The 131,337-nt window shown below is 40.3% G+C and overlaps 3 protein-coding genes across 7 annotated transcripts; 2 read left to right on the forward strand and 1 right to left on the reverse strand.

Moving 5' to 3' along the window:
- The first annotated feature begins 26,990 nt into the window (after positions 1-26,990).
- LOC110220021 (uncharacterized) lies at positions 26,991-35,858 on the forward strand. The gene is made up of 5 exons (XM_078146257.1): positions 26,991-27,023; positions 28,683-28,809; positions 29,357-29,452; positions 34,516-35,609; positions 35,775-35,858. The coding sequence occupies exons 1-5, from the start codon at positions 26,991-26,993 to the stop codon at positions 35,856-35,858; spliced, it is 1,434 nt and encodes a 477-aa protein (XP_078002383.1).
- Positions 35,859-48,505: 12,647 nt separating this feature from the next.
- On the forward strand, positions 48,506-69,727 carry LOC110220011 (uncharacterized). Its single transcript, XM_021003859.2, has 5 exons — positions 48,506-48,721; positions 49,069-49,203; positions 51,975-52,101; positions 53,425-53,520; positions 64,533-69,727. The coding sequence occupies exons 2-5, from the start codon at positions 49,171-49,173 to the stop codon at positions 65,846-65,848; spliced, it is 1,572 nt and encodes a 523-aa protein (XP_020859518.1). The 5' UTR covers positions 48,506-48,721; positions 49,069-49,170; the 3' UTR covers positions 65,849-69,727.
- A 15,855-nt stretch (positions 69,728-85,582) lies between these two features.
- On the reverse strand, positions 85,583-120,759 carry LOC110220010 (uncharacterized). 5 transcript variants are annotated; one of them, XM_021003854.2, is made up of 7 exons: positions 120,668-120,759; positions 111,064-111,150; positions 103,798-104,809; positions 98,037-98,177; positions 96,145-96,271; positions 92,765-92,860; positions 85,583-88,795 (listed from the first exon to the last, which is right to left on the reverse strand). In XM_021003854.2, exons 4-7 carry the CDS (start codon positions 98,067-98,069, stop codon positions 85,938-85,940), a joined length of 3,114 nt encoding a protein of 1,037 aa, XP_020859513.1. In that variant the 5' UTR covers positions 98,070-98,177; positions 103,798-104,809; positions 111,064-111,150; positions 120,668-120,759; the 3' UTR covers positions 85,583-85,937. The 5 variants fall into 5 exon arrangements, with proteins under 5 accessions (XP_020859513.1, XP_020859510.1, XP_020859509.1 ...); XM_021003851.2 differs by lacking the exon at positions 103,798-104,809 and adding an exon at positions 117,472-117,665; XM_021003850.2 differs by lacking the exon at positions 103,798-104,809.
- Positions 120,760-131,337: the final 10,578 nt, after the last annotated feature.

The following is a 131,337-nucleotide window of genomic DNA, read 5'->3' on the forward strand; positions in this document are numbered from 1 at the left end:
GAGGCTGTGTTAGGTGTGTTGAGGAAGACTAGTACCTCTAATGTGTACACACACTAGTACCTGGTGTGAGACCTGCCAAGCCCTTTTCAAGGTTGCTTTCCACCTTGGTTGTCTTCCTCATCCACCCACCTCTCACCTGTGACTCCAAGAAGCTGTGCAGTGGTCACACCTCAGTAAACCATTGTAGCAGATGAGCTAAACCAGATGAAGAGTAACCAAGGAGTCTCAAACCCTTGAGTCAGTTATCGGGGTGTCTAACCCAAGTAAGTCAAGACTTCCCCTGGTGGAATAGGCAGATGAGAACAATTTGTTCCACCAGCCATGAATGCAGCTGAAGCAGGCTCTGCGGAGCCCTTAGGGCTTGGTTAGACATCAGAGATGCCAAGGACATCCAGTGCATCTTGAGCCATCACCAGCCGTCCTGCCACTGCTCTGTGATGACTCTGGAGGAGAGGGAGAGAGACCAATGGTTTCGTGCAACTCTGCCTCACTTAAATCAAATTTATGCACAAATCAAAAGACATTACCATTTTACAATTTTTTTCTGTTTTTTTTAATTTTTTTTTGTTTTTTAAGAATTTTTTAAATATAAATTTATTTATTTTTATTTTTCAATATTTTTATTTTTATTTTTTGTTTTTTAAGAATTTTTTAAATATAAATTTATTTATTTTTATTTTTCAATACATTTTACAGTTTTTACCTATGTCAAAGTCCTTTGGTGATAAGGAAATGACAAAGCAGTAGGTATGGTGGCCCCGGGAGCTGTAGTCACAACACTGAACACAGGCAGCCCAGGCCATAGTGTTGTCTTCTCACCGGGAAGTAGCGGTGGGATTTGGCAGCCCCCTGGGTATCTAAGCAGCCTTTTAAGGACCACACTGCTCACTTCCTGGTGTGAGGAAAGAGTTAGAAAAGGTGCCCTAAAAATTGTCTACTTTCTCAACACTTGGGGCAGGTGGGGACCCCACCCTGTGGTTGAAACACAAAAAAGTATACAAAAACTTCTGCAAAGATGATTCCACTCACCATAGGTACGTGGAATGTGTGCATGCTTATGGACAAAAAGAAATTCAGTAGACCTGAAAGGTAAACAGCTCTTGTTGCAAGAGAACTCAGCAGATATCATATCCAAATAGCAGCCCTTAGTGAAACATGGCTGGCAAATGAAGGCCAGCTTACCAACGTTGGGGGTATATACGCGTTTTTCTGTTTTGTTTTCCTTCTTGGAATTTTTGGTTTTTAAAACTTTTTACATTATTTTTGTATTCCTTTTCATTTTATTCAGGGTGGGTGTCTCCCAATTGCTGGTGGTTACAATCTGATCATGAGGGCAGACCACACAGATACAACATAGTCACTTTTAGAAATCTTCATTTACCAGTGCCCCTACTCAGAGTATTCTCTGAAAGAACAGGACTGAAGGAATAGGAGTTTCATATCAATTTCATGTCCAATAACATTGGCTGTGTGCCCTATGACTTCCACTGGTTCTCCTTTTCTGCCCATTATTGAACAGAATCAGAATCTGCTATATTTTCAGGGTTGGTCAGGGCAAGATGGACATTCTGGAAAACACTTCTTCAGGCTTGGGGTCCCCTATCCTACTGTCATTCTATATTCAAAGAGCCTGATAGCTTCTCCTGACTCCTTAACTATGTGTAGCTGGACAGGTTTGGGGTGAATAGGCAGAAAGCAGAGTTTCTGCAGTAAGAATAGGGGGAGGGATATGTAGGTGAGTTTCAGGGACAATTGTGAAAGTCAGTTTGTGTCCATAATAACATTTTCTAGTGTTGGCTCCTAAGGATTTTAAATTTTCATGGTTCTTTCCTTTTCCTGTGGATTCAGTTCCAATTCCCCACTCTGTGATCCACAATTCCTTTTTAGTGAAGGGTTAGCCCATTGGGAGTTGGGAGTGTCTGATTCTTTATTATTATATTCTCAGTATCTATTACAGTAAGGCAGCTAAGTAGCACAGTGAATAAAGTTCTGGACCTGAAGTGAGGAAAACTCACCTTCCTGAGTTCAAATCTGGCTTCAGACTTACTAGCTGTGTGATTCTGGGCAAGTAATTAAACTTTGTTTGCCTCAGTTTCCTCATTTGTAAAATGAGCTGAAGTAGGAAATGGCAAACCATTCCATTATCTTTGCCAAGAAAATCCAAAATTGGGTCATGAAGAGTTGGACTTGACTAAAATGACTGAACAACAAATCTAGTGCAGCGCCTGGCATGTGGTTGGAATTTTAAAATACTTTTTAATTACTTGATTGAGAGCACTCTGAAAACTTCTTGGTTCAGTGACACCTATTCTTTGTTTATAGTACTCCTGAGAAACAGTTCTGAACACATCATAACTTCTTAGATTTAACAATTAGGATTTTCAGTGAATAGGATTTCAACGAGGCAAATGTGGGCTTAATTTCTGGGGGAGAAAAGATGCTAATCATTTAAAAGGTATACAGAAGTGTTACAGCTTGTTTTGAGATGAGGCAGATTTCCCGTCACTGCTAGTTTTCAATAAGAAGGTGGTTCACCACTTGTCAGGAATGTTATTGTAAAGATACTTTTGGGTAGGAGTTAGACCAAGTGGTTACATAGGCCAACTCCATTCTATATGTAGTTTTGTGATTCCTTGATCCCGTGACTGATTAAAACATTTTTTTTGGATTAATGAAATAATTTGAATCAATAAACTTAAAAATTGACATTAAAAAGCATAGACCTAACAAAATCACGTAATTGAGTTCTAAAGGCTTCCACCCAGATATTCTCAGCCAGTTGAATTTTGAAATATCCCTGAATTTGCAGTCCAAATGATCCTTCTTTTGTTTAGTCTTTTCTGATCGACATCTAGAAACTACCACCGGACTTTTTAAATTAATGCAACATTTCCATCACTCACGTCTTTCTAACATTTTGTATTCTTTGTTGGAGTACAGGAGATTTCTTGTTTGGCTCAGTTAGACTCTTTTAAGGCTTTCCTACTTAGAGGCAACTGGTAGCCCAGTGACTACAGCATTGGAGTTTGTGTTAGGAAGATCTGAGTTCAAATCAAGCCTGAGACAATTACTTTAGACAAGTCTCTTAGCCTCTGCCTGCCTAAACTGGATCACTGGTTTGACAAAAAAAAAAAAACCGATTTACTGGAGAACGAAATGGCAAACCACACCAGTATCTTTGCCAAGAAAACCTGCAAATGGGTTTACAAGGTGTCAAACACAACTGAAAAAATAATAAGGACTAAAAATTCCATGATTAGTCCTCAGGACCTTGCCATATCTTATACTAAGTACATGGTCATTGAAAGACACAAATTAAATTTCTGAATGCAGTCTAATCTACTGTGAAAATAATAGAATACAAGAAAATGGGAGGTGGTCCCCTTCAAGTTGCACTGCTGGAGACAAAGTCTTAAACTTGTGAGTACTGACTCCTTTCATCTTCATCCAGTAGGTTATCTTCATCCTCTCAGGTTGAGCCTGAAAATAAAGTGACAAAAGCAGTGATTCCACTGTGGGTTGAGAATTTTATCGTGGAAGAGTCATCAGGGAGAAGTCTTGACTTCTTTCAGTGGCCTTCTTTCTGATAGTTTCTCTCTGATAAACTACCACAAATACCCCACCTCTTTTCCCACAAAGGAGACTAGTCTCATCAATCCTGTCTATTTGGGAGCCATTTTGTCTCTTCCCTCAGAAAATATATTGTCATTTTGACAAAATTTAATTGACCTTTAGTACATTGTTTTAACATATTTCTTGGCTTTTTCAAACTCCTTCAGTAAATGACGGCAGGAGGTTCTGTAGTTAAAAAAAAAAAAAGAGGAGTGTGACATCCCAAGAGACAATTGAATGTTATATCTTAGTGCTCTAAAGAAAGAGATATTATCCAGCCATTTTGGAGAACAATTTGGAACTATGCCCAAAGGGTTATAAGACTGTGCACGCTTTTTTATACAACAATACCACTACTGAGTCTGTATTCTAAAAAGATTTAAAAAAAAAAAAGGAAAAGGACCTACATTACAAAAACATTTATAGCAGCTCTTTTTGTAGTGGCAAAGAAATGGAAATTGAGGGGATGCCCATCAATTGAGGAATGGCTGAGCAAGTTATGATAGATGATTATAATGAAATGCTATTTTGCTATAAGAAATAATGAGTAAGATGGTTTCAGAAAAACCTGTAAAAGACTTCCATGAACTGATGCAAAGAGCAGAACCAGAAGAACATTGTACACAGTGACAGCAATATTGTACAGTGATCAACTGTGATTGACTTAGCTATTCTTAGCAATACAATGATTCAAGACAATTTCCTAAGGAATTAAATGAAAAATGCTTCCCACCTTCAGAGAAAGAACTGATGGACTCAGAAAGCAGATTGAAGCATACTTTTTTTTAAACTTTATTTTCCTTGGGGTTTTGTCAATTGGTCTGTGTTTTCTTTCACAACATGGCTAATATGGAAATATATTTTGCATAACAGTACATGTATAATCTATATCAAATTGCTTGCCTTCTAAAGGAGGTGAGAGGGAAGAGAGAATTTGAACTCAAAATTTACAAAAATAATGTTTAAAATGTTTTTTTACATATGTAATTAGAAAAATAAAATGTAAAAATTTTCATATAAAAAGAAGAACATTTTAAAAAGTGATATTTAGGGAATCAAAATCTTCCTCACAAGCTCTTTGAATGTTACAGGTATGACTATTAGAGAGGGTATTTCCAAAGGCATGGAGAATTAAGATACCAATCAAAGCTAGGAAATGTATCTTTCAGAGAAAACATGTTTTAAAAAAAAGAGAGATAAATAGAAGGCTTTTTTGAGTTTATCTCCTTTGGTAATTTCCTAATAAAATATTAGGATTGCCTTAAGTCTTCCTAGAGAGCTTGAATCTAAAACTTGGCTTGTCTTTACCCTACCTTCCTATTACCATCTCTGTGGAGAAGGTAACAAAGGGCTTGAGGTAGGAAGCATAGCATTGCATGCCAAGTACCTTTGGGATTCGTGACTCAATTGAGTCCTTTCATTTACATTGTTGACCTGAAAGTTGGTTAAAGAGACAAGCTAGGTGATAAGTAAATCCATATTGTTTTATTCCCTTAAGTTAGGGACATGTTGCATGGAGTCAGATCTTTAACTCTGACTGCATCAAGAAATTTTAGGAGGACCTGACTCAGTAAGTCTGTGTTACTAAAAAAAATACATAGCCTGTATATGTTTTTAACATACAGCATGAGAAAGGAAGTTTCTCAGTTGGATAACTTGTAAATACAATAAAATAGGATTATGTCAAAGTGTCAACTGAAATTCTAGATCCAGGATATCTGTGTTTCCCCTACATGACCATAGGATACAAAGATAAGAAAAGTCCCACTATTCAAAAGAGCATCTGGTTCCAGGTATCCTGGGCTTAGTGATCACAAACAGAAAGAATGCTGGTCAGTTCCATCTGGTCCTGTAGTTGCTGACACAGGAAGAGGCATTTTTAGTTCACTCAGAAAAGATTAATTCAGGTATTTGGCCCTTATTGGGGCTCAATTGATATTAAATGATTATCAATATCTATTTATATCTACCTAGCTTTCTACCATACTAGTAAATAGGTCAGATTAGGTCCCAAAGACCCAAGTTTTCTGACCCTCAGGCCGCTGCTATTTCCTCTAGGTCAGTCTACCTCCCTCCTGGCTGGGTGTGCAAGGAGATAAGCCAAAATCTCAGGGACAGGAGGATTTTAGAGATAAATGTGTGTAGGAAAGCGGTCTGTTGTAGTGACTGGGTCATATTGTATGGGCCCTTCCCTCATCCAGTTTACTCACCATGTTACTCTAGGTAGCCTTTTCTATAGGATGGAGTTTGTGATCCTGGTGTTGCTTGTCTTGGGAGCAGACCACACAAAGTTCAGTCTTGTCCTCCTCACAGGAAATCTTGAGAGGCTTCTGGTGGGTGGAACACTGGCCTTGTTCTTCAGCAGTCTGCAGATAGTGGCGTCGGAGCGCCTTGCCTATGCCCGTAGCATTATCAAGGCGCATATTGATCACAGGGAAGTGTCTGAGCTTGGAGACAAACTTGCATTCAGGGCAAGAAAAATGCATGACTTCACCTTCCCAGTCCTGAGTGAAACATTCTTGGCAAAAAGTGTGCCCACAGTCGACGGTGACCGGGTTGGTGAAGTAGTGCTTACAGATGCTACAAACAATTTCATTCTGCAGTTCCTGGACCAATTTAGCTGCCATGTTGCTGTGGGGAGAGAATGGATAGGATGAGAGCCTTGGCTAGAGAAAGCCAGGATGTGAAATTTTCCTTGTTGGGCTCAGTGACCTAAACTCTCTTCATGAAGAAGATGGGCTATAGAGAAAGAGATTCCATGTGTATGTATATATACACACATGTATACATGTATATATGTATACACATATATTATGTGTACATGAGCCAGTTACTAAACATTTAATATACATCCCTGGATATAATCCTCCATGGTATAATGCGTCACAAATTTATTTATTTTTAATATATAATGCTAAATAAACTTTGCTAATTCAATGTTAAACATACTATGCTACCATGGGAAAAAAAAAAAAGAGAATCTGAGATTTTCCTAAAGACTGCTAAGATCCCATACTTATGACTTCATTGGTAATCTTTTAATTCTCCACTGACTGGCTCATTGCCAAAGTACCCAGCATACTTCTGTGAGAATGAGGGGTTTTTCCTGCCATTCCCATCACTTCTACAACGGCCACACTGAGCCTGCCTCAGAAATGTCCAAAGTTTTGAATACACTCCAGGGCAGGAATGGGTGACCTCCCTACACTTTCCAATTATTTAATCAGTGGGGGCATTGGTGTAAAAATCTCCTTAGATGGAGAAAGTACCACTCCTTAGCTGTATTCTGCTCGCCTTCTGAAAAATCTAGCCACTCCTCCCATTCTGAGGCACCCATTTACCTCTCTTAAAAGGTGAGCAATGCTTACTTCCCTCTCTTGACACCCTCTGACTTTCCCTTCCCTCTATGGCTCTGGCATGCAGTTCTTAGTTCCTTAAAAATTAAAATAATCTGCTCTTAAAAGATACCTACTTTTTCTCTAGCCTCTTTCTTTCTGTTGCAGTGGTCTGTCCACTTTCAGTCTCCCAGAGGAAATCTGTCTGATTTGAATTATCTGGCCCCTTTATAGGAAGTAGCCCCACCCCTTTATTTACTACTTGAAAAGGTGCGAATTTACCTTGATTTGATTCAAGGCACTGAGGCTGATTAACACTTCCAATTTGCAGCAACGCTGAAGCCCTCCAAGCTCACACTTTTGTCTGACTCCTAAAGAGTCACAGTTTTCAAAATGCTGCATCTACGTGACTGTTCAGCCTAGGAGGACAGGAATACTAGACCTACTTGGAATAAGAGTCTTATCCTTTTCTTCTTTCCTTAGGAAAGGTTTACACCATCTTAGGTAGAAGATGAGATTTGTGTTCAGGAAGCAGTGATTTCTGCCTCTTACCACCTTTGAGATCCTAGGAGAATCTTTTACCTCCTCTAAGTCTCAAACTCCTTATGTATAAAATAGGATAAATTATAATATTGCCTTATTCCAGGGGTATTAAAGTACTAATTTTATGCAAAGCACTTGACAGACAGTAAATGGTAATATAGCTATCTCTGTTTCAGTCAATGGCTCCCACTAGTAAGCAATACAAGAGGACTGTGTGGTTTCCTTATTTTCAGCTCAGACATCTCCAAAAGCCTCATGATTGAAAATGCATCCAAAGAAAGAACTGTGGAATTTGAATGCAGATCGAAGCATACTGTTTGCTATTTTTTTTCTTCTATTGTGTTTTGTTTCCTCTTTCTGGTGGTTCCTCCTATTAGTTCTAATTCTTACAACATCACTAATGTGAAAATATGTTTAATAGGAATGTATATGTATAGCCTATATCAGATTGCGCACCGTCTTGGGGAGGGAAATAGGGAGGGAGGGGGAGAAAAATTTAAAACTCAAAAGCTTGTGGAAATGATTGTTGATAAATCAAAATAAATTTAAAAAAAGAAAATAAATAACCCAGGCAGGCATTAATCACATCAGTTTTGGATTTAGGGAACTTTAGATTGAATTCTATTTAAGGGTGAATAAAAGGATATCTTTCAAAAGGGAATGAGGAATGGCAGATGATCTGGGTAGGGAAAAGTGGCAGAGAAATCACTTTATAGGAAGAAAACCTCAGGTCCCAATGGTGGCTGCAGAGGGAAGATCCAGTTTAAATCCACTTCACTCTTGCCCCTTACAGGACGGGTGGAGAATCAGAACTTGGAAAACCTGTGGAGCTAATGAGAAAGCTCGTCTTTCATCCCCAAGGAAGATGAGGTGCAGGTGGGGTGGGAACAGAGCACTGTCCTGACATAGGGCTGGCATTGTCTCACCGTCTGTTCCTGCAAGTTATTGCACCATAAAGCAGAAGGCTCCATTCTTCCTGAATTTCAGGAGGGATCCAGTAAGCAGGCATCTGCAAGTGGAATTTACCACTTGTCCCTAACTGCAGGTGTGACACAAAATGGAGAACAAATATCTCTCTTGACTTGGATCTCAGAGAATTCTCCACGTCTCCTTCAAAAAGCATCTCGCTGTCACGGAAATGAGGTACAAAAATGATGAACAGCCAGCGACCTTTGGAAAAGAATTTGCTTGAGTCTCTCATTTCCATACCTTTACTAACAGGAGAATAGGAGAAAACATGCAAAAGGTTGCTAAAAATGGGGGAGGTGAAGATAAAGGTATCCTTTTTAGGGCTGGGGAATAGAACTTCTAATGGAGAGTCAGTAGTAAAATCCGGAGAGGATATGATCGATCTGGTCATAGCATGACACAGATGCTTCTAAATCCCATCCTCTGAAGAGCACCATTCACCATGAGCCTGTTATCCTGGCCAGGGCCCAGTTTTTTGTTTTGTTTGTTTGGGTTTTTTTTTTTCAGCCTAATGAGATCTACTGGAATTCATATGTCAAGAGTTGATTGGCATTGGGGTTTTATTTAGAGGACCTGTGGTTAGAGGACCCTGTGAAATGGATTGAAGTGAACGAAAATTCCTTAATGTACCAATTGGACTTTCCCTTTTTTCTCTCCCTGGGATGCCAGGGAGCTTTGGGGAAGTTAGGTTGGGATTTGGCGCACAGCTAAGATGAGTGAGGAATAGGATGGATAGGAGGGGAAGGGTTCATTAATGTCCACTAAAGAGTGGATATAATTATAATAATATAACAATAATTGGCTTGCTTAGAAGCATGCCAATGTCTGGCTTGGGAATTTTATTGAGCCCTTGTGTCCCATGCTGGCTGTAGAGAAGGCATGGAGCAGGCAGAATACTGATTTTGCGTGCTTTATAGGAGTAAATCAATGCCACATCAAAGGACAGAGGTTGTCCTTTCTGTGCTGAGATAAAGGAAATGTTCGGCAAATTTAGAGGTAAGAAACAAACCTTTAAAATTTATCCTAAATTTGGAAATTCACAGGTGGCTCTCTACATATCTCTCCAGAGGAAGTGTAGGTAGTGAAGGGTTCTGGAGACATTGTCAAAGGACATCAAACTGGCATTGGAGGAAAGAGATGGGATTCAACAGTCTCATTGGTAGGGGTAAAAGAATGGAAAAAGTTCATCTTCAACATATTGATAATCAGGATGATGATAATTAATAACTACAGTAATAATAGCAATATAGCTAGCATATATTGGCACTTAAAGTTTGCAAATCCCTAAACAAATATTATGCAATTTTATTTTCACAACAGTTTTTAAGGATAGATACTCTTATAATCCACTTTGCAGATAAAGAAACTGAGGCAGCCAGAAGTTAAGTGTCTTTCCAGAGGTCACACAGCCAGCAAGTGCCTGAGGCTTGATTTATATTCAGGTCTTCCTGACTCAGCTTCTGGCTCTCTACATACTGTGCCACATAGCTGATTCTTGGGTCTTCTTTTCTTGTTCTCTTCTTTCTTTTTTTTTGTAGGCAATTGGGGTTAAGTGACTTGCCCAAGGTCACACAGCTAGTAAGTGTCAAGTGTCTGAGGTCTGATTTGAACTCAGGTCCTCCTGATTCCAGTGTCAGTGCTCAATCCACTGCACCACCTAGTTGCCCCCTTCGGTCTTCAATCAGTCTATGAAAACACACAGGACAAATGCCTCAGGCTGCAATTACCAGAGCCCCTTGCCATAGCCACTTAGTTCCTGGGACATTCTCTGAAGAATGACTTACTCTTTTCTTTAGGGAACCATATAGACTATTCCCTATTTAATCCAGCCCTAAACCTCTTCTTCTTCTTTCAAAACAGTAAATAAATTTATCCCACTAATATGAATCCCCTGGTCCTTGGTTTTCCATGCTTTACTTTTATTACTGATGATCTCTTCTGATCACTACCTATGCACTGAGAATATTTGGAGATATTTGTGACGGCACAGGAACATTTGACAGGGCTCTTGGCTCGGAAGATAGAGAATGAGAATCTCTGTGATTCTATCAGTTTGTGTAATACTGAATAATGCAGATAAAACACAGAATTTGAGGTTGGTGGTGCAGTAAATCCACCCTATGAGTCAGAGAAAGAGACTGCAAAAACCACCTAATCAGAGTTCGATTTGAGTCCTCAGAGCTGGTTAGGATATACTGCATCAGGACAGGAAGATGTTCCAGGGGGACACTTTAGCCTGACATCAGAGTGACACTTGAAAGCCTTAGATTAACTGGTGGCATTCAGCTGTGGTAGCCCTTGAAGAGAAGGAGGTTCAGCAGAGAAGATCACTCTTGCTCCCTGCATCCAATCTGTCCTGGAAATAGAGGTGCTTCCCAAATGTAGCAGAGGGTGGGTACACCAGGCCCTCAGGACTGTGAATAACCCATGTCCTCTCTCGAATATAAGAGCAGATTCTGAAGCAGCCAATTCCTATCTTACTGTGCCTGAGTATCTGAAGAGTGTGAGACGTGGGGAAGCCTGGCAGCTTATATGCAACAGTACTAAAGACTCTACTTGTTATTACATCCTGGGTGACCAATCCTCACTGGGAGATGGATGTGAGAAATATACCTTAGTGGTCCCTGGGGATCCATAGCCCATAACTGAGGAGAAGTAAGAGAACAAGCACTCATCTGCCTCTATGTTCCTGCTCTGCTGTGTGAGAAGGGAAGATAATGACTATTTTGTGACAGATCTTGGATTATTTTATTATCAAGTGAAAGTACTTGTGTTCAGAGTACTTGGGTATACATCTAGACTATGAGTCTTCCGTCGTCCTGTTTTACAATATTCTCAAAATCTCCCTCATCTATAAATTTTGTTGCATCCCGTTCACAGAGCCTGCAGCGCCCTTAGTTTCTCCTGCCCCCCCCAATTGCCAAGAACAAACAATTTGCTAGGTGAACGCTAATGTCCAGAGTTGCTGCTCTTTGTCTATCTAAACCTTTCTATATAGGATTCTCAAACAAAAACCAGATTCACTGGCTGGGGTCACTGCAAATAAAGGTTTTGTGGGAGAGGCTAAAGATTATCCACATGATGAGGAAGGAGGGAGTCAATGCCCACAGGTTCTTAATTCTGTTTCAAACATTGAAACCTGAAGGGGATTATTCCCAAGTATCTTGCATTATCTGATCTGCAATGGGTACTATTTTCATGTATTTTCACAATAAACTAAACTAGTTTCAACGATTTAATTTGCCTCTCATTGAAATACTCCACCATCTCGGCTCCGCCCCCCAGATAATTCTACTTTAATAGGATTAACATGAAAGGGGTTGGCTGTGAAGCCATCAGGCTTGGCCTTGGAGACCACCATGACTGACACACTGAAAAACTACCAGGGTCTTGGTAAGTGGGCTTTACAGAGATAGCAGTGTGTGGGGAAGGTAAACATTCAATCTTCTTCCTCCTAATCCATTTCCAACATCCTTTTCATCAGCCCATCATATCTTAGGTCTTAGATGTCTCATGTAGTCCTCTGGTTTCTGAAAACATCTCCTCTCAGCATTTTACAATTGACTTATCTCCAGAACAGCTCTGAAGGGAGGGACTTCTAGAATTTCTGCTTCTCTGGTTCAGGTTACTCGCAGAGATTCTTAGATATTTCTGCTGTATTCTTTTGCAAAATAGGTCTTAATAAAATTTAGCAAGCCCTCCTAAATTTAGTTTTAAAAATTAGTTCGTGTGGTAAAGTATAAAACATCAAGTTAGAAACCCATAATTCATGAGGCCTGACATCAAAAATGACATCTTTCTATCTCTTAAAATTATCAGATCTTTAAAAAATTTCCTTACAGTTATCAATGTAATTTTATACGTGCAATCCTTAACCCAATTTTGAGATCTCCTAGCACTGTTTCAATTTCTAATTCCTCCCTTAGCAGGATGAAATACAACATGAAGTATCACTAGAGCATTCTATAGAAGTAGATGCTTTCTATCACTACGATTACACAAATGACTTGACTAAAAGATGCTTACTTAACTTCAATTATAACAGACAACAAAAGACTAGATCATGTTCAGTTACTTTCCTTTGAGATAACTGATTTCAGTGAAATGTTTTTCTTTAAAACAAAACACAAAAATGTTTCTGACTTTTAACTTTATTAATTAATGGAATTATGTGTTTGTCTCATAAGATTCTTTTCATCATTATCTAATTACAAAGTTTTTTAAAAAGGAAAGGAGGACCCAATTTTTGGGAAATAGACCTGGTAGTGGTACTGTAGCTGGATCAAAAATGCATAGTTTTATAGCCCTTTGGGCATAGTTCCAAATTGCTCTCCAGAAAGTTGTATCAGTTCACAAGTCCACCAACAGTGCATTAGCATCCCAGTTTTCCCACTTCTTCTCCAACATTTATCATTTCCCTTTTTTGTCATATTAGCCAATCTGATAGGTGTGGGGTGGTACTGCAGAATTGTTTTAATTTGCATTTCTCTAATCAAAAGTGATTTAGAGCATTTTTCATATGACTGTGGATAGCTTTGATTTCATTGTCTGAAGACTGCCTGTTCATATCCTTTGACCATTTATCAATTGGGGAATGACTTGTATTCTTATAAATTTGACTCAGTTCTCTATATACCTGAGAAATGAGGCCTTTATTAGAGACACTTGTCACAAAAAACTTTTCCTAGTTTTCTGCTTTCCTTTTAATTTTGGTTGCATTGGTTTTGTTTATACAAAAACTTTTTAATTTTATTATATTTTGCAATGCTTTCTACATTTTCTTTGGTCCTAAATTCTTCCTTTATTCATAGATCTGACAAATAAACTATTCCATACTCTCCTAATTTGCTTATCACTCTTTATGTGTGGTTCATGAACCCATTTTGACTGTATGTGGGTATATGGTGTGAGATGTTGTTCTGTACCTAATTTCTGTCACACTGTTTTCCATTTTTCCTAGCAGTTTTTGTGAAATAATGAGTTTTTGTTCCCAAAGCTTGGATCTTTGGGTTTATCATGTACTATGCTACCATGGTCATTTACCAGGGGTGGGGAATGTGCAGCCTCAAGGCCACATGTGGCCTTCTAGGTCCTCAAGTGTGGCCCTTTGGCTGAATCCAAACTTCACAGAACAAATCCACTTCATAAAAGTTGGACTCAGTCAAAAGGCCACACCCAAGGACCTAAGGCCAGATGTGGCCTCACAGCCTCAGGTTCCCCACCCCTGGTTATTTATTATAATGTAATGTGCACCCAATCTATTCCACTGACCCAGCTCTCTATTTCTTAGCCAGTACCAGATGGTTTTGATAATTACTGCTTTATAATACAATTTGAGATATGATCAGCTCCTTCACATTTTTTTCATTGATTCCCTTGATATCCTTGATGTTTTGTTCCTCCAGTTGAATTTTGTTATTATTTTTTCTAGCTGCATAAAATAATTTTTGGTAATTTGATTGGTATGGCACTGAATAAATAGATTAATTTAGGTAAAATTGTTGCTTTTATTATATTGACTTGGCCTACTCATGAGCAGTTAGTATTCTCCCAGTTGTTTAGATCTGACTTTATGTGAAAAGTATTTCATAGTTGTGTCCATATAGTTCCCGGGTTTGTCTTGGCAGGTAGATTCCCAAGTATTTTATGTTGTCTACAGTTATTTCAGATGGAATTTCTCTTTCTGTCTCTTGCTGTTGGGCTTTGTGGGTAATATATAGAAATGCTGATGATTTATGTGGGTTTATTTTGTATCCTGCAACTTTGCTAAAGTTGTTAATTATTTCCACTAGTTTTTTAGTTGATTCTCAAAGATTAAGTATAATATCATATCACCTGCAAAGTGTGATAATTTTGTTTCTTCATTGCATATTCTAATTCCTTCAGTTTCTTTTTCTTCTCTTATTTCTTTAGGTAACATTTCTAGTACAATATTGAGTAATAGAAGTAATTATGGGTATCCTTGTTTCACCCCTGATTGTATTGGGAAGGATTCTAGCTTATCCCCATTATAGACAATGCTTGCTGATGGTTTTAGATCAATATTACTTATCATTTTAAGGTAAGCTCCATTTATTCCTAAATGGAATAGGAATAGAAATTTTTAATAGGAATGGGTGTTGCACTTTGTCAAAAGTCTTTTTCTGTATCTATTGAGATAATCATATGATTTTGTTGATTTTGTTATTCATAATGGCCAGTTATGCTGGTAGTTTTCCTAATATTCAACCAGCCCTGCATTCCTGGTATAAATCCTGCCAGGTCATATTGTATGATCCTTGTGATATATTGCTATAATCTCCTTCCTAGTATTTTATTTAAAAATTTTGTATCATTCATTAGGAAAATTGGGCTATAATTTTCTTTCTCTGTTTTGGTTCTTCCTGGTTTAGCTATCAAAACCGTATTTGTGTTGTAAAAGGAATTTAGTGGGACTCCTTCTTGGCCTATTTTTCCATATAGTTTTATACAGCATTGGGATTAATTGTTCTTTGAATGTTTGGTAGAGTTTGCTTGTGAATCCATCTAGCTCTGTGGATTTTTTCTTAGGAAGGTCTTTGATAGCTTGTTCAATTTCTTTTCCTAAGATTGGGTTATTTAAGTATTCTATTCCTTCTTCAGTTAATCTGGGTAATTTTTATTTTTGTAGCTATTCATCCATTTCATTTAGATTGTCAAATTTATTAGCATATAATTGGGCAAAATATCTCCTGATAATTGTTTTAATTTCCTCTTCATTGAATTCACCCCTTTCATTTTTGATACTAGTAATTTGGTTTTCTTCTTTTCTTTTTTTAAAAATCAAATTATCTATTTTATTGGTTTGTTTGTTTTTTTCATAGAACCAGCTTCTAGTTTTATTTATTAGTTCAATGGTTTTCTTACTTTCAATTTTATTAATCTGTCCTTTGATTTTCAGGATTTCTAATTTAGTGTTTAATTGGGGATTTTTAATTTGTTCTTTTTCTGTTGGTTTTTTTTTAGTTGCATGCCAGTTTATTGATCTGTTCTTTCTCTATTTTATTGATGTAAGCAATCAGAGATATAAAATTTCTGCCAAGTACCACTTTGGCCGAATCCCATAAATTTGGTATGTTGTCTCATTATTGTCATTTTCTTTAAGAAATTATTGATTGTTTCTATGTTTTGTTCTTTGACTCACATATTTTTTAGGATTAGATTATTTAGTTTGCAATTAAATTTTAATCTGTATTTCTTTTTCCCCTTATTGAATGTGATTTTTATTGCATTATGATCAGAAAAGGATGAGTTTCTACATTCAGATTCTTAAAGTAAACGTATATAGGAGTTATAGGAGGAAATAGACAATAAAACTAAACTAATGAAGGACCTCAACTTTCTTCTGTCAAAGCTAGATAAAACAAATCTTTAAATAGACAAGAAAGAAGTAAGGGGGATGAATAGATACGAAAGACCTCTGGAGAAAATTGAATGAGTGTAGAAGGGAGCATAATATTTTCTCAGTTATAACTGGCACCTATACAAAAACTGACCATGTATTAGGGCATACAAACCTCATGTACAAATGCAAAAAAAAAAACCCCAAACAAATATTAAATGCACCCTTTTGGGACCATGATGAAATAAAAATCAAATTAAATAATGTGCCTTGGAAGCATGATTAAAAATTAAATGGAAACTAATGTAATCCTAAAGAATGGAGTGGGTCATAAAACAAATCATAAAAACGAATTTAATTAAAGATGATGACAACAATGTAAGAACATACAAAACTTTGTGGGAGGCAGCCAAACTAACATTTAAGGGAAAACATATCTCTAAATGCTTATATCAGTAAAGGAGAAAAAGAACAGATCGATTAATTGGACATGCAACTGAAAAAAAAAAGCTAGGAAAAGAACAAATTCAAAATTTTAACTTAGAAAAATTGAATTAATAAATAAAACTAGGAGCTGGTTTTATGAATGAACCAATAAAATGGATAAGTCATGAGTTAATTTGATTTAAAAAGAGAAAGAAGAAAACCAAATTACCAGTATCAAAATGCATCATCAGTGAAGATAAAATTAAAGCAATTCTTATGAGACATTTTGCCCAGTTATGTGCCAGTAAAACTGACAAAGTAAAATATTTGACTATTTAAAAAATATAAATTGCCCAGATTAGTAGAAGAAGCAATAGAATAACTAAATAACTCTGTTTTTAGAAAAAGAAATTGAACAATACGTAAATGTGTTCCATAAGAAAAAACCTCTAGGATATACAAGTGAATTCTACCAAGCATTTAAAAAGGAACAGTTAATCCCAGTGCTATATAAACTATTTGAAAAAATAGTTTTAAAAAATAGGTAAAGGAGTCCTACCAAACCAGAGAGAGTAAAAACAGAGAAAGAAAACTATAGACTAATTTACCTAATGAATATTGATGCAAACATTTTAAATAAAATATTAGCAAGGAGATTACAGTAACATATCACAAAAATCATGCACTGTGCCATGTGGGAATTATTCCACTGATGTAGATTGGCTTATTATTAGGGAAACTCTAATATATCATATATATTGATATATGCCGTATCAATAACAAAAACAACAAAAATCTTACAATTATATCGATAGGTACAGAAAAGGCTTTTCACAAAATAGAATGCACTTTCTTATTAAAAACACTGTAAAGTATAGAAATAAAGGGAGCCTTTCTTGAAATGATAAGTAGTATCTACCTAAAACCACAAGCAAGCATTATCTATTATGGCAATAAACTGGAAGCCTTTCTGGTAAGATGAGGAGTGAATCAGGGAGTTTCATTATCAACATTATTCATTACGGTACTAGAAATGCTAGCGATAACAATAAGATAAGACAAAGAAATTGAAGGAATAAAAATAGGTAATGAGGAAATAAAATGCTTACTCTTTGCAGGTTATATAATGGTATACTTCTTTAGAGAATCAAGAGGAAAAAACCAGTTGAAACAATGAACAACTTTAGCAAAGTAGCAAGATATAAAATGAACCCACATAAATTATCAGCATTTCTATATAATACCAACCAAACCCAGCAGGAAGAGATAGGAACAGAAATTCTATTCTAAAAATTCCGCTGAAAGCAATATAAAATACTTGGGAGTCTTTCTGCCAAGATAAATCCAGAAGCTATGTGAACACAGTTACAAAGCACTTTTCACACAAATAAAGTAATATCTAAACAATTGTAAGAAATATTAATTGCTCATGTGTTAGGCCAGGTCAATATAATAAAAATGACAATCCTTGTTAAATTAATTTACTTATTCAGTGCCCTAGCAATCAAACCACCAAAGAATTATTTTATAGAGTTAGAAAAAAAAAATTCTAACAGTATTCAACTGGAAGAACGAAAAGTCAAGAATATCAAGGAAATCAATGGAAAAAAATGTGAAGGAAGGCTGCTTAGCAGTTCCAGATTTCAAACTATTACAAAGTGGTAATCACCAAAACAGTCTGCAACTCACTAAGAATTAGTGTTGAGTCAGTGGAATAGATTAGGCACACAGTATATATTGGTAAATGACCCCTGCCTTAGGCCTTCACAGCTGATGTTCTTTGTCAGCACTGGAAGGGGCTAGAGTAGACCTGAGATGGCCCTGTATGTCTGTCCCATCATGTTCCCCTTTCTTTCTGCATGAGCAGGATTTCCAGTTTCCAAACCAGACATGAATTCCCAACTGGAACAAGGGGAAGTACCACGGCCTCTGAAGAGAGAAGTTGCCAAAGGTCCCTGTCCAGGTGAGTGACTGAGAACCGGGAAGGTGAGGGCTGTGGAAGCAACAGCTCTGCAGATCTGTCATGGATGAAGCCCCTTTGAAATGGTGAAGAAGGAGCCTTCCTCACAGAAGCCTGGGAATTTAGCCAAAGCCCAAGAGAGTCGTCTCTTTCATCATTCTTGGGGGTTATATTTTCCCTAGAAAACATTTCCTTGTGTCACTCTTTGAGCATTCAGTGAGTACTTAAGGTTTGGCAAATCTGTCTGTAGCCACTGCTTCAGTCCCAGAGAATTATTTCAAAGCATGAAATCTGTTTAACATCCTTTGTTGTGTTTAAATGTGGTTGGAAAGAAAAGGCATGTATGAAAGCTAAATACCTTTAAATAGCAAGCCATTGCATGGGGGAGAAGAGCAGAGTGAAGAAGTGTGGCCTGACTACATCAAAGGATGATTGCTTCCAAGGGGTGAGTTTGGAATTTGAGTACTTTCAAATGGCTGGCCAAGGAATTTTTTTTGCTTTGTCTTGTAGGTGTGATGAGAGAAAGGAATTAAGAATATTCATTTTAGCAGTTGCATTGGACAGACTTGAAGTACCTATTTAGTAAGGCACTGCTAAGTTCTGGGTACATAGAGACAAAAATCAAGTAGTCCCTGCTCTTCAGTGGGGGAGGGTGGCATAGATATATACGCAGACATATACATATATGTACATAGACATCTATGTCATAGTCAGACACTTTGAGGAGGAAGAAAACAACCTCTGAAGGAATCAGAAAAAGGCTTCCCACCAGTGGGAGCATTTGAACTGAGCCTTAAAGCAAGGTGGGATTTTAGCAGGTGAGTTGAGGAGGGAGAAGGTGTATTTCAGGCAAGGGGCACAACACAAGGACAGGAGATGGAATGCTAAGGTCAAGAAATAGCTTCTAGGCCACAGCACGATTGAAATTTGGAATTCAAAAGGATCTGAGCAATGATTTAGGCAAGGTCATATACCCAGAGGCATCCCTATTACAGCACGCCCGCCGGCTGCACATCCAACTTTTCATTCAGCTTTTCAAAGAGAGGGATCCCACCACTTCTTGAGGCAGCCTATGCTGCTTTGAGATGACTGATGGTTACGAAGTTTGTCCTAATATCCTCTCATCAGCTCTTAATTTACCCCTTTGCAATGTCTACCTGTTACTTCCAGTTCTGCCTTCTGAGGCTAGACAGCAAACTGAATCCATCTTCCACCCAGCCACCTTTCATATATGTAGACACAATTTTCATGTGTCCGTCTTCTTCTGCAGTCTAAACAGCCCCAGTTCCTTCAACCCACCTTCATATTACCTGTATTCACAGCCCTTCACCAGCCCGGTTTCTTTCCTCTGCCTACTCCATAGCTCATCAATGCTCTTCTGAAAGTGTGATGCCCAGAAGTGAACGCTGGCTGGTCTACATGTGTTTGGCTGACATCACCTCCCTGTTCTTGGGACTTGCGCTTCTCTAAATTGAGCCCAAAATCGCCTCAGCTGTTTGGACTGCCACATTACACCTCGACTCATATTGAGCTTATAATTTGTGTCAATAACGATGAGATCACGTGCCTGCAGTGAGAGGATTAGCTTCCATCTTGGGAGTATCAGTCACGGCTCGAGGTTGGTCAGTTGTGTCTAGAAGAAGGCTCTACAGAATGCCAGAGATTAAGGAGAACAAGGTGGGGCTTTGGGCAGATTGGGAAGAGAGTGGTTATGGAACTTAAGGGGTGGGTTTGGTTGTGCAGGCAGCTGGGAGACAGACATATTGCCCCACACCCTCTAGGTGATGAGGGCCCTTGGGCATTTTTGGTTGAGCTCCAACCACGCAAGTCTTGTGGTGATTACCTCGGTGGCGGTGAAACTCTGCATCCAGTTTACCGGTCACAGCCTGTTTGAGCAGTGCCCTTCATTGCCGCTTTCTCCAGCCCATCTTGTCCCTAGAATATATTCCCATTATTGGAGCACGCTGGCCACTCCTGTAACACAGTTATCAGAATTCTCAGCCATTCTAGACTGAGCAGGGCCAAGAATTGTCAACAATTTGCAGAATCCATGCTCACTTTGACGCTTCCACAAACTCTGATGGAATCTCATGCAAATTCATCCTGACATCCCAACACATTGTCTTGCTCCCCAAGAATATCCAGTTGATCCTGTTGTGCCCTTGGGAAGGCAGCCCTGGAGCACTCATGATCTTTCCTATTCAGGCAACACCTGCCTTTCAAGCAGTCAGGCAGATTTAGCTGTGGATCACAGACTCCCCCATATCTTTCCCCAGCTATCCCAAAACCTTTGGGTTCAGGGAGTAGGAAGACGAATAGTATCCCAAGGAAAGGACAGGGGGTAGGATAAGACTGTCAGTCCCAATGATGCTGAAGAAATGTATTGTAGAAGTGAGGCCCAGGGAGATATGCTGTGAGCAGGTGCTCTTCTTTGGCCTCATGACTTGTTTTGTAGCAAAGACCAAGGTCCAAAGATTTACAGACTGTTGTCACTCAGGAAGCAAGTGTAACCTTGCGCTTTATTACTACGTGCCACAGCAATGAGGAAAAACCAAAACCATCAGCACATGGTATAGCAGCACAGAAAGATATGGCTCAGCCACACAGAGCCAGCACCACTTGTGAAGGGAAAACATTCGGTGGCCAGATCTGGGTGAGAGCACATTCTGAGAGTGGGGTCTGAGCAGCAAAGTTTTATACCTGAAAGATGAGCTTGGTTGAGAACAGGTAGTTGGTGCCAGACATGAGACGAGGCATACCAAACCAGATTCATGTATGGTGGGTTGCTTATTGACACCACACATGGGTAAGGGAGTTTTCTAATTGGCATCAGAAATAGATTGGGGGTCTAAATCCATAATTAGGGATCGCAGAATAAGAATTGGCGTGCAGCTGCTATAGCTGGCCAGGACCCTTGTCCAGTTAGAAGCCATGATTATTTACGTGTTTGTTGTAGGGTCAGAAGGAGGACAGTGAAAAAGTACAAGCTCTGTCATTGCTTATATGTTTATTGTCATTACAACCACATATCCTAAAGGACTCCACGTGGGAGTCCTATCACTTCTATTACATCATTAAATAATGTATTTTTTAAAATCACAGTTTTCACAACAGGTGTACCCAGGACACCCCAAGTTTGGAGTGGCCTCTTTCTTTCCCTCCCTTGTGAGTAAGAGGAGAGGAAATTGACTGGGTCTTTATGGACCAAATGCCTGTTCCTGTTTCCTTACCTGGGTTTTGTTATTGTTCAGTCATTTCAGTTGTGTCAAACTCTTTGTGATCCCATTTGGGGTTTCCTTGGCAGAGATCCTGTAGTGGTTTGCCATTTCCCTCTCCAGCTTGTTTTATAGATAAGGAACGGAGGCAAACAGGATTAAGTGACTTGCCCAGGGTCACATAGCAAGTGTCTGAGGCCAGATTTGAATCTGGGAAGATGAGTCTTCTTGACTTCAGGTGTGGCACTCCAGCCATTGCACCACCTAGCCTGCCCCCTTTAGGTGGCTTACTACTTCCATCAACCATCAACAAATACTTGGTAACAAAATCTAGCTCCACAGAAAATGTCTTATCTCATCCTCTAGTGGACCTCTTCCCTGCTCTGCAATATTTTTGTTTTCCAAATCCGTTATTCTGTCATTCACCTTAATAAAGTTCCATTAAATATCAATTTTTTTTATTCTGGAAAATACATTTTTAAATTTTGTATTAAGAATTCCAAGTTTGGACTTATATCCATTTATTTCACTTTAAAACCAATGTGAATTGACTTGTGTTAGTTTTGTGCTGTCTTCAGAATCAAGAATTTTATGTAATTCACTAGGCATCCATGAACTTACATTTGTCTCCATTTGTTAAGCAAGCTTTATGTTCTCATCAAGATTACAATATTCATTCTTCCTTATTGTTTTAGGAGGTTCTCTAAGGGATTGTAGTCTTGGCTTTAATTTAATTTTTGCCCTTGAAATCCAGGGGTTTCAAGGTTTTTATAATTTTTTATATTCCTTGTCATTTCATTTTGGGGTTCTCCTGATTACCAGTAATTACAGTCTGATCCTGAGTCTGACCTGCACAGAAGGCACATCCCTGTTCTTAAAACTCTTCATCGACCTTTGTTCCTAGCCTAAGTGTTGCATGAGAAGACAGGCTCACAGCCAGTGACATCGGTCCTCCACCCCAATTCCTCCCCATCAATCTCCTTTCCTTCTTAATGTTAGGTAGAACCAGAGTCTACTGCATTTGCATGTGGGTTCAGGAAGGGAGTTCTTCATGGCCAATATGGCAGTGTTTTGCGTGACTTCACATGTATAATTGATATCATATTGTTTGCCTTATCAGTAGGTGGGGGAGGGGCAGCAAGACAGGAGAGTATTCAAAGCTCAAATTTAAAAAAAGAATGTTAAAAATAACTTTAAAAAAAACAGAAGGGAGATCTTTGCAAAATCTCTATAACCTTAGAGAACTCAATTCTATAAATGGCCTGTATTCATAGAGCAGCATGTTTTCAGCACTCATTCTTTATTCCTCAACTAGATATGACAAGGCAGGTTGGGGGAGGGGGTGGAGTTTGAGGGCAGAAGCTCCCATTAGGAGCAGAAAACATCACAAGATGTGGGCCAGCCCCACGACTGCAAGTTGTTTGGTCTCCCTCTTTGCATTCTCTAGTGTTATCTCTAAAGGTTTTAGATATTCAAGGTTCTATCCTTTTCCTATAGATTTAGTTCTTACTGCCCTATATTAACTGTTTGTAATTTGTTTTAAAAGTTGGGAATGTTTGATTCTTTGTATTTGTATTCTCAGTGCCTGTTATAATGTCTAGCACAAAGTTGGCACCTAAATATACTTGTTGATTAATTGAGGGATTAACTAACCTGCAGCCTTACTGGTTCAGCAATATCTGTCTGTTATTAATGGGACTATTTCTGAAAAACAATTCTGATCACATAATTTTTAGAAGCTGTAACTAATAGGATTTTGAATGGGGAGGGCTTACAGTAAGGCCAGTTTGAGCTTGATGCATGGATTTGACATCCTAAATTTTGTACTATGCAGAAAGCCCTATAAATGTAAATAATTTTTCTCTGAATTCCTAGTGCTTGTCATTTCTCCCAAGTAACATTCCATAGCATTCATCTACTTCAGCCATCCCCTAATTGATTGGTACTTGCTTTGTTTCCTGTTCTTTGCTAGCATAAAAAAAGCCTGGTATGATGTTTTGACATCTGTTAGAAATTTATTTCTATAATGCTTTCTTTAAGCATTCTTTCTTTAGGCGGAACAGTGCATGGAGCACTGATTATTTTAGTATATCCTTTAGTTTGTTATGATTAGAACTAATTTCTCCCTTATTCTACCCTTCTCTTATTCTACCTTTTATCTTTTCCCCTTTCCCTTTTGTTTCTCTCTTTACTGAAATGTATTTATGTATCCAAATTTGTGTGTGTGTGTGTGTGTGTGTGTTTCTTTAATCAGTTTAGATGAGAGTGAGGTTCCAATGTCAGGAAGGACATGGCGTGAGGTACCTCGCTAAGAGGCTACTGGAGATTACCAGAGCTCTTAAAAAGAGCTAGAGACACAGGCACATGGAACTGACTGCTGGACTGTCAGCTGGACGGCCAGCTGGACTGAGTGATGAGAGTGCCAACCACCTCTCCCTTGGTTTTCAGAGGGCAGACAAGGTAGAGAGGTTTATAGTTGTATAGTATACATTACAATGCCCTCACACCACCATCTGACGTAGTGGAAGGTAGGATTCAAGCTTTAAAATATTTTTGTTTTAAGAATTTTATGTGTTATACAGTATTCATGCAAAATGAATATTGCCTGAAATCAAGTTTTTTGTTGTTGTTTTTAATTGAGATGGTGGCACAAAAGGTAACAATTCTAGGGAATAACTGGTGAGAAAAAATGTTTTGCATGTTACCAATTTTATTTTGTGTACCACATTTTCTGGGTTATTTCAAGACTACATGTTATCAGAATTAATGTTTTATTATAAAGAATTATATGCAGAAGAGTGTATTTTCTTTTTTCTTTTTTTTTTCTTTTCAGTACAGTTACCTTTATTCCAGGGTTAGAACAAGGCCATTCACACCGCAGACAGAGGGGCACAGGGAAGGGGGTGACTCTCACTGCAGTGCAGGATAGTAGGAGGGTAGCTTAGTATTTTTTTTAAATCTGTCTTAAGATTTAACCAAGGGACAGGGAATTTTAAAACTAAGGTGACCTGCCTTCATTTCCTCCCAGCTAAGGGCGGGGGTGGCACCCCTCTTACCCCAACATTATGTACCCCCTAACATAGGAAGTAAGAGCTCATTTCTCTTCCCAGTCCCACCAATCTCCTGTTTGCTTTGGGGAAAAGGAGCCAGTGTCCTCTTAACTCCTAGGGAAAAGCCAGACAGGACTAAGGGGTCTTAGGAAGGTCCTTAAGGCAAAACCACGGAGTGTGTAGAGGTGTTTGTAAGGCAGGTGTCTGCAGCAGTGGCAGAACGGGGGCAGTGGGTATAGAGGTTGGGGTATTTGGGATAATGGGTAATCTCTAGCCCTCTGGCTTCTTCCCTCTTCCAATAGCTGGCTTATTCCCCTCACTTACTTTCTACTCTTACTTCCTCCCTAGAAGCATCAGACACAAAAACTTATTCTAAATCAACTCTAGGCTTGAATATGACTTTTTTTTTTTAGAATTGCCTTTTCTTCTGTTTTGGCTATGTGCCACCCCATCCCCCACCCCACTCCCTTTCCCCAAGCTCTCTGGTCTGATCTAGACAATAAATTAACACTAGAAACCACAAAAGGGCAAACATGGCAGCACGGGTTTAATATACATATGTAGAATATATATGTACACACAGCACGGTCAGGGTAGGGAGGGGCATCTTGGGGTCCATAGGCTGGGGTCAATACTTCCTAGTGGTTTGGCTAGGAAATGGCCATAAACCCAAGAGGCCAGGAAATGGGGCCAAGTGGAGGAGTGATATCAGTGCTCTCCCTCCCAGACTGAGCCAAGTCTCTTGCCTAGGGGTGCGGAATTAGTGCAAAAGAAAATACTGTAGTTTCCCCCTCCCCTTCTCTATTGTCTGGGGGCATTCCAAGTTTGAAGAAATAGGGGCAATTCCCCATTAGCCATTGGTGAGGGAATGGGCCCTGAAAGTAGGGGATGGATTGGAATTGGAACCCGTAGGTCCAGTTCCTCAGGCTCAAGGCTGGAGTGTTTCTCTTGGGGGAGGACTGATTGAGGATAGCCCTCCAGTCTTCCTCAGGCTCAGGGTATTACTGTGAAACAGTCACTGAAGAGGAATGGAGGAGCAAGGGAGGGATCCCTGCCCCCTGCCATCCTCCCTCAGCTTTGGCCTCCCACTTCCTCTGCCTTTCTAGAATGGAAAGCAAACAGGGGCTTCAACTTTAGAGAGCTCCTCATATCCATCTCAAGTGGGTTAGAGAAAAGTGAAAAAGGGGTTTGTTTATTCATGCCCTTCCATTCTGTTAGAGAATGGAGAGAGGGCATGGAGGGGATCTGCCCTATAGCTCAACTGCAGTGCGTGAATCTCGACCCCATTGAGCCTTCCCCAAGTGGGGAGCTCAGGTCCACTCCTGGGCCACATTGGCTTAGAACTACTACTTTACTCTTTCCTTACGTCTTCTCTCTTCTCAGCCCTGAATGGGCCCTTCTCAATCCCTAAATTCTTAGTTTTCCTCATCCCCATCTTTCCTCATTTCATTGGGAAAAATCAACCCCTCTCTGCTCCTAGACTTTTTGTGGGGGGCATAAGGAGGTAAGGGAGTGGAAGTGGGAGATGCAGGGGGAATGTGCTGATTTCTATTTGCATAGAAATAGCCCCCACCTCCCCCTAGAGTGGGGGGACTAAGACCCCATACCCTGCCCCCCCATCCACCCAGGGGGGACTAGGCGAGCTAGACGGACAGACAGACAGCCAGAGCATGCACACACACACGCACACCCACAATTGGGAGTGGTTAAGACCAGGTTAGTGAATAGGTAGGGTAGGGGGTGGTGGTGCAGTGCTTGCCCCTGCCCCCTCCCCAGGAGGATGGGGGTGGTCCACTGAAGGTCCAACCTTCCTCCCAGAAGAGTATATTTTCAACAATCTCTAGCAAAAGATGACAGTTTTTTCCCCATAAGTTCAAGGTATTGCCATTCACATTTTTTACTTTCATGCTGTTTTCTAGGAACATTACCCCTGCAAGGGGAGGATTGACTGTAGATCTGAGCCAGGACCCTAACCAGAACCCTGCTTTTCCTCGATGCCCTTTCCATTGGGCCTCATCCTGAGCTCTTGGTGAGTGTCCTACAGGTATGCCAGGATCCCACCTTCTTCCCAGGCCCCAGCCCCTGCTTCTTGTCCAGACTCCCCATCACATCCCCAGGGTCCTGGGGTACCACCCCCTGCTTTACCACTTCAGACCTCACCCAGAGCCTCAGTGGGAGGGAGCTATGACTCAGGAGTCACAGAGACTGACTGTTTCGTCCATGGGGGATGTGAAGCCCCTTCCTGCCTCGTGGGTGTCTGTGAGATGACGGTGAGGGTAGGGACAGAAGAGAAGGAGGAAAGTGGTCACCATGTCCACCCTGCCACCCCCCTCTTCTGGTTGGACTTTCTCTCCAGAGGGCAGTGCCAGGGGCTTTGTGACTCCTCAGAGGTCTCATGCTCTGTAAGTCCTTGTAGGCCAGCCCCCTGCCTGGGAGTGAAGGCAGAGACGTCTCCCCCCGGGATCCTTCTCCCTCCCCTGAAGAGGACCAAGACCTGGCCCAAGCAGGGAGTCCGAGGGAATGGCCCCCAGAACCCCAAGATCCCCATGGCAGGTGAGTGCAGTGCAGCCCCAGGCTTGACCAACATCAGCAAAGGTGGGCATTTCCATAGATGAAGATTACCTATGAAGCTGTTAATAATCTCTCTTACCTAATGATAGTTTAAAAAACAAAACAAAACAAAACACACACATGAAATAGAATACAGTAGTAATAACACTGCCCTGCTCTCTTCTGTTTTTTGAACTGCTTCATTAGCTTTTTTCCATCTCTGGCAATAACTTATCCCCCAACTTGCTGCCCCCCTGGTTTTGATTTTTACATTCTTCCTCATGACAACTGACTGTCTCAAAGAAAGCCACTTCACTCATTACTCTCTATTACACATAATGAGAGCCTATATGATGAATAAATACTATGCAATGAAGAATTATGACACGAGACCCTGGTGAAAAGGAAAGGTTGATGAATTCTTGGGAATCTCAAAAAGTGGAAAAGAGCAATAAATGCTCTCATTATTCAGAAGTGAAATAATTTAGAAATAAAGGAATTTAAAGAAATATGGATTTCTAAATAGTATAAATCAGATGTGTTAAAGAAGTAATCAGAATGATGAAAATGAAAAGATGATCTTATCACAGGATCAAGAATTGTTCCTAAATAACAGAACCTCTGAAAAGGCGAACCATAGCACTAATGGAAATGGCAGATAATGAAATGAGAGAGCTTGAAATAACACATTGGCCAAACACATCCTACATGGAGCACACTGGAAAAATAGATGAGCCGTCACCAATATCTCTTGTAGTTCATCTTTCGGTCTGCCTCTTAACTCACTATTCTGACTCTTGTTCTCCAGTGGTCTAGAGTTCTAGGGGTATGTTTCGATAACTTATTTCTCATAAGCTGGTGGTATCTTTCTCATGAATTAGCTGAATCCCCAAGCCTAGGTAATGAAATACTATACTTCTAATAAATGAAGGAACCCTCCTTACCTCATCAAGATGAATATGTGCCATTAACATGGGAAAGCAATCATAAAGCAGACATAAGATGTTTTGGCTATAAATAAATCTTATCCTTTTTCACCTCACGCCCTCAATATATCTACAAATAACTCTTCTTCCCTTGGCTGGTAATAGTCTCCTACTACTTAATGGAGTCCAGATTGTGACTATTATCTCTTAAGAATCCTCATCATGTTTTCATGTAGATAAAATTTTATCTCAGACTCTTAGGAAATTAACTAGATTATTCCTTTTTCTTTGCTCTCTCTTCAGTGATTGTAGGTCATATCTTTACCCCCAGAATACGTAGCACTTGCCAGCTCACAAACTCTTCATAGAATTTTCTTAACATGTCACTATCAGAGTTATGATAAGGATGAAATTTCACATCACTTTCTTTCTGCTCCACAAACCCTCATACCTCACTGATAGAACATATATCTTCTCCCTGATTCCTTAGGGAGAAACATTTTATAGCATTTGTCAATTTCATTTCAACTGCAAATATAAATGCTTTGTCTCAGTACTCCATTGGGTTTTTAATAAAAACTATGGTTTTAAGTGTTGACTCTGGCACTCATACATGAGATAACCTTTAGGAAATCCTTCTCTGTGCTTCAGTTTCCTCCTATAAATTTTTGAGGGTTGGGCTAGATGAATTCTTCAGTCTCCTTCAGCTCTAAGTCTTGTGAATTTTGATGGTTAGGAGTCACTGACATTCAAGGATGTGACTGTGGACTTCACCCAGGAGGAGTGGGGCCTCTTGGACCATTCTCAGAAAGGGCTCTACAAGGAGGTGATGCTAGAAAACTCCCAGAACCTGCTCTCCCTGGGTAAGTATAGTTTCCCCTGGCAACTCTGAATCTGTCATCAAAAGAGTATCTTTCAGGGGCAGCTAGGTGATAGAGTGGATAGAGCACCAGCCTTGGAATCAGGAGGACCTGAGTTCAAATCCAGCCTCAGACACATAACACTCATTAACCATGTGACTCTGGGCAAGTCACTTAACCCCAATTACCTCACATAAAAAAAAAAGGAGTATCTTCCTTCCTTCCCTAATGTACAGGGTTTGATTTATCAATTATTAGAAACACAAAAGTGGTGGTCTCTCAACAAAATCGTCCTGCTCCCTGGCTTTCCCAATAAAAGGTCTTTGCATTTTGTGATAAGAAACTGGGACTTTCTTTTGTTACTCCCAAAGCTGTCTCTTTCCTATTTTAGATACCTTCAGGTTATGGAACAAAAAAGCATTTCTAGATTCTCAGTCTTGGAATTAATCTCAGAGATTATCTATCCTAGCCCCACCTGGACATGAATTTTGTCTGCAAAATCTCTGAAAACTTCTCTCCCTCCTCATCCTTTCCTTATTCCCATGCCAAGGAATTCCAGTTCTCAGAGAAGATTTTATGTCTCATTTTGAAAAAAGGGAAGTATCATGGATCCTGGATCAAATAGGCCCAAGGAACTTCTGTCCAGGTGAGTGACATGAAAGCAGGTATATGAGGGCTGTTATCACAAGAAGCATCTGCGTTGTGAAGGAAATGCTAGGCTTGAGGGCAGGAAGACCTGACTTGGAATTCTCTTTTAGACGCTTTTGAACAGTGTGATCTTGGGAAAGTCATTGAACCTCTGAGCCACCGTTTCCCCATCTGTGAAATTAGGAGGTTATACATCATGGTCTTTCTTTTCCCTTCTAGTGATAAATCTATGATTCCTTAAGAAGTTACTGTTTAGTAATTTGGGCTTGGAAATCTCCTGAAAGCATACAAAAAGAGCTGATGCTGTCCCATATGAACTCTTTCCTAGACCTTCAACAAGCATTTATAAAACACCTGCTATGTGCCAGACACCATCCTAAGTGCCATAGATACAAAGAAAGGCAAGGGACAGCCCCTGTTCTCAGAGAGTTCACAGTCTAGTGGGAAAGACAACACACAAACCGTTATGTGGAGACCTGCCACATCCAGGATAAATTAGAGCAAATCAAAAGAGGAGAGGCGCAAAGGTCAAGGTTTACTAATGGAAGGGGAGAAAGATATAGGACAATATGTAGTGGAGATGAATGGACCAGTGGGGCTTCTTTGACTCTTAGGAAGACCTGGATTTGTTTTTGGCAGTAGGGAAGGCGCCAGTGGACAGAAAGAGAGTGAAAATTAGTGGAAAAAATAAGGATGAAAGGGGAGGGAATGGTTGATTGATTGTTGTCCTTTGTTCACCAAAATGCTATCACCGTGCTGGAGTCAAGTCATGATGTATCCGGCCGTGGCTGATCAGACCAGTACGAGCTCGGAATGTTCCACCACAGGTCAGGCACAAGTAGTCTCTGTGAACGTGTAGGGTGGATTCTCTAAATTTGCGAATCTCGTGTTTCTTTTGAGCTGCTTCAATTCTGCTTTGCTCCTAGAGCACAGCACCTTCTCCATTAATAACCTGTTCTATGCCAGGCATTGCGCTAAGTGCTCAGGATACAATTGGTCAAAAGAAAGACAGTCTCTGCCCTTAAGCAACGTACAAGCTAATGGGTGGGCAACATGCGAAAGGAGGCAAGAAAGAATTGGGGAAGTGTGGAGGAGGATAAGGAAACAAGGGCGGCTAGGTGTTACAGTAGATAGAACATCAAGCCTGAAGTCAGGAAGACTCATCTTCCTCACTTCGAATCTTGTCTCAGACACTTACTCGCTGTGTGACCTTGGGCAAGTCACTGAACCTTGTTTGCTTCATCAGTTCCTCATCTGTAAAATGAGCTGGAGAAGGAACTGGCAAACTTCCCGAGTAGGCTTGCCAGTAAAACTCCAAAGGGGGTCACATGACTGAAACGACTGAACAATAATGTGTGTCAGGTGATTTACAAATATTATCTTCTTTGATCTATACAACAACCCTAGGAGATAGGTGCTGTTACTATCCTCATTTTACTGATGAGGAAACTGAGCCAAGCAGATGTACTGTGACTTGCCCAGTGTCACACAACTAATAAGTGTCTCAGTTGACTCCAGGCCCAGCGCTCTATCCACTCTGCCACCCAGCTGCCTCAAGATGGAAAATGTTTCCACCATGCAGGATGTTTCAAACAGGGAAGATTTAAAAGATAGGAGAGTGTTAGAATAGTGTTACAGCCAGTCACCTAGGATTAGAATGGGTGGATGACAAGGTGGCGTGAGGAGTGAGGATCGTGCCATTACAAGTACAGATGACTAGTGTTGCTCCTACCTCTTTCTCCATCTATTTTTTGTTCCTAAAGATTGAAGCAGGGGAAAAGAGGGTAAGAGGATATGATGGAGAAAACATAATTAATTGTCATAACTGAATAGGCATGGCATGAATTCACCCATAATAATGGAGGAGGGTAGCAGAATGCATTAGGAAGCAGAACCCAGCTACATGTTGTTTATAAGAAGCATCCTTGAAACAAAAATTCATGCAACATTAAATGAAAAGATGTCGTTCTGTAGGGTTAGAACTCTGCCTCCAGACTAAATGTACTTTGACCAGTGATAACCAATAGTAGACCTGTCAATTAGTAATCAAAGAAGGGGTGGGGGGGGACAGCTAGGTGGCGCAGTGAATAGAGCATCAGCCCTGAAGTCAGGAGTACCTGAATTGAACTCTGACCTCAGACCAAACACTTGACGCTGACTAGCTGTGTGACCCTGGGCAAGTCACTTAACACCAATTGCCAAAAAAAAAATTAAAAATAAAAGAAAGAGGGGAAAGATTTATAGACATAATACAAAGTGATAGTTGCTATTTTTCATAGTTGCAAACAACTGGAAACAAAGATGGTGCCCACATATTAGGAAATGACTGAATAAAATGATAGTATAAAAATATAATGGAAGATTTCTGATCCTCTAGAAGTGATAAAAGGCACAATTTCAGAGAAACGTGGGAAGAGTTGTCTGAACAGATTTAGAGATAAGTGAACAGAACTAGTAGAATAGTTTATACTTTACCAACACTGATCAATGCAGTGAACAATCATAACTCCATAGCAGTGGTTCCCAAAATTTTTGAGAACCTCTTTCAACAATAACAACAAGGGTGTTCTGAAACTCCCTAGTCATTTAAACTACTATTGATGTTATTCATATTAGTTTATGCATTTAATTCCTCCAATAATGAGCTGGAAAACTTTTGCCCCTCAAAGTTCCAAATCAGTACTTTCATTATAATGTATTACTATAAAATGTAAAATGTTATTCTACTTAAATTATAAAAACAAAATATAAATTAGAATATCATATGTAAAAAATAATTATGAAAATTTAATGTGGGGCTTTCCACAAGAATTATTTTTAGAAATACAGTAAGACTTCTCAATTATCTGAACAAATTCTTCTAAAGTTATTTACTTTATACTTTTGTTAAATGTGAACAGCATTTTAAAAATCAAATTGGTTAAAACTTGAAGGCATTAACATAATGTAATAATGAAATTCATTTCAAAGTTAGACTCTTTTCTTTGAACAAAGGTTTGCAATATTCCATTCAGCAGCTGCCAAAATCAATCTTCAATATGGTTCTGCATCCACTTGCTTTAATAATGAAAAGACAACAACAAAAATGATAATAATAATAATAATGAATAGTATTTATGTAGTATCTGTGATGTGCCATACACTGGGTTAAGTGCTTTACAGACAAGATTTCGTTTGATCCTCAAAATGCTCTGAGGGAGATGCTGTTATTATCCCCATTTTATAGTTGAAGAAACAGAGGCAAAAAGAATCTAAGTGATTTGCCCTGGGTCACAGTGCTGGTGAGTGTCTGAGGTGGGATTTGAACTCAGGTCTTCCTGAACACTAAACCCAGCTCTCTATTCCTTGTGTATTTTGTTTGGTAACCAGAATACATGAAAATGCCCACTCACACATGGAAGAGGTGGAAAATAGTGGGAGCCTTTTACAACCTGTCTTGCCGAGGGATGAAAATTCATTTTTAGTTTTTAGCCTACAACCAGTCACCAAAATGAATCGCTAGTCAATATATAAAAGTTTGATTTTTCTATTTACTAATGCCAGGTAGCATTTTAAATGATAAATTCCCTTTAAGTTCAATTGCCTATGTTGTTTTCCTTTTTTTCTATAAAACCAACTTTGTAAGGAAAGAAATTTTCAAACATAAGTTTCTTTTTTCTACCACTAGCACACCATCTACACCCTTACAGAAACTCTTCCACAGAACAAATGACCTATGTTACCATCCAGATCTTTTGAAAATCTGCCTGCTAGGAGAATAGTAACACAAGCAGAAAATAAGTTCAAATAAAGGAAATAGCCTTAACACCACAATGAAAGGCAACATAAGGTCTTTTTTTTTGTAGAATGGTTGGAATGATTCCTGATGGTTGCAAGATGTCTTGTAATGCCCATGCCTAGTGAGCACGTTTTTCAAAGAAGCTACCCTCTGCACCGCAAGAACACAGGCTTTTGTAACATCTTGGTCTGATGGTCACATCACTGATGAGACACAATTACAGGGTAACCCTGGAATGAGGGAACTGCTCTGGTACAGGGCATTACAGAAAGCACATGAAGGCATGTGGGCACCTGTGGGCATCCACTGGGAATCGATTTGCAGGTGAACATCAGATCTTTCTGGCAGTTTGGAAACAACTTGATGATGGGTCAAGGAACAGAACATGTTTCACTTAGTCAGAAGGAGTCAGAGTGTGATGTAATCACTGCATGAACATCAAAATCATTGTATGCCCAATCACGATGGTTTGGAATCACTGAATAAAGAAACCTATTATGTTTGAAACAGGTACATCCTTGTTGTCCGAAAGGAAAAAATATATTTGTGACAAAATTGTGTAGTTACTGCTTAAGATGCCATTAAAGAATTTTTAGCTCAAATCCCTTAGAACTACCAGTGTGATTGTGAACCACTAAATAAGAAGTGCTTGCCAGAGGACTAATAGTGAATCATGCTGTCCACTTCCTGAAAGAAGGATGAAGGTCTGGAGATACAGAATGGGACAGAATATTTGTGAATGTGGGAAATGTATCTTTAACTGTGTTTATTACCATGATATATCTGTGGATCTGAATAGGATGTGAAAAAAGTTGTATAAAACACTGAAACTTAATACACGGCAGGTGAAAACTATAAACCTTGTTTAGCATATGAAATTTACCAAGTGGAGGTGCATCAGAACTGTTCAGTATACAAAAGCAGAAAGCTTACATGAGCACAACAAAATAAAAAGAACAGTCAACAAAGACATTCGACTGAAGGATTGAAGAGAAGAAAGACCACCCAGTGCTGGGAAAAGAGAATATTCAGTCACAGGGTTTGATCTGAGTTCTAGTCTCACCTGCAGGGTTGTTGCTCATGTCACTTGACTATTCTGAACTCATGGCTTGAGTTATAAAGTGTAATGAGAATCCCATCCTATCTTCCGCAGAGGTTTGTTGTGAGCATCCAGTGTTATAGTTTGTGAAGTTCTTCTTTTAAAATACCCTGCAGGTGTGAGCTAATGTGTGTGTGTGTGTGTGTGTGTGTGTGTGTGACTATGTTTCTTTTTTTTCCTTCAGATGCAGAAACCAGTTTTGAAGTGGAGAATACTGCAAAGCTAAGCATTTCACTGGAAGAATCTTGCCAGCAAAGATTCACAAGTGATGATCCCCGTGACTTCAATTTGAAAGAAATCTGTGACTCAGATATCAAGATAGAGAAAAATCAACATAATCCCTTTGAATTTGATAAAGATGAAAAGGGTTCCAGACAATATTCAGTCCTAATTCAGTGTAATAAAATTACCTCAGAAAATGAGTGTTTTAAGTATGCTGACAATAGAGAATGCTTTACTGAAAAGTCTGGACTTACTCAGTCTGATGAGAAGCATCCTAAAATACAAATGTTTCAAAATAATCAACAGGAAATGGCCATTAGCTTAAGTTCAAACCTCATTAGACATCAGAAAGGTTATAGTAGAGAGATGCTTTATGTAGGAAATAAAGGTGGGAAGGCCTTCAGCCAGAACTCAAAGCTCATTGACCATCATAAAATTTACACGGCAGGGAAACTTTATGAATGTAATCAATGTGGAAAGACTTTCACAAATAGATCCAGTCTTGCTGTACATCAGAGAATCCACACTGGAGAGAAACCTTATGATTGCGATCAATGTGGGAAAACTTTCAGAACAAGATCAAGTCTTAGTGAACATCAAAGAATTCACACTGGAGAGAAACCTTATAAATGTAATCAATGTGGAAAGACTTTCAGACAGAGCTCCAGTCTTTATCTTCATCAGAGAATCCACACTGGAGAAAAAACTTATGAATGTAATCAATGTGAAAAGACTTTCACAAAAAGTTCCACTCTTGCTGCCCATCAGAGAATCCACACTGGAGAGAAACTTTATGAATGTAATCAATGTGGAAAGGCTTTCACAGAGAAGGCCTATCTTGTTCGACATCAGGGAATCCACACTGGAGAGAAACCTTATAAATGTCATCAATGTGGAAAGACTTTCAGATACAGCTCCAGTCTTCCTCTTCATCAGAGAATCCACACTGGAGAGAAACCTGATGAATGTAATCAGTGTAGAAATACTTTCAGACAGAGGAGAAACTACACTAGACAGAAACCTCAGGAATGTGATCGATGTTTTAAAGCCTTCAAAGTAAGAATCATCCCTTATTTCCCCTCAGAGAATTCTTATTAGAAATTTATCGCTGTAGTGAATAAGGAAAGGCATTCAAATGGAGTGCAGAGTTTGTTCGACAGTGGAAAATTCAGTCTATGGAAATGCCCTATGTAGACTTAATGAGAGAAAGCCTTCAGCCAGAGATCATCTCTCACTTTGCATCAGAGGATTCATAGTGAAGAGAAGGCTTACGAATTTGCTCAATGGGGATATGCATTTTGCTAGAAAAGGGAGCTCACCAGACATCAGGATATCCATACTGGTAAGAAGGCTTATAAAAGCAATGCCTTTTGTCAATATTGAGGCCTTTTTGTAGAGCTCATATTTGGGTATACAAGAAATCATGCTGGAGATAAAACTGAGGGATCTAAGTAATGAGGGAAGCTTCTTGCTGCAGTATAGACTTTCTTAGACATCCCAAATTTCATACTGTTCACAAAGCCCTATAAATATAATCAATTTTTCTTTGAAATCCTGATGTTTGTCATTACTACTCAGTAATATTCCATAGCATTCACATACCATAATTTCTTTAGCTGTTCCCTAATTAATTAGTATCCACTTTGTTTCCTACTCTTTGGCGACACTAAATGTCCTGTTAAAAATATTTTGGTATCTGTTTGACATTTACGTCTTTAATGATTTCTTTAAACAGCTAGATGCCAAAACCTGGATTCAAACTCAATCTCTGACACTTAGTAGCTCTGTGACCCTGGAAAAATCACTTAACCTGTTCCTGCCTGATCTTCCCCTTCTGTAGAATGGGGATAACAATAGCAACTGTCTCCTAGGATTGATACGTGGAACAAACTAGACAATATTTGTAAAGAGCTTTGCAAGTATTAAAGCATATTTGAAAAGCTAGGTGCTTCTATTTATTTCATGGATTGCAAATCTTGTAGTGGAATTAGTAAGCTAAACTGTGTAGATAGTTTAGTCACTTTTCATTCAAATTGATATTCAGAACAGTGTAAGGAAGGCATTAATTATGATGGGGCACTGAGTTTTGAATCAGGAAAACTGATTCAAATCCTGTCTCAAATATTCTCTATTTCTGTATTTCTAGAAAAGGAATGACTTATTAAAAAAAAAACTTTGAGAAATTGAATGAATCAGGTGCATAATATACAAAAGAAAATGAGCTTAGTAACCATGGGTTCAATAAATCCAAAGATCACAACTATGGAACCAGGACTTCCTAATCACTACAAACTGCTGGAAAAATTGCAAAGCAGTCTGGCAGAAATATGGTATAGACAAACATCTCACACTATACCAAGATTAACTCCAAAAGATACATGACTTAGATATAACAGGTCCCCTCAAACATATTGGAAAAACCATGAAGAAGATGTATTTTTGAGTTTTGGATAGGGCATGATGAGATCACCATCAAACAAGGGACAGATAGTATCACAGAAAAGAAAACGGACAGTTTTCATCACACTAAGTGCATGCTCTCGTGCATGCAAACACACACACACACACACACACACAGAGCATCTAAAATGTAAATGGAGCAATCAATTAGGAAAATTTTTTGAAAAAAGGTTCCCTGATGGGGCAGCTGGGTGGTGCAGTGGATACAGCACCAGCCCTGGAATCAGGAGGACCTGAGTTCAAATCCGGCCTCAGACCAAACACTTGTCACTTACTACCTGTGTGACCCGGGGCAAGTCACTTAACCCCAACATCCTAAAAACTTTTTTAAAAATGTGAAAGAAGAAAAAAGTTTCCCTAAGAAAAGCTTCATATTCAAGGTATATAGAAAACAGATACAGATTAATGGATACTATAAAGTAAAAAATTATGAATAGGCAATTTTCTGCAGAAGAAATACAAACTATAAACAATCATAAAAAATATGCTCTACATCTGTTATCACTTATGCAAATTATTAATAATTTGAAAAATTCTTAGATTGGTAAAGATGATAAGAAAATGAGAATAAAAAATTAGGAGGAATTTCTTTTTCTTGGTACAAGAATTTTGTATTTTTTTTAATGGAACAGAAACTGTTTGTTAATTTAAAAATTAAATGAAACAAAAAAGAAAAAGCTCCAAATAACTGAAATTAGAGAAATGTCATTAAATCAACTTTCAAGTTCCACCTCACACCTTTGCAATTGGTAAGCATGACCAGAAAACAACTAGTATTATTAACACTGTGGGATAATAGGCACATGAATTAATTTACTGTTGGTGAAGCTGTGAAACTGAAAAAGTCACTAAATCGTGTATGCCTTTTGAGTCAGTGAAACCACTTGAAGACATTTTCTCTTAAAGAAAGAAGAAAAAGGGGGGCAGTGAGGTGGCACAGCGGATAGAGCATCAGCCTTGGATTCAGGAGGACCTGAGTTCAAAACCAGCCTCAGACACATAACACTTACTAGCTGTGTGACCCTGGGCAAGTCACTTAACCCCATTGCCTATCCTAAAAAAAAAAAAAAGGCTTCTAAAATGAGTTACGTAATTCCTTGCCTTCTTAACCAACATTTTGGGGCACCTAGGTGGCTCACTGGATAGAGTTCTGGCTTTGGAGTCGGGAGGGCCTGAGTTCAAATCCGGTCTCAGACACTTGACACTAGTTGTATGACCCTGGGCAAGTCACTTAACCCCAAATTGCCTCACCAAAAAGCAACAACAAAACAAAGAAACAAAGAAGAAAAAGACTCAAGTGTACAAAACATAATAGTTCCTTTGTTACAACAGGAAACTAAGGTGTGATTCCCCACAATAGGACAATGGCTGAATAAATTTTAGTGTAGGAATAGAATTGGAACTCAAATGTGCCATGGAACTTGGGCAGTTTCAGTGAAACCTGGGAAGAGCTGTATGAAGTGATGCAGCAGGCAGCGAGTAGAATCAAGGGACTAACCGATAACAGTGTTGTAAAAGCCATTAAGTGTGAAAGATGAAACAATTCTAGTTATTGTAATGATCAACCACTATGGCAGAAGATTTATCAAGATCTGTACTGCCTGCTCGCTGAATGAGAAGCAATGGATACAAGATGTAGAATAAAGTACGTTTGGGGACGTGGACAGTACAAGAATTTATTTTGGTGGACTGCTTTCCTGACAGGTTTTTTTTTTCAATTTTGAGTAGGAGAAGATGGCAGTGAGGGAGATTAGGAATAGGATTGCCCTTCCCCCACTTCAAAAAAAGAAAAAGAAATTGTTGGGGGGTTTTAATACCTGCAATAGAACGGGAAGAAGTCCAGAAGGAATGAGAATAGCTTTGAAAGTGCCATGTTGAATTTTTTAATTACTCAGAAAGAAAATCCAGCTTTACATATGAGGACTTGTTTCATATGTAATTCTCTTTTCTCTTTTATGGCTTATCTAAAGTGCTTATTCTGTTTCATGTTTGTGAATTCCAAAATTTAAAAAAAGTCAAATATTAATGCTTTCCTTTTTGTCATTTTCACCAATTTTGAAGGCACTCCCAGATGTTCTGTATAATTATTCTTCTCCCCCCGATGATGTAGGGTTCAGAGAGGACACATGTGTCATCTCCCCATATTAAAATGTAAGAAGTTCATCTTTATTTAGTCATTAATTTTTTTCCTTTGCATTTTCTTTTCATGTTTCTTTTCACTCCAGTCTTTGACCTTCAAAGTTTCTATGCTGCCCTGGCCTTTTCATTAGCAATGGTCAGAAGCTCTCTGTTTCATTAAAGAGATATTTTTCTTTGTCAGACTATACTTCTTTCTTGTGGGTAAGTTATTCTTGGTTGCAAGCTAATATCCTTTGTCTTCTGGCATGTTCCACCATCTTCACTCCTTTGTAGTGGTGGTTGCTAAATCATGTGTGACTCTAACTGTGACTCCTTAGTGTCTGAATTTGTTCTTTCTGCATTCTTGCAGTATTTTGTTTGTTTGTTTGACGTTACATAAGGATTTTAGCTGTGATGATCTTATGAGTTTTCATTTTGGAGTTTCTTTCCAGAGGTGACTGGTAAATTTTTTTCTATTTGAACTTTTATCTTAGGTTCTAAAGAGACCTGGGCAGTTGGATTTTGTTTGTTTGTTTGTTTGTTTGTTTGTTTTTTGGAAATAGAATGTCTAGGCTCTTATTCTGTTCATGGCTTTAACGTATAAAACTCTGAACTTTATGTAGCATTTACTATGTGCTTTATAGTTATCTTATTTCATCCTCCCAATAACCATGGGTTGTAGGTGCTCTTATTATCCCCATTGTATAGAAGAGGAAACTCAGGCTAGCAGTGCTTAAGTGGCTTCCCCAGTCTGAGGCTAGATTTTACCTCATATCTTTCTGATTCCAGGCCTCGAGCTCTATTCACTCTGCCTTTGCTAGAAAGACATGGAGATGGGAAATGGAAGCTCTGAACCAAACAGCAGCTAGGACATACGCAAGAGTCACTGGGTCAGAGAGCAGGTGGAGGGCAGTAAGGTGGAAGCACATTTGAAAGGTGGTTTAGGCTGGTCATATGGCCCCTCCAATATTCCAGGCAGATTATAAATACTCTTTCATTTGATCCTGTTGCAAAAAATTTCAGAGTCTCTGTAGCTACAGCATGAATAAGGCCACTCAAGATACAGAAAGACAAGTATCTACTCAAGATGATGACGGACATAATCAGTGGGTGAGAGACAGGTATGTTCTTCAATTCCTAGAAGATACACACACACACACACGCATATACACACACAAGTGTTGTGGCTTGTTGTCTGTGCTTGAAGACCAGAATGACATCAGTGTGCCAGGGTCAAGGTACAGTATATCCGACCATGGCTGATCAGGAAGGCTTTACCACAGGGTGGGCACGAATAGTCCACGTGAATATTTGGAATGGCGATGTCTCTAAATTTGCACATGTCATGTTTGTTTAGAACTACTGCAGTTCTGCTTTGCTCATACAGCACAACACCTTTTTTGATGTGGGCACACAAATGCTGGGTTGTCCGGGCCAGTGTCTCCCATGTCTAATAATCAATTCCAAAGTTCTTCAGAGAGACCTTGAGAGTGTCCTTGTGTCACTTCTCACTTCCATATGAGCACTTGCCTTGTGTGAATTCTCCATAAAATAGTCTTTTAGACAAACATACGTTTGGCATTTGCAAAGCATGTCCAACTCATCAGAGTTTTACTCTCTGAAGTAGTTTGAATGCTCGGCAGTTTCGTTCAAGAAGGGACTTCAGTTTATATTATATTTCCTTATATTTCCAGGTGATCTTCAGAATCTTTCTTAGGCAATTCTAACAGAAGCGATTCAGTTTCCTGGCATGGTGCTGGTAGACTGTCCAGGTTTCACAGGCATATAACAATGAGGTCAGCACAATGGCTTTGTTAGACCTTCAGTTTGGTAGGTAGCCTAATACTTCTTGCCTCCCCTACTTTCCTTCAGAGCCTCCAAAACACTGAACTAACTCTGGCAATGTGTATCTCAACCTCGTCATTTATGTGTACTTCTTTGGAAAGCATACCACCAAGGGGAGTGAACTTATCTACAGCATTCACAATTTCTCCATTTGCTGTAGTTGATGGTTTTACGTATGGATTGTGCAGTGTTGCACAGTGAAAAACCTCTACTTGGTGTTGTCGGGCCAAAATTAGCGTAAGTGGCAGAGAACTGATCCACACTCTGCTGCACCTCAGCCTCAGAGGCTATGTTGAGTGCATAATCATCTGTGAACAAAAAGTCACACACAATTCTCCCTCCACTTTAGTCTTGGCTTGTAGCCTTTTTAAGTTAAATAATTTACCATCAGTGCAGTAGCTGACCTTCATGCTATTTTCATCCTCATTGAAGGCATCCCACAAAATCACTAAAAACATCAAGCTAAAAAGCATGGGAATAAGTACACAGCCATATTTCACTCCACTGGTGACTTAAGAAGGTACAAGAACATTGTCCATTATCCAGAACCCATGCTTGCCATCATGAAACTGAGGTATAATCCTGATTAACTTATCTAGACAACCAAATTTTGCCATGATTTTCCACAAGCTCTCATGACTGACAGTATCAAAGGTCTTGGTCAGATCAACAAACTTTGTGTACAGACCTTTGTTCTGCTCCTGACATTTCTCCTGGAGTCGTTGGGCAGCAAACATCATATTGAATGGTCTGAAGCCACACTGGCTCTCAGATAGATGGCCATCTTCCAGGTGAAGGATCAGCCTATTAATGAGGACTCTGGCAAGAATCATGCTGTAATGACTAAGAAATGGACCCTTCTCCCCTGTCCCCACCCATGATTGTCACAGGACAACCTATTTCTATTTTCTTTTTTTTTTTTAGGCAATGGGGGTTAAGTGACTTGCCCAGGGTCACACAGCTAGTAAGTGTCAAGCATTTGGTCTGAGGCCGGATTTGAACTCAGGTCCTCCTGACTTCACGGACAGTGCTTTATCCACTATGCCATCTAGCTGCCCCCTTCTATTTTCTTTATAGAGATGGGCAATGGGGGCATCCTTGAGCTTCTTTTGGGAGATAATCTCTTGCCATTTAACCCAGAAAACTTCAGTCAGCTTTTGTATCAGCAGCGGACCCCCTCCCTTGGAAATCTCAGCTGGACTAGAATCTGCATCAGACACTTTGCCACATGAGAGGAGCCAAATGGCATTCAAAATCTCTTCTTCAGTTAGAAGTTTGGCTAGGGAGGGATTGACTTCAACCTGAGGTACAAAGTCAGTGGTTTCAGCTGATGGTCTGTTGAGAACACTTGGGAGACGTTCAGCCCTCTCTCCAGGATGGTGTCCTTATTACTAATCAACATGGCTCCGTCAGCACTGAGTAGTTGAGATGCATCATGGGTCTTTGGCCCATAATTAGCCTTGAGGGCATCATAAAACTGCTTTGGATTGTTACCATCAGCATGAAACCGAATTTCATCTGCCTTCTTACTGAGCCAAGAGTTCTAGGCATCTCTCTAAGTATTGCTTGTACTTTACTTTTGATGGAGGTAAATACTGCCTTCTTAGAGGCAGATGAACTATGCTGCTGGTGAACCCTGTGGAGTTCTCACTTTTCATTTAGTAGATGCTGAATTCCCTATCATTTTCATCAAACCAGTCTTAATGTTGGTGAGTGTTCTGGCCCAGATGAATAAATGTGGTGCTGTATACCAAATCTCTAAAAGCTGCCCACTCCTTTTCTGCTCCATTGTTGCCAGCTGTGTGTTGGCTCAGCCTTCCCCTTAAGTTAGCAAGAGACTTCCCAGTTGGAGAAGTGCTCTGATCTGTTGGCATTAAGCCTTCTGAAATCACCTTGCCTTAGAGGCACCAGTTTTATTGAATACAAATGTTTTGTGTAGAGAGGCTAAGTCTATGATTGATCCAACACTCTGTGCCACATGTGGCCTTCATCACTCTCACATCTTGTTTCTATTACACTGACATAGTTTATTAAATGCCGATGTTTGCTGTAATGGTGATCCACGAAGTTCTATTGCATTTAGGTAAATGAAAGACAGTGTTGGCGATGAGGAGGTCATGAGATGCACAGGTCTTCAGTAGTAAGTGACCATTGCTGCTACTGTTCTCCCATAGTCTGTGACTACTCTGGCATTAATGTGATCCAGAATTACAAGCTTCTCTTTCAGCACAATGAACCTGGTGGGTTCATCACGGTGGGAGAATGTGTGCTGATGATGGTGGCATGATGTTTTCCTGCAAGTGGCCATCGAATTATGATCCTGTCGTTCACTCCTTTTGATAGGCGTACAAGCTTGTTGATTAGATTAGTTTTAATTTTGAAACCTACTCCGGCTTCACAGCTCTCTCCTCCACTGTGGCCACTCCAGAAAAATGTGTATCCAAGCTCTGACTTCAGTAAGCTGGCTTTAATTTGCCAGTCCTGTTTCACTCAGGGCTGCTATTTGGATATAATATCTGCTAAGTTCTCTTGCAACAAGAGCTGTTCGTCTTTTAGGTCTACTGGATTTTGTGTTGTCTTTAAGTATGGACACATTCCATGTGCCAATGGTGAGTGGAATCATCTTTGAAGAAGTTTTCATACATTTTTTGTGTTTCAACCACAAGGCGGGGTCCCTATCTGCCACAATAAACAGGCCAGGGTTGGGTAAAGCAGACAATTTTTAGGGCATCTTTTCTAGCCCATTCCTCACACCAGGAAGTGAGCAGCGCATTCCTTAAAAGGCTTCTCAGACACCTAGAGAGCTGCCGAATCCTGCTGCTGCTTCCAGCAAGATGGCCCTGTGGTCTGGACTGCCTGTGTGCAGAATTGTGACTACAGCTCCCAGTGTATCTGCACCTGCTGCTTCGTCAGTTGTCTGTTGCCACAAGACTTTTGAGATAGGTAAAAATGGTAAAATGGTATGGGTGATGTCTTTTGATTCATGCATAAACTGGATTTAAGTGAGGCACAGTAGTGTGAAGCCATCAGCTATCTCAACCAGAGTCATCACAGTCTAGGGGCAGGACAGAGTCAAGATGACTGATGATGGCTCAAGATGCGGTGGATGATGTTGGTGTCTTTGATGTCTGACCAAGCTCTAAGCGCTCCACAGAGCCTGCTTCAGCCACCTTCATGGCCACTGGAACAAACTGTTCTCATCTGCCCATTCCACCAGGAGAAGTCTTCACATGCTTGGGGAAGACACCCCCCTAACTCACTGATGGGTTTGAGACCCCTAGGTTACCCTCAACCTGGTTTAGCCTGTCTGCTGACATGGTTTACTGGGGTATGACCACTGCACGTGCTACAGCTTCTTGGAACCACAAGTGAGAGTTGGTGGATTAGGTAGATGCCAAAGGTGGAAAGCAGCCCTGAGGGGGAGACATCTTTCCCTTCACCTTCCAGGCAGGGGCTGGCCTACAAGGATTTATAGAGGGTGAGGTCCCAAAGGAGTTACAAAGCCCCTGGTGCTGCCCTCAGGGGAGAAAGGCCAACCAGAAGAGGGGGGCAGCAGAGTAAGTCTTGGAAACAAAGATGGTCTGAACTTGAAGACTACTTTCTACCCTCTCTTATTCATTCTCTTCTGTCCCCTTTTCCTCACTCATCCTTCTATAGATACCCAAGAGGCAGGAAGGAGTTTTGTATCCCAGGGAGGAACCCAGTCAGTGTCTCAATGGCTTCTGAATCAGAGCTCTTTCTCCCACTGAGGCTCTGGGCAAGGTTGGAAGGTTGGACACTTGTGACCCATTGGTAAAGCAGGTAAAGCCCTGGTGCCCCAGGGCATTTGGGATGTGAGGGGGAACCTGGACAAGGAGCAGGGGCCAGGAGCTGGCTCAGGAGCCAGGCCTGGGCGGGAAGCATGCTCCTGGTATCCCTGGAGGACACTCACCAAGAGGTCAGAAAGCAAGAATGGGGCCCAACAGAAAGGACATCCAAGCAAAAGCAGGGTGCTGGGTAGGGCCGTGCTTGCTTCTGGGAGGAAGGGGGATCTCAGGTGCAAGGGCTCAGGCTTCCAGCTACTCTGCTCTGGGCAGCTCCTCCTAGACCCTAGAGGCCCGCTCTGCCCCACCCTTTGGGCCCCAGGGGCCTCAAATTCTTCCAAAAGCACAGAGCCAAAACTGAGGACCCTGTCCGCCCCTCATCACCTAGAATGCCGTGGTCTTCCACCCTGGCCTCCTTACAAGCATCCAAACTCCACTTGGAAACCCAAATCCCACCCCTTCAGGCTGATTACCCCTAAGAGCTCCCCCTCTCCTGTTCTCCACCATCTCTCTTCCTGCCTTCCTACCCCAGTTCTGGGACTCGATATATGAAGGCTGAAAGGCTAGGAAGTGTTCAAAAGTCCTGACAACCATAAATGATACATGAAAACATATTCTAAAATACCTATAATAACAGAAAGTCACATTAAAATAATTTTGTATTTCTTCTCATGCCTTCAAATAAGTGAAAACGGCAAAAAGGAAACTATCACTATTTTGTTATCTTTAATTTTGAAATTCACAAACATGAAATAAAATGAGCACTTTATTTAATTTTCATTTATTTTTTCAATATTTAAATGCTATTTATTCTTTACCATTCAGAAAGTTTGATAACAGCAGTTGTCAGCAAATGATTATTACATGTAGATTCACTGAACAATATTTTGCAAGTATTCCATTGTTCTCTAATTTAATCCGGGCATGTCTGCTATTCTATGCTTAGCTCAGAGGTCAGCCAGATTTTCTTTCTTAAAATTTTTGCTTTTTGGTGAAGGCAAACCAATTCCCAATGAACTTTATTAAACATCTGGCAGACCTAGAAAAAGTCAAGGAAAGGGAGTAGAAGTGTAAGGTTGAATATGTAGCACATGGATTCAAGAGTTGAGATAAAATAGATGTTCTTTGGTTAGCAAAGTGGAAAAAGGGGGCAAGTATAGCATATGTGGTAGATGCACACCAGCATTCTAAAGGAGGAGACAAGAATGTCAAAGGTGCATTCTTCCCCCACAGCCCTGATGGAAGGGCTATTATCCTTTTCTTTCTTTCTTTCTTTTTTTGTTTGTTTGTTTTCGTTTTGGGGAGGCAGTTGGGGTTAAGTGATTTGCCTAGGGTCACACAGATAGTAAGTGTTAAGTGTCTGGTCTGAGAGCAGATTTGAACTCAGGTCTTCCTGATTCCAGGGCTGGTGCTCTATCCACTGTCACAAAGACAGCAGTGGTGGATAGGGCAGCTAGGTGGTGCCGTAATACATAGAGCACCAGGTCTGGAGTCAGGAAAATCTGAGTTCAAATCAGGCCTCAGACACTTGGGCTAAAGAGTTAACCCCTATTTGCCTCAGTTCTTCATCTGTAAAATGGGGACACAATGGAGAAGTTGTGGCAAACCATTCCACTATGTTGCCAGGAAAACCCCAAAGAGGGTCACGAAGAATCAGACAGCAACAATAGTGGATGCCAAGCACTTTGAGCTCTAGATATAAGCAGGTTACATTGGGGACAGGCCAGTCTTGACCTTCTGCAGCAGAACAGAACCAGTCACAGTTTCTCACTGTTTATGATGAGCTGGGCTGTAGAGCCTTCCTTCAGCTCCACTGTGACAGTTTCAGCTACACAGATATGTACAGTATCTAGTCCAGCAAGGCCTTTGGCCATGTTGGCTACCTTTACAATCTTCTGAAGGGGCAGCAGAATTCAGTGGTGAAGTAGGGATTGTCGCTGATATTTCATTCATTCCTGTCAGCATCCCTTGCTTTCTTCTAAAGCCTTTCTCTGATGTGGACACAGGTAAAAGAAGCTCTCCAACAGGTGGCTGGACATTAACACTGAAGCCATCATCCTTTGCACACAACTGGAATGAGGCAGTCTGAGTGGAATCACAAAACTCAACACTCATGGGGTAGTAATGGAACCTCTAAGTTCAAGAGATCCTATCAGGCTCATGCATCTGCATGTCTGAAGTCAGCTTTTTATCACAGAAGTGAGTATTATCAATCTTCTTATTGGTGGCATTACTTAATGGAAATGGAACAGAAAAGGGGGATTGCACATGAAACAAGTTCTAATGTATAGAGCTGGATTTTCTTTTTGAGCAATTAAAAAATTCAACATGGAATTTTAAAGCTGTCTTCATGTCTTCTGGCCTTCCTCCTGTTCTATTGCATGTATTTTTAAAAATCCATTAGGTTCCTTCTTTTCTTTTTTTGAGGGTAGAGGGAGGACAATCCTCTTCCTACTCCTCTCATACTGCTATCTTCTCCTACCCAAAACGGAAAAAAGAAAAACAATCAAAATAAAATATCTATAACCAACGCACCTAGGCAAGCAAAATAAATTCCTACACTGTCCACTTCTCACCATGTACTTTTTGTTCTACATCTGCTATTCATCTCTTCCCGCTCAAGATACAGGTAGGTAGCACACATCTTTCTAAGTTCGTAGGTATAGTGGTTGACCGTTCCAATAATCAGAGTTGTCACATTGTTCAAAATCGTTGGCCTTTGCAACGAGGTTACAGTTATCATTCAGTCCTCTGATTCTCCTTATTGCACACTGCTTTCGTATGGCTCATTCCAGATGTCACTGAAATGATCTATTTCATGGCATATTTTATTCCATTCTATTCATATACCAAAATTTACTCAGCCATTGCACTATTGTAGGACGGCATACCCTAGTTTCCAGTTCTTTGTCATAACAAAAGGAGTTGTTATAAATAGTTTTGTATGCTTGGATCCTTTTCTTCCTTCTTTGATTTAAGGCAACATGCCTATCGGTGGTATCACTGAGACAAAAGGTAGACACAATTTGGTGACTTTTGGGGTGCCACAGCTTTACCAACAACTAATGTGCCTGTTTTCCCATGGCTCTTTCAATGCTGGTTTTTTCCTTTTCTTCTCATCTTTGCCGATTGCATGGATACAAGGTGGAACATGATTACTTATTTAATTGCATTTGTCTAACTGTTAGTGATTTGGAACATTTTTTTTAATCTTATTTTTTTAATTAAATTTTATTTTTAGCTCTTGAATATAAATGACTTTGGTCATTTTCCAAGTAACATTTAATATATTTTCCACTGTATAATTTCTCTTCTTATTGGGGCTTCTTTATTTTATTAAAACATTTAAATTTTCTGTAGTTAGAATGATCTATTTTTAAAAATACCTATATCTTGGATTATGAATTCCCCTAGCTATAGCTGTAAAAAGTACCTGAGTTTTCTTCTGCTCATTTTTAAAAAGTTTCAACCAGCAAAAATTCAACCTACCCCTCCAACCCACCTCAGTTTGAGCAAGAAAGTAGGACGAAACCCTGTTTACAAACATAAGATCAATGACAACATTGCAGGAGAGTCTGCTCAGAAGGAAGACGTCGTGAGCGCCGAGCCGGCTTGGGGGCGGAGCTATGGGGTGACGCGCGGGATGGGGAGGGGCCTGGGAGAGGGGTGGAGCTTGGGTGCCCGTGAGGGGCCGAGGCCGGGGGCGGGGCTTCGGGGCGGGTGGGGGCGCAGGTCGTGACCCTGAGTGCCACATTGTAGCCATTGGAGGCCTGGCAGGCTCCCGGGGCCTCGGGGGTGGGGTGGAGCCGCAGAGCACCGGAGGCAGAGATCCTCCGGGCTCCGGAAGCAAGCTTCCAGTGCACATGAAAGACATCGGGGGTCCAAGCCAGTCCCCGCGCCACCCTGCCTCCGCCGGCGGCCTCCTTCCTCTCGGAGCTCTAGGTGAGTGTCCCCCGGGGACACCGGCAGCGCCTTCCCTCCCGGGCTATCCTGGCCCCTTCTTGCCCGCCAGCCTCCCCTTAATCCCCCCAGGGCCCCCCCCCCGGACCAGGGGTCCCACAGCCTGACTTCCAGGCTTCGCTCGGACCCGGAGTCCCGGAGCTTGTTTCCTCCGTGGGGGATGGGAAGTCCCTTCCTGCCTCGGGGGTGTCTGTGGGGCGATGGGGGAGGGGAGCGGGGCAGGAGAGACAGAAGAAGAGGGGGGGAGGGTGGCCCCCGTGCCCACCCCCGAGGGCAGTGCCAGGGCTTTGGGACTCCTCGGGGGTCTCACTCTCCGTAAATCCTTGTAGGCCAGCCCCCCGCCTGGGCGTGAGGGCAGAGACGTCTACCCCGGATCCTTCTCCCTCCCCTGAAGAGGATCAGGAGCTGGGCCAGGCAGGGAGGCCGAGGGAATGGCCCCCGGACCCCCGAGGCCCCCATGGCAGGTGAGTGTGGGGCAGCCCTGGGCTCGACTCCGTCACCAAGGGTGGTGGTTAAAAAACGGATAGGATACAGCAGTAACAGCACTGCCCTGCCCTCCCCCGGGTTTGAACTGCTTCATGAGCTCTTTCACCTCCAACAGTAACTTCCCAACTTGCTGCCCTCCTGGCTCTCCCTCCTCACACCTGACTTCATGCAATAGTCTCCACTACACAGAGATCCTTTCTGTGCTGTCGTTTCCAACTGAAGGTCAAGGAAAAGCCCCCCCCCCCCCCCCCCCCCCCCCCCCGCCCCCCCCCCCACCTCCTGTTGGGACCGAGCAGAGCCCCGACGTCATCCCCAGCTGTTTTCCTTTGCAGTCTTGTAGTCACAGCAAACATGATCCATTTACTCTGCCTCAGTTCACACAAGTCTTCCCAGGTCTCTCAATCCCTCCCATTTGCCATTTCTTAGCTCAAGTCAAAAAGCATTTAGAAAGTGACTCCTCTGTGCCAGGCCCTGTTCAAACCTCCTGTGGATACAAAGGAAATCACCCTGCCTTCAAGGAGCTCACAGTCTGATGTGGGAGACGACATTTAGGCATCTGTGTCCATAAAAGCTAGAGACACTGTAGCGGGAGGGGAAGGATCCAGCAGTTTCAGGGACCAGGAAAGGGTTTTTTCTAGAAAGTGAGGTTTGAGCTGAGATTTGAAGGAAGCCAGCAGGTGGAGGTGAGGAGAGAAAACATTCCAAGCATGTGAGAGGGCCATTGGAAAGGCCCAGAGTCAGGACACAGAGGGTCTTAAGCAAATATCAGCCAGGAGGTCTGTGTCAGGGTGAGAGGAGGTGGAGGAGGGAGCGAGGGGTTAGCAGAGAGGAAGGTGGGTGGGCCTAGTCAGATGGCGCCTTGTGTGTTCCATAAATATTATCTTCTTTGATCCTCTTGCAAGCATTTTCAGGGTCTTTGCTGGCCACAGTCAGCTAAGACAGTGCAGGATGTAGCCAGCCAGGTACAGTGGTGCTCCCACTGACCCCCACCTCTCCCCCCCCCAAAAAAATAGAAAGTTATGGAAGCATTTTTTAAAAAATACTCAGAAGGAAAGAGAAGGACTTAACAGAAAGATACACAGACCAGGTGAACAGCTCTGAAAAGAACATTTCAAAGTTATCCTCTTGTTTTAAAAGCCATTGGGGCTGAGGTTGCCATTTGATCCTAAAAGCAATAGGAAACCTTTGGAATTGGTAGAGTGGTCACCTGGTCAAATCTATAATTGAAGAATGTTACTTTGACTCTAGTGTGGAAGATGAAGCCCAGAGGCCATAAGAGTACTGCCTTCCTATGGTGAGGGCTCATACTATGAATAGCTACCATGCAATGAAGAATTGTGACTCGAGACCCTAGTGAAAAGGAAAGGTTTGTCAATTCTTGGGAATCTCAAAAAGTGGGAGAAGAGCAATAAATACCTTAGTTACTCAGGAGTTAAGTAATTTAGAAGTAAAGGATGTTGAGAGAAATATGGATTTCAAAAGAGTCTACATGAGACTTGTTAAGAAATCAAAATGATGAAAGTGAAAAGTCAGTGCTATCCCCAGGCTTGAGAAATGTTCTTAAGTAATAGAACCTCTGAAAAAGCAAGTCATGGCATGAACGGAAATGGCAGATAATGAAATGAGAGAGCATCAGAGCAGGAGGCATTGGCCAAACACGCGTTCTGCATGTAGCAGTTTGGAAAAATAGATGATCCCTCTCATATATCAAAGCATTTTCACGTCTGGCCAATTTCTTTTATTTCATTCATTAGTCTGCCTGTTACCTCATTGTCCTGACTCTTGATCTCCAATGTCCTAGACTTTTAGCAGTGTGTTTAACTTATTTCTCATTAATGTCACAATGTCTGTCTCATGAATTAGCCCAGTTTCCTACCCCACATAATGAAATATTACATTTTTAATAAGTGAAGGAACCCTCCTTTCCTCATCATACTCTTATTTCTGTGTAATGAAATATAAAAATTAATCTATGCCATTAAGAAGTGAAAGCAATCAATGTCAAACAAAGACAAGATGTTTTTGGCTTTGACAAGTCTTAACCTGGTCACCTCAAGCCCTCAGTATAACCATAGATAACTCTTCATTTGACTCATTACAATCTCATACTACTTAATACAGTCCAACAGTCCAGATTGTTATTTCTCTCTCTCTCTCTCTCTCTCTCTCTGTCTCTGTCTCTGTCTCTGTTTCTCTTTCTGTCTTTCTCTCTCTTAAGAGTCCTTTTTATGCTTTCATGTAGATAAGACCTTATTTCAGATTTTTAGGAAATTAGATAGATTATTCCTTGTTCTTTGCTTTCTCTTCAGTGATCACAGGTAATATCTTTACCCTCAGAATACACAGTACTTGCCAGCTTCTCACAAACTCTTAATAAAATTTTCTGAACATGTCATTGTGAGGTTCTGATGACAAAGGAATTTCACATCACCTTTTCGCTTTCTTCCTTACAGATTCTCATACCTCACTGATAGAACATACGTTCTCCCTGATTCCTTAGGGAGAAACATTTCATATAGAAAGATGAAGATATTTGTCAACTTCATTCCAACTGGAATATAAAATGCTTTGTCTCACTATTCCATTAATGACTATGGTTTTAAATATTGGCTCTGGCACTCATAAGTCATGTGACTGTTAGGAGATCCCTTCTCTGTGCCTCCATTTCCTTCTGTACGTTGATGAGGGTTGGGCTAGATGAATTCTGCAGTCTCCTTCAGCTCTAAGTCTTGTGAATTTTGATGGTTAGGAGTCACTGACATTCAAGGATGTGGCTGTGGACTTCACCCAGGAGGAGTGGGGCCTCTTGGACCATTCTCAGAAAAGGCTGTACAAGGAGGTGATGCTGGAGAACTCCCAGAACCTGCTTTCCTTGGGTAAGCAAACCCCCCTGAGAACTCTGAATCTGCTATCAAAGGAGAGTCTTCCTTCCCTGGTCTTTTGAACATTGTAAGTTATTAGAAACACAAAAGTGGTGGTCTCTCAACAGGGTCCTCCTGCTTCCTGGTTTTCCTGATTACAAAGTCTTCATTTTGTGATAGGAGGCTGGGACTATGATGCTCCTGAAGCTGTGTCTTTCCTATTTTAGGTATCTTCAGGTTCCAAAACAAAAAAAGGGCTATATAGATTCTCAGACTTGGAACTAATCTCAGAGGTTGTCCAGCATAGCCTTTACCTGGTCTAAAATTTTTGTCTGCAAAATCTTTGAAAACTGCTTGTGCAGGTTTTCTTTCAAGATGGACAGTGAAGGGAACCCCCTACCCAACAAGGCCACTGACTGCTTCCTCTTTGGGATGCATCTAGTCTTTAAAACGGCAGCTAGGTGGCAGAGTGCTCAGAGTGCCAGGCCTTGAGTCGGGAAGGCTTATCTTCGTGAGTTCATATCTGGCCTCCAACATTCGCTTCCTAGCAGTGTGGCCCTGGGCAGGTGACTTAACCCTACTTGCCTTAGTTTCCTCATCTGTAAAATGAGCTGGAGTAAGAAATGGCCAACCACTGCAGTATCTTTGCCAAGAAAACCCTGAGTAGGGCCATGAAGAATCAGACACAACTGGACAGCAAAAAAGTCTTTTAAAAGCTCTTTTTGTTAACAAGCATAACTTTGTAGCTCCTGACTACCAGACCTGCGTCATGTAGCAAGTTAATCTTTGTTCTTACTTTGTTCTTTCTTCAAATTCCAGTGCAGATGGTGGGAAAGGAATGTATGTAGACCTACTGTGTGCCAGGTTCTCTGTTAAGTACTTTAAAAATATTATTTCATCTGATCCTCACAGTACCCTGTGTGTTTGGTCCTACGAATATCCCCATTTTACAGTTGAAGAAACTAAGGCAAGCAGCGGTAAAGTGACTTGTCCAGGAGCACACAGCTCCCAATTGTCTGAGGCTGGATTTGAACTTAAGTCTTTCTGACTTAAGGGTTCTTACCACTAAACTATTAGCTGGTTATAATTTCTAGATAGTGGAAGCTATGGAATGTAACTGTCCTTTCTGGAAGACAACGATAGCATTTTCTAGTTCCAAATTGGCTGCATGGACTCCTCCCTGTAACCGCAAACTCCCAACAATAAATACCATGTTGACCGTCCATGAGGAGTCCTGGGAACCATCCTGTGGTCTTTGCTCCTATGTCCCTTTCTATAATGAGGAGTAAAGTATAAATTTCTCTCCATTCTCATCCCTTCCTTATTACCCATGCCAAGGAATTCCACCTCTCAGAGAAGATTTGATCTCCCATTTGGAGGAAGGGGAAGCATCATGGATCCTGGATCGAAAAGGCCCAAGGAAGTCCTGTCCTGGTAAGTGAGAGGAAAGCAAGAATATGAACACTGTTATCACAAGAAGCATCTTTGTTGTAGTGAAGGGAATGCTAGATTTGGGGCCAGGAAGACCTGACTTGGAATCCTTGTTTAGATGCTTTCTAGCAGTATGATCTTGGGAAAGTCACTGAACCTCTGAGCCTCAGTTTCCCCATCGATGTAATTAGGAGGTTGTACATAGTGGCCTTTCATTTCCCTTCTAGTGACACATCTGTGATCGTATAAGACATCATCGCTTGCAACTTTGGAGCATGGAAATCTCCTGAATGCATTCAAAGAGGGCTGAAGCTGTCCTGTATGAGCTCTTTCCTAGACTTTCCAATCATCAAGCATTTATTAAGTACCTAGTACATACTAGAAACTCTGCCAAGTGCCAGAGATAGAAAGAAAGGCAGGGGACAGTCCCTGCTCTCAGGCATCTCACAATCTAGCGGGGAAGACCACATGTAGACAGTTTTGTGGAGGCCTGCTATATCCAGGATAAATTACGAGTTAATCAAGAGAGGGAGGGCAGCTAGGTTATGCAGTGGGTAGAGTGCCAGGCTTGAAATGAGAAAGACTAATCTTCTGGAGAGCAAACCTGGCTTCAGACACAGACTAGCAGTAGGACCCTGAGCAAGTCACTTAACTCTTCGCCTCATTTTCTTCATCTGCAAAATGAGCTGGAAAAGAAAATGGCAAACCACTCTGGTATCTGCCGAGAAAACTCCAGATGAAAAGAGATGGACGTGACTGAACAACAAATCATGAGAGGGAAGGCAGGAAAATCAAGGAGGCCTGGGGAAGGCTCATTGTAGACGGTGGGGTTTCAGATAGGACTTCAGGGAAGCCAGGATGAACATTACAAACATGAGGGGCAGCCACGGAGAACACGTGGAGCCTGGAGATTGAGGAATTTGTTTAAGGAACAGAAAAGAGGCCTGTGCCACTGGATTCTCACATGTGGAAGGGGAGGGAAGTGAAAGAAGACCGGAAAGAAGAAGAAGCACAAGATGAGAAGGGCTTCAGCCCCCAGAGGGCTTTGTATTTGATCCTGGGGGTGGGACCCGCTGGAGCTTATGGACTAGGTAGGGACGTGTTCGGAAACGTGCTTTGAGTAGATTAGAGGGACAGCGGGGGCGGGGAGGCCAACCAGCAAGCTCTTGCAGCACCAGAGGTGTGCGGTTATATGAGCCTGACTGGGAAAGCAGCGATGTTTGGGGGGAAGGGGGTGTGTGGGAGAAACAGTCTTAACAACATCTAGGTCGTGAGCTTGGATGATTGGCGGGCTGGTGCGCTGGATAGCAGTAGACAAGTCAGAGCTTGGGAGGGTCGGCCAAAACGTGACGAGTTTACTTTTAAACACGGGAGGATGAGAGCCAGGAGACAGTGGTGTCTCTAAAACCTAGAGGAGAGGAGCCAGGCAAAGGGGTTGGTTGACAGTATGGGAGGTGGCTGAGAGGCTCGGAGGATTGAGAGAATGCCCTTGGATTTGGCCGTTTGGACGTGACTTGTAACTGCCGAGAACTGTCTTAGTTGAACGGGAAAGCTGGAGGCCAGACTTCAGAGAGTGAGAAGAAAGGAGTCGGAGACACCAATTATCAGTGGCCATCTCTAGAGGGGTTGTTGTCCTTTGTTCTCGAAGAGGACCTAAATGACGTTGTTATGTTGGGGTTAAAGTACAGTGTGTCTGCCTGTGGCTGATCAGAGCAGTATAAGCTCAGAAGACTCTTCCATAGGTCAGGCACAAGGGGTCCATGTGAGCATTTGGAGTGGGGATGTCTTTAAATTTGGGCATCTCACATTCCTTTTGGGCTACTGCAATTCTGCCTTGCCCAAAGAGCGCAGTGCCTTTTTGGAAGCAGGCACATCATGCTGGGCAGTCCCATGCCAGGGCCTCCCACGTCTCATAATCTATTCCAAAGTTCTTCAGAGAGAAGAACTCAGCTTCTTCTGACCTCCATGTGAGTGTTTCCCCCGTGTGAGTTTTCTGTAAATTAGTCTTAGACAAAGGTGCTTTTGACATTCAGACAACATGGCCAGCCCATCAGAATGCTTGGCAGTTTAGTTCAAGAAAGGACCTCAGTGTCTGGTATTTTATCCTGCCAGGTGATCTTCAGACTCTTCCTAAGACAATTCAAATGGAAACGGTTCAATTTCCTGGCATGGTGCTGGTGGACTGTCCAGGTTTCACAGGCAAACAACAATGAGGTCAACATAATGGTTCTGTTGACCCTCCAGTTTGGTAATCAGTCTGATACCTCTCCTCTCCCACCCTTTCCTTCGGAGCCTCCCAGACACTGAACTAGCTCTGGCGATGCATGCGTCAACATCATCTTCCATGTGTGCATCCCTCGAAAGTATAATGCAAGGTAAATAAACTTAAACACAGCAGTCAGAATTTCTCCATTTGCTGTAACCAAGGTTCCACATTTAGATGGTGTGGTGCTGGCTGGTGGAGATCCTCTGGTTTTTTGGTGTTAATTGTTAGGCCAAAATTTGCATAAGCAGCAGAGAATCAGTCCATACTTTATGGCATCTCAGCCTCAGAGGCTGCATTAAGTGCACAAATATCTGAACAAAAAGTCCTGCCCTGACTCTCCCTCCACTTTAGTCTTGGCTTGTAGCCTTTTCAAGTTAAAATGATTTACCATCAGTGCAGTAGCTGACCTTGATGCCACTTTCATCCCTGTTGAAAGCATCTAACAACACAGCAGAAAACATCCTGTTAAAAGCATGAGAGCAAACATACAGCCTTGATTTACTCCACCGGCGACTGGGAAAGCACAAGAGCATTGTCTGTTATCCAGAACCCAGCAAGCATACCTTCATGAAACTGACTTGCAATACTGATGAATTTCTCCAGGCAACCAGATTTTGCCATTAGCTTTCCACAAGTCATCATGACTGACAATATCATTGTCCTTTGTTAGATGGACAAATATTATGTACAGACCTCTGTTCTGCTCCTGGTATTTCACCTGGAGTTGTCGGGCAGCAAACACCACATCAACTGTTCTTGGCCCTTTCTGAAGCCACACTGGCTTTCAGATAGAAGACCATGTCCCAAAGGATCAGCCTGTTAAGGGGAGCTCTGGCAAGAATCTTGCCAGCAATGATTAGGAGTCACTGTGATTGTCACAGGACAGCCCGTTTCCCTTTCCTTTATAGAGATGGATGATGGAGACATCTTGAACTCCTGGAGGATAAGGTCCTCTAGCCATATAATCCAGAAAATTTCAGTCAGCCTTGGTATGAGCAGTGGACTCCCTGCCTTGTAAATCTCAGCTAGAATAGAATCGGCACCAGGTGCTTTGCCATGTGAAAGGAGCTTGATGGCATTCAGAATCTCCTTTGGTTGGAAATTTGGCTAGATAAGGATTGACTTCAACCTGAGGTAAACGGTCAATGGCTTCAGCATTGATTGATAAGGGTTTGTTAAGAACGCTAAGAAAGTGTTCAGCCCATCACTCCAGGATCATGTTCTTATCACTAATCCAGGTGGCTCCATCAGCACTGCGTGGTTGAGATGCGCTGTAGGGCTTTGGCCCACAAGTAACCTTCACAGCATCACAAAAGTACTTTGGATTGTTACTATCGACATAAATCTGATTTTCAGCTTCCTTCTGACTGAGACAAAAATCCTGCTTATCTCTTAAGTTTTGCTTGTAATTGACTTTTTTTTTACAACCGTGTATCATTTTATTGATCTTTTTTTTAAACACAAACCATTTATTTTCTTTTTATATAATTTTTTCCCCAATTACGTGTTAAAACAATTTTTAACATTTTAAAAAAAGTTTTGAGTTCCAAATTCTATCCTTCCCTCCTCTCCCCCTTCCCGAGATGATAAGTAATCCCATATAGTTTATCACGTTTCACTTTTCTTTTGATGGAGTTAAACTCTGCCTTCTTAGAGATGAATTAGCTATACTGCTCATAAACCTTGTGGTGTTCTCATTTTCCACTTAGGAGCTTCTGAATTTCCCTGTTGTTTTCATCAATGAGTACTCTGGGCCAGATGACTAAATGTGGTCCTGTACACCAAATCCCTGAAAGCTGTCCGCTCCTTTGCTGTTCCCCAGTTGCCCGCTGTGTGTTGGCTCAGCTTTCCCTCCAAGTTACCAAGGAACTGTTCCCACTCAAGAGAAATGCTCTCATCTGTTGACATTAAGTCTTCAGGTATTTCCCTTGCTTTGGGGCTGCAGCTTTTGTTCGATGGGAATGTTTAGCTTGGAAAGGATAACTCCAGAGTCAGTCCAGCACTGAGCCACGCATCACTGTCGTCACTCTCATATCCTGTCTGTGCCTTCTCTTTACATGGCAGTGTTTGCTGTGAGGGTGCGTCCATGAAGTTTTATTGCGTTTAGGTAAATGGAAGGCAGTGTTGGTGATGAGAAGGTCATGAAATGCACGAGTCTTCCATAGTAAGTGACCACTGCTGTTGCTGTTTCTAACTCCATTCCTCCCAAGGACTTTGTGGCATGTCTGGTAGTCTGTGCCTCCTCTAGTGTTAAAGTTACCCAGAATTATAAGCTTGTCCTCTTTTGACACATTGATGAGAATCTCCAGGCGCTCATAAAATTTTTCCTTGACTTCATCAAGATTGTTCACGATAGGAGCAAACACACTGATGATAGTGGCGTGGCGTTTTCCCGCAAGGGGCGATTGCGTTGTCATGAGTCTGTCATTCAGTCATTTTGGTAGGCATATGAGCTGGTCGACTAGATTAGCTTTTATTACAAAATCTGTGCCAATTTCATCTCTAGGTATTTAGCAGTGAAAGGGAAGAAAGATAGGACATCATGTAATGGTGATAAATGGAGCAAGTGAGGCTTTTTTGAGTACCCAGGAGACTTTTATTTGTGGCAGTAGGGTAGGAGCCGGTAGACAGGGAGAGATTGAAGATTGGTGGAAAAAATGAGGATGAAAGAGAAGGGAATATTCTGAGCGGAAGACCCAGGCCAGTAACACAAGCCAATAAACATTAACTAAGCACCTACTGTGTGCCAGTCACTATGCCAAGTGCTAGACACACAATCAAAGTAAAGACAGTCCTTCCCTAGTAGAGCAACATGCAAAAGAACCCAGTAAAGAACAGTGGCGGTCTGGGAGGGGAAGGAAAGCCGAGAGGACCTGTTTTTGTTTTTGTTTTGTTTTGTTTTTTGAGGGTGGGGGTGGTTTAAGCATCTTATTCTGAAGATTTGAAACTAGGCCTATCTTCAGATGGTCCATGGAGTGAGCCAGAAAGTCCAGTTTCTGCCGTCTCTGAAAGGATCTGCCAGAAGTTTCAGAGTCCACCCTCTCGGCCTCTAATCAGAGGTTAGAGGAGGCTGAGGGATATGGCTTCAGTCAAGGCTTTAGTAAGCAGCAAGGTGATGCAATTACAGGTCATGAACTTAACCTGAGAGGATTTAAGGGGGATGGCTTGGGATTATTTTTAGCAAGTAAAGGTGTTTGCCTTGGCAAGCAGAAAGCCACCTCTTCTTGGGAAACTGGGACAAAGGAGCAAAAGAAGGAGAGCTTTTTGTAAATGTCTGATTTTTCAGTGAAATATGAGGCCACGTTCTCAGCTGAGAGAGGTTGGAAGGGAGTAAACCAAATAGGTTTGGGAAAGCAATGCAGAGATTTGGAAAATCTGCTGTGGAGGGTGGAAAAGTGAGTCAGGGAGATGTAGAAGGTTTACCTTGGCACAGTGAGAATCCAGCTCAACTGAAGTAGCCTAAATCTGCAGCACACCAAGCTGGTTTCATGATTTCCTTCTGTCTCCATTCAGCAGCATGTGAGTAAGAAGGAAGGCAGTCTGAGATTTGCATAGGTCATCCACCTAGGGCCCTTTCCTGATCTGTGTGGCCCAACGTCTGTCTCCACGTTCAGAAAAACCTTGGCGACATTCATTGAGGTGCCTCCTTAAGGTTAGGGAAACTGAGGTAGAGACTCCCAGACAGCCCGTGGTACCAAACAATCCAGGAACCTAGAAACCTCTGCGCTGTCCCACATTTGATCTGGACAGGTGCCGTCTGGGCTTGAATTAGACAAAGGTAACTCCTGGTAGGTGACGAGGTGTGAGGAACAGAAATAGGGCTGCGGCCGGGGCCTGCATCTGAGGACTAAGCAAGAGGCCAGAGTCCAGGGAATGAGGGAGAGGCTGGGTTCTGGTGCCAGCTCTGCACCTGGTAAGTCAGGAAATCTTGAGTAAGCTCCTACTCCATGTTGGGCCTGGTCCTAAGCTCTGGGGATACGAGGAAAGGCAAAGATAGTCCCTGTTGGCAAGGAGCTCACAGTCTAGTATACAAGGGTAGAGGTGGTTTGAGAAGAAGCAGCAGACCACGAACCTCACTCTTAGTGATCTCAGCAAAGGAGGGTGCTTTGCTGTGGAAGTACATTAAGTTGAACAGGGAAATAAGTGTGTAGATGGTGAACGGAAAATAAGGATAGCAGAATTGGTGAGGAAAATAATCAAAATAGTGATTCTAAAAGGTAACATCTATGTAGCATCCACCACCTGCTGAGTGACTTACCAGAACTATTTCACTTGAGCCTTAAAACAACCCTGGGAGAGAGGTGCCATTATCATCCTCACTTTATTCCTGAAGAAACTGAGGCAAACAGGGCCTGTGACCTGCCCGGGGTCACGCGCTTCCGTGTCTGAGTCGGTATTGGAGCTCACGTCCTCCTGACTCCAGACCCAGCGTTCTACCTGCTGCTCAGTGTTTCCATCTCAGAGGGCGCTTTAATTAGGCGAGATGAAAAAGATGGGAGGATAAAACACAGACCAGTCAGCTAGGACTGCAGTGGATCGATGAGCGTGGTGAGGAGTAGAGATCGTGACCTTGCAGTTGTAGGTGACTGGTGTGGATCACGGTCCCGTTACCTGTCTATTTCTGTTTGTTTGTTTGTTTCTTCAGAATGAGGCAGGGGAAAAGAGGAGAAGCGGATATGATAGAGAAAACATAATTAATTGGCATAACTAAATAATAATGGAGGGAGTTAAGAGAATGCATTAGGAAGCTAAACCAGATGACTTCTTGTGTGTGACAAAGATTCACACGGCATTAAAATAAAAGGATGTCATTCTGCAATGGAGTTTGGAACTCTGCCCCCAGTTTCACAAACCTGGATGTCCTTTGACCCAGTGATAGCCACTAGTAGATCTATCAACTAAAGGGATTAAAGAAAGAGGGAGGGGCAGCTAGGTGGCGCAGTGGATAGAGCACCAGCCCTGAAGTCAGGAGGACCTGAGTTCAAATCTGGCCTCAGACCAAATACATGACACTTAATAGCTATGTGACCCTGGACAAGTCACTTAACCTCAATTACCTAAAAAAAAAAATGACAGAGAGAGAGAGAGGGAAAAGACTCACACACATAAAACAAACTTACAGCTGCTATTTTTTTCTTGTTGCAAAGAACTGGAAACAAAGATGATTCCCATCTATCAGGAAATGACTGAATAAATGCTCTAAGAATATAATAGATTGCTGAACTTTGCAAAATGGTAAAAGGCACATTTCAGAGAAACCTAGGAAGAGTTATCTGAACAGACAAAGAGATAAGTGAGTAGAAGCAACAGAATACATTGGTCAGTGGAGTGAACGACCGTGACTCCTAAGCGGTGGTTCCCAAAATCTTTTGTTCTGAGACTCTGCACGTGTGTGTTCCGTTGCTTCCCAGTCATTCAAACTGCTACTCATATTCGTATTCATTAATGCGTTTAATTCCTATAATAATGACCTGGTCCACTTTGCTATGCTTTTGTTATAACATATTAATATAAAATAATATTTTATCCTACTTAAATTAGGAAAACAAATGTACATTATAATATATTCATAAAAGAATTATGAAAATTTAGGTGGGGCTTTCTGCAAGAATTACTTTTTAAAATACAGTAAGACTTCCTACTTATTACCTGTAAGACTTCAATTTAAACTTTTTATTTTGCAGATTTCGTTGAATAGGAATAGAATTTTTTAAATCAAAAAAGTTTATAACTTGGAAGGTGCTAAATATAATGTAACAGGTGAAACTCATTTCAAAATTGGATTTTTTTTTCTTTGAAGAAGGTTTGCAATATTTGACTCAATAGCCACCAAACTTAATCTTCAAAGTGGTTCTGCATCTAGTTGATATAACAGTAACAGAAATGATATCATAAATAGCATTGATGTAGTGCCTCCTATGTGTTAGGCATTGGGCTAAGTACTTTAGAGATGTTACTTGTTTGATCCTCACCACAATGTGGTGGGGCAGGCTGTCTGATTATCTGCATCTTACAGTTGAGGAAACAGGCAAAAAGAGGCTAAGTGACTTGGATAGGGTCACCGTGCTAGTAAGTATCTGAGGTTGGATCTGGACTCTGGTCTTCCTGACTGGGCCCAGCTTTCTCTCCCTTATGAATTTTGGCTTATAACCACAAGATAAAATGATATTTGTAAGCAAAGAAATCTTCATACGTAAGTTTCTTCTTTCTACCATGGCACAGTGTCTGTATCCTCACAGAAACTCTACAGAAGGACTGACCTCTGGTGCCAACCAGATCCTTTAAAAATCTGTTCAATAGGGGCAGCTAGGTGGCACAGCAGATAGAGTACCGGCCCCGAAGTCAGGAGGACCTGAGTTCAAATCCAGCCTCAGACAAAAACACTTGACACTTACTAGCTGTGTGACCCTGGGCAAGTCACTTAACGCCAATTGCCTTAAAAAAATTTTTTTTTTGCTCAATAGAAGAATAGTAACCTTAGAAGATAAGTTCAAATTTTAAAATAGCCTTAATACTAGGGGGGCAGCTAGGTGGTGCAGTGTATAGAGCACCATCCCTGAAGTCAGGAAGAGCTGAGTTCAAATCCGGCCTCAGACCAAACACTTGACACTTACTAGCTGTGTGACCCCGGGCAAGTCACTTAACCCCAATTGCCTAAAAATAAAACAATAAATAAAACAATAAAATAGCCTTAATACTGCAATGAAAGGCATGGTTGTGGTAGTTCCTGATGGTTTCAGCATGTCTTCTAATGTCCATGCTTAGTGAGTTTGTTTTTCAAAGAACCTGTGATTTGCAGTACACAAAGACTTGTAACATCTTGATGTAATGATCAAGATCTGAAGGGATGCAATTACAGTTAACTCTGGGATGGAGGGAACTACTCTGGGGCAGATGTGGGCATCTGCTTACCTGTGACCATCCACTGGGAATTGATTTGCCTATAAATGTCAAGCCTTTCTCGCAGTGTAGAAACAATTTGATGAAAGGTTGAGGGATAGAATATGTTTTACTTAGAAGGAAGCCAGAGTTTGATGTAATCACTGCATGAACACCAAAATCATTATATGTCTTTTGGATGATTTGGAATGACGATTTGGAATCACTGCATAAAGAAACCTGTTATGTTTGAAATAAGTACATCCTTATTATCCAAAAGTTAAAAAAAATGTATTTGTAGCAAAATTGTGTAATTATTTATTGCTTAGGGGATGCCATTAAAGAATTTTTAGCTCAGATCCTTTAAAATTCCCAGTGAGATTGTGAGCCACTAAATAGGAAGTGCTGTTAATAGTGACTAATTGTGAGTCATGTAGACCACTTCCTGAAAGAAGGATGATGGTCTGAAGATACAGAATGGGACGTGATATCTTCGAACATGGGAAATGAATAATTTCTTTTTATTGTGTTTATTACAAGGGCTCTGGTTTTTCTTTGTTATTTAGGGAACACAGACTTTCAAAGATAAATTAATAATAGCTATCCTTTACAAAGTCATGTGTGGTAACAATCTTATGCTTCCAGTGAATTTTAAAAAATAGAATTGGCAGTTAAATTAACAGAGAAATTTCATTATGCTCAAAGATATGGTAGCTAATGAAATACCAATTTTCAATATATATGTAGCAAATGGCATATCTGTGGATCTGAATAGTACATAAGAAAAGTTGAACAGAACACTGAAAATTAATATATGACAGGTGAAAGGCAAAGACCTATTTCTCAGCCCAGCATTGGGAATTTACAAAGGATGACCAAGTGATAGTTACATCAAAACTAGTCAATACAGAAAAGCAGAAAATTTACCTGAGCAAAACATTAAAAAGGATAATGACAAAACATTTGAATGAAGGATTCAAAGTGAAATGGAGAAAGGCCATTTAGTGCTGGAGAAAGCACGTTCAGTCTCAGGGTTTGAGTCTCACCTGCAGGGATGTGGGTCATGTGACTGCCATTCTGAACTCATGATTGGAGTTGTAAAGTGTAATGAGAATCCCACCTTGCCAGTGTCACAGGTTTGTTGTGAGCATCCAGTGTTATTGTTGGTGAAGTTGTTCTTAAGTTAAAGTGTCCTCCAGGTGTGATCTAATGTCATTTTCAATTAATTGACTCTGCCCATTAAGTTTGTAAATTTTTCTTTTTGACTGGGGAGACAGAATATATAAGTCCGTTTACTTTCTCCGAATATTGGGAAGAGAAGAGTGTGTGTGTGTGTGTGTGTAACTATTGTGAGGAATGAATATTTTTCTCTTATATTTAATAAGTAATTATTATATTGGGACCAAGGTTTTTCCTCTTTTATATTTCCTCATCAAGAAATGAATCAGTGTGGGAAATCTCTCTTACCCAGGCCAGGATCTAATCTGACAGTAAAAGAAATTCTAAGTTTTGGCTAACAGGTGTATTCCTGCTCATTGTGTTTGCTTAGGTCCTGAGAAAATGTCCACTATAAAGATAGGTGATAGGAAATTGATTTCTTTTTGACCAATATTTAGGTGACCTAAGTCATCCAGGATAGCCCACTTCCCATTAGATTAACCAGTCAGAGGTGATTAGGCATCCTGCAGGAGCACCTCTTCTTTGAAGGGCCTATAAACTGACCCCACAGCCATTACGGGTCTTTGGTCAACAGAGATGGCTAAATGACCATTCTTTTATTAATGATGTTGGCCTTATTAATAAAATGATTAAATTACCCAGAAATTCTGTCTCTTCAACCTTTTTAATCATTGCCCTATGTTTCCTTCAGATGCAGAGACCAGGTTTGGCGTGAAGAAGACAATTGCGAAACTGAACATCTCTGTGGAAGAATCTCACCAGCCAAGATTCATGAGTGACTTCAATTTGAGAGAAATTTGTGACTCTGATATCAAGAATGAGAAGAATCAAAATGGTAACTGTGTATTTGATAAAAATGCAAAGAGTTTCAGACAACATTCAGTCCCAATTCAGTGTAAGAAAATGACTTCAGAGAATGACTGTTTTCAATATAGTGAAGACAGGGAATGCTTAACTCGAAAGGTTGGGCTAATTCAGTCTTATTCAAAGCCTCCTCAAGTGCAGATGTATCAAGATTTTCAACAGGAAATGACATTCGACCGCATTAGACATCAGAAAAGTTGTACTAGAGAAATGCTTTATATATGTAATGAAGGTGAGAAGATCTTTAGCCAGAACTCAAAGTTCATTGACCGTCGTAAAATTAACACTACAAGAAAACCTTATAAATGTAATCAGTGTGGAAAGGCATTCACACAGAATTCCAAACTGACTCAACATCAGAGAATCCACACTGGAGAAAAACCTTATGAATGTAATAAATGTGGAAAGGCTTTCCGAGAAAACTGCAGTCTTGCTATACATCAGAGAATCCACACTGGAGAGAAACCTTATAAATGTAATCAATGTGGAAAAACTTTCACACAGTACGCCAGTCTTTTTAAACATCAGAGAATCCACACTGGAGAGAAACCTTATAAATGTAATCAATGTGGAAAAGCTTTCCGAGAAAACTCCAATCTTGTTGTACATCAGAGAATACACACTGGAGAGAAAATTTATGAATGCAATCAATGTGGAAAGACTTTCACAAAAAAGTCCACTCTTGCTAACCATCTAAGAATCCATACTGGAGAGAAACCTTATAAATGTAATCAATGTGGAAAGGCTTTAGCAGATAAACCCCATCTTGCTAACCATCTGAGAATCCACACTGGAGAGAAACCTTACAAATGTAATCAATGTGGAAAGGCTTTCCGACACAACTCCAGTCTTGCTGTGCATCACAGAATCCACACTGGAGAGAAACCATATGAATGTAATCAATGTGGAAAAGCTTTCACTCAGAAGGCCCATCTTTTGACACATCAGAGAATCCACACTGGAGAGAAACCTTATGAATGTAATCAATGTGTAAAGACATTCAGAACAAGATCCAGTATTAATGAACACCAGAGAATTCACACTGGAGAGAAACCTTATAAATGCGCTCAATGTGGAAAGACTTTCAGACAAAGCTCTAGTCTTTATCTTCATCAAAGAATCCACACTGGGGAGAAAACTTAAGATTGTAATCAGTGTGGAATGGCCTACCTAGATGGGGTCTGATTTGCTAACCACCTGAGAATCCACACTTGAGAGAAACCTTAAGAATGTAATCAGAGTGGAAAAGGTTTTTTGACAGAACTCCAGTCTTGCTGTATATCAAAGAAGTCACACTGGAGAAAAACCTTATAAATGTAATCAGTGTGGAAAGATTTTAAGATAGAGGGCCTCTCTTGCTCAACATCAGAAAATCCACGCTGGAGAGAAACCTTGTATATATAAAATCAGTGTGAAAAAGCCTTCAAGTGACAGTCATCCCTTATTTCCCATCAGAGAATTCATACTAGATAGAAATTTTGTCACTCTAATGATTGAGGAAAGGCAGCCAAATGGAGTCTAGGGCTCATTCAACATCAGAAAATTCATTCTGGAGAGATGCCCCATATGGACTCAATAGAGGAAGGCCTTCAACCAGAGATCATCTCTTACTTTACATCAGAGGAGTCATGGTAGAGAAAAGCCTTAAAGATTTCTCAGTGGAAACACGCTTTTCTCTGGAAGAGGTAGATGACTAGACATCAGAATATTCATATGGAAATGGTTAGAAGAGTGATGCCTTTTCTCAGTGTCAGGGTCTTTATGTGGAGCTCATGCTTGATTATATATTGGAGAAATCATGATGGAGATAAAACTTATGGGTCCAAGTAATGAGGGAAGGCCTCTTGCTGCAGTTTAGACTTTGTTATATATTCCTTATTTCATGCTGATGAAAAAGTCCTATAAATATGGTGAATTTTTCTTTGAAATCCTAATGTTTGTCATTATTCCTTAATAATACTTCGTAGCATCCATATGCCATAATTTCTTTAGCTGTTTATTAATTGATCATTACTTTGTTTCCTGTTCTTTTGGTGACACTGAATGTCGTGGTATAAATATTTTTGGTTCCATTGGACATTAATTTCTCTAATTATTTCTTTAATCAACAAGGTGGCACAGTGGATAGTTTGCTATGCATGGAGCCATAAGACAAGCTCAAATTCAGTCTCTAATACTTACTCGTTATGTGACCTTGGCCAAGTCACTTAACCTATTCCTGCCTGGTTTTTCCCCCATCTATAGAACGGGGATAATAATAGCAACTACCTCCTAGGGTTGATGTGAGGAACAAATGAGATAATTGTAGAAAAGCTCTGTAAGTATTAAATTACAGTGGAAAAGCTAGTTATTGTTATTTATTTAATGGGCTATAAGTCTCAGAGTTAGTATGCTAAAGTGGACAGTTTAATCACTTTTCATTCAAATTCATTCTCAGAACAGGACAGAGGAAGGCACTTGCTATAACAGAGGGCATTGGGTTTAGAATCAGGAAAATAGATTCAAATTCTGCCTCAAATGCTCTCTGGCCTGTATTTCTGAGGAACAATTTAAAAACAAGCTTGAGAAATTGAATAAATAAGGTACATAACATAAAAAAAGTTGGGTTCAACCTGGGTTCAATAAATCTAAGGACCCCAGTTATGGGGCTAGAATTTACTAATCACTGCAAAATGCTAGAAAAATTGGAAAGCAATCTGGCAGAAACTAGGTGTAGACCAGCATCTCACACTGTACCAAGATTAGCTCCAAAGTATCCAGGATTCAGATATAAGAGGTCCCCTCAAACATAATGGAAGAACCATGAAGATTCACATTTTTAGTTTTGTATAGGGGATGAGTTCACCACCCAACACGGGACAGAAAGGATCACAGAAAATAAAATGGGCAATTTTCATTACATTAAAAAAAATCTAAAATGTAAATGGAGTTATTAACTGGGAAAAACCTTTGCAGAAAGTCTCCTTAATAAAGGCTTCATGTCCATATTATAAACAATCATATGAGAAATATGTTCCACATCTACAATCGCCAATGCAAAATACTAATAATTAGAAAAATTTTAAGTTTGGTAATGGTAATAAGAAAGTGACAATCAAATATTGGGGGCTTTTATTTTTATTGATTAGATATTTGGTACAAAAATTTTGTATTTTTCTTTTCACCTAAGAGAGGTCAGGTCTGAGGGACAGGAAATGTTTGTTAATTTTCAAATGAAATTTAAATAAGAAAGAAGTTCCAAATCACAAACAATTAGAAAAATGCAATTAAATCAGCTCTCAAGTTCCACCTCACACTCATGCAATTGGCAAAGATGATAAGAAAATAACCTGTGTTGGAAGGACTGTGAGAAAATAGGCACATGAGTTAATTTACTGTTGGTGAAGCTGAAAAAGTCACTAAATTGTACATACCCTGTGAGTCAGTGGTACTACTAGATGACATTTTCTCTTAAGGACTCAAGTGTACAAAAATTTAACAGCTCCCTTTGTTGTGGCAAAGGACTGGAAACTAAGGTGTGATGCCCAATAATACAGCAATGGATGAACAAATTGGTAGATGAGTGGAACAGAACACAAATGTGGCATGAAACGTGGGCAATGTCAGTGAAACCTAGGAAGAGTCATATGAACTAATGCAGTGTGCAGTGAGTAGAATCAAGGGACTAATTGATAACTTTGTGAAGGCCAATCAGTTTGAAAGATACCGCTTTTGCAGAGGATTTATCAAGGTCTGCATTACCCGCCTCCTGAATGAGAGACGATGAACACAAGATACAGATTAAAGTATATTTTGGCACATAGTGTAGGAATTTATTATGGTTGACTGTTTTCTTATTTTTTTTTTAATTTTGGGTAGGAGAGGATGGCAGTGATAGAGATTAGGAATAGGATTACCCTTCCCCCACTTCAAAAAAAGAAAAAGGAAAGGAAATTGATGGATTTTTAAAATCGTTGCTCATCCTTCGTTTTTGAAGAGGACCAATAATATCACGGTGATAACTTGTATGTGAATTGGGCTTAAGTGAGTCAGGGTTGCACAAGGTAAGCCTCATTCTTTCAGAGTCGAAGTCCAGTGCTAAGACAAAAGTCAGGACTAGTGGTGGTCATCTGGGAGGCAGTGGATGATCTTGGCATCTTCTGTGTCTGACCAAGCTCTAATCACTCTACAGCATTTGTTCATGGCCTTTGGCACAAATTGTTCTCATCCACCCAGTCTGCTGGGGAAGTCTTCATGTTTGGGGTAGACATTCCCCTAACTTACCAATGGGTTTGAGGCCAGTCAGTTACCCTCAGCCTAGTGTAGCCTGTCTGCCAAAATGGATCTGTCAGCATGTGGCCACTGCTACAGTTTCTTGGAGCCACTGGTGAGAGTTCAGTGAAGGTGCACACCAGAGGTGGATGAACGGCCCTGAAAAGGGTTCAGCAGCCTTCACACCAAACGTGCCATAGACCAGGAGGAAGTCCAGAAGGAATGAGGATAGTTTTCAAAGTGTCAGGTTGAAGTTTTTAATTAGTCAAGAAAATCCAGCTCTCTATTAGAGCTTGTTTCATGTGTAATCCTTTTTGTTTTAGGGTGTATATAAAGTGCTTCTTCTGTTTCATGTTTGTGAATTTCAAAATAAAAAACAATAAAATATAAATGCTTCCCTTTTTGTCATTTTCACCAATCTTGAAGGCATGACTGGAAATTACAAAATGATTTTAATACTTTTGCTTACTGTTGGTGCTTTGGAATGTGTATTCATGTGGTCATTCATTGTTGTCAGTACTTTCGAAAACTTTGTATTCTTTCAGCACTCATCTCTTAGCAACAGCTCTTGGTATACAATGGTGTCCATTGTATATTTTGGATAAAAATGAATTTTATTGGTCATTTTGACATAACGTTTGATATGTTCTCCACTCTACAATTTCTCTGTGACTTTCCTGAATGCTCCACTACCCCATCTGCCTTTCCATGCCATCTGCCTCTGTACCACCTCTATCCTTTGTGCCTTATTAAAGTGTAATAGAAGCATTATTCCCCAGTGTCAGTGTGGTCTTTCCTGGAATTACCCAAAGAACCAGAAATTCCCACCTCCATTTCATAATTCCATAAATGAATTAGAATTCATTACAATATTTCTGTTGCATGCAATGTTCTGGTTCTGCCCATTTCACTTTATATCAGTTCATATGTCTTCTCTGGGTTTTCTGAAACCATACTCTTTCTTACAGCATGATAGTATTCCACAACCATGGCACAACTTGTTCAGCAATTCCCTAATTGATGGATATTTCCTCAATTTCTATTTTTTTTCTTGCAACCACAGAAAGAGCTACTATAAATATTTTTGTACAGATGGGTCCATTTCCTTTTTCTTTGATATCTTTGGGATACTGACCTAAGAGCAGTAGAGCTGGGTTAAAGGATTAAACAGTTTTCTTGCCCTTTGGCATTGTTCCAAATTCTTTTCCAGAATAGTTGGACCATTTCACAATTCTACCAACCCTAATTCTGACTACCAAATAGAGGAAATTAAAAATATAAAAGACTATTTAGATAGTGTTGTAACTAGTCATCTGGGAGTAAGATGGATGAAACACAAGGTAAGTTGAGTGGGAATCATGCCGTTTCAATTATAGGTTGCTATTGTTGATCTCATTTCCTCACCTATGTCTTCTTTCTAATGACACAGGAGGTACAAAGAAGAAAGGTTGTTAGAGGATGTGATGGAGATAATTGTGAAAAATAAATGTTAATGGGATGATTTCACCTCTCAAAAAAGGAGAGTCGCAGAATGCATTGGAAAGGAGAACTTAGCCTGTTTTGTATAAGAAACACCCTGGAAATATTCACACAGCATTAAAATGAAGAGATGTCATGTATTAATGCAATTTGGAACTTTGCTCCCAAAGGCACTCAACCATGTATCCTAGTGATAAACTACTAGTAGGCCTACAAACTAAAGAGATGAAGGAAGGGAAAGACCCACACATACAACACAAAAGCATAGCTGCTGTTTTTTGTGGCCGAAAAGAACTAGAGGCAAGAGTGGTGCCCATATTGGGAAAATGAATGAAAAAATGATCGTCCAAGAATATAATGGAATATAATTGTGCCAGAAGAAATGATGAAAGGCACAGTTTCAGAGAAACCTGGGAAGAGTAGTCTGAACTGATATAGAGAGAAATGAACCAAGTCAAGAGAATAGTTAATATTGTAGTAACACTGATCAATGCAGTGAACAACCACGGCTCCAGTTCAGTAATTTCCAAAATTTTTCATTCTTAGAACCCCTTTCAACAACAACAACAACAAGGGTGTTAGAAGACCCCTGGTCATTTGATCTACTTTTAATTAATACTAGATTTCCTTAATATGTGCATAAAGTGTTTATGATAATGACCTGGATAACTTTTTTCCTTAAAGCTCCAAATCTATACTTTCATTAAATTCTGTAATTATAAAATATCAAATTTAATTCTAACTTTAATTATGAAAAATTTTAAAAATAAAATCAACTATAAAATGACTGAAAATTTGAAGTAGTGCTTATTGTAAGAATTTTTTTTAATTCAGTAATTTGTATTTACTATTACTTGCAAGATTTCAATTCAAATTTATTTCACAAATTTTGTTGACTGAATAATTTTTTTTAGTCAACTAAATTACAACTTGGAATATGTGGAACATAACTTAAAATATGAAGCTCATTTCAGAGTTGGACATTTTCCTTTGAACAAAAGTTTACAGTATTTGTTTCAACAGCCAACAAACCCGGCCTTCGGTCTGATTCTGCATCAAGTTGATTCAATAATAACAACAGAACGATGACCATGACAAGCATTGACACAGTGCCTACTATGTGCCAAGCTTATTTGTTCCTCCCCATAACACTGTGGGGAGCCGTTGTGATTATCCTCATTTTGCAGCTGAGGAAACAGGTAAGAGGTTCAGTGACTCGCCCAGGGTCGTGATGCTAGTTAGTGTCTGGGGTATTATTTAAACTCAGGTCTTCCTGACTGCATGTCCAATGCTTAATCTACCACGCCACCAGCTGTATTATGATTTATAAAGAGAACATGGTGAAAATGCTCACAAAGTTGTGGGTGAATTAATAAGAGAATTTAACAAGCTCTCTTGACGAGAGATGGGAATTCTTTTTCCCTCTCAGCACACAAACCAGCAAACAAGATGAATTGCTAGCTACAAAAAGATTTGTTTTCCTAGTGGCTAATGATGTGTAGTATATGACGTTCAATTGCATATATTGCCTTCATTTTTAAAAACTGTACAAAACAGCCACTGGAAGGGAAGAAAATCTCTTCAAACATACCTTCCTTTTTTCTACCACTGGCACGCAGGCTAGACTCCCACAGAAATTCTGCTGAATGATTCACCCAGGTAGCAGACCAGTTCCTTTGAAAGTCCAGGTAGAATAGTAACATTAGAATATAGCTTAAAATCAGAACTTAAAATATAACTTAACACTGCAAATAAGAGGCCATATAAGGTCTGTTTTTATTTTATTTTTTTTTTTTTGCTTTTTGGTGAGGCAATTGGGATTAAGTGACTAGGCCAGGGTCACAGAGCTAGTAAGCATCAAGTGTCTGAGGCTGGATTTGAACTCAGGTCCTCCTGACTCCAAGGCCAGAGTTCTATCCACTGCGCCACCTAGATGCCCCACCATAAATCTCTGGAACTGAGAAAACTGAAATAATGCGCTTTATAAATTGAGATGCCGGCAGCTAATCACCCTTGAGAAAATCGAAATTTTTGAATGATACCGTTTGTGATTACAAATCCAGATTTGATTTGATTGACCTGATTCTAAAATATAATGTGGTCTCATGTAAAGTGAGATATGTTCTTTTAGGATAATTGTGATGGTTGACTCTCAATAGGTAGATCAAACCTTAATACAAAATATTTACATTAATGTGATATTTAGCATTAAGGAAATATGCTTGGAAACTGCATGACTAAGAATTAAAAGTATAATTACTACATACTGGCTTTGGAATGCAAATACTATAGAATGCCAGACTGATGGATGGATGAAGTGATTTTTCTATAAAAGAGGATTTGAGAACACATTCAACTCACTGATGTTAGTTGATTGGCAATAAGTTTTGTGCTAAGTTTTTAAAATCCATAATATTGTCTATGGTATTGGCAGGCTTCTAACTTTTCTTGTATGGTGACTTTGGGGAAATTGTTGTATAAGAAATACTGTAAAAGTGAAAAACAGAGGGGCAGCTGGGTGGCACAGTGGATAGAGCACCGGCTCTGGATTCAGGAGGACCTGAGTTCAAAACTGGCCTCAGACACGTAACACTTACTAGCTGTGTGACCCTGGGCAAGTCACTTAACCCCATTGCCTAGCCAAAAAAAAAAAAAAGTGAAAAATAGAGCCAGTTGTTGTTGGCCAGTTGTTTTAGTCATGGTCTGCTTTTTGTGAACCCAATAGAGCTTTTTGTGGCAAAGATACTGGAGTGATTTGCCATCTCCTTCTCCACTTCATTTTACTGATGAAGAACTGAGGTTAAAAAAAAAAAAGGTTGAGAGACTTACTGAGGGTCACACAGATAAGTGTCTGAGGCCAGATTTGAACTCAGAAAGATAAATCTTCCTGACTTCAGGCCCAGAACTGCATCTGCGGTGCCACCTTGCTGCCCACACAATTGTAACATTAGAAAATTACCTGCTCTTTTGATAGAGACTGTTGTCATTATACTTGAAGTAAGCTTTCAAGTATTTAATTGGGTATGTTTTGCTTTAAAATGAATAATAGTAATTACTTACTGTTTGGGGGAATATTTCAGATTTTGTAAATATCTGTGAAGTTCTTGGTGGACTTGGCAGATTATCAGTCCCCTGGATGTTCAGCCTTGGCCAGGTCACAAAATCTTATCAACTTCGTGTGAGAAGTTACTGAAAGGATGATGTGAACTTCTAAAATAATAGAAGTGGTTTAATGAGAAACTAGGATCTCACCTGAAGTAAAAGGGACTTATAAGTTGGGTTTTTTTTAAACAGTGATTTTGATTGTGCGGTCATTGCTTATGAAAATTATACCTGGAATAGTATGTACTCATGGTATTATGTCTTTAAGCCAACTTTGTGTTGACAGATCCCAGATTTAAAGATTTTATTTTTGCTTTAGAGGTTAACATACAAATATCTTTAGATATGGGTATTCAAGGCTCCCATTAGCCACTTTTTTCCTGGGTTTTGAATGAATTCTCATTTAATAATGTAATTATTTTCTTTATTTCTAATGATTGATTTCTGCTCCAGGATGGATTTAAAGCAGAAAAGATGAATAAGATAAGACCTTGTATATGTTCGTTGTTAACTGTTATAGCAAGAATATGAGGAAAAACATTTCTTGGAAATGTAATTTGATATTGTTCTGGGTTTTGACTTCAGGTATGATTACCTGAATTATCATTAAACTAATAATTCAAGGGAAATGCCATGTGCAGTTCAAAAGGAATGTGATCTGAGAACTGCCACAGGTGGATATCTGTGCCTAGGAAAATTGAGAGAATTACCATGCAATTGTGATGTCAGCAATTTCTTGAGTGAGTTTCCCATTGTGCTATTTCCTTTCTGAACAAGAAATTTTCCCACCTGGTCAATTCTAAGCCTGGTTATGATGCCTTGTGCATAATGTGGAACTTTTCTGTGTGATTGGCTGTTCCACAGTAAAAGTACATAAAGTCTAGTGGACAGTCAGGAGTGCAAGCTAGAGAATGGTGGGTCTGGGCCCACTCCTTAAAATGAATGTTCTAGGAGCCAATAGTCAATCAGAAAGAGGGAGAAGCCACAGAGAGCCCTTTTCTCCTCTGATATTGTCACCACTCTGGTGCTGGCCTTCATCATTTAGCACCTAGACTGCTGCAGTAGTCTGCTAGGTTTTCTCCCTGTCATCTATCCACTTGAGTCCCTCTTTTCCCCCTTCCCTCAGCTGAAAAATTGATCTTCCTAAAGCTCAGGTCTGACAGTCAATGACACTAGCCCATGACCCATGGATCATGACTGGGGTTCTGTCCCACACGTCTTGTAGGCATTGTGAACCTTCTACCATTTGCCTCTTCTGATGATTATTGAAACAGCATCAAAACTCCTCATGCAGCTTCTCAGTCAAAGGCTATCTGAGCAGAACCTTTCGTTGCCACTTTCTATACACTATCTTCTCCCTAGAACACACTAGTTTTCTACATACTGTTGGAGAATTCTGGCCTCTTTTGTACCCTGCAGTTACCAGAATCATTAGCCACTTCAGCTTGAGCAAGGCCAAAGTCTATCCAGTAACTTTACCCAGGGAAAAAGCTTTACTCACTTCATCTCTTCCAGGAAAGCTTGTGGATCCTCGTTCAAATGTATCCTGTCGTCATCTGGCATCACTCTTACTTATCTTCATGAGTCCCTTGCCTGGTCTCTGTCTTCTGTTAGGATTGTGAGATAGAGAGCTAGGTGCCATACTACCGTGCCCCGAGAGTCTACTATTTGATCTCCAGGCTCCTGGGAGGAAGAAGAAAACAGGACCTGCGCCTTGCACGACTCCTGCTGTTTGGGAACACCAATGCACACAAGTGCAGGCCAAACGAGAGAAGCTACATGGAAGGCAACAACATGAAAAGAAAACGTACTCTTCATATAAACAAAACATTGACCTCAAAGACAGGATATGTGGAGACAACATAGGATTATAGGTCTCCTAGAAAAATCTAGTACGTCAAACAAACTGGACATGACAGCATAGGAAAGACTCCAGCAGTCTCCTTCATCATCCTGAGCCTCAGGAGGGAATGGAAAGGACAGGACAACATACTTTAGTGTCCTATGTACCTCCTGAGAGGGGAGTTTCCAGTTTGAGATGTGGCCTTACGGCAATTAGAGATTCATCACTTCTTCTACTCCAAATTCTTGCTCCCTTGCCTGAACTACCCATGCTTCTAAGTGGACACCTCACTAAGTTTGTTATAATATTTACTTTGAAAACCACAAAACTTCTCAGGTCATGTGGCCATCGATATGGAGGACTACAAATTACCTCTGATCCTCATGACTTCTCAAACCTCTCTAAAGAAGAAATTATGCATCAGGTATAAAAAAATGTCTGTAGTCTCCATGTCTAGGACAGCAAGACCCCAAAGAAGTTAAAATCCTCAAGAGCTAATGTTTAACTCATTGTCACTCAGCACCCTCTTTCCCATCACCCACAATGCTCCTGACAGCAAGGATGCACAAGCCAGCTCAGCTCTGGGGTCATAAGGATCAGAGGCATTATATAACAAACCTCCTGATACACCATCTTTAAGTGAATCAAAGTTTTTGTTGGACTAAATTACAAAATGGGAAGTTGCATTTCAAGGGGGTGGGGAGGATGAGGATGGAGGGGCATGTGTGATGTACCCTGATCAAGTGAAAAGCTGGCAATGAAGGGAAAGGGATTCTTGTGGTTTCTCAAGAGGAAAAATGCCACAAAGGGAGTCAGAGAGGAGGTGGGGGTAGGATTGGAAAGAGGAAGGGAGGGAGGAGGCTTTATTTCAGAGGTGGCAGGGGCTGCCACTGATGGACACTCCTAGGAGTAAGGAGGGATGTTCTGTGAAGACAAATAGCCTTGTACCAACCGTAGACTATATGGATTTGATGACTGGAGAAAATATTTATTACATCAGGATGGGGGCATTTGGAGCTTCTGTGGGCAACCAGCACCTGGGAGAGGGATGAGGACATGAAGCCAGAGGGAAGCCTTTGAGACAAATGAGTAAGGAAGGTGACAAAGGGATGGGGAAAAGCTCAGTAGTGGGCTGCATAATCAAGGACATGGCGGAGATTCCTTTTATTGGTCACTCTCTATCACCTGCAGGAACTGGTATGTTTATGGAAGTGAAGGAAGCACAGTAGGAAAGGGCACTGGAGGGGTACAATCTAGAGCAATGGAAGGCACTTCTTAGAGGAGAGTGCCCACAATGGGCACCTCAGAAGTTTTGATTCCAAGAGGAGCACAGAGAACAGAAGGGCACTAGAAAAGTGTAAGGACCACGAACCAGAGAATGGTGGTCTAGAGTAGACAGAAAAGGAGGATGGATAGTGAAGAAAGTCAGGAAGATAAACCCTCTCTGAAAGGCGTGACAAAAGCTAAAATGTAAAAACTAATGAACAGATCAAGTGGAAGGGGAGAAGAAGAATTCTATTGATTATTTAATAGAAGAAAAATAGGGGAAGAATTACATAATCAAATAAAAGGAAAGAAAAATAATAACTAAGACTCTACAGGGAGATGAGTAACCAATACGAGGAGGTGTGAGGGGATGCAGGGAAGAGAATTGGTGGGAATAGGGGTACCTTAAAAAAGATGAAGCCAAAGTAACTAAAAAGAAACCCCCTCTACCTGAACAATAATTCCATTTCATCCCATCTCCCCCAGAAGATTATTCATCTCCACTCTCTCTTATCTTCATTTTCTTCTTTTCCAGTGGCTGTGTTCACAACAGTAGAGAAAAAAACATAACTTCAAAAATTAAAGATAAATAAAGGAAAACATAAAGCCAACTCTCATAACCTTAACGTGAATGGATTAAACAATACAATAAAGTTAAAAAGAGGGAAAGATTGGATGAGAAAACAAAAACTTACAATGTGTATCTCAGAGGAAACTTAAAAAAATAGCACAGACATACACAGAATAAAACTGAGGGGCTAGACATTTTTTTACTATGCATCAAATTTTCCTGTAACTTTTGAGGTTACCACCAAACTACTTGTCCCCCATTTTCTCAGAATATATGTCATCCTTGACTCCTCATTCTTTCTCCACCTGCATAAACAATCCATTGCCAAAGTTTACCTTTCCTGTCCATTTTACCTTCCAAATATCTTTTGTACACGCTCCCTGTTTTCCCCTGACGCTGCCACAACCTTGGTGAAGGCCCTCGTCACCTTCTACTTGGACATGTTGATAGTCTGCTGGTTGGTCTGCCTGCCAAAAGCCTCTTCTTGCTTGAGCCCATGCTCCATGCATCTGACAAAATGACCTGATGTCACCACCACCCCTCTTTTCAATAAATGTCAATGGCTCCTTATTACTTCAAGAATCAAATAAAAAATCCTCTATTGGTTGATGAAAATCCCTCATGATGGTCCATCTACCTTTCCAGGCTTAAATCTTAAACTTCACCATGTATTCTGTGATCCAGTGACAGTCTCCTTGCTATTACTCTAATATGTCAGTTCTTCTCCAACTTGGTGCATTTTCTCTGGATATTTCCCATGCATAGAATGATCTCCCTTCTCATCTCAGCCTTTTGGCTTTCTCGAATTCTTTCAAGTCACAGCTAATATCCCACCTTCTAAAGGTAATCTTTCCCAATGGCTTCCCCTTTGTTGAATATTTCCTGTATATAACTTGTTTATACATAGTTTATGTCCCCCATTAGAGTTTGAGCTCCCTGAAAGCACGGACTTTTTCGTTTCCCCAGAGATTAACGCAATGCCTGGCACATAATAAGTGCTTAATGAAAGCTTACTGAATGACTAGTGTGCAGCTCTCTGGCTCAAGCTGCTGTGGTTATCATTAAAAGAATACACTTCTCCAAAGAATGTAGTAGAAGGATCCCAAAGAGATTGACTGAGTCAATTACAGTCCAGAAGTTTAGATAACCTGGCCTAAAACAAAGCTGAAACCTGGGAAGTAAGGTTAGAAGAATTAATCAACAAAATGGGTGTGAGACTATTACACTGATTAGGATGACAAAAACAAACACCTAGAATGGAAAAATGAATAAGAAATAATGAGTAAGGCCTCAATGCAAAACAGAGCTTGGACAGGAGAGCTATTGGAATTCCTATTAATGCAGCAATAGTCTTGGGTTGGTTTTTTTGTTTGTTTGTTTGATTTTTTTAAGTTAAGCTGATGTTATAAGTGAAAAGAGAATGTTATGGGAAATAATTGGAAGACAAATTACTTTCACATTCCAATCCTCTATGATAAATGTGACATCTTTTTTTGTGGTTGTCGTTAATTCTCAAAGATGTTGTGGGTCTTCATAGAACTAGATAACTGTTCTTTTTGGTATGGGTGGCTGGAAGATGATTTGCATTACTGTGATGCTGAACATTTGTCTTGGATTCAGGGTGAGAGGCAGGGGCTGGGATCTAGGCTATGTATTAACAAGGAAAAAATTCAGAAATGAGTAGCAGCTGTGTGGTTCTGCTCCCAGAATCTATCCTTTAATTTTCAGGATTTCCATACTGATGTTTAATTGGGGATTTTTAACTTTTCTCTTTTTTTAGTTACATGTCTAATTAATTGATCTGCTCTTTTTCTATTTTATTTATATAAGCATTTAGACATATGACTTTCCCCCTAAGAACTGCTTTAGCTGCATCTGATACATTTTGTTACATTGTTTCATTGTTATCATTCTCTTTAATGAAATTGTTTCTATGATTTGTTCTTTGATCCACTTGTTCTTTAGATTGGACTATTTAGTTTCTAACTAATTTTTAATCTCTATTTCCATAGCCCTTTATTGAATATAATTTTTAATTGCATTATGGTCTAAAAAAAGGTATTTAATATTTCTGCTTTTCTGCATTTAGTTGTGATGTTTATATGCTCTAATACATGGTCAATTTTTGTGTAGGTGTCATGTAACAATGAGAAAAAGGTATAATCCTTTCTATTCCCATTCGATTTTCTCCAGATATCTATCATATTTAACTTTTATAAAATTCTATCCTTTTTCTTATCTTCTTTCTTGTCTATTTTTTTTTGTTAGATTTATCTAGTTCTGGGTAGAGCCAAAATGGTGAAGTAAGGCAGGAACTCACATGAACTCTCCCAAATTCACCTCCAAACTATAAAACAGTGCCTCAAAACAAATTCTAGGTGGCAGAACCAATGAAAAGATGAGCAAAACAATCTTCTAACATGACAACTTAGAAGGCCAACAGGAAGGCCTTTATCACTCAGGCAAAAAGGGAGCACAGTTCAATGCAGGCAGTGTCTTGGCAAGCCAGCAGCGGGCCACACCCTAGCAAGCCAGTGGGAAGCCCTGAACCCCGGCAGAGGTCAGTGGCACAGTGGGCCAGCTATGAGGCCTCAAGCTTCCAGTCCAGCAGCAGGACAGCAGCCAGGCACCCCAGCGTAAGAAGCTTAGGACAGTGCCCCCTCCACCCCAGGAACAAAGCTCAACTTTAAAAGTCACAAAATAGGCTGGAAGGATGAGCTAAAAACAAACAAAAAAAGAATGTGACTATAGAAAGTTACAACATTGACAGGGAAGATCAAAACAGAAACTCCTTTGCTTTCCAGAATATTATATTCCAAGCCCTCTGATCCTTTAACACACTGATTTAGCAGCTTCTACATTAAATGATCAGAAGGCTTGGAATATGATATTCTGGAAGGCAAAGAAGCTAGGATTATAACCAAGAATCACTCACCTGCAGAAAATGAGCATAATCCTTCAGGGGAAAAATGGATATTCATTGAAATAGAGGACTTTCAAGTATTCCTGACTTAAAAGCCAGAGCTGAACAGAAAATTCGATTTTCAATTATTCAAGAGAAGCATAAAAAGGTAAACAGGAAAGAGAAAACATATGGCATCCAATAAGGTTAAACTATTTATATTCCCTACATGGGAAGATGATATTTATACTTCCTAAGAACTGTACAACTCTTAGGGAAGTTAGAAGGAGTACACAGACAGGGTGAGAGTATAAATTGATTTTGATGGGACATTTAAAAAAAATTAAGGGGTGAAAAAAGTTTGTACTGGAAGAGGGAAGGGAGGAGTAGAATGGGATGAATGATGTGACATGAAGGGACACCAAAGACCTATTACTGTGGAGGACAAGATGGGAAGGGGGGCAGCACTTCAACCTTACTCTCATCTGAATTGGCCCAAAGAAAGAATAGCATACATATTCCCCTTTCAGAACTAGATAAATCTAGCCACTTCCTCCCCCAGTCTGCCCTCCCTTCTGTAAGCCTCCTCCTCTTTTCTACTTCCCTTCTCCTCCTACTTCCCCATAGGGTAAGATAGATTTCTATGCCCAGCTGAATATGTATGCTATTCTGCACCAGCCCCTTACCTTTACTCTGTGTGTCTCTCTGCTTTTTGTTTCTTGTAAACAGTATATTGTTGGATTCTTGTTTTTAATCCATGCTGCTATGTGCTTCTGTTTTATGGGTGAGTCATCCCATTCATATTCAGTTATGATTACTATGTATTTTCCTTCATCCTTATCCTTCTCTCTTCTTTCACCCCATCCCTCCTCAAAAGTGTTTTGCTTCTGAACACTGTCTCCCTCAATCCATCCTGCCTTCTCTTGTTCCTCTCCCTTCCTGCTTCCCAATAGAGTATGATAAATTTCTATACCCACCTTAGTGTATATATTATTTCCTCTTTGAGATAATTCAGATAAGTGTAAGGTTCAAGCATTGCCCACCATCCCCACCACCACCATTTTTTCTTCCACGGTAAAATCTCTTTTGTGCCTCTTTTATGTGAGATCACTTATCCCATTCTGCTTGTCCCTTTCCCCTTCTTCCAGTGCATTCCTTTTTCTCACCCCTTATAATTTTTTTCAATGTCATCTTATCATAGTCAACTCAACTCATACCATACCCTCTGTCTAGTTACAATCCTTATAACTACCTTGATAAAGTTTTTAGGCATTACAAGTATCATCCCATGTAGGAATAAAAACAGTTTAACCTTATTGAGTCCCTTATAATTTCTCTTTCAAGTTATGCTTCTCTTGAGTCTTGTATTTGAAAGTCGAATTTTCTATTCAGTTCTGGTCTTTTCATCAGGAATTCTTAGAAGTTCTCTGTTTCATTAAATATCCACACTACCACCAACCCCTCCCCACCCCCCTAAGAATTATACTCAATTTTGCTGGGTAGGGGATTCATGATTGCAATCCTAGCTCCTTTGCTCTTCAGAATACTATATTCCAAGCCCTCTGATCCTTCAATGTAGTACTCGCTAAATCTTGTTACCCTGAATGTGGCTCCACCACATCTGAATTGTTTCTTTCTGGCTGTTTGCAGCATTTTCTCCTTGACCTGGGGGTTCTGGAATTTGGCTATAATATCCCTGGGAATTTCCATGTTGTGATCTCTTTCATGAGGTGATCAGTAGTTTCTTTCGATTTCTATTTTACCCATTGCTTCCAGAATATTAGGGCAGTTTTCCTTGATAATTTCTTGAAAGATGATGTCTAGGTCCTTTTTTGTGTGTGTGTGATCATGGCTTTTAGATAGCGTAATAATTCTTAAATTATCTCTCCCCAATCTATTTTCTAGGCCAACTGTTTTTCCATAGAGGTATTTCATAATTTTTTCATTCTTTTGATTTTTTTATTGTTTCTTGATGTCTCATGAAGTCATTAGCTTCCACTTGCCCAATTCTAAATTTTAAGGATTTTCTTCAGTGAACTTTTGTACCTCCTTTTCTACTTTATCAATTCTTCTTTTTAAAGGAGTTCTTCATAGATTTTTGCACCTCTTCTACCATTTGGCCTATTCTATTTTTAAGGCATTATTTTCTCCACAGGTGTGTGTGTGTGTGTGTGTGTGTGTGTGTGTGTGTGTGCAAGCACATGTGCCTCCTTCATTAAGATGTTGGCTGTTTTCCAATTAACATTTTTCTTTGAGGCTTTTGACCTTCCCTGTCACCATAGTAACTTTCTATAGTAAAGTTCTTTTTTTGTTGTTTGCTCATTTTTCCAGTTTCTTCTTTCCCACTTATACTATTGTTTTTCCAATTACATGTAAAGATAGTTTTCAGCATTCATTTTGTAAGACTTTGAGTTCCAAATTTTTCTCCCTCCCTCTCCTCCCCAATAGAGCAAGCAATCTGATACAGGTTCCAGTCTATTTCTTGACTTTTTATTTTTACTTTATGTTGAAGTTGAGCTCTGCTCCCAGGGTGGAGGGGGTACTGTCCTAAGCTTCAGGTTTTTCATGCTGCTGTTTTTAGCTAGTTCTGAGGGTCTGTAAGTTCTCAGTTCTTCCAAGTTGGTATGATCTAAGTAGAGGTGTGGTCACTGCTCTTTTGGGCCGTGCTCCGGTGTGCAAATGACCACACTCTTCTCTGCCCTAAAACTGTGACCAGGAACCCCACACCTGGTAGTGTTCCTCCTTGCTCTGAAACTGAGACCCCAGATTGTGACCTAGACCCACATATGGGCAATGCAAGAGTCCATCTCCAGTGACAGCAAATGATTTTCTGTAATCTCCTTTTGACCAAATATCCGATCCCCTTCACATCTATAGGCTGAGAGCTCCAGAAGCTGCCACTGCCACCACTGACTCAAATTTCCCCTAAGGCCTGCTACTGGCTTGCTGGGTAAGGCTTGCATGTAGCCTTACACCCCAGTAAAACAGACTTTTCCTGCCAACTTTCTAATTTGTCTTTGGCTGGAAAATTGTATCACCCTGTCCTTTTTTTGGTTTTACCACTCCAGAATATTTTTTTGAAGCATTACTTTAACATTGTTTGGAAGTGAATTTATGAGAGCTTGACCTGCCTTTACACCTCCATCTTGGCCTGGTCCCTTTGTATCCATTCTTTATATACCTGTATGTAACCAACATCTCTTCTCGATGTACCTTGGATATGATGCCTTTATGAGGGAAACTTTCTAGAAAGGTTTTTTCCAGATTACTCCATTTACATTTTAGATTCATTGGGCTTTTTTTAAAAAAAAATGCATGAAAATTATCCATTTTATTTTCTGTGATCCTCTCTGTCCTTTTTGGATGAACTCAACCCCTATCCAAAACTTTAACATATGTCTTCTTTGTGGTTCTTCCAATGTGTTTGAAGGGACCTTTTATATCTAGGTCATGTAAGCTTTGGAGCTGTTCTTGGCAGTGTGAGATGTTGGTCTGTACTTAATTTCTGCCAGACTGCTTTCCAACTTTCTGGCATTTTGTAGTGATTAGGAAGTCCTGGCCCCATAGCTGAGGTCTATTTATTTAACCCATGGTTACTATACTCTTTTGTATATCATACACTTAATCTATTCCATTTCTCAAGCTTTTTAGGTCACTACTCTCCCAGAAATACAAAGCTAGAGAGCATTTGAGGCAGGTTTTGAACCATCTTCCTGATTTAAAACCCAGTGCCCTATCTGCTACAATTAGTGCCTTCCTCTACACTGTTCTGAACACTACTTTGAATGAAAAGTGACTAAACTGTCCACATATTTTACCCTAACTCTACTAGGAAACTTATAGCCCATAAAATAAATAACAATAGCAAATTTTTCTGTTGTAATTTAATACTTGCAAAGCTCTTTATAAGTATTTTTTCATTTGCTCTGCACATCAACCTGGAGATGTAGTTGCTATTATAATCTTCATTTTGAAAATGGGAAAAATCAAGCAGGAATAGGTTAAATGACTTGCCCAGGGTAACACAGCCAATGAATGTTAGAAACTTAATTTGAACTCAGGTCTTGTGGCTCCAGGCATAGTACACTATCAACTGTGGTACCTAGCTATTTAAAGAAATCATTACGGGGCAGCTAGATGGTGCAGTGGATAGAGCACCGGCCCTTGATTCAGGATGACCTGAGTTCAAATCCAGCCTCAGACACATAACATTTACTAGCTGTGTGACCCTGGGCAAGTCACTTAACCCCATTGCCTAGCCAGAAAAACAAACAAAATAAAGAAATCATTACAAAAAATAAATAACCAAATGGACAGCAAAATATTTATACCAGGACATTAAGTATCACCAAAGAATAGGAAACAAAGTGAGTACTGATCAATTAGAGAATGGCTAAAGAAATTATGGTATATGAATACAATGAAATGATATTGAGAAGTAATGACAAATAGGATTTCAAAGAAAAATTCATTGTATTTATAAGGCTTTAAGAACAGTGTGAAGTTTGAGATGTGTAACAAAGTCTACACTGTGGCAAAAGGCCTTCCTTCATTACATAGATCTTTCAGTTTTAGCTTCAACATGATTTCTTGTATAATAAAGTATGAGTTCTACATGACAAAAGGCATTGCTTTTATAAGCCTCCTTACCAGTATGAATATTCTGATTTCTAGTGATCTCCCTCTTCCAGAGGAAATGTCTCTATTAAGCAATTTCTCTCTACTACAAATTCTCTGATACAAAGTAAGAGATGATTTCTGGTCGAAGACCTTCTCCCACTGAGTCCACATTGGGTATCTCCCCAAAATAAATTTTCTAATATTGAACAAGCTCTGTACTCTATTTGAATGCCATTCCTCATTCATTATAATGGTAAAATTTTCTATCTAATAGGAATTCTCTGGTGGGAAAAAAAAATGGATGACTTTTACTTGAAGGCTTTACCACAATGGTTACATTCATAAGGTTTCTTTCCAGTGTGGGTTCTTTTATGAAGACGATTGGAGTTGTGTCTGAAAGACTTTCCATTGATTACATTCCTAAGATTTTTCTACATTATAGATTCACTGATGTTGACTAAGAGAAACCCTCTCTCTGCAAGTCTTGTCAACACTGATTGCATTCATAAGGTTTCTTTCTGTCCAGTGTTAACTTCTCTGATGTACAGCAAGATTAGAGTTCTGTGTCAATACTTTTCCATGTTGATGACATTCATAAGCTTTCTCTCTGGTGTGGATTCTCTGATGTGCAAATTCTGTGTGAAAGTCTTCCATATTGATTACAATCATGAATTTTCTCTCCAGTGTGGCTTCTCTGGTGAATGGCATGATTGGAATTCCATGTGAAAGCCTTTCCACATTGATAACATTCATATGGTTTCTCTTCAGTGAGAGAATTGTGGGAACTATGTGAACCAAACTGACTCCTTGTAAAACTGACTCTATTTTGAAACTTAAATTTCATATTCCTGTAAATTTCACCTGCTTGCTAATCACAGGGAGTGAGTGACATCCTGTTTCACATCCTGAAAAATCCACCTGCTTCCTCTCCTCCTCTCTCAATTCATGAAACTCCCTCAACCCCCTCCCAACTTGGAGAACCCCTAATCTTTCTTCCAATTAGAAATCATATTACCTAATCTTATAACCTGTTTTCCCGTTAAATGTTTTCTTTTAATGCATAAAAAAAACTCACTCCCTGTATTTGAAACCCAGTGCCAAGCTGAGGATGGTTGGTCCCAATTTGTTATGCAATTGGCATGTATTGCATAATAAATTAATATGATCAGAAGCTCAAACCTTTGTTTCTTCAGTTATTTCAGATTTCACCTGTCACACTACTATGGATTCTCTGATGTTTGGAAAGATGGGAGTTCTGTGTGAAAGCTTTTCCACAGTGATGACATTCATAAGGTTTCTCTCCAGTGTGGATCCTCTGGTGGCAAGCAAGTTTGGAGTTGTGTGTGAAAGCCTTACCACATTGATGACATTCATAAGGTTTCTCTCCAGTGTGGATTCTCTGGTGTTTCAAAAGATTGGCATTCTGAGTGAAAGCTTTTCCACACTGATGACATTCATAAGGTTTCTCACCAGTGTGGATTCTCTGATGTATAGCAAGACTGGACCTATTTGTGAAAGTCTTTCCACACTGATTACATTCATAAGGTTTCTCTCCAGTGTGGATTCTCACATGTATAGCAAGACTGGACTTATTTGTGAAAGTCTTTCCACATTGATTACATTCATAAGGTTTCTCTCCAGTGTGGATTTTCAGATGGTAAGCAAGAAGGGCCCTATATGGGAAAGCCTTTCCACATTGATTACATTTATAAGGTTTCTCTCCAGTATGAATTCTCTGATGTACAGCAAGACTGGAGTTCTCTTTGAAAGCCTTTCCACATTGATTACATTCATAAGGTTTCTCTCCAGTGTGGATTCTCTGATGTAGAGCAAGTTTGGAGTTCTGTTTGAAAGCCTTTCCACATTGACTACATTCATAAGGTTTCTCTCCAGTGTGGATTCTCTGATGTACAGCAAGACTGGAGTTACGTGTGAAAGCCTTTCCACATTGATTACATTCATAAGGTTTCTCTCCAGTGTGGATTCTCTGATGAAGAGGAAGACTGGAGCTGTGTCTGAAAGCCTTTCCACATTGATGACATTTATAAGGTTTCTCTCCAGTGTGGATTCTCTGATGTTTAGAAAGATGGGAATTCTGTGTGAAAGCCTTTCCACATTGATTACATTCATAAGGTTTCTCTCCAGTGTGGATTCTCTGATGTGCAATAAGGGAAGAGTGTTCACCAAAAGCTTTACCACATTCATGACACTCATGAGGTTTGTCTCCAGTGTGGTTTTTCTGATGTACAGCAAGACTAGAGCTGCATCGGAAAGTCTTTCCACAGTGATTACATTCATAAGGTTTCTCTCCAGTGTGGATTCTCTGATGTAGAGCAAGTTTGGAGTTCTCTTTGAAAGCCTTTCCACAGTGATTGCATTCATAAGGTTTCTCTCCAGTGTGGATTCTCTGGTGTACAACAAGACTGGAGTTCTGTCGGAAAGTTTTTCCACATTGATTACATTCATAAGGTTTTTCTCCAGTGTGGATTCTCTGATGTACAACAAGCATAGAGTTTTGTGTGAAAGCCTTTCCACACTGATTACATTCATAAGGTTTCTCTCCAGTGTGGATTCTCTGATGAAGAGGAAGACTGGAGCTATGTCTGAAAGCCTTACCACAATGATGACATTCATAAGGTTTCTCTCCAGTGTGGATTCTCTGATGTTTAGAAAGATGGGAATTCTGTGTGAAAGTCTTTCCACACTGATTACATTCATAAGGCTTCTCACCAGTGTGGATTCTCTGATGTGCAATAAGGGAAAAGTGTTCACCAAAAGTTTTACCACATTCATGACACTCATGAAGTTTCTCTCCAGTGTGGTTTTTCTGATGTACAGCAAGACTGGAGCTGCGTCGGAAAGCCTTTCCACATTGATTGCATTCATAAGGTTTTTCTCCACTGTGAATTCTCTGATGTGCAATAAGGGAAGCGTGTTCACCAAAAGCTTTACCACATTTATGACATTTATGAGGTTTCTTTCCAGTGTGGTTTTTCTGATGTGCAGCAAGATTGGAGCCGCATTGGAAAGTCTTTCCACATTGATTGCAGGCATAAGGTTTCTCTCCAGTGTGAATTCTCGGATGTGCAATAAGGGAAGCGTGTTCACCAAAAGCTTTACCACATTTATGACATTTATGAGGTTTCTTTCCAGTGTGGTTTTTCTGATGTGCAGCAAGACTGGAGCCGCGTCGGAAAGTCTTTCCACATTGATTGCAGGCATAAGGTTTCTCTCCAGTGTGAATTCTCGGATGTGCAATAAGGGAACAGTGTTCACCAAAAGCTTTACCACATTTATGACATTCATCAGGTTTCTCTCCAGTGTGGTTTTTCTGATGTACAGCAAGACTGGAGCTGTGTTGGAGAGTCTTTCCACTTTGATTATAGTCATAAGGTGTTTCTCCAGTGTGAATTTTCTGATGTTCACCAAGAATGGTTCTCTTTCTGAAAGTCTTTCCACATTGACGATGTTCATAAGGTTTCTCTCCAGTGTGGATTTTCTGATGGCAAGCAAGTTTGGCACTCTGTGTGAATGCCTTTCCACACTGATTACATTCCCAAGGTTTTCCTGCTGTGTGAATTTTATGATGGTCAATCAGCTTTGAATTCTGACTAAAGGCCTTCCCACATTCATTACAAAAATAAAGCATTTTTCCAGTATGATGTATCTGTTGTCTGATAAGGTCTGAACTCAAGCTGTCAGCCATTCCCCTTTGATTACCTTTATATGTTCGCACTTCAGGAGGCTCCTCATAAGATTGAATAAGCCCAACCTCTTCAGCACCACATTCCTTATTTTCCCCATATGGAAAACAGCCATTCTCTGAGGTCATTTTCTTAAATTGAATAAGAACTGAGTATTGTCTGAAGCCCTTTCCATCTTTACCAAGTTCACAGTGACTATTTTGATTTTTCTCTATCTTGATATCTGAGTCACAGATTTCTCTCAAATTGAAGTCACAGGAACCATCCCTCATGAATCTATGCTGGTGAGATTCTTCCACAGAAATCCTCAGCTCTGCAGTAGTCTTAGTCATTTCAGACTTGGTCTCTGCCCCTGAAGAAAACAAGCAAACACACACAGAGACTCACATACATATAAATAAATTCTCTTCTCTACTGGAAGAAAGGAAACTGACTTATAGTCTATCTTCCCAATCAAAATGAAGAATTTTGAAACTTAATGAACAAAATAAATTAAGCATAGCACTACCTCACATCTGGAGGATGATTAATTTTACAAAGAGCTTCACAAACAGTAACACTGGCTGCTCACAACAAACCTGTGACACAGGCAGGTGGGATTCTCATTGCACTTTACAACTCAAACCATGAGTTCAGAATGGCAAAGTCACATGACTCTGTGAAGGTGAGACTAGAACTGAAACCCTGCAACTGAACATGCTCTTTCCTAAGTACTGGACAGCTTTTCTCTATTTTACTTCTAACCCTTCATTCAAATGCCTTGGGTTGATTATTCTTTTCATTTTGCTGTGCTTATCTAAGCTTTCTGCTTTTCTACATGGGCCAATTTTGATACACTGTCACATGATCATCCTTTGTAAATTTCCTGTGCTAAGTTGAGAAACTGGTTTACACCTTTCACCTGTCATGTATTAGTTTTCAGTGTTTTGTATTCAACTTTTCTTATATTCTATTCAGATCCATAGATATTGTGCCATTTGCTAGCATACATATACTAAAAATGATATTATTTCATTATCTATTATATCTTTGAGCATAATACAATTCCACTGGTAATCCTTTTTATTTTTTCAATTGGATATATAAGATCACATCATAACTGCCAAACCTTTTTTTATTTTAGTATTCACCAGTGGGATCAGATTTTGTTATGGCTCATGATGTTTAAAAGATAGCTGTTATTCATTTATTTTGAAAAGTTTATCTTTGAATGCCTGTGTTCCCTAAAAAAAAAAAAAGAAAAACCAGAGTCTTTGTAATAAACACATTAAAAAGAAATCCATGAACTTCCCACATTCAAAGATGTTATGTCTCATCTGTATCTTCAGACCACCAACCTTCTTTCAGGAAGTGGACAACATGATTCACTATTAATCCTCCAGCAGCAGTTTCCATTTACTGGTCCATGAACAGGTTAGGGGTTTATGACTATAGCCTAAGGGATTTGAGCTAAAAATTCATTAAATCAGGCAGTAAATAATTGCACAATTTTGATACAATTAATTTTCTTCCTAGACAGTAAGTTTATGCACGTTTGAAGCATATATTTCTTTATGCAGAGATTTCAAATTGTCATAATCAGACATACAACGATTTTGGTGTTCATGCAGTGATGACACCAAACTCTGACTCTTTCTAAATAAAAAATATTCTTTTCTTCAACCCTTCATCAAATTGTTTCCAAACTGCCAGAACGGTTTGACATTCAAGTGCAAATCAGTTCCCAGTAGATGCTCAAAGGTATGCACATAACCATACTTGCCTTATGTAATACACTATACCAGAGTATTTCCCTCATTCCAGAATTACCTTGTAATTTGCATCTCATCAATGATGTAATCATCAGACCAAGATGTTAGAAATATTTGTGTTTTTGCAATGCAGATGATAGGTTCTTTAAAAAACATGCTCACTAGGCATGGACATTGCAAGGCATGTTGAAATCATCAGAGACCATCACAACAATTCTACAAAAAAAGACAGTATATTGCCTCTCACTGCAATGTTAAGGCTTTTTTTTTATTTGAACTTATCTTCTGTTTGTGTTATTATCCTTCTATTGGGCAGATTTTCAAAGGATCTGGTTGGTAACACAGGTCAGTCATTCTGTAGAGTTTCTGTGAGGGGTAGACAGTGTACTAGTGGTAGAAAGAAGAAACTTATACCTGAAGATTTCTTTCCCTACAAAGGTTGTTTTATAGAAAAGCATTGTTAAAAAAACAAAAAGAAAAGAAAAAAGCAAAGCAATATAGGCATATGGACTTAAAGGGAATTTATCTTTAATACACTACTTACAATTGGCAAATAAAAAAATAAAATTTTTATATATATCAAATAGTTATTCTTTTTGGTCACTGGTTTGTAGACTAAAAATTAAAAATGGATTTCCATCCCTCAGCAAGAGAGCTTGTAAAATCCTCCTACCATTTTCTACCTCATCCATATGTCGGTGAGCATTTTCAGTGTATTCTGGTTATCAAACAAAATACATAGGTGATAGAGAGCTGGGCCTAGCAGTCAGGAAGACCTGAGTTCAAATCCCTCCTCAGATACTTACTAGCACTGTGGCCCTGGGCAAGTCACTTAGCCTCTTCTTACTTGTTTCTTTAATAGTAAAATAGCATAATAACTGCATCTACCTGAAGCATTTTGAGGATCCAATGGGAGAATGTCTGCAAAGCACTTAGCCCTGGGTCTGGCACATCAGAGGCACTACATAAATGCTATTTATTATTCTCATTTCTGTTATTATTAAATCAACTGGATGCAGAACCACATTAAAAACTGAGTTTGGGGCAGTTGAAGCAATATTGCAAAACTTTGTTCAAGGAAAAAAGTCCAACTTTGAAATGAATTTCACATATTCCCATTATGTTTAATAACTTCCAAGTTATAACTTATTTGATGAAAAAATGCTTTTTATATTAAAAAAATCATAAATTTAAATTTAAGTCTTACAGTTAATAGGGAAGATTTATTGTAGTTATAAAAATAAATCTTGCAGAAAGACCCATATTAAAATTTCATAATTATTTTATACTTATTTATATTGTTTTCATAATTTAAGAATAAAATTTCACATTTTATAATAATACATTGTAAAGAAAGCATGGTAAAAGTTGTCCAGGTCATTATTGTAGGAATTCAATGCATTAATTAATATGAATGAGTAGGAGTTTAAATGACTAGGGAGTTGCACAACACACTTATTGTTGAAAGAAGTTCTAAGAACAAAAGATTTGGGGAACCACTGCTCAGGGGTCATGATTGTTCATTGCATTGATCAATGTAGCTACAGTATAAATTATCCTACTGGTTGTGTTCACTGATCTCTTTGTCTGTTCAGACAACTCTTCCCAGGTTTCTCTGAAACTGAGCCTTTTATCATTTCTTAAGGTCCAACAATCTTCTATTATATTCTTAGATCATTATTTATTCAGTCATTTCCTGATATATGGGCACCATCTTTGTTTTCAGTTCTTCACAACAAGAAAAAGCACACTTCTGACCATGTCACTACCTACTACTTAGTAAGCTCCTTATCACCAGGATCAAATACAAAATCTTCTGGTTGCTTACAGCCCTTCACCATCTTCCCCTCCCCTACCTCTCCAGTCTTCTTTCACCTTACTGCCCCTCCACATGTGATAATCCAGTGATACAGGCCTCCTTTCTGTTCCTTACCTACGATCCTCCATCTCCTGACTCCATGTGTTTTCCCTGCTTGCCCATTATACCTAGAATGCTCACCCTGTCTTTTCTGAAATCTCACCTGAAAACCTATCTTCTACAATAGGCCTTTTCTAGTCCACCTGAATCTTTCTGCCTTCCCTCTCTTGGATTAGCTCTAATTTATCCTGGCTAAACCAGGCCTCCACATAATGGTTTGCACATTGTCTTCCCCACTAAATTGTGACTCTCTGAGAACAGGGGCTGTCCCTTGCCTTTCTTTCTATCTATGCCACTTAGGACAGTGTCTGGCACATAGGAGGCGCTTAATAAATGCCTGCTCGCTTGAAGGTCTAGGAAAGAACTCAAGTGGGATAGTTTTAGCTCTTAATGCTTTCATAAGATTTCCATGTTGCAGAGTTCTAAAAGCGATGTCTTACAGGATCACAGATTTATCACTGGAAGGAAAGTGAAAGGCCGTGGGGTTCAACCTCTTACTTTCACAGATAGGGAAACCGAGGCTTAGAGGTTCAGTAACACTCCCAGTATTACATAGCTAAAAAGCATCTACACAACACTAGCATTCCCTTCTCTCTAACACAGATGTTTCTCTTGATGACAGCCCTTATGGTCTTGCTTTAATCTCACTCACCTGGACAGCAGTTTCTTGGGCCTTTTTGATCCAGGATCCACGATGGCTCTCTTTCCTCAAAATGGGAGATGAAATCTTCTCTGAGAAGTGGAATTCCTTGGCAGGGGGAATAAAGGACAGATGCAGATGGAGAGAAAGTTATGCTTCACTCCTCTTTAGGGAGCAAGGACCACAGGATGGTCACCAGGACTCGTCAAGGGTGGGCATGAGGGCAGGGAGAAGAAAATGCAGCTGATCTGGAACTAGAAAATTCTGTCTTTGCCTTCTTCACAGAAGGATAGACACATTGCCTAGATTCCACTATCTAGAAATAATAGCCAGCTAGTAGCTCAGTGGTGAGAGCCCTGGGCCTGGAGTCAGGAAAACTTGAGTTCAAATCTAGCCTCAAACACTTAGTAGCTGTGTGCCCCTGGGCAAGTCACTTAGCCTCTGCTTTAGTTTCCTCACATAAAAGGTGGGGGGAATAACAGCACCCAAATCACAGAGTGCTGTAAGGATCAGATGAGATAAAACGTAGAAAGTACTTAGTACAGGGCCTGGCGTATAGTAAGTTTATATAAATGCTAATTCCTGTCTCTTTCTCTCCCACCATCTGTGCTGGAATTTTGGGGAAGAATAAAGGAAGAAGGGGGTGGAGCCAAGATGGGAGAGTGAAAGCAGTGACTCGCTGGAGCTCTCCCCCAAACCCCTCCAAACACCTGTAAAAAATGGCTCTAAACAAATTCTAGAGCAGCAGAACCCACAAAAAGATGGAGGGAAACAAATTTCCAGCCCAAGACAACGTGGATGATTGATCATGAGCAAGCAGCGCAAAAAGAGTCAGACTATATTATCTTACTTTGGTGAAAAAGAAGATCAAAATATATAACCAGAAGAAGACAACAAAATCAAAGCTCCTACATCCAAAGCCTCCAAAAAAAATATGAATCAGTCCCAGGCCTTGGAAGAGCTCAAAAGGGATTTTGAGAAGCAAGTAAGGGAAGTGGAGGAAAAACTAGGAAGAGAAATGAGAGTGATGCAAGAAAATCATGAAAAACAAGTCAACAGCTTGCTAAAGGAGACCCAAAAAATACTGAAGAAAACAACACCTTAAAAAATAGCCTAACCCAAATGGCAAAAGAGGTCCAAAAAGCCAATGAGGAGAAGAATGCCCTAAAAAGCAAAATTGGCCAAATGGAAAAGGAAGTCCAAAAGATTACTGAAGAAAATACTTCCTTAAAAATTAGAATAGAGCAATTGGAAGACAGTGACTTTATGAGAAATCAAGACACTGTAAAACAAATCCAAAAGAATGAAAAATTAGAAAACAATGTGAAATATCTCATTGGAAAAACAACTGACCTGGAAAATAGATCCAGGAGAGAGAATTTAAAAATTATTGGACTATCTGAAAGCCATGATCAAAAAAAGAGCCTAGACATCATCTTTCAAGAAATTATCAAGGAAAACTGCCCTGATATATTAGAACCAGAGGGCAAAATAGAAATGAAAGAATCCACAGATCTCCTCCTGAAAGGATCCCCAAAGGAAAACTCCTAGGAATATTGTAGCCAAATTCCAGAGTTCCCAGGTCAAGGAGAAAATATTACAAGCTGCCAGAAGGAAACAGTTCAAGTACTGTGGAAACACAATCAGGATAACACAAGATTTAGCAGCTTCTACATTAAAGGACCGCAGGGCATGGAATATAATATTCCGGAGGGCAAAGGAGATAGGATTACAACCAAGAATCACCTACCCAGCAAAACTGAGTATAATCCTTCAGGGGAAAAAATGGTCATTCAGTGAAATAGAGGACTTTCAAGCATTCTTGATGAAAAGACCAGAGCTGAATAGAAAATTTGACTTTCAAATACGAGACTCAAGTGGAACATGAAGAGGTAAACAGGAAAGAGAAATCATAAGAGACTTATTAAGATTGAACTGTTTACATTCCTGCATGGAAAGATGATATTTATAACTCATGAGACCTTTGTCAGTATTAGGGTAGTTGGAGGAAAAAAATTATATGTATGTATATGTAGATAGATAGATAGAGGGCACAGGGTGAGTTGAAGATTAAGGGGTCATATCTGGAGAATAAAATTAAGGGATGAGAGAGGATTATACTCAGAGAAGAAGAAAGGGAGAGGTAGAATGGGGTAAATTATCTCACAAAAAAAAACAGAAAAGAAAAGTCTCTACAGTGGAGGGGAAACGGGGAAGGTGAGAGGGAATGAGTGAATCTTATTCTCATAGGATTTGGCTTAAGGAGGGAATAACATACACATTCAATTGGGTATGGAAATCTGTCTTACCCTACAGGAAAATAGGGGGAGAAGGGGACAAGAGAGCAGGGGGATGATAGAGAGGAGGGCAGATTGGGAAAGGGGTAATCAGAAGTAAATACTTCTGAGGAGGGACAGGGTCAAAAGAAAGAATAGAATAAATGGGAGGGCAGGATAGGATTAAGGGAAATAGAGTTAGTTTTTCACAACATGTCTACTATGGAAGTGTTTTGCATAACTGCACATGTACAACCTATATTGAGTTGCTTGCCTTTTCAATGAGGGTGGGTGGGGAGGGAGGAAGAGAGAAAATTTGAAACCTAAAGTTTTAAAAACATATGTTTAAAAAAAAATATTTTCACATGCTACTGGGAAATAAGAAATACAGGAAATGGGGTACAGAAGTCTATCCTGCCCTACAGGAAAATAGAAGGGGAAGGGGATAAGAGAAGGGAAGAGAGAAGAGAGGACAGACTAGGGGAAGGGATATTCAGAATGCATGCCATCTTGGGTTGGGGGGAGTGGGGAGATGGGGTGAAAATTTGGAACTCAAAAACTTGTGGGAGTGAATGTTGAAAACTAAAAATAAATAAATTTATATTTACAAAAAAGAATAAAGGAAGAAAAAAGATAAACTTACTATATTACTACATGAAAGGCAAAACTGGAAGCTAAAAAGAGGTAAAAACTTAGGCTTGTCTACAAGTAGAGCTTTTTAAAGACAACCCATCCCAAGGAGGAAGGGGCTTTCTTTTGGGGTAGGGAGCTCCTTTACTTCCCTTCTTCAAGGAAAAGCTTCACGAACAGTTTTTAGAGATTTTGCAGACAAAATTCACGTCCAGGTAGAGGCTAGGCTAGATAACCTCTGAGATTAGTTCTAAGTCTGAGATTTCATACCCTTGTTTGTTTGGCAACCTGAAGTTACTTCAGAGAGGAAAGTGACAGTTTCCTATCACAAAAGGCAACCACAATTTATCAGGAAAACCAGGCAGCTGGAGCACCATATTGAGAAACCACCAATTTTGCTTTTCTAATAAGTGATAAATTCTAGAGAAGGAAGGAAGACACTCCTTTGATGGCAGATTCCGAGTTCCCAAGGGAAGCTGTACTTACCCAGGGAGAGCAGGTTCTGGGAGTTCTCCAGCATCACCTCCTTGTACAGCTCTTTCTGAGAATGGTCCAAGAGGCTCCACTCCTCCTGGGTGAAGTCCACAGCCACATCCTTGAATGTCAGTGACTCCTAACCATCAAAATTCACAAGACTGAGAGCTGAAAGAGACTTCAGAGTTCATCTAGCCCAACCCTCATCAATGTACAGAGGAAACTGAAGCACAGAGAAGAGATTTCCTAACAATCACATGACTTACGAGAGTCAGAGCCAACATTTAAAACTATAGTCATTAAGAGCCCAATGGAATACTGATAAAAGCATTTTATATTTACAGTTGGAATAAAGCTTACAAATATCTTATTATGAAATGCTTCTCCCTGTAGAAGCAGGGAGAAAGTATGTGTACTAGAAGTAAGGTATGAGGCCCTGAGGAGGAGAAAGAAAGAAGATGATGTGAAATTTCTCCCTCATCGGAGCTCTCAGAGGGACATGTTTAAAAAAAATTCTTTGAAGAGTTTGTGAGAAGTTGTCAAGTACTGTGTATTCTGGGGGAAACAACACCACATGTGATCAATAAAGAGAGAGCAAAGAACAAGGAATAATCTAGTTAATTTCCTAAAAATCTGAAACTCCTTATCTATAAGAAAACATAAAGAGGATTCTTAAAAGACAGTAATAACAATCTGGACTACACTAAGTAGTATGCAACTGTTTTCAACCAAGTAAGGAAGAGTTATTTATGACTATATTGAGGGTTTGAGGTGAGAACAGATAAGATTTGTCACAAGCACAACATCCTATGTCTTTGCTTTATGATTGCTTTCACTTGTTAATGGCACATATTCATTAAGTTTCATATTTCATCATATAGAAATATAAGAGTGATTATGATGGGGAAAGAAGCATTCCTTCATGTATTATAAATTAATATTTTATTACCTGGGGTTGGAGATTGAGCTAATTCATGAGAAAGACATTGCCAGTTTATGAGAAATAAGTTACCTAAATACAACCCTAAAATTCTAGGATAATGGAGAGCAAGAGTCAGGATAATCAGGTAAAAGGCTGACTGATGGATGAAATACAAGAGGTTTGTTAGATGTGAAAATGCCTTGATATATGAGAGGAGTCATCTATTTTTCCAACCTGTTACATACACATTTGGCCAATGTATTGTTATTTGATGCCCTCTCATTTTATTATCAGCCATGTCCATTAGTGTTAGGATTCACTTTTTCAGAGGTTCTATTATTTAGGAACAATTCTCAATCGTGTAATGGGGGAGAACTTAAAAATCAAAAACAAAAGGGCAGCAAATTGAGTGTAAAATTATTGTCAGAGATGGAAAAGAGCTAATGAAAATATTCACAACAGAGGAGAACAGGGCAATGTTGTTACTACTGGATTCAATTTCATTTTTTTTTAAAAGAAACAATTATTGGGTAAGAAAGATTGGCAGCTTCACAGACTATCTTCTGTATCTACGGAAGTGACCGTATTTGCTGATGTTAGTCAAATCCAGGGGTGCGGAACCTGCCCCTCAAAGCCACATGTCGGGGGCAGGTAGGTGGCACAGTGGATAGAGCACCGGCCCTGGATTCAGGAAGACCTGGGTTCAAATCCGGCCTCAGACACAGAACACTTACTAGCTGTGTGACCCTGGGCAAGTCACTTAACCCCACTGCCTAGCCAAAAAAAGAAAAGAAAGCCACATGTGGCCCTCTAGGTCCTCAAGTGTGGCCCATTGACTGAATCCCCTTAGGATTTGTTCTGTGAAGTTTGGATTCAGTCAATGGGCCACACTTGAGGACCTAGAGGGCCACATGTGGCTTCAAGGCCACAGGTTCCCCACCCCTGGCCAAGTCTGCACAATGAGTACAATTACTGTACTCACCTGCCATGAGTGTCTTTGGGGTCCGGGGGCCATTCCCCCTGGTTCCAGGCTTTTTGCTTGGTCCTCTTCAGGCTGAGCAGAGGAGGAAGAAGGATCCCGGGGGGAGACGTCTCTGCCTTCACTCCCAGGCAGGGCGCTGGCCTACAAGGATTTACAGAGGGTGAGACCCCTGAGGAGTTACAAAGCTCCTGGCACTGCCCTCAGGGGAGAAAGTGCAACCAGAAGAGGGTGGCAGCAGATAGAATAAGGCGTGTAAACAAGGATGATGTAAACTCAACACACTACTTTTCGCTTTCCCTTATTTCTCCTCTTCTGTCCCAGTCCTCTCACTCATCTTCCTACAGAGTGACCTGAGAGGCAAGAAGGGGTTTGGAATCCCAGCTCCATTGGCAAAGCAGAGGCTGTTGCCCAAGGATACCTGGGATATCGTGGAAAGCCTGGACAAGAAGCAGGGGCTGAGAGCTGGCCCACCAGCTAGGCTTGGGAAGGAGGCATGTTCCTTGTATCCCTGTAAACACTCACTAAGAGGTCAGATTGGGAAGATGAGGCCCATCGGAAAAGGCACCCAGCAGATACAGGGGCAGGGTCCTGGTTCAAAACTACTTGGGCTTTTCAAATGCACAGCTGGCTCCCAGGAGGAAGGGTGATCTCAGCTCCAAGACAAGGCAGTGATTTCAGCTTCAAGGGCTCAGGCTTCCAGCTAATCTGCTCTGACATGAGAATCAAACTGACTCCATTTTGTGAGCAACTTCCAGTTTGAGACTTATTCCTATAAATCACCTGATTTGGGGGAAATTCCACCTGCACATTCTCCTGCTCCCAACTTGGAAAGTCTCAACTCTATTCCCCAATAAAAAACAGATTACCTAATCCTGCATTACTTTGTATCCTGCTTATTCTTTTCTTTTTTTTTAATTTATAAAAATCTGTACAAAACCTGTATTCAAGGTCTTTATGCCTGCTGAGGGACCCTGGGCCCAGTTTATTATGCATGCTTTAATACAAAATTGCATTCCTCAGACTCTGTCTTGTCAGTTATTATAATTCACTCATGACAGTTTTGGGGAAGCCATCTAGGAGTCACAAGGGGACCTGGGCTCCAGGATGGCCTCTTAGAAGAATTCCTTACACTGCTCCAGTCTTTTCACCATGGGAGGGAAATACACAATAATCATAATTGTAAATATGAATGGGATGAACTCACCCATAAAACAGAAGAAAAACCAGGAGAACATTGTACACAGTAACAGTAAGCTTTTCTGATAAAGGCCTTATTTCTTAAACACACAGATAACCAAGTCAAATTTATAAGAATACAAGTAATTCCCCAATAATAAATGGTTAAAGGTTTTCAGATGAAATTAAAGTGATTTTTAGATATGAAAAAATGTTCTAAATCACTACTGATCAGAAAAATGCAAATTAAAATAACTCTAAGGTACCATCTCACACCTTTCAGATTGACTATGATGACAGAAAAGGAAAATGACAAATGTTGCAGGGGATGTGGAAAAACTGGGACACTAATAGATGGCTGGTAGAACTGTGAACTGATTCTACCACTTTGGAGAGCAATTTGGAACTATACCCAAAGTGCTGTAAACCTGTGCATACTCTTCAACCCAGAAATACCACTACCAGGTCTGTATCCCAAAGATGCCAAAGTCAAAAGGAAAGGACTTATATGTACAAAAGCATTTATAGCACTTTTTTTTTTGCAGTAGCAAATAAGTGGAAATTGAGGAATGGCTGAACAAGTTGTGGTATATGACTGTGATGGAATACTACCGTGCTATAAAAAATTACAGTTTCAGAAAAAAAACCTCAGAAGATTTCTGTGAACAAAGTGAGCAGAACCAAGAAAACACTGTATACAGTAATAGTAATATTGCATGATGATCAACTGTGAATGATTTAGGCATTCTCAGCAACAATCTTCCAAGACAGCTCTGAAGGATTTATGATAAAAAATGCTATCCACCTCCAGAGAAAGAACCAATAGAATCTGAATGCAGATCAAAGCTTAGTTTTTTAAACTTTCTTTTTTTTTTTTTGGTCTGTGTTTTCTTTTGCAACATGGCTAATATGTAAATTTGTTTTGCATGACTGTACATATTTAATCTATATCAAATAGTCTTGTCAAGTTGGGGAAAGAGGAGAGTATTTTAAACTCAACATTTAAAAAAAACAAATGCTAAAATTATTTTTACATGTAATTGGAAAAAATATAAAATTTTTCATTTAAAAAATTTATTTCTCTCCAAGATATACAGAGAACTGACACCATTGTTTACCATGAGCCATTGCTAATAGATGGGTGCTGAAAGGATATGAAGTTTTCAACATTCCAAAGCAACAATAGTTAGAGAAAGTCATTAAGACCATTTTCAAATTTCCTGACATGCCTTCACAACTGGTGAAAATGATAAAAAAAAAAAGAAACCATCCACATTTGATAAGCATACTTTTTCAAAACTTATTTTTCAGGGGGGGAGAGTTGGTCTGTGTTTTCTTTCACAATATGACTAATATGGACATGTTTTACATGACTGCATATGTATACCTTATATCAAATTGCCTGCCTTCTTAATGAGGGGAGAATGAGAGGAAAGGAGAGAATTTTTTTGGGGGGTAATAAATGTTACAAATGGATTTTTTACATGTAAGTGGAGAAAAAATAAAATGCTAAATAATTATTAAAAAATGTAATTTCTTAGGAAAGACCATAGCCAAACCAAATAAATTCCTACCCTGTCCACATCCCAAAATTTACTTTATTCTATATCTTTTATCCATCATTTCTCATTTGGGAGGTAGGTAGTTCAGATCTTGATAATTCCCCTGCAATAGCAGTCATTACAATAATCATAGTTATAGCATCTGTTGAAGTGTAACCTTCACAATATCATTATTATCAATTAGTCCCCTGATTTTACTCACTACACATTAGTTTATATAGCTCTTCCCAGGTTTCACTGAAATTGCCTGTTTTGTAACATATTTGTGTTCCATTCTATTCCTTTATCAAAATTTATTCAGCCATTGCCCTATTGTAGGGCATCACACCTGAGTTTCCAGTTCTTTGTCATAGCAAATATAGCTGTTAAGGATTCATGCACTTAGGTCCTTGCCTTTTCTTTGATTTATGGGAAAATCCCCCCTCATGAGTCAAAGGGTGTAAACAATTAGTGACTTTTTCAGCTTTGCAGCTTTACCAACAGTAAATTAATGTGCCCATTTTCACCACACTTTCCCCAAAACTGGATGTTTTGAGTTCATCTTTGCCACTTGCAAGGGTGTTCAGTGGAACATGAATTTATTCAATTGCATTTATCTAATTATTAGTGTTTCAGACTGTTTTAAACTTCATTTTAAAATTAATGAACAATTTCTGTCCCTCTGACCTGCCCTCCCACAGGTGAAAAAAGAAAGGCACAAGACACTTGTACCAAAAACCCAATCAAGAAAAACAAATTCCCTCCAATATGTTACTTTTATTACCTTTACCAATCTGAGCAATCTTTCTAATTATTATTGATTTGGATTAGTAATTACAAACTTGGCCCACATTTTTCATACAGTTATTAATTTGTATTTCTTCCCTTAAAAACTGCCTATTTACCATGTCTATTGTGTCTGTACTTCATATGACTCTATATAATCTGTGTCTATTCTTCATATATCTTGAATACGAAGTCTTTACCAGGGAAACCTGCTTCAAATCTTTTCCCAACTTAACTGCTTCCCTTAACATTTTAGATACATTGTTGTTTAATGTGATGAAAACTGCCCATTTTATTTTCTGTGATGCTCTCTGTCCCCTTTTTGACGATGAACTCATCCTCTATCCAAAACTGAAAATGTATTTGCTCCATGGTTCCTCTGATGTTTGAGGGGATCTTTTCTATCTAAGTCACGTATCCATTTGTATTATGCCAGACTGCTTTCCATCTTTTCTAGCACTTTGTAGTGAATAGTAAATCCTAGCTCCATAGTTGGGTTCATTAGATTTATTGAACACAAGGATTAGTATATCATTTTCCTTAGAATATTATGCATCTGATCTATTCAGTTTCTCAAGCTTACTTTTAAGCAATTTGGATGACTCTTGCTTTGTGCTATAGTTTCAGATTCGGTCCTGCTAGGCCTCCTTCCTGGAACATTATAAGGGGCTATAGAGACATAGAATGCATTTTTTATGAGAACACATATTAAGCACTGGATGGGACCATAGAAGACAGCCAGGCCAGCCTCCTCACTTTGGAGATGAGGCATAGAGGTTATTTCTTACCCAGAGTCACAGAGCCAGAGAGCACGTGAAGCGAAGCAGGACTTAAACCTATCTTCCTGACTTTAAGCCTGTTACTACTACCAGTGCCTTCCTCTACACTGTTCTGAATACCAATTGGAATGAAAAGTCACTAAACTGTCCACACATTTTAGCCTACTAACTCCACTATGAGACTTATGATCCAAGGAGTTACAATAAAGATGACAATTATAATGATAATTACTAGCTAGCATTTCCATTGCAATGTAATGCTTGCCAAGCTCTGAACAAGTACTGTCTCATTTGTTCCTCTTATCAGCCCTATGAGTCTGGTGTCAGGTGCTATTGCTATCCCCATTCTACAGACAGGGAAAAGCAGGCAGGAATAGGTGAAGTGACTGGCCCAGGGTCACAAAGCTAGCAAACGTTAGAGACTGAATTTTGAACTCAGGTCTTATGGTTCCAGACATGGAACTCTATCCATTGCAGAACCTAGCTGCTTAAAAAAAATCATTACAAAAATAAATGCAGAAAAAATATTATACCAGGACTTTTTGTGCCAGCAAAGAACAGGAAATAAGAGTGCCAATCAACTGGGAAATGGCTGAAGTTAATTTATAAATGCCATGAAATATCATTGAGGAGAAATTAAAAACATTAGGATTTCAGAGGAAAATTCATTACCCTTATAGGGCTTTATACACATTATTAAATTTGGGATTTCTAAGTCTACACCTCATTATTAATATCCATTGGTTTTCTCTCCAGCATGATTTCTCCAATGTAGAGTTCAGTATGAGCTCTACATATTCATTGCTTTTAGAAGCCTTCTTTCTCATATGAATATTCTGATGTCTGGTAATTTCCCTCTTCCAGAGAAAAGCATGTTCTCATTAGGCAAACTCCTAAGGTCGCTCTCTACTATAAATCCTCTGAGATAAAGTAGAAGATGACCTGTGACTGAAGGCCTTCCCCCATTGAATCCCATATAAGGCATCTCCCCAGAATGAATTTTCTGATGTTGAACAAGCTGTGTACTCCATTTGAATGCCTTTCCTCAATCATTAGAGTGATAAAATTTCTATCTAGTATGAATTCTCTGATGGGAATTAAGGGATGACTGTTATTTGAAGGCTTTAGCACACTGATTTTTATACACACACACACACACACACACACACACACACACACACACACATATAGATTTCTCTGACAACCAGCAAACTGGAGCTGCATCTGAAAGTCTTTCCACATTGATGACATTCATAAAGTTTCTCTCCAGTGTGGATTCTCAGATGAACAGCAAGTGGGTAGGTACATCTAAAAGCCTTTCAAAACTGATGATATCTATAAGGTTTATCTACAGAGTGTATTATTTGATGTCAAGCAAGTTTGGAGTTCTGTGTGAAAGCCCTTCTATGAAAATGTGAAACATTTTCAATGAAATCTCAGAGCAGCAAGCCTGAAAAATAAATAAAAACACCCATTTACCTAGTTGGGCTGAGGAGCTCATTCCACAATAGAAGGAAGAGGAATCAGAACTTCATTCAGTCCATAGACTTTGTGGTAAGTTTGAAGTTTTGTGTGAAAGTTTTTCCACATTGATAACACTCATAAGGTTTCTCTCCAGTATTGATTCTGATGTATAGCAAGGCTCGGAGATTACACATTGATTACATGTATAAGTTTCTCTCCAGTTCAGGTTTTGTAACGAAAAGCACTAAAGGCATTCCTGAGTGAAAATCCTTCTACACTGATTACATTCATAAAGTTTCCCTCCAACGTGAATTCTCTGATGGGTAAAAAAGGAATGATCTGTATGGGAAAACCTTCACACATTCATTATTTTTATGAAGCTTCTTGCTAAGACCAATCTTCTGATATCTAATGTGGTCTGGATTTCAACCAAAAGCCTTTTCACACTGATGACATGCACATATTTTCATCTCAGTACAAAATCTAGGATGCCAAGTAAGAGATGAATGATGGATTAAGGCAACTGTTCCTCATTCATTATATTCACAAGATTTCTTTCCACGGTGAATTTTCTGATAGACAAGGAGTTTTGAGTTCTGACTAAAGGCCTCCCCATATTAATTACGTATATAAAGTATTTCTTCAGTACAGTTTTTCAGATATCTAATGATATCTGATCTCAAGCTGATTATCTTGATACATTTGTATTTCAGGAGGTTCTCATAAGACTGAATAAGGCCAACCTTTTCAGTAAAGCATTCCCTATATTCACTATACTGAAAACAGTCATTCTCTGAGATAATTTTTTTTTACAGTGAATTCAGACTGAACATGGCCTGAAATTCTTTCTAGCTTTGTTAAATTCACAGTGGCTATGTTGATTTTTCTCTCTCTTCGTATCAGTCACATATTTCTCTCAAACTGAAGTCACAGGGACCATCCCTCATGAATCTTTGCTAGGGAGATTCTTCAACAGAAATGCTTAGCTTTGTAGTAGTCTTATTCACTTGAAAACTGGTCTCCGCATCTGAAGAAAAAACAAACAAAACATACAGACAGACACATACTCATCACACATACATATAAATAAATCCTCTTCCCTCCACTGACAGAAAGTAAACTGATTTGCATTCTATTTCTCAGGTCAAAATGGAGTTTTCAAATGTAAGCGGGCCAGAATCAATCATCTGAAAATGCATCAGCTCTTATCTGGAGGATGATTTAATTTACAAAACTCTTCACAAACAGTAGCATGGGATCCTCACAACAAGCCAATGACACACGCAGAGCAGGATGGTCATTACACTTTACAATAAGCCATGAGCTCAGAATTCCCAAGTAACATGACCAACATCTCTGCAGGTGAGACTAAAACTCAAACCCTGGGACTGAGCCTGCTCTTTTCCCACCCCTAGATAGCCTTGCTCCACTTCACTTTGAATCCTTCATTCAAATACATTTCATTGATTATTCTTTTTTTTTTTATTTTGTTATGCTTGGGTAAGATTCTGGCTTTTCTCTGTTGATGAATTTTGATGGTCATTGGTCATTCTTTGTACAATTCACATGCTAAGCTCAGAAACAAATTGATGCTTTTCAGTTGTCATCTAATAATTTTCAGTGTTAAAGCCCACTTTTCTTAGATCCTATTCAGATCCACATATACGTCATTTCTTACATATATACTAAATATTCATATTATTTCATTATCTGCTATATCTTTATGAGTAGGTAGGTGGTACAGTAGATAGAGTGCCAGGTGTGGAGTCAACTCAGATCTGAGTTCATATTTGACCTCAGACACTAGCTGTGTAACCCTGCGCATGTCACTTAACCCTATTTGCCTTAGTTCATCTTTAAAATTGAGACACGTTAGAGAAGGAGATGGCAAACCACTCCAATATCTTTGCCAGGAAAACCTCCTGGGGGGTCACAGAGAATCAGATACAACTGACCACCACCACTCCCTCTTTGGACATGTAGTAACTTCCCTAGTAATGCCTTTTAATCTTTGTTTTTCAACTGCCATGTCTGACATCACATCATAACTGCCCACCCTATTTTTTTGTATTCACCTGAGGCATAATAGATTCTGTTATGGCCCATAACTTTTTAAATAGTTATTATTCTTTATTTTAAATTTTTTTTGAATGCCTGTGCCCCCTAAATAAAGGAAAAACCAAAGCCCTTATAATAAACACAATCTTAAAAATTCATGAATTTCCCACATTCAAAAACATCATGCCTCCTTCTATGTTGAGTTTATCATCCTTCTTTCAGGAAATGGACAGCATAATTCACTATTAGTCCTTCAGCAGCACTTCCCATTAGGTGGTTCGTGAACACATTGGGGGTTCTTGACAACAGTTCAAGAGGTTTAAGCTAAAAAATCCTTAATGGCACTTTAAGCAGCAAATAAACACCTAATTTTGGTACAAATATATTTTTCCTCTAGGACAAGAAGTATGTTCATGTTTGAAGAACAATGTCAGGTTTCCCTTCCTAATCCATTCTTCCACCCTCCTCTACAGGTGAATTCATCCCACACACATTTAGTTATGAGAATTGTATTTTCTCCATCATATCCCGTTTGCCCCTGCCTTGATCTTTTAAAACAAGAAGGAGGTGGGCAAAGGGAATGGGATCAACATTAGTAAACTATAATTGACATGGCATGATCCCCGCTCCTCACTCCACCTTGTCTTTCATTCATCCTAGTCCCAGATGACTGGTTGTATCACTATCTGAACAGCTTCATGTTTTTAATTTTCTCTGATAGCCAGAATTAGGTTTGGTGGAGTTGTGAAATGGTCTAACCATTCTGGAGGACAGTTCTGTGTGTACCCTTCGATCCAGCACTACTGCTACTAGGTCTGTATCCCAAAAATATCAAAGAAACAGGAAATGGACCTATATGTACAAAAATATTTACAGAAGCTCTTTCTGTGGTTGCAAAAAATCAGAAACCGAGGAAATGTCCATCAGTCAGGGAATAGCTGAAAAAGTTGTGGTATAACTGTGATGGAATATTGTGATGTAAGAAAGAGGATGGTTTCAGAAAACCCTGAGAAGACATATAAACTGATGCAAAGTGAGAACCAGAAGAACATTGTATACAGTAACAGTGATATTGTAATAAATTGTTCATTAATTTAAAATAACAATTTTTGTCCCTCTGACCTGCCCTCCCATAGGTCAAAAGGAAAAGATAAAGAACTCTCATACCAAACATCCAAATCACTCCAATATCTGTGATTCCCATCACCGTTACCAATCTGAGAATCTTTCTAATTATTAATGATTTGGATTATTAATGAATGGGATCAAGGATTTTCTGAGAATGGAGACAAATACTGGGTCAAAGAGATTAGAAAAGGGAAATTGGGTTGATCACTTATGCAGCCCTCAGCCTTGGATATTGACTTCCAAGTAAGGCAGTAGCCTTCATTCTTATTCACATGCTGCTGGAGATGAGAAAATCATGAACCAGTTTGGCTGGGTACACTACAAATTTAGGTTGCATTAAGTTCATCTGGGTCATTGCATCTCCTTATATGACTCATAATTCCTCTCACCACAACAGCTTTTCCAAATCTTTTCATCCCTCCCCAAACTTCCTATTTGGTTTGCTCCCCTACACCATCTCTCAGCTGAGAACTTGGCCTTATATTTCACAGAAATATTGGACGTTTGCCAACAGCTCTCCTTTTTCTCTTTTGTCCCCATCTCTCATGAAGAATATCACAGTCAGTATCACACAAGATTTAGCAGCTTCTATGTTAAAAAAAAAAAAAGAGAGGGTTTGGAATATATTCTAGAAGGCAAAGAAGCTAGGATTACAACCAAGAACAACTTACCCAGCGAAACTGAGTATGATCTTTCAAGGGGAAAAAAAAAAGAACATTTAATGAAACAGAGGCTTTGAAAAAACATTTTTAATTTTTTTTGTTATATTTTAAGTCCCGAGCTGTTTCTCTCCCTCTCTCCCCACCCCACACTAGAGAAGACCACCAATTCTCACACACACACATTTACATATATTACATACATATTTTATATTTTGTAAAACCATACTGTGCATACTTCTATTTATCAATTTTCTGGAGGTAGATAGCATATTCATAGGTCTTTTATAGTTGTTCTGAATATTTTTAATACTTAAAATAGCTTGGATGTTCACAGTTATTCTTTAACAATATTGTTACTATATACAATGTTCTCTTGGTTCCACTAATTTCATTCTTCATTATTTCATGCAAGTCTTTCCATGCTTTTCTAAAATCAACCTGCTCATCAACTCTCATTGAACGGTAGTATTCCATCACAATTATATAACACAACTTGGTAGCCATTCCCCAATCAATGGGCATTCCCTCAATTTCCACTTTGCCACCACAAAGACAGCTATCACAAATACTTTATAACATATAGGTTCTTTTCTTTTTTCCCTGATCACCTTAACAAACAGACCTATAGTGGCAGTGATGGGTCAAAGTGTATACCCAGTTTTATAACTCTGGGCATAATTCCAAATTGCTCTCCAAAATAGTTGGATCAGTTCACATTTCCACCAGCAATGTATTAGTGTTCCAGTTTTTCCACATCCCCTCCAACATTCGTCATTGTTCCTTTCTATCATTTTAGCCAATCTGATAGGTATGAGATGATGTCTCAAAGTTGAGTTTTTTCCTTTAAAGATGCATTACTTTAAAATTTTTATTTTTAAATTACATAATAAAACAAACATTTCCATAACAGTATAATTTTTTAAAATTGTACATGAAAATGCAAATCTGTTTTATACAATTTGCTATTCCTTTTAAATATATAAAAGTTATCATGTAAATTTCTTTTTTTTCTTCCCTCCCTCACATCCTTGCCCTAGAGATGACTACCATCAGGCACAAATACACACACATATCATATATACACTATACATATATATATATATATATATATATATGTACGTATGCAAAATCATTCTATGCAAATATTCATCAGTTTTTTCTCTGGATGCAAATACTGTCTACCTTTAGATGTCCTTTGTAGTTAATTTGGGTATTTATAATAGTCGAAATAACTTATTCATTCAAAGTTATTCTTTAAATATTGCTGTTACTGTATACAATGTTTTCTTGGTTCTGCTCATTTCTCTCTTCATTATTTTGTGCAAGTCTCCACGTTTGTCTAAGATCATTGAGTTCATCCTTTCTTATGGCACAACAGTATTACTACAATCATATACAACTTGTTCAGCCATTCCCCAGTGCACAGGCATCCCCTCAATTTCCAGTTCTTTACCACAAAAAGAGCTGCCATAAATACTTTAGAACATGTAGGTTCTTCTCCTTTTTCCCTAATCATCTTTGGAAACAGACCTAGTGGTGGTATTGCTGGGTCAAAGGATAGGCAGTTTAATAATTCTTTGGCCACAATTCCATCAAAAATGAATTAGCATCCTATTTTTTCCACATCACCTCCAACATTTGTTGTTTTCCCCTTCTATCGTTTTAGCCAATCTGACAAGTATAAAATGATATCTCAAGGCAGTTTTAATTTGCATTTTGCTAAACAATAATGATTTAGAACATTTTTTATATGACTATAAATTGTTTTGATTTCTTCATTGGAAAACGGTCTGTTAATATCTTTTGACCATTTATCAACTGGGCAATGACTGCTATTCTTATTGTCATTTTTATTATATTGGCTCTGCCCACCCATCTTCAATTACTATTTCCCCAATTATTTAAATCTGACTTTATTTGTACAAAAAATGTTTTGTAATTATGTTCCTGTAATATATCTTGGCAGATATATTCAAATTATAGGACTTTCAAGCATTCCTGATAAAAAGACCAGAGCTAAAGAGAAAATCTGACGTTCAAACAAGAGACTCAAGAGAAGCATGAAAAGGGGCTCTTCAGAAGCCTCATGGTGCCTTGGAAAGAATGCTGAACAGGACCCAAATTCCAGTTCTATCTCTGCCATTTAATGCCGGTACAACTTTGTCTAAGTCACTTGACTTCTCTTGTGCCTCCATTTCTTCAGCTGTAAAATGAGGTATTAGACTAGATGACTTCTAAGGGCTCTTCCAGAACTTCAATTATGTCACCCCATAATCTTATGATTCCTTTCTCCCAGAGTCTAATTCAATGTGAGCTTTTAATGCTCACATAAGAGAGCCATTTGTTTATGCCTGGACTCCATGTTCCCACAAGGCTGAGGGCTGAGACCTTCTCTGAATGTCTAACATTGGTTTCTTTATGTGGCACAGCCATGGCACCCGATACAGGTTGTGATTGTGAAGGTACACTTTCTGCACACACCATTTACCAATCTAGGGAGTCTCGTGAGGGAAGCCGACATAGAGGAGACAAGGAGAGAAAAAGCATTTGTGCTGGGCTTATCAAGGCTGATCACAGTGACTAGAGTTCCAGCAGAAGACAGCAGAGCCCAGACCGAAGGGGTCAGCACAACCAGGCCTGACACTGTAGCATGTTTACCCTACACTGTTGACCCTCTCCCACCATGTTCAGGAGACTTAGATGTTAATTGGGAACTAGAGTTAATGCTTCTGGGAAACACTGAGTGGAAAGCAGTAGGAATGGCAGACACATGGGTCCAGGTGCTAAGAATATTTGATGGCTGAATCAAATATTTATTACTGTTATTTTGTTTTTTCTTTTTCTTAAAAAGAAAAGAAAAATAATAAGCCTTTTCTAGTCCTCTTTAATCTTAGAGGCTTCCCTCTCTTAATTAGCTCTAATTTATCCTGGATATAGAAGGTTTCTGAATAGCTGCTTTCATATTGTCTTCCCCAGGAGACTGTGAACTAACTCCCTGAGAGCCAGGACTGTCCCTTGACTTCCTTTGTTTTCTATGGAACTTAGCACGTCTGACACATGGTAGGTGCTTGGTGATTGTTATCTTGAAGAAAGTCTAGGAAAAATCTCATATGGGACAGCATGAGTCCTCTGGGAATGCTTTCAAGAGAGTTCCATGCTCCAAAATTCTAAACAATGACTTCTCAGAATTCCATCCACTCAGATTTATCACAAGAAGGGAAGTGAAATCCATGGAGTCCAACCCCCACATTTCAGAGATGTGAAAACTGAGGCTCAGAGGTTCAGTGACTTGGCCAGGATCACACTGCTAAAGTGTCTGAAAAAGAGGATTCCAATTCAGGCTTTCTTGCCCCCAAATTTAACACTCCCTGATCTACCACACACGAATACTGCTAGTGATAAGTCCTCATTCACTTGCTTTCATCTCACTCACCTAGACAGAAGGTCCTTGGGCCTCCAGGCTGTAGCATCCAAGATTCCTCAGAATTGGAGATCAAATCTTCTCTGAGAACTAGAATTCCTGTGCATGGAGAATAAGAGAGGGATGAGGATGAAGAGAAATGTATAATTTATTCCTCTTTAGGGAAAGGGGACACCCAAGGAGGACCACAGGATGGCTCCCAGGCCTCCTCAAAGATGGTCCACGTGGTATTTACTGTAGGGAGCAGATCACGTAGCCAATTTGGAATTCTGAAACCCTATCTCCGTCTGCATCCTTCACGGAAGGATGGGCACATTCCATAGCTTCCATTATCAGGAAATTAGGACCAATTAGTAATGCAGTGATGAGAGCCCTGGGCCTGGAGTCAGGAAGACTTGTGTTCAAATCCAGACACTTAGTAGTTATACGTCCCTGAGCAAGTCACTTGACCTATTTGCCTTTGTTTCCTCCACTGTAAAATAGGGATAATGACAGTACCAAATTCACAGGGGTTTTGTGAAGATCAAATGTAATCACCAGATCAAGATGTTAAAAAGGTTTGCATTCTTGTGGCACAGATGGTAGAGTCTTTGAAAACTATTAGAATTAGGCATTCCATTTACAAGCCATTTTGAAAACATCACGGACCATCACAAATGCTCTATAAAAACAGACCTTATATGGCCTCTCACTGTTGTTTAAAGCTGTTTTCTGACTTTAACTTATATTCTACTAATGTTAAAATTCTTCCATCTGGATTTGGAAGAACCTAGTTAACAACCTGGGTGAATCATTCAGTAGAGTTTCTGTGGAAGTCTAGCCTGTGTGCCAGTGGTAGAAAAAAGAAAATTATGTTTGAAGAGATTTTTTCTCTTACATTATTTTACACATAAATGCTATGTAAAAAAAAAACACAACTATGCAACTGAACTTCAAGTACATTCACCATTTAATATACTACATGTCATAGCTGTTATTCAATTGTTTCAGTCATGTTCAACTCTTCATGACTCCATTTCAGGTTTCCTTGGCAAAGATACCAGAATAATTTACCATTTCCTTCTCCAGCTCATTTTATAGATGAGGAACTGAGGCAAACATAGTGAAGTGATATAACCAGTGTCACATAGCTATTGAGTGTCTGAGACCAGATTTGAACTTAGGAAGATGAGTCTTCCTGACTTCAGGCCCAGAATTCCATCCACTCAACACTTAGTTGCCTCTACATGTCATTAGACAATAGAAAAATAAATTTTTTATATAGTAGTTAGCAATTCATTTTGTTGGCTGGCTGGTGGTCTAAGAACAAAAAGTGAATTTACATCTCCCATCAAGAAAACTTGTAAAATTCTCTTGCCATTATCTCCTTTAAAAATTTGTATTTTTACTGTATTCAGTTTATAACTCAAAATACAGCTGGTGGCATGGTAGATAGAACATTGGGTCTTTAGTCAAGAAGACTTGAGTTTCCCACCAACTGTATTATCTATTGTTCTCAAAAGTTGAGAATAAATCATCAGCTCCGTGTTCTCTCATTCATTCATTTTCAGCAGCTCTCCTTGAATTTCTGATATTATTGTCAAGATGTTTACCTTTGACCTGAACTACACTATACCAAAGGTTTCCATTTTTAGAACTGGATCCTGGTTTTGGAAGTGGAAGGGACCTCAGGAATTCTCTAGGGTCCAACACCCTCACTTGAAAGATAGGAAACTGAGGCCAACAAAGCCCCAGTTACTTGTTTTTCACCCAGATGGTAACGATTGAGAACTCTATAATTAGCACTCTTTCCATCATACCACCCTACCTCTCACTGAAGGAAGAGAAGCAGTCAAGGAGTTTCACATATAAAGTTATCAAAGGCTTTATTGAAATTCAAGAAAAGCCATCGTTGGAAGGGAAGGAATAAAGCTAAGAGGATTCTCTAAAGCAATGTGCAACAAACAGGTAATTTCCTTAAATATCAGGAAGGAATTTGAAATAATCTTTGAAAATAAACAAAACTGACCCACAAATGTTAAGAAACATTCATGTCAAACAATTTTAAATGACAAAAGGTCGGCAAGACTTGAGCTCCTCGTGGAAAACACCCACGCGCTGGAGTCCTCCAGGAGTAATTTATTACAGTTGGTTTCCTTGCAAAATGCTTCCTCGAATTGCTTCTACTGTAGGGCAGGGATGTCACCGTGTTTTAAGAACTCTGGGATTTTTCAGGCAGAGATCTGGACTCAGTGACCACTCAGGTCCCTCCTGCACCAACATGCCATGATTTTTTCAGCTGCTCCATCATCCTCATCTGTCTTTTTTCATTTGCTTAACAGTCTTAATAGTTCTAAGTCAGGGATCCATAAACTTTTTTTTTGTGGCACGGACCCCTTATCAGAATAATATTTTTAAATGAATAAAGTAAAATACACAGGACCGCAAAAGAAACAAATTACACTGAAGTGTAGTTATCAAAATATTTTTAAAAGCAAATTCCTGGACCTCATGTTAAGGACCCCTGCCTAGAGAGTTTAATGATGATCTGAGAGCTGAAGAGTATGGGGATAATAAGAATAAATTGGAGCTCACATTTTATAGGGCTTTAAGGAGGTTCCTCATATTATTAACCCTTTCGTGTTAGTCAAAGTTTATCATTCCCATTTTACAGATTAGAAAAATCAATGTTCAAATGATGTACCCAAGGTTCAGGTGTTAGGAATGGCAGAATTAAGACAATGAAACCAGATCTTCTGCCTCCAGCTGCAGACAATGTTTCCCCTTCAGCTTCTCTATTCCTATGAATCTGACTCCAATGAAACCCGCTCCATCTTCCTCAAAACAATGTCGCTTTTCTAGTCCTCCAAAAAGCTAAAGGACACATCCCATCTTTCCATTAACAATCAATAAACTGTGTAGAGGCTAGGAGCATACACTGTAACATGGCTTGTTTGGAAGTATCTGTTGAGCCAAGAGGAAAAGTATCCATACGTTTAAAATTTGGGGTTTGGGGACTGGACTCACTATTTCATCGGCACAGGGAATAATGTCTGCCACTGCAGACCAGCACCTGCTTGGCAACTCATCAATAAAACAGCAACAGAAAGCATTTATTAAGTAACTACTATGACCCAGACCCTGTATGGAAGTGCTAAGCAAAGACAAAAACGTGAAGCCATCCCTGTCCTGCAAGAGCTTGCAATCCAGTTGAAGAAGGCAACACGGGCACGTAAAGTCTCTACAAAACATAATCTACACAAAGTGGCTATAAAGTAATTGGGAGGGGGAGCACTAGGGAGACTCAGGAAAAGCTTCATGTAGAAAAGGTAGCATCTGAATGGAGCCTCAACGGAAACCAGAGATTCCAAGAGGTAAGTGGGGAGGAAATGAATTCTAGCCAGGAGGGACAGTCTGTGCAAAGCACGGCTCCGAGTACCAAGGAAGAGGAACTGCAGCACACAGTCTGGCTGGACTGTGGCGTGTGTGTCTGAAGGAGAGGAAGAGCAGGAAGGTTGGAAAAGGGCTTTAAATGTCAAATGGAAAAGTGTCTGTTTGATCAGAGGCGGGAACAAATAGGTCATCGCCACTGGAACTGACTGGGTAGGGGAAGCAGCATAGTCAGACCTGTGCCTTAGGAAAACCATTTTGGCAACTGTTGGAAGGATGGATTGCAATGGGGTGAGACTTAAGGCAGGGAATCATTCAGGAAGCCACTGAAATAGACCAGGAGAGAAGTGATGAGGGCCTGGAGCAAGCCCTGAATTAGGCCGGGTGACAGTAGATGCAAGAGATATAAAAAAGAAGCTGTGAAACAATTTGGCAACTGGGTGGCTGTGTGAAGGGAGAGCAGAAAGGAGTTCAGTTGCAAATTTATAGTCTTACAGAGTTGCCTGGGGCACAGAGAGATTAAGTGACTTGCTGAGGGTCACACAGCTTCTGGACTAGAACACAGAGGAGGGAGGAATTCTCTATGAACTATACCATGCAGCCACTCAAATTGAGATCACGAGAAAATGCTAATGGGGCACAAGTGAATTTCGTATCAGTCACTCACACGTGACCAAATTAGTTATTTTAGTTACAAAGGAAAATTCTGAATCAGATAGCAATAGAGTAATTTAATTTCTCAAATTTGGGGGTTTCCATCCTCTTAACTTGAGTCTCAGTTCAAATTGAGAGCTGTTGAACACATTATTCTTCAGCTCTAATTATGATAGCTATAACTAGCACACTCTTCTTAAAACCTCCACCAATGATTAAGAACTTATAATGCATCGAGTGGCTTACAAAATACTTTACATCTGATTTTCACAACGATCTTGTAATGTAGATGGTACAAATATTATCCCCATTTAATGGATAAGTAAAAGTGGCTTTAAAAGGTTAAGTGGCCTTTCCAAATTCATACATCTAATATAGCAAAGCCTGCCAGCTGCCTGATATGTGATTATGATAGAGAATTTTTCAGGACTAACCATGAACTTCAGGGACCCAGGCTTATAACCCAACAGGCATCAGCCTGTAGACAATTTCTAGAAGGCAAATCCTCCACCAGATAAAGAACAGGCTGGACTGCAAGTCTTTCATCACTGACACCTTTGGGCTCAAAATAAGAAATCAGCAGGATTGCCTACGGTGCTACTCTGTCTTCATTATGCAAAGTCTCTTTTCACTGAGCCCCAGCTGGAGGATTGAACAATTCAATTCAAAAAACATTTATCAAGCACCTACCATAGTAGGCGCACACACAAGGACTAGATACAACATAGAACATCCACGTAACATTTAAATGTGAAAACAATTGAGATTATTAGGAGGTAGGAAAAGGAAATAAGAGTAATCTCCACGAGCTAACTCTAGAAGTACACCCCAAGAGGAAAAAATGAACTCAATTTTAAGAGTGGCAATATTTAAATTTTGTTAATTCCATTTCAGATATATAAGTTCTTAGCTCTGCCACTTACTACTACCTAAGTGACTTCGGGTAAGTCCCTTAATTTCTATGGGCTTCAGTTTCTTCATCTGTAAAATGGGTATAATACTACCTGCCCTACCTATCTCAGATGAAAATATATTAAAGTGGCTGCAGCATAAGCTATTATGATAATCTCACTAGCTTTATATATGGAAAGTTGAAAAGAATCTGCAAAAAAATTTATGATGAACTATTTTTGCCATCAAGAACTGTGGGGTCCAATTCTTTGTGACCCCATTTGGGGTTTTCTTGGCAAAGATACTGGAATGGTTTGCCATTTCCTTCTCCAGCTCATTTTCCAGATGAGGAAACTGAGGCAAACAGAGTTAAGTGACTTGCCCAGGGTCACACAGCTAGTAAGTGTCTGAGGCCAGATTTGAAATCAGGAGGAGTCTTCCTGACTCCAGGTCTGGTACTCTATGCACTATGGCACCACCTAGCTGCCCCTACTAGTATATAAGTGCTATTAAGGCCAGGAAGGATCTTATTTACACCTTGCCCAAAGACTAGCACAATGCCCCTGAACACAGTAGGAGCTTCCTATATGCTTGCTGAGTTGAAAAGAATGACCATCACAAACTGCCCACAGCTAAAAAGTCAAATAGGTCACCTGATGATACAACTGAGGGCTGCAGAGAGGCCTTCGGGATCATGGGAGCCCACTCCCATTTTACAGAGGAAGAAAATGAGGCCCCAAAAAGAAAAATGACTTTTGCCTTTAGTCATATAACTGGCTACTGTGCCTGCCTGGGTCTGCCTCCAAAAAGGACTGTACTTTTACTTATCTGATTAAATAAGAATGTGTTGCTCTCAATGAGTTGTGGCTGAACTCAAAAATACTCAACTAATTCTGTGGAAGCAAGCTAAACAGTAGTAAACTTCAAAAAGAAATCCCATTATGTGGGTGGATATAAAATTTTTTACAACACCCTTCCACAGGTTAGGAAGTGAGCACTCATTTTGTTGATTCATTTCCATGTCCTACATTTTATCAAGGACATTTTTAAATTAAGAAGGATGAAAGAGAGTTACTCTCGGAGATCACATCATGGTTTGCACTGATAAAAGTCCAGGACTTAATTGCCAGTTTGGAATTTCAAGGGCTCAAAAAAAGAACATTAAAGGAAGCAGGTTCTTTCCAATTCTCCTAAATACTTCGGACTTACATTTTTTAGCAAACAGTATATATTCTATTATGTATTTGTGTACCTGCCTTATTCCCCCCCTCCCCATTAGACAGTAAGCTTCCTGAGTGTGAGGACCGTCATTTGCATCTCCAGCACAGCAGAGAACCTCGAGCACTGTTAGCAATGAATAAGGTGGTTAAATAAGGATATACACTTCAGTTGTTTTCACTGGTGGTTCAAGGTCAGTAGCTTTTCCAATATGTTAACAACCCATGTGTTAATAAATACCTCTTTAATAAAATAAAATTCATCAAAACTACCGGTCAGAATACCTACTCCCAGGCCTTTTGAAGCCAACAGCATGAAGATCAGTGTTGCCAGACTGAGGAGTGTGGTAAGGTGTAGGAAGCCCGACTGGAGAGGGACAGCGGAGGAGGGCTTTGCTGATTCTGGAAGAGCATGGTCCCTGCCATCTTCTCAGCTTGAACTCGGGAATTGGTGACCTTCAAGGATGTGGCCATGGAACTCACCTAGGAGGAGACACAAGTGGACCCAGTTCTGAGGACTTGTTCAGGGATGCGATGCTGGAGAACTGCTGGGACCTTGTCTCCCTGAGGCTCCATTGCCAAACCAGGTCTCATCTTCCCTTTGAAGAAAGGAGAAGCACCATAGAATCTGCAGAAAGGAGTCCCAGGAGCCACCTCTTCTGAGTCACAAAGTCCAGTGGCAAGACAAAAGTCAAGATGACTGGTCATGTCCCAGATGCAGTCTTCCATGTCTCACCAAACTCCAAGCCCTCCACAGCACCTGCCTCAGCTGCCTTCAGGGCAGTTGGAGCAAAATGTTCTCATCTCCCCATTCCTTCCCGCCCCCAGTGAAGTCTCCACATGCTTGAAGACCCAACTCAACAGCAGGTTTGGGGCCTGTTACCCTCAACCTGTTTCAGCCCATTTGCTGAGATGGTTTACTGGGATGTGGCTGTTGTACATGCCGCAGCTTCTTGGAGCCACAGATACTCCATCCACTAGAGATACCTGCCACTCAGCTTGGTGTCCAGGCGGCTCCTGGACACTTCAGTATCCATGGACCTGAAAGCTCTAATCAGCAAAACTGGGCACCCCCCCAAAAAAGAAAGAAGCCCCAAGAGATAGGAAGGCTTTGGAAACCAAGCCTGAGACTCCCTGAGACACTTCCAAATGAGAATATTCTAGGAGAAGAATTGCTGAAAAGAAAATCCTTTGTTCAGACTTTCACCCTGATTAGCCAGGCAAAACTCAAGACGAAGAATTACGAAGAGCTTATTACAAAAGCACATCAAGATAGCAACAGCTTGAAAGGCTGATCCCCGGAGATCAGCCATGGCTTCAAGGTGGTGCCAGCTTTTACTGATACCTTTCATAATGAGATAAAGACCATTAACTTTTCTTTCTTTTTTTTTTTTGAAGGCTCTATCCACTGGACCAGCTAGGAGCCCCAGAGAATTAACTTTCGTAGGTGGCACAGTGGATAGAGAGCTGGGCTTGGAATCAGGAAGACTCATCTTCATGAGTTCAAATCCAGCCTCAGATACATACTAACTTTGGGACCCTGGGCAAGTCACTCGACCCAATTTGCCTCAGTTCCTCATCTGTAAAAAGAGCTGGAGAAGAAAATGGCAAACTACTGTATATTTGCCAAGAAAACCCCACATGGGGTCAGGACTGAACAATAACACCCCCCTAAAAATGGCTTCCTCTCAGCCCAAGTCACAGTACAATTCCAAAAACATCTGTTAAGCGTCCACCAAGTGAAAGGCACCTAGAGATCACTTCCAGCAGAGTGAAGGAGGGAGGAAATGGGGAATCAGGGAAAGCTTCATGAAGATGTGGTACCTGAATCAAGCCTTGGGGGGAAAAAAGGGATTTCAAGAAGCAGAGACAGAGCAGAAGGAAGGCTGAGAAGCTGAGTTGAGCCAAGGCACAAAGAGGAGAGAATAGGGGAGGGGAGGTAGTAAAATGTCCAATCTGTAGAATGTAGATTATATGATGCACAGTACTGGAAGATAAAGCTGGAAAGTTAGCTGAAGTCAGGTTATGCTGGAATGCTAAGGTAGAGAGTTTCTATTCTATTCCCAAGCTAATAAGGAGCCACTGAATGCATCTGAACAGAAGAGTATTGCCTTACAATATATACAGAAGAACGGTGGATTAATAGACAACTGGGGGGGGGGAGATACAGCATTAAACAGAAAAGACCTCACACAGCTTCATTTTTCACACCCTGAGGAAAGCAGAGGCCCAAGGAGCTTTAGTCAATTAGGGCAATAAAGTTTTCAAGCATCAGAGGCAGGATTTGAACCCGGGTCTTGGGTGTCAACTGTCAAACAGTGTTTCTCCCACTGCACCACACTGCCTTGTACTCCTACCATTTTTTCACTGCTATTTCCAGAAGCTGGTCTCATAATGCTTTACCTTCACAAAATTTCAGTTTCTCCCAAACTCTGGTCATCTTCTGGTCAGTTTTTCCTTTTAGCCCATCGAGAGCTCTAGCTCAGGGTAAGTGGGATGGCCGCGGTACCATCATCACTGACCTCTGACAGAAAAGCAGAAAGGCTTTCTAAGGAGGCGTGTGCGTGGGTCAGACATCCAGGACAGGCGGTGGGGGGCTAAAGGGGGCTGGGGGAGCCCGGGGATCCCACAGTAGTAACTCCCTGCTCCGGGCGGGGTCCCTGCCGGCGTACTCGAGCCCTCACCCGCAGCTGCTTCTCTGCAGACAGTGTAAAGGCAACTGGCCTCCACCGGCCCGGCCAGGACGGTGAGTGCTGAGGGATGGGCAGTGAGCGCTGACCGACAGACGGCGGGCGCTGAGGGATGGACAGAGCTCACTGGGAAGAGGCTGACCCAGAACTCAGGACGGCCTCGGAGGTCACCTCCCAGAGGGAATACTCACCGCCGCACCAAACACCCTGGCAACAGGCGGCACTCCCCAGCTCCCCGTAAGAATCACTTCCGAGGCCAGCCAGGCGGCACAGTGGATAGCGCACCGGCCTGGAGTCAGGAGGACCTGAGTTCAGATCCGACACTTGACACTTGACACGTATTAGCTGTGCGACCCTGGGCAAGTCACTTAACCCTACTGCCTAGCAAAAACCAAGAATCGCTCCCGGGGCCCCAGTCCCGACGTGTCCCCCCAAATCCTCCCGGGGCGGGCTGCGTTCCGCATGCCTGGCCACACCGGTGCGGGGGTCCAGGAGTCAGTCAACAAGCACGTCCTAAGAGCTAAAAGCGGGGGACATAAAGGGGGGGGGCCGCAGGCCGGCAGAGGCCGGACGCACACCCCAAGGCTCGGGCCACCCCGGGGCCTCGGAAAGGGGCCGCCTGGACAGCCCCGCGTTGGCCGCGGCCCCGAGCAGCCGCACCGAGGGACGAAGGGGCCTTTTCACGGCGCTTTGAGACGCTCCCATCACGGCCGCCCCGGGGTGCGCCCAACTAAGGTGCCCGCGACTCCTCAGGGGCTCCCCCGGGCCCCGGGCCCCCGGCCCCGCCTCACTCACCGCCTCAGCCACCTCTTCCGGAAGCCCGCGTTCACCTGCCCAGCGCCGCCAGCCGAGCACCGGCACCAAGAGCCGCTGGGGGAAGGGAGGGGAGGAGCCCGCCGCGGGGCACTCTGGGGCTTGTAGTCCACGCGGGGCGGGGCGGGCTGGAGGGGCGGGGCGGCATGGGGAGGAGGAGGGACGCAAAGGCGGTGGGGCGGAGCAACAGGGGAGCGGCCCTGACAGAGGCAGGAGGCGGGTGGCTGAGCCCCGCCCCGGGCCCCGCCCCGAGGAGACGGATTGGCAGCCACTTGGGACTGAGAGTCCTGGACCATTTTCACACTCCCCACCCCTTTTCGCCTGAGAAATATTTTCTCAACCCTGGGTATGTAGGTGTATAAAATAGGTATACAAATCAAACATTCTCTGATAATAAATCATAAAGAAATTTATTTTAAAACAATTCTTTGGCATACATATAATTTTACCATTTATTAAAAACTAAAGTAAATTTGCATACTAATGAGAGGGATGTTCTCATTTATTTTTACATAAAGAACTAGGAATATTTGATACTGCAGGCCATAGGGCATCTTAAGCGTTTTTTTTCAGAGTTGTTTGATATTTTTATTTTATAATCGCCAGTGCTGAGAATGCTGCTCCCCATAAATGCGTAGTACAAAACGGCAGAAAGTGTATGTAGGGCCATTTCAGAAATTGTGGGAAATTCTGCCTCCCGAGGCAAAATTCATTTAACCAATTTGTAGGTACAGCAAAAACACCGCAATTCACAACATACAATAGTCTCAAATCTGAGCCGAGGTGTTCCTAGTGACGTTTCTTAGCATTGGGTAGCACGACCACACGCACGGTGCAAAGTGCACGTATGTGTTCAGAACCAAGGCCGCAGTAAAGTCCCTTGATGCAGTACAGGCAAACATTGCTAGAAGCACCTCAGATTCATTATGCATTTGATTTTGAATTAATTTTTGTTCGTTGCATGTTCAGAAACCTTTGACTGTTGCCAAATTTTGCAGGACCCCCACATTCAGTCAGGCGTTCACAGTTTAAGAAGCCCTGGTCTACACTGTCTTCTACAGGAAGGATTTCTCAACCTCTCTTCCCTCTGTTAATTATTTCCTGTTTATCCTGTATGCGGCTTCCTTTGTATTTCTTTGCATATTTCTTCCCCTTTTACAGTGTAAGCTCCTTGAGGGTTCGGGCTGGGTTTCTGTGCTTGTTTGCTTTTGCTTCTTTTTGTATCCCCCAGCACTTAGCATAGTGCTTGGACAGGGCATTCATCCTTCATTTTCCAAGAGGACCAATGACATCACGGGGTGAACTGGATTTAAATGAGACAGAGCTGCCCAAAAGTCATCTCACTGTATTCCAGAGTCATCAAAGTCCTGTGGCAATACAAAGTCAGGAAGAGGGGTGAGGGTCCAGGATGCAGCAGAGGACCTTGGCTTCTTCAACGTCTGCCCAAGCCCTAAGAGCTCCACAGCGCCAGCTTCACAGCCATCGGAACAAATTGCTGTCATCCTCCCAGGGGGAGACAGAGGCCTATCAGTTACCCTCAACCTGCCTTAGCCCCAGTGCCAAGTTTTACTGAACTTGATAAATATTTATTGATTGACCTACTACAGAAGGTGACACCGGCTTTCCTGGCCAATTCAGTCTGCTGGGAGCTAGAGAGAAGGAAAGCACGTTAGGCGAGACAGCCAGAAGGGATTCTCTGGAACCTAATCTCCTATGTTATGGAGGAGGAAACTGGAGCTCTCCTCTTCCCCACGCAGTCAGAGCCAAAGGACCTGAAGGGGAGGGGTGAAGAGGCAGGTGAAGTGGAGTTTAGGTCGCACTCTACCCAGGCCAGACTGTGAAGAAGGGAAGGGTTGAAGGGTCTTGGAATGCCATCAATGGAAGGGACCGAGAATCACAGCTTTAGAGCTGGATGGGAGTGAAGAGGTCATTTAGTCCAGGACTCTCATTTGCATGTAATTTGCCAGTCCAAGTGACTTGCCCATACTCCAACAGGCAATAACTGGCAGCAGGCTCTGAATCCAGGCCCTATGATGTGAAACCCCTGCTTCTTTCCACTATGACAGCTAACTTGCCCTTTAAATTATTTTAAAAGTCATAGAGATTATTGAGGTCATAGCATCAGAGACTATCAGAGACTGAGAGGAACTTTGAAGATTTGCTGTTCAGGTGTGTCAACTCTTGCAGCAAAGATACTGGAGTGGTTTTCGATTTCCTTCTCCAGCTCATTTTACAGATGAAGAAAGTGAGGCCAACAGAGTTAAGTGACTTGCACAGGGTCACACAGCTAGGAAGTTTTTGAGGCCAGATTTGAACTCAGTGAGATGACATGCTGACTGCAGGCCCTATCCACTGTGCTTTGAAAGATTATCCACTTTGATTCTACTCTTTAATCCCCACCATCCAACCTCCAGATTACAGATGAGATTAAGTGATCTTCTCACTAGTAGTTAAAGGCGGAGTTAGTAATAGAAACAATGACTCTGTGACCGACTAGAGCTCTTCCCACTCATGGGAAGAAGATAAAGGGTTGGGGTTTTTTTGTTTTTTTCCTTTTTCTTTTTTTGGGCTGGGCAATGGAGTTAAGTGACTTGCCCTGGGTCACAAAACCAGTGTTATGTGTCTGAGGCCAGGATTTGAACTCAGGTCCTCCTGACTTTAAGGCTGGAGCTCTATCCACTGCCCCACCTAGCTACCCAAGGGTTGTTTTGTAGAGGGAGGTGTTTAGTCTGTGTTCGTTTAGGGGACAGTGGAGAGATAGGGGCCATGGTTCACTGGCATCTATGAAACCCATTCCACAGATATGCCCTTTAAAAAAGAATTAGTTAATTTTAGTTTTCAACATTCACTTCCATAAGATTTTGAGTTCCAAATTTTCCCCCTCTCTCACTTCCCCCCTCCCCAAGATGGCGTGCAATCTGATATTAGCTATACACGTACAATGGATTATGCTCTTTCACAAGGCTGTGAAGCCCTTAACTCCTACCCTCTCTTGGCTGAGGTGCTCAAAGGTATTTATAGGCCCTAGGTAAGATTTGTGCCCCTGGAAAGTTACTGCCCACCAGGGGCTTTGAGCCATAAAGTCAGGAGCTGTTGGAGGCCTGGATTTAGAATTTCTAGAACTTGAATACGAACCCTTGCTCTCCAACCTATGTGATCTTGAGAATGTTGGCCTCCTACAATCTCTAGCTTCTTAAGTGCCCCTTGCTCTAAACGATTTATTTTAATGTCTCCATTTACTATAGCCGTGGGGGAGAGAAAGGGATTGTTTTGAGTTTAGTTTGTGTATATTTGCCTTTACATCTTTCTTTTGCCCCTCCCCCCACCCGACACTATTTCCTGGGCCTGGTGTTCCAACCTTCATGTAGAGATGCCCTCTCTACCCCTCTTATCTTGACATAAAAACTGTATTCCTGTGCCATTTTCATAAAACCATACAATAATTTACCTCATGTTTTTAGTTGAAATCAAGGATTTATTGCCATTTTTATAACACAAAGATATCTTAAATATACAACAAAATTAGTCACACACTTGCTAAAAGTCCTTTACATTTCCCATACTTATGTAATAACCATAATAATATCAATATGGTAAGTGGGTTTGTTTTCCAGTAAAAAGTTCATCAAAAGTTCTACTCATAATTTTTTAATGCTAATAACTACTAAACTGAAGGTCTAGAGACCTCATTGTTGCATGCCTGTGAAACCTGTTCAGTCTGCCAGCACCTTGCCAGGAAATTGAATTGTCTTAGGAAGATTCTGCAGATCACCTGGCAGGATAAGGTACCAGACACTGAGGTCCTTTCTCCAATTAAACTGCCAAGCATTCAAACTCTGCCACAGAGATTGCAGCTCTGATGGGCTGGCAACATCGTTTGAACGCCAATCCTACGCTTGTCAGAAAGACTACTTTACGGAGAACCCACGCAGGGCAAGCACTCACATGGTAGTCAGGAAAAGCAATACAGGGACACTCTCAAGGTCTCGAGAGCCGTGGAATTATTTGTGTGATGTGGGAGACACTGGCACAGCACTGCCCATTTGGCGTGCCCTTATCAGAGATAGCGCTGTGCTCTACGAGCAAAACGGAATTGAAATAGCTCAAAAGAAACTCCAGACGCACAACGTTAGAGCATCCGGCCCACGTGTGCACATGGACTATTTGTGCCCGACCTGTGGTAGAGCGTTCTGAGCTCGTATTGCTCTGGTCAGCTGCAGTCGGATACCCCGTAACTTGACTCTAACATAGTGAAGTCATCCTGGTCCTCTGAGAACAAAGGACAACAATCAATCAATTGTTAACCAATCAGACCTCATTGCCACTTGTGGGTAACATCGACTCATCCACCCAAAGGCACACATGTATACAGAGGCCACCATTATTGCTCTTTGGCATTTGAGAGTGTCCCTGACCCCTTATATGCTGGCATGATTGATAAAATAAGTAATTACCCAGAAACTATCTCTGAATTTTTTATATGTCATAAGTCATAATAATAAGTAATTATAATGCATAATAATAGATTTAAAATAATATATAATATAATAACAATATAATTGATAACATATATAATGTAATAATTTGTAGAACAATCCAACCTTCACAACTTTTTTTAGCAAAACAGGCATAATAGTCAATGGACTCTCCAGTCAACGCAAAGACCTTGAATACAGAGGGAGACAGATTTATTATTTATTAATTAATTTATTAATCAAAAAAATCAAATAAAATCCAGTTAATTAAAAGAAAACAATTAGCAGGACACAACATTACATAATCTGATTTCTAATTGGAGGAAAGATTAAGGGCTTTCTTTTTTTTTTAATCTTTTTTTTTTGGCAGTTGGGGTTAAAAGTGACTTGCCCAGGGTCACACAGCTAGTAAGTGTCAAGTGTTTGGTCTGAGGCTGGATTTGAACTCAGGTCCTCCTGACTTTAGGGCCAGTGTTCTATCCACTGCGCCATCTAGCTGCCCCTAGATTAGGGGCTTTCCAAGTGGGAGGGGGGAAGAGTAAGTTTTAGTCAAGTTGGGAGTAGGGTGAGTAGGCTTTGGGGTCTTTCTTTCTCAGAATTGAGAGGTGCTGATTAACTGTATGCACTTGCACTTCTGAAACAATCTTTTCTTTCTGGGGTTTTTCTTTTTGATGAGCCAATTGGGGTTCAGTGACTTGCCCAGGGTCACACAGCTAGTGAGTGTTATGTGTCTGAGGCCAGATTTGAACTCAGATCCTCCTGACTCCAGGGCCAGTGCTCTATCCACTGCGCCACCTAGCTGCCCCTGAAACAATCTTTAACATATACCATTTAGTTTCCCCATGGATGATTTGCAAAAAAAAAAAAATGACAAAATGGAGAATAATACATGTGTCAGCCCAAGATAAGTCAGTATTCATGAGACAGAATCTAATTGGGTCTCTTGGTTCCCACACCAAACCAACTCCATTTTGTAACTGGTCTTCACTCTATATCATCCGTTCCCCACTTTGATTAATCAGGGAGAAGTCAGCCCATTCCTCCATGAATCAATTATCTAAAAGCCAAATCTATGAAGCTTGTCATAGCGTCATCATCAGAATCAGGGTTGCAAACCAAGAGAAAAACCACTAGATGTCCCTTTTTCACACAGGCCAGGGCAACAGTTAATACATGGGTCAAAAATAAAAATCATACCTAAAGCAAAAAGAACTTATTTATTTATGGTGGCGAATAATCCATTAGCCTGTAACCAAGTGAACCTGGAGGAAGAACTCCACCAAGGATCACTTGGTTCGGGCCGTTGTATTTCTGCTATAACCTGCTGAATTTCATGAAGGTTCATTACAATTTCCCCTGACAGTTTAATATAGGAAAAACAAGACTGATTGATTATAGCACAGGCCCCTCCTTGTGATGCTGTGATAAGATCTAGGAACCATGACTTTGTAAGGCCCATTGTGCTAAGGGAGCCACCTCAATCTGGAGGGAGGAAGTGAGCTTACATATGGCCTGGGCAGGGTTCTTAATTTCAAGTGATGGGTTTCCAGTAGCTTACTCTAATGCTGCCACTCCTGTGGATGGAAAGAGGGACCAGAGGATCTTCATTCCCAACCCATTTTCATTCACAGGGGTTATGCACTAGTGTTTCTCTTTTTTTATGGCTATGTCACCATACATTCAGATTTCAAATAGCACTTCTTCTCGTCAGTCCTGTTGTTAAAGATGGGGTGATGGTTAAAGATGGAGGTGATCTCACAAGTTACATACCAATTTGGAAGATGGGAGGCATGTCTTATCCCCACAGATGAAAAACTGACCTAGAGGCACTAAGCTCCATGTAAGATTTGTGGGAGCTAACATTTGTTTGGCAAAACTGTTGTCATATATAATTCAATCTGTGCCATTTCTGGTAAGGTTTGCTAAGGAAACACTTGGGCTCATAATCTGTACAGTCGTAGAGACAAGCACTGACACAATGAAGAAGCCTCCACTAGCTATTCCAGGGAAGGCAATGCTATGGACGCAATTGCTTACCTTGCCAAAGTCAAGGGAATTACAGGAGTCATAGTCTGGGGTAATACATAAAGGAATAGGTGGTAGAGGTATACTGACGGTAACAGAGACAATTCAGGTCTTGGTGTACTGTTGTATTCCCCGGGAGACTCTGACCTTAAATGAAATGTAGTCACTTTGCAGGGAGGTAAAAGTCATGGATCGAGGGTTGGTCCCGGTTAGTGTCTTTCTATTGGGGCATACTAATTATACTGAACTGAAGCTACAGCTGCAAAGGTGGGACATAACCAGATGGTGATTGTGGGGGAATAGCACTTTCTGTGACAGGGACAACGTCCCATGAATTAGTACCCCCCACCTTTGGTATAAATGACATACCCAACACACGAGACCCAATAACTTTCAAGTAATATAAAGTCTGCCCTACTTTACCACGCAATTTAGTAGCAGCATTGAATTTTTTCCAGTCTTCTTCTTCTGCTTCTTTTTTTTTTTTTAGGCAATTGGGGTTAAGTGACTTGCCCAGGGTCACACAGCTAGTAAGTGTCAAGTGTGTGGTCTGAGGCTGGATTTGAACTCAGGTCCTACTGACTTCAGGGCCAGTGCTCTATCCACTGCACCACCTAGCTGCCTTTGTGTTATATAGAGAAGTAGGGTAAAAGATATTACCAAAGAAATGCATAAATGAAAAAAAGTTGGGCTGATTATGTGAGGGAAATGAAGACTCACTGTGTCCTCCTATTCAGTGACCTCTTGGGGTAAACTTCTGGGATGATATTGGTAAGAATGGGACAGGATGAGCGGCTGTGGATGTCTTGTGCCCTGTTATCCACACCAATGAGACCCATTCTGAGTATTTGAGACATGCATGGGGAGATTTAGGTCTCCTCTCCATTCACCCAGGCACCACCCTGATGCAGGCCCGCATTACTTCTTGCTTACACGACATGCAATAGACCTCTCTAACTGGTTTCCCTGCCTTAAGTCTTGCCCTACTCCAATCCATCCTTCTCTCGGCTGCCAAGGTGATTTTTAAAGCATAGGATTAATCATGTGATACTCCTGCTCAATGAGCTGACCTGTCTCCCTTTTACATCCAGGATCAAATATGAATTCTTCTGTTTGGCATCTAAAACCCTTCACAACCTGGCCTCTTCCTACCTTCCTAGTCTCTTTACACTCTCCTCCCTCCTCCCTTCCATGCACTCTACAAAACAACTACATTGGCCAGCTTGCTATTCATCGAACAGAGGTCTATTAGCTGGAACTGGGAGTGGGATTATGTTGCTTTGCCTATACTCAGATCCAGGTTGCAGTCCTGGGTGGCAGTCTCAGGGTGAGGAGACACACTAGCACATCAGAACTTGTGGCCACAGTAGAGAAGGAACCCTCTTCATAGTTCCAGGTAAGAAAAGAGTGCTTGTGGTCACTCACAGACCAGCATAGACCAGGAGAGTAGCAAACACCTCTCCTTAAATTATACCACATTGGAAGAACTGAAAGCTTATAGGTCCCTAGAAATATCTCTGAAAACAACTGCACAAAACCCCTGAAGCTTGGTATAGTACACCCTCCACCCTGGAAGCAGAGCCCTACTTTAACAGACAGTTAAAACTAATAGCAATAATAGAATAGGAAAATGAGCAAACAACAGAAAAAAATTCTGACCATAGAAAGTTACTGTGGTGACAAGGAAGGTCAAAACATACACTCAGAAGAAGACAACAAAGTCAAAGCTCCTACATCCAAAGCTTCCAAGAAAAATATGAATTGGTCTCAGGCCATGGAAGAGCTCCAAAAGGATTTTGAAAATCAAGTAAGAGAAGTAGAGGAAAAATTGGGAAGAGAAATGAGAGTAATACAAGAAAATAATGAAAAAAGAGTCCAAAGCTAGGTAAAGGAGGCACAAAAAAAAAATACTGGAGAAAATGACACCTTAAAAAACAAAATAGACCAAATGGTAAAAGGCACACAAAAATCCAGTGAAGAAAAGAATCCCTTAAAAAGTAGAACTGTCCAAATGGAAAAGAAGGTACAAAAGCTAACTGAAGAAAACAATTCCTTAAAAATTAGTATCAGGCAAGTGGAAGTTAATGACTACAGGAGACATCAAGAAACAATAAAACAAAGTCAAAAGAATGAAAAAAAGAAGAAAATGTGGAATATATCAAGAGAAAAATAATTGACTTGGAAAATAGAGCCAGGCGAGATAATTGAAGAATTATTGGACTCGCTGTGTGAGCCCGGACAAGTCATTTAACCCTGATTGCCTCACCAAAAAGCAAAAAAAAAAAAAGAATTATTGGACTCCCTGAAAGCCACGATCAAAAAAAGAGCCTAGATATCATTTTTCAAGAAATTATCTGGGAAAACTGCTTGATATTCTAGGACCAGAGGGTAAAATAGAAATTGAAAGAATCCACCATTCACTTCCTAAAAGAGATCCTAAAATGAATCTACTCAGGGAGGTTCCTCCCAGGCCCCAGAGCCCCACCTGCCCCACCCCTGAGGCTCTGGGAATATTATAGCCAAATTCCAGAGCTCCCAGGTCAAGGAGAAAATATTACAAGCCAGCAAAGAGAAATAGTTCAAATATCAGGGAGCCATAATCAGAATAGCACAAGATGTAGCAGTTTCTACCATAAAGGATCAGAGGGCCTGGAATATGATATTACAGAAGGCATAAGTGGTAGGATGAGAACCAAGAATCACCTACATAGCAAAACTGAACATAATCCTTCAGGGGGAAAAATGGATATTCCGTGAAACTGACAGTTTTCAAACCTCCTGATGAAAAGACCAGAGCTGAACAGGAAGTCGGACTTTTAAATACAAAACTCAAAAGAAATATAAAAAGGTCAACAGGAAAGAGAAATCAAGGGATTCAATAAGGTTAAACTGTTTATATTTCTACATGGGAAAATGACACTTGTAACTCCTACAAACTTTTTCAATACTAGGGCAGTTTGGAGTATATATAAACAGAGGGCACAGGTGTGAGTTGAACATGATGGGATGCTAGTCTAAAAAATAAAATTAAGAGGTAAGAAAGAAGAATGCCCTGGGAGAAGGGAAAAGGGAGAGGTAGAATGGGATAAATTATATGACATAAAAGAGTTCCAAGAGAAATTTTACAGTGGAGGGATGCAGGAACAGGGGGAGGGGAGCTCATGAACCTTACTCTCATCAGAATTGGCTCAAAGAGGAAATACAATACACACTCAGGTGGGTATAGAAATCTATATTACAATACAGGAGAGTAGGAGGGGAAGGGGACAAGAGAAGGGAAGAGGGATGATAGAAAGGAGGGCCGATTGAGGGAGATAAAAGTCAGAAGCCAAACACTTTTGACAACGGACAGGGTTAAAGGAGAGAGAGAGACAGTAGGATAAATGGGGGAAATAGAATGGAGAGAAAGACATAGTAATCATTACTGTGAAAAAAAATTTTTACAGCAAGTTTCTCTGATAAAGACCTCATCTCTCAAATACATGGAAAACTGAGTCAAATTTATAAAAATAAGAACCATTCCTCAACTGATAAATGGTCAAAGGACATGAACAGCCAGTTTTCAGAAAAAGTAATCAAAGCTACCTATAGTCATATGAAAAACATGCTCGAAATCACTATTGATTAGAGAAATGCAAATTAAAACACTTCTGAGCTATGACCATATACCTATCAAATTGGCTAATAGGACAGAAAAGGAAAATAATAAATGTTGGAGGGGATGTGGGAAAACTAAAACACTAATGTACTATTGGTGAAGTTGTATACTGATTCAACCACTCTATAGAGCAATTTGGAACTGTGCCAAAAGGGTTATAACATGGTGAATATCCTCTGACCACTACTATGTCTGTATCCCAAAGAGATAAAAAACAAAAGTATGTACAAAAATATTTATAGCAGTTCTTTAATGGTGCCATCAATTGGGGAATGGCTGGACAAGTTGTTGTGTATGATTGTGATGGAATACTGTTGGGTTAGAAGAAATGATGAACAGGGGCAGCTAGATGGCGCAGTGGACAGAGCGTCAGCCCTGGAGTCAGGAGGACCTGAGTTCAAATCTGCCCTCAGACACATAACACTTACCAGCTGTTGTGTGACTCTGGGCAAGTCACTGAACCCCAATTGCTTCACCAAAAAAAGAAAAAAAGA

This window comes from Phascolarctos cinereus, unplaced genomic scaffold (assembly GCF_003287225.1).
Source record: "Phascolarctos cinereus isolate Bilbo 61053 unplaced genomic scaffold, phaCin_HiC Scaffold_726;HRSCAF=1367, whole genome shotgun sequence".
NCBI classification, from domain to species: Eukaryota; Metazoa; Chordata; class Mammalia; order Diprotodontia; family Phascolarctidae; genus Phascolarctos; species Phascolarctos cinereus.

Coding starts and splice junctions, on each gene's coding strand:
- LOC110220021 (XM_078146257.1), top strand. CDS start 26,991: ATGGCCCCCAGAACCCCAAGATCCCCATGGCAG. Junction 28,810..29,356: donor CCAGAACCTGCTCTCCCTGG/GTAAGTATAGTT, acceptor TCCCATGCCAAG/GAATTCCAGTTCTCAGAGAA. Junction 29,453..34,515: donor CCCAAGGAACTTCTGTCCAG/GTGAGTGACATG, acceptor TTTTTCCTTCAG/ATGCAGAAACCAGTTTTGAA.
- LOC110220011 (XM_021003859.2), top strand. CDS start 49,171: ATGGCCCCCGGACCCCCGAGGCCCCCATGGCAG. Junction 49,204..51,974: donor CCCCGAGGCCCCCATGGCAG/GTGAGTGTGGGG, acceptor TTTGATGGTTAG/GAGTCACTGACATTCAAGGA. Junction 52,102..53,424: donor CCAGAACCTGCTTTCCTTGG/GTAAGCAAACCC, acceptor ACCCATGCCAAG/GAATTCCACCTCTCAGAGAA.
- LOC110220010 (XM_021003850.2), bottom strand. CDS start 98,069: ATGGCCCCCGGACCCCAAAGACACTCATGGCAG. Junction 92,861..96,144: donor CCAGAACCTGCTCTCCCTGG/GTAAGTACAGCT, acceptor CCCCCTGCCAAG/GAATTCCACTTCTCAGAGAA. Junction 88,796..92,764: donor CCCAAGAAACTGCTGTCCAG/GTGAGTGAGATT, acceptor TGTTTTCTTCAG/GGGCAGAGACCAAGTCTGAA.